At 54.0% G+C, this 144,179-nt stretch overlaps 1 long non-coding RNA gene and 1 other non-coding gene across 2 annotated transcripts; both read right to left on the reverse strand.

Annotated features, from left to right (window-relative positions):
- Nucleotides 1-27,013: 27,013 nt before the first annotated feature.
- On the reverse strand, nt 27,014-98,218 carry LOC139257045 (uncharacterized). Its single transcript, XR_011592220.1, has 4 exons — nt 98,158-98,218; nt 97,349-97,435; nt 27,463-27,703; nt 27,014-27,103 (listed from the first exon to the last, which is right to left on the reverse strand). It is a non-coding gene; the product is annotated as an uncharacterized lncRNA (long non-coding RNA).
- A 22,239-nt stretch (nt 98,219-120,457) lies between these two features.
- On the reverse strand, nt 120,458-120,546 carry trnap-ugg (transfer RNA proline (anticodon UGG)). Its single transcript is given in 2 exon segments — nt 120,458-120,493; nt 120,510-120,546. It is a non-coding gene; the product is annotated as a tRNA-Pro (tRNA).
- Between the last annotated feature and the right edge of the window lie 23,633 nt (nt 120,547-144,179).

Consider the following 144,179-nt stretch of genomic DNA (forward strand, 5'->3'; position numbering starts at 1 on the left):
GGACCTGAGCGATGGGGATAAAAGGAGCAGTGACCCCAGGCCTGAGATCAGAGAGGGACCTGAGCGATGGGGATAAAAGGAGCAGTGACCCCAGGCCTGAGATCAGAGGGACCTGAGCGATGGGAATAAAAGGAGGTGGGATCCCAGAACTGAGATCAGAGAGGGACCTGAACGATGGGGATAAAAGGAGCAGTGACACCAGGCCTGAGATCAGAGAGGGACCTGAGCGATGGGAATAAAAGGAGCAGTGACCCCAGGCCAGAGATCAGAGAGGGACCTGAGCGATGGGGATAAAAGGAGCATTGACACCAGGCCTGAGATCAGAGAGGGACCTGAGCGATATGGAAAAAAGGAGCAGGGACCCGAGGCCTGAGATCAGAGGGACCTGAGCGATGGGGATAAAAGGAGCACTGTCCCCAGGCCTGAGATCAGAGAGGGACCTGAGCGATATGGAAAAAAGGAGCAGGGACCCGAGGCCTGAGATCAGAGGGACCTGAGCGATGGGGATAAAAGGAGCACTGTCCCCAGGCCTGAGATCAGAGAGGGACCTGAGAAATGGGGATAAAAGGAGCAGGGACACCAGGCCTGAGATCAGAGAGGGAACTGAGCGATGTGGATAAAAGGAGCAGTGACCCCAGGCCTGAGATCAGAGAGGGACCTGAGCGATGGGGATAAAAGGAGCAGTGACCCCAGGACTGAGATCAGAGAGGGACGTGAGCGATGGGGATAAAAGGAGCAGTGACCCCAGACCTGAGATCAGAGAGGGACCTGAGCGATGGGGATAAAAGGAGCAGGGACCCGAGGCCTGAGATCAGAGAGGGACCTGAGCGATGGGGATAAAAGGAGCAGTGACCAGAGGCCTGAGATCAGAGAGAGACCTGAGCGATGGGGATAAAAGGAGCAGGGACCCCAGGACTGAGATCAGAGAGGGACCTGAGCGATGGGGATAAAAGGAGCAGGGACCCCAGGCCTGAGATCAGAGAGGGACCTGAGCGATCGGGATAAAAGGAGCAGTGACCCCAGGCCTGAGATCAGAGAGGGACCTGAGCGATGAGGATAAAAGGAGCAGTGATGCCAGGCCTGAGATCAGAGAGGGACCTGAGCGATGGGAATAAAAGGAGCTGGGACCCCAGACCTGAGATCAGAGAGGGTCCTGAGCGATGGGGATAAAAGGAGCAGTGACCCCAGGCCTGAGATCAGAGAGGGACCTGAGCGATGGGGATAAAAGGAGCTGGGACACCAGGCCTGAGATCAGAGAGGGACTTGAGCGATGGGGATAAAAGGAGCAGTGACCCCAGGCCTGAGATCAGAGAGGGACCTGAGCGATGGGGATAAAAGGAGCAGGGACTCCAGGCCTGAGATCAGAGAGGGACCTGAGCGAGGGGGATAAAAGGAGCAGGGACTCCAGACCTGAGATCAGAGAGGGACCTGAGCGATTGGGATAAAAGGAGCACTGTCCGCAGGCCTGAGATCAGAGAGGGACCTGAGCGATGGGGATAAAAGGAGCAGTGACCCCAGGCCTGAGATCAGAGATAGACCTGAGCGATGGGGATAAAAGGAGCACTGTCCCCAGGCCTGAGATCAGATAGGGACCTGAGCGATGGGGATAAAAGGAGCTGGGACACCAGGCCTGAGATCAGAGAGGGACTTGAGCGATGGGGATAAAAGGAGCAGTGACCCCAGGCCTGAGATCAGAGAGGGACCTGAGCGATGGGGATAAAAGGAGCATTGAACCCAGGCCTGAGATCAGAGAGGGACCTGAGCGATGGGGATAAAAGGAGCAGTGACCCCAGGCCTGAGATCAGAGGGACCTGAGCGATGGGAATAAAAGGAGGTGGGATCCCAGAACTGAGATCAGAGAGGGACCTGAGCGATGGGAATAAAAGGAGCTGGGACCCCAGACCTGAGATCAGAGAGGGAGCTGAGCGATGGGGATAAAAGGAGCAGTGACCCCAGGCCTGAGATCAGAGAGGGACCTGAACGATGGGGATAAAAGGAGCAGGGACCCGAGGCCTGAGATCAGAGAGGGAACTGAGCGATGGTGATAAAAGGAGCAGTGATTCCAGACCTGAGATCAGAGAGGGAGCTGAGCGATGGGGATAAAAGGAGCAGTGACCCCAGGCCTGAGATCAGAGAGGGACCTGAGCGATGGGGATAAAAGGAGCAGGGACCCCAGGCCTGAGATCAGAGAGGGACCTGAGAGATGGGGTTAAAGGGAGCAGTGACTCCAGGCCTGAGGTCAGAGAGGGAACTGAGCGATGGGGATGAAAGGAGCAGTGACCCCAGGCCTGAGATCATAGAGGGAACTGAGCGATGAGGATAAAAGGAGCAGGGACCCGAGGCCTGAGATCAGAGAGGGACCTGAGCGATGGGGATAAAAGGAGCAGGGACCCAAGGCCTGAGATCAGAGAGGGACCTGAACGATGGGGATAAAAGGAGCAGTGACCCCAGGACTGAGATCAGAGAGGGACCTGAACGATGGGGATAAAAGGAGCAGTGACACCAGGCCTGAGATCAGAGAGGGACCTGAGCGATGGGAATAAAAGGAGCAGTGACCCCAGGCCAGAGATCAGAGAGGGACCTGAGCGATGGGGATAAAAGGAGCATTGACACCAGGCCTGAGATCAGAGAGGGACCTGAGCGATATGGAAAAAAGGAGCAGGGACCCGAGGCCTGAGATCAGAGGGACCTGAGCGATGGGGATAAAAGGAGCACTGTCCCCAGGCCTGAGATCAGAGAGGGACCTGAGCGATATGGAAAAAAGGAGCAGGGACCCGAGGCCTGAGATCAGAGGGACCTGAGCGATGGGGATAAAAGGAGCACTGTCCCCAGGCCTGAGATCAGAGAGGGACCTGAGAAATGGGGATAAAAGGAGCAGGGACACCAGGCCTGAGATCAGAGAGGGAACTGAGCGATGTGGATAAAAGGAGCAGTGACCCCAGGCCTGAGATCAGAGAGGGACCTGAGCGATGGGGATAAAAGAGCAGTGACCCCAGGACTGAGATCAGAGAGGGACGTGAGCGATGGGGATAAAAGGAGCAGTGACCCCAGACCTGAGATCAGAGAGGGACCTGAGCGATGGGGATAAAAGGAGCAGGGACCCGAGGCCTGAGATCAGAGAGGGACCTGAGCGATGGGGATAAAAGGAGCAGTGACCAGAGGCCTGAGATCAGAGAGAGACCTGAGCGATGGGGATAAAAGGAGCAGGGACCCCAGGACTGAGATCAGAGAGGGACCTGAGCGATGGGGATAAAAGGAGCAGGGACCCCAGGCCTGAGATCAGAGAGGGACCTGAGCGATCGGGATAAAAGGAGCAGTGACCCCAGGCCTGAGATCAGAGAGGGACCTGAGCGATGAGGATAAAAGGAGCAGTGATGCCAGGCCTGAGATCAGAGAGGGACCTGAGCGATGGGAATAAAAGGAGCTGGGACCCCAGACCTGAGATCAGAGAGGGTCCTGAGCGATGGGGATAAAAGGAGCAGTGACCCCAGGCCTGAGATCAGAGAGGGACCTGAGCGATGGGGATAAAAGGAGCTGGGACACCAGGCCTGAGATCAGAGAGGGACTTGAGCGATGGGGATAAAAGGAGCAGTGACCCCAGGCCTGAGATCAGAGAGGGACCTGAGCGATGGGGATAAAAGGAGCAGGGACTCCAGGCCTGAGATCAGAGAGGGACCTGAGCGAGGGGGATAAAAGGAGCAGGGACTCCAGACCTGAGATCAGAGAGGGACCTGAGCGATTGGGATAAAAGGAGCACTGTCCGCAGGCCTGAGATCAGAGAGGGACCTGAGCGATGGGGATAAAAGGAGCAGTGACCCCAGGCCTGAGATCAGAGATAGACCTGAGCGATGGGGATAAAAGGAGCACTGTCCCCAGGCCTGAGATCAGATAGGGACCTGAGCGATGGGGATAAAAGGAGCTGGGACACCAGGCCTGAGATCAGAGAGGGACTTGAGCGATGGGGATAAAAGGAGCAGTGACCCCAGGCCTGAGATCAGAGAGGGACCTGAGCGATGGGGATAAAAGGAGCATTGAACCCAGGCCTGAGATCAGAGAGGGACCTGAGCGATGGGGATAATAGGAGCAGTGACCCCAGACCTGAGATCAGAGAGGGACCTGAGCGATGGGGATAAAAGGAGCTGGGACCCCAGGGCTGAGATCAGAGAGGGACCTGAGTGATGGGGATAAAAGGAGCAGGGCACCCAGGCCTGAGATCAGAGAGGGTCCTGAGCGATGGGGATAAAAGGAGCAGTGACCCCAGGCCTGAGATCAGAGAGGGACCTGAGCGATGGGGATAAAAGGAGCAGGGACCCCAGGCCTGAGATCAGAGAGGGACCTGAGCGATGGGGATAAAAGGAGCAGTGACACCAGGCCTGAGATCAGAGAGGGACCTGAGCGATGGGGATAAAAGGAGCAGGGACCCCAGGCCTGAGATCAGAGAGGGACCTGAGCGATGGGGGCAAAAGGAGCAGGGACCCCAGGCCTGAGATCAGAGAGGGACCTGAGCGATGGGGATAAAAGGAGCAGTGACCCAAGGCCTGAGATCAGAGAGGGACCTGAGCGATGGGGATAAAACGAGCAGTGACCCCAGGCCTGAGATCAGAGAGGGAGCTAAGCGATGAGGATAAAAGCAGCAGTGACCCCAGGCCTGAGATCAGAGAGGGACCTGAACGATGTGGATAAAAGGAGCAGGGACCACAGGCCTGAGATCAGAGAGGGACCTGAGCGATGGGGATAAAAGGAGCTGGGACCCCAGGCCTGAGATCAGAGAGGGACCAGAGCGATGGGGATAAAAGGAGCAGGGACACCAGGCCTGAGATCAGAGAGGGACCTGAGCGATGGGGATAAAAGGAGCAGTGACCACAGGCCTGAGATCAGAGAGGGACCTGAGCGATGGGGATAAAAGGAGCAGGGACCCCAGGCCTGAGATCAGAGAGGGACCTGAGCGATGGGGATAAAAGGAGCAGGGACCCCAGGCCTGAGATCAGAGAGGGACCTGAGCGATGGGGATAAAAGGAGCAGTGACCCCAGGCCTGAGATCAGAGAGGGACCTGAGCGATGGGGATAAAAGGAGCTGGGACCCCAGACCTGAGATCAGAGAGGGACCTGAGCGATGGGGATAAAAGGAGCAGGGACCCCAGGCCTGAGATCAGAGAGGGACCTGAGCGATGGGGATAAAAGGAGCAGGGACCCCAGGCCTGAGATCAGAGAGGGACCTGAGCAATGGGGATAAAAGCAGCAGTAACCCCAGGCCTGAGATCAGAGAGGGACCTGAGCGATGGGGATAAAAGCAGCAGTAACCCCAGGCCTGAGATCAGAGAGGGACCTGAGCGATGGGGATAAAAGGAGCAGGGACCCCAGGCCTGAGATCAGAGAGGGACCTGAGCGATGGAGATAAAAGCAGCAGTAACCCTAGGCCTGAGATCAGAGAGGGACCTGAACGATGTGGATAAAAGGAGCAGGGACCCGAGGCCTGAGATCAGAGAGGGAACTGAGCGATGGGGATAAAAGGAGCAGTGACCCCAGACCTGAGATCAGAGAGGGACCTGAGCGATGGGGATAAAAGGAGCAGTGACCACAGGCCTGAGATCAGAGAGGGACCTGAGCGATGGGGAAAAAAGGAGCAGGGACCCCAGGCCTGAGATCAGAGAGGGACCTGAGCGATGGGGATAAAATGAGCAGTGACCCCAGGCCTGAGATCAGAGAGGGACCTGAGCGATGGGGATAAAAGGAGCAGTGACCCCAGGCCTGAGATCAGAGAGGGACCTGAGCGATGGGGATAAAAGGAGCAGTGACTCCAGACCTGAGATCAGAGAGGGACTTGAGCGATGGGGATAAAAGCAGCAGTGACCCCAGGCCTGAGATCAGAGAGGGACCTGAGCGATGGGGATAAAAGGAGCAGTGACCCCAGGCCTGAGATCAGAGAGGGACCTGAGCGATGGGGATAAAAGGAGCAGTGACTCCAGACCTGAGATCAGAGAGGGACCTGAGCGATGGGGATAAAAGGAGCAGTGACCCCAGGCCTGAGATCAGAGGGACCTGAGCGATGGGAATAAAAGGAGGTGGGATCCCAGAACTGAGATCAGAGAGGGACCTGAGCGATGGGAATAAACGGAGCTGGGACCCCAGACCTGAGATCAGAGAGGGACCTGAGCGATGGGGATAAAAGGAGCAGTGACCCCAGGCCTGAGATCAGAGGAACCTGAGCGATGGGAATAAAAGGAGGTGGGATCCCAGAACTGAGATCAGAGAGGGACCTGAGCGATGGGAATAAAAGGAGCTGGGACTCCAGACCTGAGATCAGAGAGGGAGCTGAGCGATGGGGATAAAAGGAGCATTGACCCCAGGCCTGAGATCAGAGAGGGACCTGAACGATGGGGATAAAAGGAGCAGGGACCCGAGGCCTGAGATCAGAGAGGGAACTGAGCGATGGTGATAAAAGGAGCAGTGATTCCAGACCTGAGATCAGAGAGGGAGCTGAGCGATGGGGATAAAAGGAGCAGTGACCCCAGGCCTGAGATCAGAGAGGGACCTGAGCGATGGGGATAAAAGGAGCAGGGACCCCAGGCCTGAGATCAGAGAGGGACCTGAGAGATGGGGTTAAAGGGAGCAGTGACTCCAGGCCTGAGGTCAGAGAGGGAACTGAGCGATGGGGATGAAAGGAGCAGTGACCCCAGGCCTGAGATCATAGAGGGAACTGAGCGATGAGGATAAAAGGAGCAGGGACCCGAGGCCTGAGATCAGAGAGGGACCTGAGCGATGGGGATAAAAGGAGCAGGGACCCAAGGCCTGAGATCAGAGAGGGACCTGAACGATGGGGATAAAAGGAGCAGTGACCCCAGGACTGAGATCAGAGAGGGACCTGAACGATGGGGATAAAAGGAGCAGTGACACCAGGCCTGAGATCAGAGAGGGACCTGAGCGATGGGAATAAAAGGAGCAGTGACCCCAGGCCAGAGATCAGAGAGGGACCTGAGCGATGGGGATAAAAGGAGCATTGACCCCAGGCCTGAGATCAGAGAGGGACCTGAGCGATATGGAAAAAAGGAGCAGGGACCCGAGGCCTGAGATCAGAGGGACCTGAGCGATGGGGATAAAAGGAGCACTGTCCCCAGGCCTGAGATCAGAGAGGGACCTGAGCGATATGGAAAAAAGGAGCAGGGACCCGAGGCCTGAGATCAGAGGGACCTGAGCGATGGGGATAAAAGGAGCACTGTCCCCAGGCCTGAGATCAGAGAGGGACCTGAGAAATGGGGATAAAAGGAGCAGGGACACCAGGTCTGAGATCAGAGAGGGAACTGAGCGATGTGGATAAAAGGAGCAGTGACCCCAGGCCTGAGATCAGAGAGGGACCTGAGCGATGGGGATAAAAGGAGCAGTGACCCCAGGACTGAGATCAGAGAGGGACGTGAGCGATGGGGATAAAAGGAGCAGTGACCCCAGACCTGAGATCAGAGAGGGACCTCAGCGATGGGGATAAAAGGAGCAGGGACCCGAGGCCTGAGATCAGAGAGGGACCTGAGCGATGGGGATAAAAGGAGCAGTGACCAGAGGCCTGAGATCAGAGAGAGACCTGAGCGATGGGGATAAAAGGAGCAGGGACCCCAGGACTGAGATCAGAGAGGGACCTGAGCGATGGGGATAAAAGGAGCAGGGACCCCAGGCCTGAGATCAGAGAGGGACCTGAGCGATCGGGATAAAAGGAGCAGTGACCCCAGGCCTGAGATCAGAGAGGGACCTGAGCGATGAGGATAAAAGGAGCAGTGATGCCAGGCCTGAGATCAGAGAGGGACCTGAGCGATGGGAATAAAAGGAGCTGGGACCCCAGACCTGAGATCAGTGAGGGTCCTGAGCGATGGGGATAAAAGGAGCAGTGACCCCAGGCCTGAGATCAGAGAGGGACCTGAGCGATGGGGATAAAAGGAGCTGGGACACCAGGCCTGAGATCAGAGAGGGACTTGAGCGATGGGGATAAAAGGAGCAGTGACCCCAGGCCTGAGATCAGAGAGGGACCTGAGCGATGGGGATAAAAGGAGCAGGGACTCCAGGCCTGAGTTCAGAGAGGGACCTGAGCGATGGGGATAAAAGGAGCAGGGACTCCAGACCTGAGATCAGAGAGGGACCTGAGCGATTGGGATAAAAGGAGCACTGTCCGCAGGCCTGAGATCAGAGAGGGACCTGAGCGATGGGGATAAAAGGAGCAGTGACCCCAGGCCTGAGATCAGAGATAGACCTGAGCGATGGGGATAAAAGGAGCACTGTCCCCAGGCCTGAGATCAGATAGGGACCTGAGCGATGGGGATAAAAGGAGCTGGGACACCAGGCCTGAGATCAGAGAGGGACTTGAGCGATGGGGATAAAAGGAGCAGTGACCCCAGGCCTGAGATCAGAGAGGGACCTGAGCGATGGGGATAAAAGGAGCATTGAACCCAGGCCTGAGATCAGAGAGGGACCTGAGCGATGGGGATAATAGGAGCAGTGACCCCAGACCTGAGATCAGAGAGGGACCTGAGCGATGGGGATAAAAGGAGCTGGGACCCCAGGGCTGAGATCAGAGAGGGACCTGAGTGATGGGGATAAAAGGAGCAGGGCACCCAGGCCTGAGATCAGAGAGGGTCCTGAGCGATGGGGATAAAGGGAGCAGTGACCCCAGGCCTGAGATCAGAGAGGGACCTGAGCGATGGTGATAAAAGGAGCAGGGACCCCAGGCCTGAGATCAGAGAGGGACCTGAGCGATGGGGATAAAAGGAGCAGTGACACCAGGCCTGAGATCAGAGAGGGACCTGAGCGATGGGGATAAAAGGAGCAGGGACCCCAGGCCTGAGATCAGAGAGGGACCTGAGCGATGGGGGCAAAAGGAGCAGGGACCCCAGGCCTGAGATCAGAGAGGGACCTGAGCGATGGGGATAAAAGGAGCAGTGACCCAAGGCCTGAGATCAGAGAGGGACCTGAGCGATGGGGATAAAACGAGCAGTGACCCCAGGCCTGAGATCAGAGAGGGAGCTAAGCGATGAGGATAAAAGCAGCAGTGACCCCAGGCCTGAGATCAGAGAGGGACCTGAACGATGTGGATAAAAGGAGCAGGGACCACAGGCCTGAGATCAGAGAGGGACCTGAGCGATGGGGATAAAAGGAGCTGGGACCCCAGGCCTGAGATCAGAGAGGGACCAGAGCGATGGGGCTAAAAGGAGCAGGGACACCAGGCCTGAGATCAGAGAGGGACCTGAGCGATGGGGATAAAAGGAACAGTGACCACAGGCCTGAGATCAGAGAGGGACCTGAGCGATGGGGATAAAAGGAGCAGGGACCCCAGGCCTGAGATCAGAGAGGGACCTGAGCGATGGGGATAAAAGGAGCAGTGACCCCAGGCCTGAGATCAGAGAGGGACCTGAGCGATGGGGATAAAAGGAGCTGGGACCCCAGACCTGAGATCAGAGAGGGACCTGAGCGATGGGGATAAAAGGAGCAGGGACCCCAGGCCTGAGATCAGAGAGGGACCTGAGCGATGGGGATAAAAGGAGCAGGGACCCCAGGCCTGAGATCAGAGAGGGACCTGAGCGATGGGGATAAAAGCAGCAGTAACCCCAGGCATGAGATCAGAGAGGGACCTGAGCGATGGGGATAAAAGCAGCAGTAACCCCAGGCCTGAGATCAGAGAGGGACCTGAGCGATGGGGATAAAAGGAGCAGGGACCCCAGGCCTGAGATCAGAGAGTGACCTGAGCGATGGAGATAAAAGCAGCAGTAACCCTAGGCCTGAGATCAGAGAGGGACCTGAACGATGTGGATAAAAGGAGCAGGGACCCGAGGCCTGAGATCAGAGAGGGAACTGAGCGATGGGGATAAAAGGAGCAGTGACCCCAGACCTGAGATCAGAGAGGGACCTGAGCGATGGGGATAAAAGGAGCAGTGACCACAGGCCTGAGATCAGAGAGGGTCCTGAGCGATGGGGAAAAAAGGAGCAGGGACCCCAGGCCTGAGATCAGAGAGGGACCTGAGCGATGGGGATAAAAGGAGCAGTGACCCCAGGCCTGAGATCAGAGAGGGACCTGAGCGATGGGGATAAAAGGAGCAGTGACCCCAGGCCTGAGATCAGAGAGGGACCTGAGCGATGGGGATAAAAGGAGCAGTGACTCCAGACCTGAGATCAGAGAGGGACCTGAGCGATGGGGATAAAAGGAGCAGTGACCCCAGGCCTGAGATCAGAGAGGGACCTGAGCGATGGGGATAAAAGGAGCAGTGACCCCAGGCCTGAGATCAGAGAGGGACCTGAGCGATGGGGATAAAAGGAGCAGTGACCCCAGGCCTGAGATCAGAGAGGGACCTGAGCGATGGGGATAAAAGGAGCAGTGACCCCAGGCCTGAGATCAGAGAGGGACCTGAGCGATGGGGATAAAAGGAGCAGTGACCCCAGGCCTGAGATCAGAGAGGGACCTGAGCGATGGGGATAAAAGGAGCAGTGACCCCAGGCCTGAGATCAGAGAGGGACCTGAGCGATGGGGATAAAAGGAGCAGTGACTCCAGACCTGAGATCAGAGAGGGACCTGAGCGATGGGGATAAAAGAAGCGGGGACCCGAGACCTGAGATCAGAGAGGGACTGAGCGATGGGGATAAAAGGAGCAGTGACTCCAGACCTGAGATCAGAGAGGGACTGAATGATGGGGATAAAAGGGGCAGTGACACCAGACCTGAGATCAGAGAGGGACCTGAGCGATGGGGATAAAAGGAGCAGTGACTCCAGGCCTGAGATCAGAGAGGGACCTGAGCGATGGGGATAAAAGGAGCAGGGTCCCCAGGCCTGAGATCAGAGAGGGACCTGAGCGATGGGGATAAAAGGAGCTGGGACCACAATCCTGAGATCAGAGGGGGACATGAGTGATGGGGATAAAAGGAGCTGGGACCCCAGGCCTGAGATCAGAGAGGGACCTGAGCGATGGGGATAAAAGGAGCAGGGACCCGAGGCCTGAGATCAGAGAGGGACCTGAGCGATGGGGATAAAAGGATCAGTGACCCCAGGCCTGAGATCAGAGAGAGACCTGAGCGATGGGGATAAAAGGAGCAGTGACCCGAGGCCTGAGATCAGAGAGGGACCTGAGCGATGGGAATAAAAGGATCTGGGACCCCAGGCCTGAGATCAGAGGGGGACCTGAGTGATGGGGATAAAAGGAGCTGGAACCCCAGGCCTGAGATCAGAGAGGGACCTGAGCGATGGGGATAAAAGGAGCAGGGACCCCAGGCCTGAGATCAGAGATTGGCCTGAGCGATGGGGATAAAAGGAGCTGGGACCCCAGGCCTGAGATCAGAGGGGGACCTGAGCGATGGGGATAAAAGGAGCAGGGACCCGAGGCCTGAGATCAGAGAGGGACCTGGGCGATGGGGATAAAAGGAGCAGTGACTCCAGACCTGAGATCAGAGAGGGACCTGAGCGATGGGGATAAAAGGAGCACTGTCCCTAGGCCTGAGATCAGAGAGGGACCTGAGCGATGGGGATAAAAGGAGCAGGGTACCCAGGCCTGAGATCAGAGAGGGACCTGAGCGATGGGGATAAAAGGAGCAGGGACCCCAGGCCTGAGATCAGAGAGGGACCTGAGCGATGGGGATAAAAGGAGCAGTGACCCCAGGCCTGAGATCAGAGAGGGACCTGAGCGATGGGGATAAAAGGAGCAGGGACCCGAGGCCTGAGATCAGAGAGGGACCTGAGCGATGGGGATTAAAGGAGCAGTGACCCCAGACCTGAGATCAGAGAGGCACCTGAGCGATGGGGATAAAAGGAGCAGTGACCCCAGGCCTGAGATCAGAGAGGGACCTGAGCGATGGGGATAAAAGGAGCAGTGACACCAGGCCTGAGATCAGAGAGGGACCTGAGCGATGGGGATAAAAGGAGCACGGTCCCTAGGCCTGAGTTCAGAGAGGGACCTGAGCGATGGCTATAAAAGGAGCAGTGACCCTAGGCCTGGGATCAGAGAGGGACCTGAGCGATGGGGAAAAAAGGTGCAGTGACCGCAGGCCTGAGATCAGAGAGGGACCTGAGTGATGGGGATAAAATGAGCAGTGACTCCAGGCCTGAGATCAGAGAGGGACCTGAGCGATGGGGATAAAAGGAGCAGTGACCCCAGGCCTGAGATCAGAGAGGGGCCTGAGCGATGGGGATAAAAGGAGCAGTGACCCCAGGCCTGAGATCAGAGAGGGACCTGAGCGATGGGGATAAAAGGAGCAGTGACCCCAGACCTGAGATCAGAGAGGGACCTGAACGTTGGGGATAAAAGGAGCACTGACCCCAGGCCTGAGATCTGAGAGGGACCTGAGCGATGGGGATAAAAGGAGCAGTGACCCCAGACCTGAGATCAGAGAGGGACCTGAGCGATGGGGATAAAAGGAGCAGTGACCCCAGGCCTGAGATCAGAGATGGACCTGAGCGATGGGGATAAAAGGAGCAGTGACCCCAGGCCTGAGATCAGAGAGGGACCTGAACGATGGGGATAAAAGGAGCAGTGACCCCAGGCCTGAGATCAGAGAGGACCTGAGCGATGGGGATAAAAGGAGCTGGGACCCAAGGCCTGAGATCAGAGAGGGACCTGAGCGATGGGGATAAAAGGAGCTGTGACCCCAGGCCTGAGATCAGAGAGGGACCTGAGCGATGGGGATAAAAGGAGCAGTGACCCTAGGCCTGAGATCAGAGAGGGACCTGAGCGATGTGGATAAAAGGAGCAGTGACCCCAGGCCTGAGATCAGAGAGGGACCTGAGCAATGGGGATAAAAGGATCAGGGACCCCAGGCCTGAGATCAGAGAGTGACCTGAGCGATGGGGATAAAAGGAGCATGGACCCCTGGCCTGAGATCAGAGAGGGACCTGAGAGATGGGGATAAAAGGAGCAGGGACCCCAGGCCTGAGATCAGAGAGGGACCTGAGCGATGGGGAAAAAAGGAGCACTGTCCCCAGGCCTGAGATCAGAGAGGGACCTGAGCAATGGGGATAAAAGGACCAGTGACCCCAGGCCTGAGATCAGAGAGGGACCTGAGATATGGGGATAAAGGAGCAGGGACCCGAGGCCTGAGATCAGAGAAGGACCTGAGCGATGGGGATAAAAGGAGCAGGGACCCCAGGCCTGAGATCAGAGAGGGACCTGAGCGATGGGGATAAAATGATCCAGGTGCTGCTGGGAGCTCGGAGCCGGAAGCAGTGCGATAGGAGCGAAGGGAGAACACAATCAAAGTGCAGTGTCACAGCAAAGCAGATACGTGACCGCCTGGTCTGTTGGTGAGTATTTCTCTATTCCTCTATTTTTTAACGCCGTGGGCATTGGAGTAAGTTAAGCACCGTAATTATTAAAGTAAACCGAGATAAGTGATATTTCTGATCTAAAACCCCTCATTAATGAATCTGCTGATTGCTGAGTACCTGCTGGCTGTGGTTTGCTGAGTTTGAGAGTTTATTTCTGCTCGATACAGCCGAGTCTATTAACTAAGGCATGGCAGGGCAGCTCAGTCCCTGGACTGCACGTCCTGTGACATGTGGGAAGTACTGGACACATCGTGCAGCCTGGACTACCACTTGTGCAGGAGGTGTGTCCAGCTGCAGCAACTCGAGCTCCGCGTTTTGGAGCTTGAGCAGCGGCTGGATTCACTGCGCTGCATTCCCGAGACTGAGAGCTACGTGGATAGCAGGTTTCAGGAGGTGGATATCCTACAGTATAAGAGTGTGCAGGCAGAGAGGAAGTGGATGACCACCAGACAGAAGAGAGGTACTGGCAGGTAGTGCAGGTGGCCCCCGAGTCACCCCCATCAAGTATTGTGTTCTGACTACCGGTGGGAGCGATGGTGCCTCTGGGGAGTGCAGCCAGAGACAAGTCCACAGCACCATGGGTGGCTCAGCTGCACAGGCCTGGGTGGTGGAAGAAGAATGGATCAGCAATAGTGGTCGGGGAATCAATCGTCAGGGGAGCAGGCGGGCGTTTCTGTGGCCGCAGACGTGACTCCAGGATGGTATCTTGGCTCCCTGGTGCCAGGGTCAAGGATGTCACCGAGCGGCTGCATGAAAGTCTGGGGGGAGAGAGAGAAAAGCCCGAAAAATGATTAAGTGAGGGAAGATAGATTATGAAAGTAAACTAGCACGAAATATAAAAACAGATAGCAAGAGTTTTTACAGATATATAAAAAGAAATAGAGTGGCTAAAGTAACTGTTGGTTGCCTGGAGGATGAGACTGTGGAATTAACAACGGAGAACAGAGAAATGGCAGAGATGTTAAGCAAATAGTGTGCATCGGTGTTCAGGGTAGATGACACTAAAAACATCCAAACAGCAGCTGTCCCAGTACTGAACCCTGGGGAACATCACTGTATATCTCCCATAGACTGAATCCTGGGGAACATCACTGTATACGTTCCATAGACTGAAAAACAGCAGCTGTCCCAGTACTGAACCCTGGGGAACATCACTGTATATCTCCCATAGACTGAATCCTGGGGAACATCACTGTATACCTCCCATAGACTGAAAAATAGCAGCTGTCCCAGTGCTGAACCCTGGGGAACATCACTGTATACCTCCCATAGACTGAAAAACAGCAGCTGTCCCAGTACTGAACCCTGGGGAACATCACTGTATACCTCCCAGCGACTGAAAAACAGCAGCTGTCCCAGTACTGAACCCTGGAGCACACTGTATACCTAACATAGACTGAAAAACAGCAGCTGTCCCAGTACTGAACCCTGGGGAATATCACTGTATATCTCCCAGAGACTGAAAAACAGCAGCTGTGCCAGTATTGACCCCTGGGGAACATCACTGCATATCTCTCATAGACTGAAAAACAGCAGCTGTGCCAGTACTGACCCCTGGGGAACATCACTGCATATCTCCCATAGACTGAAAAATAGCTGCTGTCCCAGTACTCAACCCTGGAGCACACTGTATACCTAACATAGACTGAAAAACCGCAGCTGTCCCAGTATTGAACCCTGGGGAACATCACTATATACCTCCCATAGACCGAAAAACAGCAGCTGTCCCAGTATTGAACCCTGGGGAACACTGTACCCCTCCCATAGACTGAAAAACAGCAGCTGCCCAGTACTGAACTCTGGAGAACACTATATATCTCTCAGACTGAAAAACAGCAACTGTGCCAGTGCTGAACCCTCAGGAACACTGTACACCTCCCATATACTGAAAAAACAGCATCTGTCCCAGCACTGAACCCTGGGGAACATTATATACCCAGCATAGACTGAAAAACAGCATCTGTCCCAGTATTGAACCCTGGGGAAAATCACTGTATATCTCTCATAGACGGAACAACAGCAGCTGTCCCAGTACTGAACCCTCGGGAACACATGTTCACCTCCCATAGACTGAAAAACAAGCAGCTGTCCCAGTATTGAACCCTGGGGAACATCACTGTATATCTCTCATAGACGGAACAACAGCAGCTTTCCCAGTACTGAACCCTCGGGAACATCACTGTATACCTCCCATAGACTGAAAAACAGCAGCTGTCCCAGTACTGAACCCTGGGGAACACTGTACACCTCCCATAGACTGAAAAACTGCAGCTATCCCAGTATTGAACCCTAGCTAACATCACTGTATACCTACCATGGACTGAAAAACAGCAGCTGTCCCAGTATTGAAACTGGGGAACATCACTCTATACCTCCCATAGACTGAAAAATAGCAGCTGTCCCAGTACTGAACCCTGCGGAACACTGTATACCTCCCATAGATGTTAATACGGATTCTTTTTCCCTCAATCTGTTTCAGTTAATACACTGACACACGAACACCTTGCTGCCTTTTCTGTAAAAGACCTTTATTGAAGATTCTCCGGCCGGGACTTGTCAAGACAAAGGAACACTCTCAATCAAAGCTTGTTCACCTTCCTCAGGACAAGCCCCTTTACAGCGCGAAAACACAGTAGTTATATATTTTCAAAACATAACACATTCGATTAGCACTTAGTCTATCCACTCCCATTCTTCCTCCCCCCACCCCCCGAGTATGTCCAATGGCAGGCAAGGAGGTCTCCTAATTAGGGCTCGCCCCGAGGTCAGCTTGTTCATTGCTTCATTAAATTCTCCTTCCTTAGCAGTAAAACCTATTTCCTTCTTATCAGTAAAAACCATTATGTTACCCTCTCCTATCCGTGATTACTTTTTCTGTCCCTTGACCCGTGTTTAACCTCAACTCTCAGTAACCCCGTTTTTTCTGTTGATTCAGCAATTATCCACATCTTGACATTTCTTTTGCTTTTTTCCCATGATTCCCTATCTCCATTCCTCTGCCACATTCACAATCCTTCTGTACACTTTCTCATTCCCCTCTTTTATCATTCCCTGATAAACCTGGTGACTATTCCAGGAGTATCGCATTCAGCCGTTCACACTCTCTTTCCTGGTCCGCCTCGAGCCTCTTCGCAAGGTCTTATCAATATCTGTTTAGGTTCTCACATCGTATCCTGTCGGAATATTATTGAATTGATAACTCCTGCAGCCTTGGTACAAGGCCAAAGAGAGGCCTTTTACTTCCTTATGGGCCAGTGCAGGAACCAGCACTTTAACCCTTGTCCCGCTGGTACCCCTAATGGCAAATTCCTCTTACAATTCCCCCCTTTTGGCCCTTGGCTATACGCCAAGCTGGCCATATTTAACGATAACTATCTCCCTGTAGGCGAGTTCCAGATAGGTTCGTTCACCTGGGTGGCCATCTCCCAAGCTTCGGGACCTCCTGAAACCTTCCCACAGAGTTATATAAGGTAAGTCCTTCCTGTCGGACTGTTTAAATTTTCATGCCTTATGGCATTAATCATAGTGCGTGCCCTGACTTATCATTTGGCCTGTTTAATTCGTGCACATATTAATCCCATCATGACCATCAGAACCAGACCCTGTATTACTACAAGTACATTAAGTCCAATGTCCCACAGCTTTGTGTACCACGGATGATCAGCCAGCATTGCCTTCGTGTCTCTCTGTAAGTTGTCTATTTCTTCCATCAGTCGGACATACTGTCGTCTTTGATTCTGGATTCCTTGCACCAAACGTAATTGTTCCACATTTTATTCCAGTATTTGTTTGCCTTGCGGTTCCCATAACGCCTCTTCTTGCCCTTCTCGCAGGGTATCCGTGATTGTTCCGTGGATGATTTCCATTGTCTCGGGATATATGTGGTATGCATTTACGTCTATTTTTCCCTTGGGCCTGAACCAGAAGTTAGGGTTGGTGATGACACAGGGGGTGACTCCTCCCCTGGTGTTAATCGTCTGGTTGGCTGCTCATGTGCTCCATGCCCTTGTGGAGCAGCGATTGTCTCGGGATCATGTTTAAGAGGAGTGATACTCAGCATGCATCCGTTTGTTTGGTGGAATCTGCAATCATCATTCGTCATTCATGACGTACCTCGACATAAAACCATTGGTTAATTTTATAGCAATCAGTTATGTCAATGCCTTTGGTACTATTGTTAATTTTAACCACCCGTCTGACATGCTGATGGTAACCTAACCGAGTTTGGTTTCTCACTTCACCAATATTATTGATCTGATATAAGGGGTCTCCCTTTGTTACATCATACTGTGGTATGGACAACATAAATCCGATCATATTGACCCGCCCAGCAATAAATCTGAATTTTGGCACCCATGCGTCACTATTCCTTCGTACCTCGCATGTGTTATTCATTTTTTTATCCAGAGTCCAATTGTTAAGTATGCTGTTCGGAATCCAATCTGGTATGTCTCCATTCTGGAGTTGCTCCAAGTAATGTTGTACCTCACTTAATATCCAGGCCACATACCCGGAGCAAACTATCTCAGCCTGTAATCGTTTACTTATATCTTTCCCCATTGCGTGGATCAATTTTATTGTCTTGGCATTTCGGCAATGTATGGGCCACCTGTAACAGTTCCCCTTCCGCGCCATCTCACAACCGCGCTTGGTTATCCAAATCCCTCCTCAGTAAACCCCTCAAGACTATGCCATTAAGTTGTTAACCCAGTCTTGTATTGCATACAGGCCTACGGAATTCCTCATCGTAACCCCTGCTGCATAACCCGTGCCTAGTGTTTCCAGTATTCCCCTTTTTGTTCGACCTTGCTCTGTTCCATTTCTGACATTACATCTCAGGGTTATGGGTTCCGGGCCTTCGAGGATCCGTTGTGCCAGGTCCTGGTATAGACTTACAGTTTCATTCCCACAGAAGCTAGGAAGAATGATATCCATTAGCTTTAGGATAAGTAGTCGCTGACGCACCCCAAATTATATCCTTTCTTTAGATTATTTTATTACTCGCCCCCACTTTGGCTCCATTCTTTATGGACGGGCATGTGGGTGGAGGGTGTGTGGTGGTACTATAAAGAGTTGTAGTTCCCAGAGTGGTTGTTACAGCAACGGTGGTGGATCTACTCCGGACTCGAATGTCCCAACACCACTGATCTGTACCCACATACGGGGAGGCCAGGCATGTTCTCCAACTGGTATCCCCTGGTTGTGGTCTCCCTGGGCAAAGACAGGCGTGTACCTTATATTCCAGAAACTTGCTTTGGTCTGAATTTTATCCCACTGGCCAGTTTTCCGAAACATCCTGTGGTCCCACCCCTCATTGCTCCGTTCTGTTCCCACCCTTCTGTTTCTTGCTGCTGGATTTGGCTGCTTGTTTGCAGCTTGGTCCGCCCAGGCATGAGCTTCTAGAACTGAAATTCCATCCAGTTGGATTTCTGCGCCCTTCCCCTTTTGGTCCTATGAACTTGCTCCTGTCCTCGGAATCTACTGGCGCCCATGGCATCGGCAGCCTGCTACATTACAACCTTACTTAATACACTGTACATAGCCATGCGTTAAAATAAGTCCTTGGCTGCTGGGATGCATATTTCGGCAGTCAAATTAAACAAAGCTAGTTCATGTAGTTGTGTCTTTCCTGCGTGTGCTATATCTCTCGTAGTCCATCTGTATTATCCAGTGCCTGCGTGGGCCTTAAGGTTCCCAATATCCTGAGGCTCCAGAGTCGAAGTTGCCGTGGTGGCCCCATCTCGGTTGAGTGTTTTATCTGCAAATTTTAAACATATAGCCTGGTCGTCACCAGGTGTTAGGTTCTGGTCTACTCATCTTTTATCCATGCATGTTGCGGTCACACTGTGAAATCGGAGGTAAGGTTAGGTTGGGTTTGTAGACTACACTTACCCACCGTGGTGTACATTGGCTCGATTGCCAGAGGAAATGGTGCTATGGCTGCGCACTGCACTATCCGTCTGGTCCCATTTTAAAAAAATCTCTTCCAGTTTATTTATCTTAGCTTTTAATTTTGAATTTGTTTTATTTGAGTTTCTTTCTTCTATTTATATCAGGCGAGCATTATTACATAGGCTAGTTGTGTTTTTGTTTTTATTATGACTATCGCACCATTTCTTCTGTTAGGTGAGTCTTTTTTTACCTATTAAGAAATCCAAATTAATAATGTCCAGTATAAAACAGCTGTCAATGGAAAGGGTTAACTCCTTTACAGGTTTCTATGAAAGCCTGATGTAATTACGTGACTTCACGTAATCATCCGAAAAAAAAAGTTCTTTTAAGTCTTTGTGCCTTCAAAACTTGCTTAGAATTTTGAATTCGTTAAAGAAGCAGAAATCATTAGTAAAGCCATCATAATAAAAGTCTTCTCATCAGGGAAGACGGCATTTTAGAGTAAACTCCAATGTTTTCTTAACTTCTAATTGCCAAAGATTTTTTTTTTTAATTTAAAACGAGACCACACATTTTTGATAGCTATTTTGTTTACTGAAATCTAATTTTCACACACGCTGTGTACATTCTAACATTTCGTTTTATTTTACGGTCCTGTTCACTGGGCAAATCTTCTATTTTATTTCTCTCTCGGCACAAAATCTAAACATCCATGCCAGTTCCATTTTCAATAAGAATTTTAAAATTCGGTCAGTTTCTCTAATTCCCAGTTTTTTTTCTGTGCTGAGTTCGCATAGCTTAGATCTTTTCTCCTCGTTATTTTCAAAACCCACTTGCTTGTTTAGACTGTTCGGGACTTTTCTTGATAAACATCGTCAATTTTGGAAATCTTTCAAACTGGAGTGAAACTTTCTCATAATATAAATCAGTATCACTGTAGAGTGTCTTTTACCTCTTCCAATTTGTTTTTCCTTTTCCTAATTAAACCAATATCTTTTTCACAGCAAACATCAACTAGTATTTAGTAAGTTATGTCATTTTCCATCACGAACACATTTTTTTCAGAACTTATTTAGTACGTTACATCTTTTTTATCAGATCTCCTTTCTTCAATTAGGTTTTGTAATTTACACGGAGGGCTTGTGACTCCATAATTTTTTTAATTTAAAATCATTTGTTAACTTTCAAAGTGGCGCCTTAATCTTTTTCTTTTCTCCATAACTAGAATGGAGTCAGCAATTAGGCTTTGAGGGCTGCTTTTCGTTATTCCAAAATGCTCTAGTTTCAAAGTCGTTAAAATGTCTCTTCTAAACTGCTAAAGCTTGCTGTTTTTAACATTTTTCAAAAGTCCTTTTTAGACCTTCGCAGATAGCTCGCCCAGGAGTTTGACCTGATCCCTGAAGGTATTTCTAGATTGTTCCAAACCTTTTAGTTTTATATCTCCATTTTTCTTTAAGAGATCAGATTTAATTTAACAATTTTTTTTTTGAATCCACCTCAGTATTTTGTTGTGCCTTCTCTGAATATCTCAAAATCCCAATTCAAACTTTGTAATTTCAATCTTTATTTAAAACCTTTTTTTTGAGCTAGAAGCTTTTTTTAAAAAGGCATTCTTTATATCATTCCAAGTCAAAATTTATGTCTTTCAACCCAATGTGAACAATCATTGCATGTTTTCTTTTGATAACTAAGTGAGCATGTCAAAGAAATTCTTTTTTTTCAACCACCGGGACCTTGTATTTTTTATCTTTTACTCAACAACCCTATCCTTTGGGCATTTCCTAGCTCCGTAACTTATCATCCGAATAAATCCACACCTGCGTTTCTAACTTAAAATGTCCTAAAAGTTCCCACATACAGGACAACACTACAAAGGGTTGAAAAAACATTCACTCTGTTTGGAGAAGTGGGTGGAGCTAAAATAAGCAACCACCTGCTCCACTCCTTCAAACAGGTTTTTAAAAAAATCATGAAAACATAAAAATTCATTCCGTAGTCAAAAAATAACACAAGTACTCTCATTCAAAACAGACATTCACAAAAGTCTCTCTTATTCTACAAAGCTTATTAATTATTTTTTTTCTTTGGCGGCCACTATTTTTGGATCCATGATTACCCATTCCCACGTTGCCCCATGGTTAAGAAATATTTTATCCTTACACAATTCCTTTTATCCTTACACAATTCCTCATGTCGCCCCGTGATTTAGTTCTACACAATTACTCGCTTCGCCCCGCGGTTTAGTTCTACACAATTTCCATTTTCTTCCGTGTTGCCCCATGGTTTTCCTATTCGCGTCGCCGCGCGCTTGTCTATTTCCCTGTCCTCCGCGTCGCCGCGTGATTCGTGTCGCCGCGCGATTGTCTATTTCCCAATCCCTCTGCGTCGCCGCGCGGTTCGCGTCGCCACGCGATTTAAGTCCAATCAGTGCCTAGATGGACGAAGTGATATACAAAGTCAATGTCGTACCTGACTTGGACACTTATTTCCGAAGTTAAAAGGTATTTGCCAGATTGACCTGGATCTCGTTCAGACGCTACCTGAGAACCAGCGAGTGGCCAAACTTTCCTCAGACTTTTGGAACTGAAGGAAACTGAAGTGGTATTTTAAATGGTACACACTCCATTGGCCACTTTCCTTCCGTCTCGTCCAAGGCTAGTCTGTCTCTTAATTCGCAAGCTTTCGGCAGCCGTCCGTTGAGATCCCACTTCTGACACCAAATGTAAATACGGATTATTTTTCCCTCAATCTGTTTCAGCGAATACACTGACACGCGAACACCTCTTGCCTTTTCTGTAAAATACCTTTATTGAAGATTCTCCGGCCGGGACTTGTCAAGACAAAGGGACACTCTCAATCAGAGCCTGTTTATCTTCCCCTGGACAAGCCCCTTTTCAGCGCGAAAAGCACAGGAGATATACATTTGTATTGGTCTATCCAATCTCATTCTGCCTCCCCCCCGAGTACGTCCAATGGCAGGCAAGAAAGTCTCCCAATTAGGGCTGGTGTCAGGTAGGTTAGTTATAGCTTTGCTACACTGTCTTCCCTCATCAGGAAAGAACCCAATTAGTTTCCCTTCCTCCTTATCAGTAGAAGCTATTACTTTTCCCTTCCTATCTAGAATTGATTTCTTTCGTTGTGCTGCCTTCGGCTTTCTCATGACCCGTGTCGAACCTCAACTTCAGCTCTTCATAACCCCTTTTTTTTCTGTTGATTCTGCAGTTGTCTGCATCTTGATCATTTCTTTAGCTATTTTCCCATGATTCCCGATCTCCATCCTTTTGCCACCTTCTCCAGCCATCTACCACTTTCACAACCTTTTTACACATTCTCATTCCCCCCTTTTATCATTCCATGATAACCCTGGTGCTTATTCCAGGAGTATTGCGTTTAGCCGTGCGCATTCTCTTTCCTGATCCTCCTTGTTGTCTGTGAGTCTGCCTCGAGCCTCTTCGCAAGGTGTTATCAATGTCTGTTTCGGTACTCACATCGTATCCTGTCGGCATATTATAGAATTGATAACTTCTGGAGCCTTGATACAAGACCGAAGAGAAGCCTTTTACCTCCTTATGGGCAGTGCAGGACCCAGCAGTTTAACCCTTGTCCCACTGGTACCCCTAATGCCAAATTGTTCTCTTGCATTTCCTCCCTTTTGGCCCTTGGCGATACGCCAAGCTGGCCATATTTCCCAATAACTATCTCTCTGTAGGCAAGTTCCACATAGGTTCGTTCACCTGGCTGGCCATCTCCCAAGCTTTGGGACCTCCTGAAACCTTCCCACAGAGCAATATAAAGTAAGTCCATCCTGTAGGACTGCTTAAATTTTCATCCCTTATGGCCTTAATCATAGTGCGTGCCCTGACTTATCGTTTGGCCTGTTTAATTCGTGCACCTGTTAATCCCATCATGACCATCAGAACCAGACCCTGTATTACTACAAGTACATGTGATATTATTCTTATACATGGGGGAATTTGAATATTAAGTCCAATGTCCCACAGCTTTGAGTACCAGGGCTGATCAGCCAGCATTGGGTTAGTGTCTCTCTGTAAGTTGTCTATTTCTTCCATCAGCCGGACATACTGTCGTCTTTTGATTCTGGATTCCTTGCACCAAACGTAATTGTTCCTCATTTAGTTCCGGTATCTGTTTGCCTTGCGGTTCCCATACCATCTCTTCGTACCCTTCTCGGAGGGTATCCATGATTGTTCCGTCGATGATTTCCGTTGTCTCGGGATGTATATGATATCTGTCTATGTCTATTTCTCCCTTGGGTCTGAAGCAGAAGTTAGGAGTAATGAGGGCACAGGGGGTGACTCCTCCACTGGTCTTCATGGTTAAGTTGGCTGCCCCCGTGCTCACGCATCACTCTCCGTTCCCTTGTGGAGCAGCGATGGTCTCAAGATCGTGTTCGAGAGGAGTGATACTCAGCATGCATCCGTTTGTTTGGTGGAATCTGCAATCATCATTCGTCATTCATGGCGTACCTCGACATAAAACCATTGGTTAATTTTATAGCAGTCAGTTATGTCAATGCCTTTGGTACTATTGTTAATCTTAACCACCCGTCTGGGAGGCTGATGGTAACATAACCGAGTTTGGTTTCTCACTTCACCAATATTATCAATCTGATATAAGGGGGCTCCCTTTGTTCCAGAATACTGTTGTATGGACAACACAAATCCGATCATATTCACCCGCCCATTAATACATCTGAATTTCGGCACACATGCGTGACTATTCCTTCGTACCTCGCATTTGTTATTCATTTTTTTTTAATCTCGAGTCCAATTATTAAATATGCTGTTCGGAATCCAATCTGGTGTGTCTCCATTCTGCAGTTGCTCCAAATTATGTTGTACCTCACTTAATATCCAGGACCCATACCCGGAGCAAACTATCCCAGCCTGTAATAGTTTACTTATATGTTTCCCCATTGCGTGGCTCAATTTTATTGTCTAGGCATTTCGGCAATGTATGGGCCACTTGTAACAGTTCCCCTTCCACGCCATCTCCCCAGCGCACATGTAGGGCTTGGTTATCCAAGTCCCTCCCCTGTAAACCACTCAAGACTACGCCATTAATTTGTTAACCCGGTCGTATATTGCATACAGGCCTATGGAATTCATCATCATAACCCCTGCCGCATAACCAATGCGTAGTGTTTCCAGTATTCCTCTTTTATTTTTTGACCTCGCCCTGTTCCATTTCTGACATTAAATCACAGGGTAGTGGGTTCCGGGCCTTCAAGGATCCGTTGTGCGAGGTTCTGGTATGGACTTAAAGTTTCATTCCCACACAAGCTGGTAAAAAATTATATCCATTAGGTTTAGGATAAGTATTCGCTGACGCACCCCAAATTATATCCTTTCTTTAGATTATTTTATTACTACCCACCCCTCATTGCTCCGTTCTGTTCCCACCCTTCTGTTTCTTGCAGCTGGATTTGGCTGCTTGTTTGCAGCTTGGTCCGCCCAGGCATGAGCTTCTAGAACTGAAATTCCATCCAGTTGGATTTCTGCGCCCTTCCCCTTTTGGTCCAATGAACTTGCTCCTGTCCTCGGAATCTACTGGCGCCCATGGCATCGGCAGCCTGCTGCATTAGAACCTTACTTAATACACTATACATAGCCATGCGTTAATATAAGTTCTGTCCTTGCTCCAGTCCTTGGCTGCTGGGATGCATATTTCGACAGTCAAATTAAACAAAACTAGTTCATGTAATTGTGTCTTTCCTGTGTGTGCTATATCTCTCGTAGTCCATCTGTATTATCAGTGCTTGTGTGGGCCTTAAGGTTCCCAGTATCCTGAGTCTCCAGAGTCGAAGTAGCCGCTGCGGTCACATCTCGGTGAGTGTTTTATCTGCAAATTTTAAACATATAGCCTGGTCATCACCAGGTGTTAGGTTCTGGTCTACTCATCTTTTATCCATGCATGTTGCGGTCATTCTGTGAAATCGGAGGTAAGGTTAGGTTGGGTTTGTAGACTACACTTACCCACCGTGGGTTACATTGGCTCTATTGCCAGAGGTGATGGTGCTATGGCTGCGCACTGCACTATCCGTCTGGTCCCATTTAAATAAAAAATCTCTTCCATCTTATTTATCTTAGCTTTTAACTCTTGAATTTGTTTTGTTTGAACATCTTTCTTTGATTTGTATCAGGCGAGTATTATTACATAGGCTAGTTCTGCTTTTGTTTTTATTCTGACTATCCTACCATTTCCTCTGTTCGGTGAGTCTTTTTTATTCTATAAAGAAATCCAAATTAATAATGTCCAGTATAAAACAGCTGTCAATGGAAAGGGTTAACTCCTTTACAGGTTTGTAAGAAGAGCAGATGTCATTACGTGACTTTGCGTAATCATCCGGAATTTTTTTTTTAAAGCCTTTGTGCCTTCAAAACTTGCTTAGAAATTCGGAATCGGTTAAAACAGCAGAAATCATTAGTAAAGCCGTCATAATAAAAGTCTTCTCATCAGGAAAGGCGGCATTTTAGAGTAAACTCCAATGTTTTCTTCTAATTGCCAAAGATTTTTTTTGATTGATTTAAAACGAGACCACACATTTTTAATAGCTATTGTGTTGACTGAAATCCAATTTTCACACACGCTGTGTACATTCTAACATTTCGTTTTATTTTACGGTCCCGTTCACTGGGCAAATCTTGTGGGTTTTTTTTCTCTCTCAGCACAAAATCTAAACATCTGTGCCAGTTCCATTTTCTATAAGAATTTAAAAAATCATAAGATTCTCTAATTCCCAGTTTTTTTTCTGTGCTGAGTTCACATAGCTTAGATCTTTTCTCCTCGTTATTTTCAAAACCCTCCTGCTTGTCTAGACTGTTCGGGACTTTTCTTGATAAACAACGTCCATTTTGGAAATCTTTCAAACTGCAGTGAAGCTTTCTCATAATTTAAAATCATTATCAATGGAGTTTGTCTTTTACTACTTCAAATTCTTTTTTTTTTCCAATTAAACCAATATCTTTTTCACAGCCGATATCAACTCGGATGTCTTTCCATTGCAACGTCGGCTTTGAGGGCTGCTTTTCATTATCTCAAAATCTTCAGTTTAAAAGTCGTTAAAATGTCTCTTCTAAACTGCTAAAGCTTGCTGTTTTTAACATTTTTCAAAAGTCCTTTTTAGACCTTCGCAGATAGCTCGCCACTCACCCAGGAGTTTGACCTGATCCCTGAAGGTATTTCTAAATTGTTTCCAAACCTATTAGTTTTATATCTCCTTTTTTCTTTAAGAGCTCAGATTTAATTTAATAATTTTTTTTTCAATCCACCTCAATATTTTGTTGTGCCTTCTCTTAATATCTCAAAATCCCAATTCAAATTTTGTAATTTCAATCTTTATTTAAAACTTTATTTTTGAGCTGGAACCTTTTTTTTTAAAGTCATTCCTTATCTCATTCCTAGACTAAATTTATGTGTTTCAACCCAATGTAATCAATAATTGCATGTTTTCTTTCAACAAGTAAGTGAGCATGTCAAATAAATTATTTTTTTCAACCACCAGGACCATGTATTTTTTAACCTTTTACTCAACAAACCTATCCTTTGTGCATTTCCTAGCTCCATAACTTATCATCCGAATATATCCACATCTGCGTTCCCAACTTAAAATGTCTCAAAACTTCCCACATACAGGACAACACTACAAAGGGTTAAAAAAAACTTTCACTCTGTTTCGAGAAGTGGGAAGATCCTACATTAATAAGCAGCTGCACCACTTTTCCAAACAGGCTTTTAAAAAACATGAAAAGATAAAAATTCATTCCGCAGTCAAAAAATCACACAAGGATTCTCGCTCAACGACAAACATTCACAAAAGTCTCTCTTCATTCAACAAAGCTTATTAATTTATTTTTTTCTTTGGCCGGCTCTATTTTTGGGTTCATGATTGCCCATTCCTGCATCGCCCTGCGGTAAAGATATAGGTTATCCTTACACAATTCCTTTTATCCTGACACAATTCCTCGCATTGCCCCGCGATTTAGTTTTACACAATTCCTCGCGTCGCCCTGCGATTTAGTTTTACACAATTACTCGCGTCGCCCAGCGGTAAAAAGGTAGTTTATCTGATCCAGAGCCTATGCGGGCCAAGTGATATACAAGGTCGACGTCGTACCTGACTTGGACACTTATTTTCTAAGTTTAGAAGGTATTCGACAGATTGACCTGGATCTCATTCAGACGCTACGTGAGAACCAGCGAGTGGCCAAACGTTCCTCAAACTTTTGGATGCGAGAAAACCGAAGTGGTATTTAATGAATACTCACTCATGTGGCCATTTTCCTCCCGTCTCATCCAAGGCTAGTTCGGTTCTTAATTCACAAGCTTCCGGCAGTCGTCCGTTGTGATCCCACTTCTGACACCAATTGTTGATACGGATTCTTTTCCCTCAATCTGTTTTAGCGAATGCACTGATTCGAACACTTTAAAGTTTCGTTCAGACTGACGTTATTCAGACTTCATCGATGAAGGGTCTTGCTCTGATAAAGGGGCACCGACTTAATGAGTCTGTAAAATCCATCAGAGCAAGCAAAAATCATTACAAATTCAATACATTAATAAAGTTCGTGAATATTACAACCCCTTTTTATTTGTCCTATCACATCAGCTACCGTGGCATAGATACAGGCTAAATTAGTTATTTACACAGTTAATTAAGCAATGCCCCTAATCATGAGAGAAGATTAAGTCATCTTCAGCTTATCTTTGTTTTGCAGTCAAGGAAGACACAGTTCTGCTTCTCTGGGTATTCCCACAGTTTAACTCCGACATCTGTTGCTACATTCCCATGATCAGACGGTTCCTCAAGGTTGTTTAACAAAGACAAGTCACTCATTGTTTTCCCCGACACTGAGATCGAAAGAGTCAGCAATAACATGAGCGGCCATTTTAGAAAGAGTTAATACATTTGAAATTAGTACGGATAATACATATAAAGTTGGTAGCTACAGTGATACAGGTTCTCATGATCTCACTGGGCCCCGGATGACACACTGTCTGATCTCAATGGGCTCCGGGTTACACACTGTCTGATCTCACTGGGCCCACCCCCGGGTTACACACTGTCTGATCTCACTGGGCCCACCCCCGGGTTACACACTGTCTGATCTCACTGGGCTCTCGGGTTACACATTGTAGAACCTCACTGGGCCCACCCCCGGGTTACACACTGTCTGATCTCACTGGGCTCTCGGGTTACACATTGTAGAATCTCACTGGGCCCACACCCAGGTTACACACTGTCTGATCTCACTGGGCCCACCCACGGTTTACACACTGTCTGATCTCATGGGCCCACCCCCGGGTTACACACTGTCTGATCTCACTGGGCCCCCGGGTTACACAGTCTGATCTCACAAGCCCAGTCGCGGGTTACACACTGTCACATCTCATTGGGCCCACCCCCGGGTTACAAACTGTCTGATCTCACTGGGCCCAACCCCGGATTACATACTGTCTGATTTCACTGGGCCCACCCCCGCGTTACACACTGTCTGATCTCACTGGGCTCACCCCCGGTTTACACACTGTCTGATCTCACTGGGCTCTCGGGTTTCACACTGTCTGATCTCACTGGGCCCCCGGGTTACACACTGTCTGATTTCACTGGGCCCAACCCCGGGTTACACACTGTCTGATCTCACTGGGCTCACACCCGGGTTACACACTGTCTGATCTCACTGGGCTCTCGGGTTACACACTGTCTGATCTCACTGGGCCCCCGGGTTACACACTGTCTGATCTCACTGGGCCCAACCCCGGGTTACATACTGTCTGATCTCACTGGGCCCACCCCCGGGTTACACACTGTCTGATCTCACTGGGCCCACCCCCGGGTTACACACTGTCTGATCTCAATGGGCCCAGCCCCGGGTTACACACTGTCTGATCTCATTCACCCACGGTTTACACACTGTCTGATCTCACTGGGCCCACCCCCGGGTTACAGACTGTCTGATCTCACTGGGCCCAAGGGTTACACACTGTCTGATCTCACTGGGCCCACCCCCAGGTTACACACTGTCTGATCTCACTGGGCCCACCACCGGGTTACACACTGTCTGATCTCACTGGGCCCACCCCCAGGTTACACACTGTCTGATCTCACTGGGCCCACCACCGGGTTACACACTGTCTGATCTCACTGCTCCCACCCCCGGGTTACACAGTGTCTGATCTCACTGGGCCCACCCCCGAGTCACCCACTGTCTGATCTCACTGGGCCCACCCACGGGTTACCCACTGTCTGATCTCACTGGGCTCACCCCCAGGTTACACACTGTCTGATCTCACTGGGCCCACCCCCGAGTTACACACTGTCTGATTGCACTGGGCCTACCCCCACATTACACACTGTCTGATCTCAGTGGGCCCACCCCCGGGTTGCTCACTCTCTGATTCCATGGGACCCCCGCGTTACACGCTCTCTGATCTCACTGGGCCCACCCCCGGGTTACACACTCTCTGATCTCACTGGGCCCACCCCCGGGTTACACACTGTCTGATCTCACTGGGCCCACCCCCGGGTTACACACTGTCTGATCTCACTGGGCCCACCCTCGGGTTACACACTGTCTGATCTCACTGGGCTCACCCCCAGGTTACACACTGTCTGATCTCACTGGGCCCACCCCCGGGTTACACACTGTCTGATCTCACTGGGCCCACCCCCGGGTTACACACTGTCTGATCTCACTGGGCCCACCCCCGGGTTACACACTGTCTGATCTCACTGGGCCCACCCCCGGGTTATACACTGTCTGATCTCACTGGGCCCACCCCCGGGTTACACACTGTCTGATCTCACTGGGCCCACCCCCGGGTTACACACTGTCTGATCTCACTGGGCCCACCCCCGGGTTACACACTGTCTGATCTCACTGGGCCCACCCCCGGGTTACACACTGTCTGATCTCACTGGGCCCACCCCCGGGTTACACACTGTCTGATTCCATGGGACCCCCGGGTTACACAATGTCTGGGCCCAGTGATAGTATCAGTATCTCCCACATGTCCCAAAGCCCCAGCTCCGGGCCTGTGTTAAGTTCTGGGTTTCCGTTCACAGTAAAATCCCGGCTCCCCGCCTGAGATTTCACCTTGTGAGCGGTGTGGCCGGGATTTTACTGCGCCACTTTCTCCGCCAGCTGCAGACTGGGCCCCCGCCCTCCCTCCATCCCTGGGCCGTGCGCTGTATTGTGAACCTGGATCTGATGCTGACAGTAAGTGACCCGCTTTCCCCGCTCAGTTACAGCCCCTTACTGTTAGTTTACAGTCCCTGGGTGTGTGATAGAAAGCCTCAGACCTGACACCGCGACATTTTCTTCGCTGTCCCGGCCCCGCCCACACAGCCCCTGAGCCCAGCAGCAGGAATGCTTCAATGTGAGAGAATAAAGAGAGAAGGTGCTGGGAACAGTCAGCCTGAGAGCTCAGGCAGTGTGTGTGGGTGGAGAGAGAATGGATCTGAGGGAAGCTCTTTGTCATTGGCCTGACATTCAGGGGTACGGGGCTTTAGCTGCTGCTGGGGGCAGTGCAGCTGAACCCTAACATCTGTGCTTGGGCACAAGATAAAAGTTTACGGGTTTGGGGTAATATATTAGCACGGATAGAGGATTGGGTGACAAGCAGAAAACAGAGAGTCGGGATAAATGGTTAATTCTCTGGTTGGCAATCAGTAACTCGTGGAGTGCCGCAGGGATCAGTGCTGGGACCCCAACTATTTACAATCTATATTAACGACTTGGAAGATGGGATAGGTGCAACGTAGCCAAGTTTGCTGATGATACAAAGATGGGAGGAAGGGTAATGTGTGAGGAGCACATAAAGAGACTGCAGGAGGACATGAGCAGGCTCAGTGAGTGCGCAAGAATTTGGAAGATGGAGTATAATGTTGGAAAGTGTGAGGTCATGCACTTTGGCAGAAAAAAATGAAAGAGCAAGTTGTTATTTAAATGGAGAAAGATTGCAAAGTGCTGCAGTACAACGGGACCTGGGGGTACTTGTGCATGAAACACAAAAGGATAGTATGCAGGTACAGCAAGCTATCAGGCAGGCCAATGGACACTTGGCCTTTATTGCAAAGGGGATTGAGTATAAAAGCAGGGAAGTCTTGTTACAACTGTACAGGTATTGGTGAGGCCACACCTGGAATACTGTGTGAAGTTTTGGTTTCCATATTTACGAAAGCATATACTTGCTGTGGAGGTAGTTCTGAGAAGTTTCACTCGGTTGATTCCAGAGATGAGGGGATTGACTTATGAGGAAAGATTGAATAGGTTGTGCCTCCACTCATTGGAATTCAGAAGAATGAGAGGTGATCTTATAGAAACGTACAAGATTATGAGGGAGCTTGACAAGGTGGATGCAGAGAGGATGTTTCTACTGATGGGGGAGACTAGAACTAGAGAGCATGATCTTAGAATAAGGGGCCGCCCATTTAGAACTGAGATGAGAAATTTCTTCTCTCAAAGGGTTGTGAATCTGTGGAATTCGCTGCCTCAGAGAGCAGTGGAAGCTGGGATATTAAGAAACTGACTATTTCTGTCTAAATTTATTTAAGCGATAAGGGGATAAGGGGTTATGGGGACCGTGCAGGGAAGTGGAGCTGAGTCCATGATTGGATCAGCCACGATCATATTAAATGGTGGAGCAGGTTCAAGGGGCCTTATGGCCTACTCCTGCTCCTATTTGTTATGTTCTTCTGTTCTTATTTATTGAAAATATACAGGACTGTTTCCTGACTGAACATGTTAATGAAGTAACTGAGAAAAATCATATTTTGGATGTGGTTATTAGTAGTGAGCCTGAGAACTATCAAAGACTGTATTGGGCCACTGAAGGGTGTTCAAGGACAGGTTACAAAGCACTCTCTGAGTATGGCAGAAATACCTTGCATCAGTCTTCACCCTTGAAGATCATGCTCAAATATTATAATTTAATAATGCTAGTTTTTCTCAGTAACATTAACAAAGATAAGCATATTGTTTTTGAAAAAATTAAGAACTTAAACATATATAGAGCAGCCACCCGACAGTCCTCCGGGAGATGGGACATGTGCTGTGTGAGGATCCTCCGGGAGATGGGACATGTGCTGTGCGAGCCCCTCCGGGAGATGGGACATGTGCTGTGTGAGGGTCCTCCGGGAGATGGGACATGTGCTGTGTGAGGGTCCTCCGGGAGATGGGACATGTGCTGTGCGAGCCCCTGGCCTATATGTTTAATAGCTCACTGCACTCTGGAATGGTTCCTACAGATCGGAAGGAGGTTAAAGTAATCTCAATTTTTAGAACAATGTGACAAGGCAGACCTGGGTAACTATAGGTCCATCAGTTTAATATCAGTAATAGGTCAGATGCTTGAAAGAATCATAAGGGATGCAATACATTAATTAGATAGGGGGGGGGACATATTAGGGACACCCAACATGGCTTCATTAAAAAAAAAGTTCATATCTCACAACTCTAATTGTATTTTTTGAAGAAGTTACAAAGTTGGTGGATGAGGGAAGCCCAGTACAAATTGTCGACTTAGATTTCCAAAACCCTTTTGACAAGGTACCGCACAAGATGCTTCTCGATAAGATTGGAGCCTCTGGTATTCGTGAAATATATTGAGCTGGATACAGAACTGGCTGGCAGGATGTAGGTAAAGAGCAGTTATAGATGGATATGGATCTGTTTGGAGTACAATCACCAGTGGTGTCCTGCTGGAATCAGAGCTGGGACCGTTGCTTTTTACTATTTTTGTTAATGATCTGGATTTTGGGGTTGGGGGCACAATTTTGAAATGATATCAAGATCTGTGCGAGTGCTCGAACTGTAGAAGTGACTCGTCTGATTCAGGCAGATCGTAAAGTGTTGGGACACAGGCCTCATGACTGGAAAATGATGTATAACTTAGATAAGTTCAGTGTTATGCATGTGGGCAGGGCAAATGCTCAACATTCATAAACCCTCCAGGGAAAGGCATTAAAGATGGTGGAGATAGAAAGAGATTTGGGCATTCTAGTGAATACATCTTTAAAGGTACACGAGCAATGCAGTGTAGCGACAGTTAGAGCAAATAGGATGTTTGGGTGTATCCATAGGACAATTGAATATAAGGTGAGGCGTACTGTTTTGTCCGAGTACAAGACCTTAGTCAGGCCACACTTGGAATGTTGTGTCCAGTTTTGGTCTCCTCACATGGTGGGTGATATTGAGGTTCTGGAAAGGGCCACTCGACTAATTCCAAGTCTAAAGCATCTTAGTTATCAAGGTAGGTTAAAAGAGTTGGGACTCTTTACCTGAGAGCAGCGTAGACTTAGGGCGATATGATTGCGGTTTATAAGATATTGAAGGTGAAAGAGAGTGTTCCAGCTGACCGTTTATTTCAATTAAGTAGGTTAGACAGGACCAGGGACACAAATTTCAGTTGCACAATGCTAGATCTAGGTTAGATATCAGGAGGTGGTTCTTTTCCCAGAGAACAGGAGACCTCTGGAACAAGCTTCCCTCTCAAGTGGTGGATGCAGACTCACTGAATTCCTTCAAGTAAAAGCTGGATTTGTTTCTGGCTGCGGCGGAGATTAATACTTACAGAAGGTAGGTACTGCAGGGAATTTAATGGCCAGAGTGATCTCGTGGACTAGTTTCTAACACTTAGATGACTTGAAGAGGAATTTCCCACATTTTATTTTCCCAAATTGTCCGAAGTTTGTTTTTAATCTGGACTTTTGCCTCTCCCAGGAGATCACATGGACTCGGGTGGCGTGGAGTGTATACGCTGTGACAGGCTTTACCTGTGCATCATTTATCGTATGTATTAAAACGTTTCCCCTACACTGTCCCATCGAACAATCCCAGGACAGGTACAGCACTGATTAGATTCAAAGTAAAGCACCTCTACACTATCTCATCAAACAATCCCAGGGCATGTACAGCACGGCTTAGATACAGAATAAATCTCAGGCCCCGAATTAGAGCCCACAGGCCCCGTGGTGACCGGCTCGGGTGAGCGGGGTCACTGGCGTCCATCTTGCACATGGCGGGATCAGGGCGCATGCACGGCCATCTTGGTTCAGGAACAGAGAGTGGGTGGGGCTTCAGGGTCTCTGTTCCCAACTGGGTCCCAGTGCCCGGGAGATGGAGCATCTTGGGCAACACATTTTTCATCATCATAGAATCAGAGACTGGTTACAACATAGAAGGAGGCCATTTGGCCCATCGAGCCCATGCCGGCTATCTACAAGAGCTTTTACTAATCCCACTCTAGCTACTCTGTCCAGACCTCTCATGATTTTGAACACCTCTGTCAAATCTCCTCTCAATCTTCTCTGTTCTGAGAACAACCCCAACTTCTCCAGACTATCCACGTAACTGAAGTCCCTCATCCCTGGAATCATTCTCGTAAATCTTTTCTACACGCTCTCAAAAGGCCTTCGTATACTTACTAAAATGCCGTAACCAGAATTTCTCCACCTCAGTCAACAAGCTCCCCGCTGGAGAGGAACTAAACTACAGAACCAGTGGGATCCTGTTCAACCTTCATTTTCTCCAGGCCAGGTCCAAGACCACCCCAATCTCTGTCGTTGAGCTACCGTACGCTGACAATACATGTGTCTGCGCACATACAGAGGCTGAACTCCAAGTCATAGTCAACATATTTACGGAAGTTTCGGGCCTTACACTAAACGTCCGTAAGACAAAGGTCCTCCACCAACCTGTAATCTACCACACAGCACTCCCGACCCCCCCCCTCCACAGTCAGCAAGATCCACGGCGCGGCCCTGGACAACGTGGACCATTTCCCATATCTCAGGAACCTCCTATCAACAAGAGCACACATTGATGACGAGAATCAACACCGCCTCCAGTGCAGCTTTCGGCCGCCTGAGGAAAAGAGGGTTTGAAGAGCACGCCCTAAAATTTGCGACTAAGCTCATGGTCGACAGGGATGTAGTAATACCCACCTCCTGTATAGCTCAGAGACATGGACCATGTACAGTAGGTATTTCACCCCCAGCACCCAGCTCATGGTGTACAGGGCTATAATAATACCCACCTCCTCTATGGCTCAGATACATGGACTATGTACAGTACGTATCTCACCCCCAGCACCCAGCTCATGGTCTACAGGGCTGTAGTAATACCCACCCTCCTGTATGGCTCAGAGACATGGACTATGTGCAGTAGGTATCTCACCCCCAGCACCGAGCTCATGGTCTACAGGGCTGTAGTAATACCCACCCTCCTGTATGGCTCAGAGACATGGACCATGTGCAGTAGGTATCTCACCCCCAGCACCGAGCTCATGGTCTCCAGGGCTGTAGTAATACCCACCCTCCTGTATGGCTCAGAGACATGGACTATGTACAGTAGACACCTCAAGTCGCTGGAGAAATACCACCAACGATTTCTCCGCAATATCCTGCAAATTCCCTGGGAGGACAGACGCACCAACGTTAGCGTCGTCGACCAGGCCAACATCCCCAGCATTGAAGCACTGACCACATTTGATCAGCTCTGCTGGGCAGGCCACATTGTCAGCATGCCAGACATGAGACTCCCAAAGCAAACACTCCACTCGGAACTGCTTCACAGCAAATGAGCCATAGGTGTGGCAGAGGAAACGTTACAAGGACACCCGCAAAGTCTCCCTGATAAAGTGCAACATCCCCATCGACATCTGGGAGTCCCTGGCTAAAGACCGCCCTAAGTGGAGGTAGATCATCCGGGAGGGCGCTGAGCACCTCGAATTTCATCGCCGAGAGCATGCAGAAATCAACCGAAGGCATCAGAAAGAATGTGCGGCAAACATGTCCCACCCACCCCTTCCCTCAACGACTATCTGTCCCACCTGTGACATGGACTGTGGCTCTCGTTTTGGACTGTTCAGCCACCTAAGGACTCATTTCTAGAGTGGAAACATGTCTTCCTCGATCCGAGGGACTGCCTATGATGATGATGATGAACCAGAACTGCACACAATACTCCAGTTGAGGCCGAACCAGAGTTTTATGCAGGTTCAACATAATATCCACACTTCTGTACTCTATACCTCTATTCATGAAGCCAAGGGTCCCTTAAGTTTTTGTAACCACTTTCTCAACCAGTGCTGCCACCTTCAGTGATTGGTGCACATATACTCCTGGGTCTCTCTGTTCACGCACTCCTTTAGTTTATATTTACTCTCCTCTTTCTTCCTCCCAAAATGTATCACTTTTAAACTTTTCTCCGTTAAGTTTCATCTGCCACATCTGCCCATTCCACCAGCCTGTCTATGTCTTTCTGAAGTCTATCACCATCCTCCTCACTGTTCACTGTACTTCCAAGTTTTGTGTGAGCTGTAGATTTGGAAAGTGTGCCCTGTACACCCAAGTCTAGGTCATTAATATAGATTTTTAAAAAAGCAGTGGCCCCAATACCGACCCCTGGGGAACACCACTTCCTCCAGTCTGAAAAACAACCGTTCACCACTACTCTGTGTGTGTCAGTTAGCCACTTTCACATCCATGCTTCCACTGTCCCCGTTATTCCATGGGCTTCGATTTTGCTGGTATTGGTAACACGCCTGGAATCACTAAACACAAAACCCAGTCTGTTAATCACTTTCAGCTACTGGACTTAGCATGTGTCTCACAGCATCTCTTCGACCTTCAATATGTGAATAGAGCATCATAGAAACATAGAAACATAGAAAATAGGTGCAGGAGTAGGCCATTCGGCCCTTCTAGCCTGCACCGCCATTCAATGAGTTCATGGCTGAACATTCAACTTCAGTACCCCATTCCTGCTTTCTCGCCATACCCCTTGATCCCCCTAGCAGTAAGGACCTCATCTAACTCCTTTTTGAATATATTTAGTGAATTGGCCTCAACAACTTTCTGTGGTAGAGAATTCCACAGGTTCACCACTCTCTGGGTGAAGAAGTTCCTCCGCATCTCGGTCCTAAATGGCTTACCCCTTATCCTTAGACTGTGACCCCTGGTTCTGGACTTCCCCAACATTGGGAACATTCTTCCTGCATCTAACCTGTCTAACCCCATCAGAATTTTATATGTTTCTATGAGGTCCCCTCTCATTCTTCTGAACTCCAGTGAATACAAGCCCAGTTGATCCAGTCTTTCTTGATAGGTCAGTCCCGCCATCCCGGGAATCAGTCTGGTGAACCTTCGCTGCACTCCGTCAATAGCAAGAATGTCCTTCCTCAGGTTAGGAGACCAAAACTGTACACAATACTCCAGGTGTGGCCTCACCAATGCCCTGTACAACTGTAGCAACACCTCCCTGCACCTGTACTCAAATCCCCTTGCTATGAAGGCCAACATGCCATTTGCTTTCTTAACCGCCTGCTGCACCTGCATGCCAACCTTCAATGACTGATGTACCATGACACCCAGGTCTCTTTGCACCTCCCCTTTTCCTAATCTGTCACCATTCAGATAATAGTCTGTCTCTCTGTTTTTACCACCAAAGTGGATAACCTCACATTTATTAACATTATACTTCATCTGCCATGCATTTGCCCACTCACCTAACCTATTCAAGTCGCTCTGCAGCCTCACAGCATCCTCCTCGCAGCTCACACTGCCACCCAACTTAGTGTCATCCGCAAATTTGGAGATACTACATTTAATCCCCTCATCTAAATCATTAATGTACAGTGTAAACAGCTGGGGCCCCAGCACAGAACCTTGCGGTACCCCACTAGTCACTGCCTGCCATCACATCTGCAAACCTGGTTTAAGTTTATATCCACTCAGCAAATCTATTTAAGAAAAGCCTGTAGGCCAATGAGACACTGTTAAGGTGCCAGTGTGCTACTGGTTTGATTGGCATTTTGCCTGTAATGGACTCCGTATCTTGGTCTCCAAGGAAGGATATACCTGCATTGGAGGCAGTTCAGAGAAGGTTCACGAGGATCATTCCGGAGATGAGGGGATTTACATATGAAGATAGCTTGAATAGGTTGGGCCTAAGCACATTGGAGTTCAGAAGAATGAGAGGTGATTTTATCGAAACATAAGATAATGAGGGAGCTCGACAAGGTGGATGCAGAGAGGATATTTCCACTTATATGGGAAACTAAAACTAGGGGACATAGTCTTAAAATAAGGGGCCACCCAATTAAAACTGAGATAAGGAATTTCTTCTCTGAGGGTTGTAAATCAATGGAATTCTCTGCCCAGGAGAGCTGTGGAGGCTGGGTCTTTGAATATATTTAAGGCGGAGATAGAGAGATGTTTGAGCGATAAGTGAGTAAAGGCTTATGGGGAGTGGGCAGGGAAGTGGAACTGAGTCCATGATCAGATCATCCATGACCTTATTGAATGGCGGAGCAGGCCCGAGGGGCCAAATGCCTACTCTAGCTCCTATTTCTTATGTTCTCATGTTCTAATTGAACATTTCTCCCAGGGTAACCTTGTCTGAAATGAAATATGTGTCTTTTAATAAGCCTCAGTTCCTTGCTCATGTCTGCTGCAGATTCCGGAGTTGATGGGATTGACTTATGACGATAGGTTGAGTAGGTTGGGCCTATACACATTGGAGTTCAGAAGAATGAGGTGATCTCAGTGTGTCCCTGAAGGACTGTGTCCAGGCTGAAGTTCTGTTCCCCCCTGTAAGATCCACCCCATAGATTGTCCTTTCTCAACTCCAGCCAGGTGATGCTAAACCCTCAGGTGGGAAAGACAAAAATCCACAGCAATGTGTTTAAAGCAACACTAATTTATATGTCTGTATCACAAATATTAAACCCCTTTCCAGTTACAGGATTTATTAACATCAGCGTTACAGTAGTTATAAACCCCAACTATCAAAATGAAGTCAATGCAGTCCAGAATGCGATTAACAGCAGAATCCAACCCCTGCGTTCACTTGTGAACTCGCTGGTGTTTCAGCAGGTCGGATGATGTAGTGAATCCCTTCCCACAGTCGGAGTAGGTGAACGGCCTCTCCCCAGTGTGAACTCGCTGGTGTATCAGCAGGTTGGATGACCGAGTGAATCCCTTCCCACAGTCGGAGCAGGTGAACGGTCTCTCCCCAGTGTGACCTCGCTGGTGACTCAGCAGGCTGGATGATGCAGTGAATCCCTTCCCACACTCAGAGCAGGTGAATGGCCTCTCCCCAGTGTGAACTCGCTGGTGTGTCAGCAGGTGGGATGATGTAGTGAATCCCATCCCAGTCAGAGCAGGTGAATGGCCTCTCCCCAGTGTGAACTCGCTGGTGTGTCAGCAGGTTGGATGATGTAGTGAATCTCTTCCCACAGTCGGAGCAGGTGAATGGCCTCTCCCCAGTGTGAACTCACCGATGTGTTTCTAGCTGGGACGGGTAGTTGAAACGATTCCCACAATCCCCACATTTACACGGTTTCTCCCCAGTGTGACTGCACTTGTGTCTCTCCAGGTTGGATGATTGACTGAAGCCTTGTCCACACACAGAGCACGTTTACCGTTTCTCCCCACTGTGAACGGTGCCTTCTGCTTCCATGGTCAAAAGCTGATGATATTCCAGTCCCGATGTACCGAGTGACTGCAAGATCTTGAGATGATGTTTGGTTTCAGCTTCCAGTCTGCAAATCCTCCCATTTTAACACCCTGTAAAGTGAATTTCAAACAGTAAAAAAGGAGTGTGAGAGAGAACCCACAAAAACACAAAGGCAGGTTGTGAAATGGAGCTTAATGAATCTGGTCATTTATGGGGCCGGCACGAGAAAAAAGTGACCATGAAAGCTGCCGGATAGTCATAAAAACACATCTGGGACAGTACTGTCCTTCAGGGAAGAGAACCCGGGGACCGAGAGCCGCTATTGGTGTTGCCCGGGGACCGAGAGCCACACTCGGTGTTGCCCGGGGACTGAGAGCCACACTCGGTGTTGCCCGGGGACCGAGGGCCACACTCGGTGTTGCCCGGGGACTGAGAGCCGCACTCGGTGTTGCCCGGGGACCGAGAGCCACACTCTGTGTTGCCCGGGGACTGAGAGCCACACTCGGTGTTGCCCGGGGACTGAGAGCCACACTCGGTGTTGCCCGGGGACCGAGAGCCACACTCGGTGTTGCCCGGGGACCGAGAGCCACACTCGGTGTTGCCCGGGGACCGAGAGCCACACTCGGTGTTGCCCGGGGACTGAGAGCCGCATTCGGTGTTGCCCGGGGACCGAGATCCACACTCGGTGTTGCCCTGGGGCTGAGAGCCACACTCGGTGTTGCCCGGGGACTGAGAGCCACACTCGGTGTTGCCCGGGGACTGAGAGCCACACTCGGTGTTGCCCGGGGACCGAGAGCCGCACTCGGTGTTGCCCGGGGACTGAGAGCCGCACTCGGTGTTGCCCGGGGACTGAGAGCCACACGCGGTGTTGCCTGGGGACAGAGAGCCACACTCGGTGTTGCCCGGGGACTGAGAGCAACACTCGGTATTGCCCGGGGACTGAGGGCCACACTCGGTGTTGCCCGGGGACTGAGAGCCATACTCGGTTAAGCCCGGGGACCGAGAGCCACACTCCGTGTTGCCCGGGGACCGAGAGCCACACTCGGTGTTGCCCGGGGACTGAGAGCCGCACTCGGTGTTGCCCGGGGACCGAGAGCCACACTCGGTGTTGCCCGGGGACTGAGAGCCACACTCGGTGTTGCCCGGGGACTGAGAGCCACACTCGGTGTTGCCCGGGGACTGAGAGCCACACTCGGTGTTGCCCGGGGACCGAGAGCAACACTCGGTGTTGCCCGGGGACCGAGAGCCGCACTCGGTGATGCCCGGGGACTGAGAGCAACAATCGGTGTTGCCCGGGGAGTGAGAGCCACACTTGGTGTTGCCCGGGTACTGAGAGCCACACTCGGTGTTGTCCGGGGACTGAGAGCCACACTTGGTGTTGCCCGGGTACTGAGAGCCACACTCGGTGTTGCCCGGGGAATGAGAGCCGCACTCGGTTTTGCCCGGGGACTGAGAGCCACGCTCGGTGTTGTCTGGGGACTGAGAGCCACACTTGGTGTTGCCCGGGGACTGAGAACCACACTCGGTGTTGCCTGGGGACTGAGAGCCACACTCGGTGTTGCCCGGGGACTGAGAGCCACACTCGGTGTTGCCCGGGGACTGAGAGCCACACTCGGTGTTGCCCGGGGACTGAGAGCCACACTCGGTGTTGTCCGGGGACTGAGAGCCACACTCGGTGTTGCCCGGGGACCGAGAGCCGCACTCGGTGTTGCCCGGGGACTGAGAGCCACACTCAGTGTTGCCCGGGGACCGAGAGCCACACTCGGTGTTGCCCAGGGACCGAGAGCTGCACTCGGTGTTGCCCGGGGATGAGAGCCACACTCGCTGTTGCCCGGGGACTGAGAGCCACACTCGGTGTTTGTGTTGCCCGGGGCTGAGAGCCACACTCGGTGTTGCTCGGGGACCGAGAGCCGCTCTTGGTGTTGCCCGGGGACCGAGAGCCACACTCGGTGTTGCCCGGGGACTGAGAGCCACACTCGGTGTTGCCCGGGGACTGAGAGCCACACTCGGTGTTGCCCGGGGAGTGAGAGCCACATTTGTTGTTGCCCGGGTACTGAGAGCCACATTCGGTGTTGCCCGGGGACTGAGAGCCACACTTGGTGTTGCCCGGGTACTGAGAGCCACACTCGGTGTTGTCCGGGGACTGAGAGCCGCACTCGGTGTTGCCCGGGGACTGAGAACCACACTCGGTGTTGCCTGGGGACTGAGAGCCACACTCGGTGTTGCCCGGGGACTGAGAGCCACACTCGGTGTTGCCCGGGGACTGAGAGCCGCACTCGGTGTTGCCCGGGGACGGAGAGCCACACTCGGTGTTGCCCGGGGACTGAGAGCCACACTCGGTGTTGCCTGGGGACTGAGAGCCACACTCGGTGTTGCCCGGGGACTGAGAGCCACACTCGGTGTTGCCCGGGGACTGAGAGCCACACTCGGTGTTGCCCGGGCACTGAGAGCCACACGCGGTGTTGTCCGGGGACTGAGAGCCACACTCGGTGTTGCCCGGGGACCGAGAGCCGCACTCGGTGTTGCCCGGGGACTGAGAGCCACACTCAGTGTTGCCCGGGGACCGAGAGCCACACTCGGTGTTGCCCAGGGACCGAGAGCTGCACTCGGTGTTGCCCGGGGATGTGAGACACACTCGGTGTTGCCCGGGGACTGAGAGCCACACTCGGTGTTTGTGTTGCCCGGGGCTGAGAGCCACACTCGGTGTTGCTCGGGGACCGAGAGCCGCTCTTGGTGTTGCCCGGGGACCGAGAGCCACACTCGGTGTTGCCCGGGGACTGAGAACCACACTCGGTGTTGCCCGGGGACTGAGGGCCACACTCGGTGTTGCCCGGGGACTGAGAGCCGCACTCGGTGTTGCCCGGGGACGGAGAGCCACACTCGGTGTTGCCCGGGGACTGAGAGCCACACTCGGTGTTGCCCGGGGACCGAGAGCCACACTCGGTGTTGCCCGGGGACCGAGAGCCACACTCGGTGTTGCCCGGGGACCGAGAGCCACACTCGGTGTTGCCCGGGGACTGAGAGCCGCACTCGGTGTTGCCCGGGGACCGAGAGCCACACTCGGTGTTGCCCGGGGACTGAGAGCAACACTCGGTGTTTCCCGGGGACTGAGAGCCACACTCGGTGTTGCCCGGGGACTGAGAGCCACACTCGGTGTTGCCCGGGGACCGAGAGCCGCACTCGGTGTTGCCCGGGGACTGAGAGCCGCACTCGGTGTTGCCCGGGGACTGAGAGCCACACTCGGTGTTGCCGGGGGACTGAGAGCCACACTCGGTGTTGCCCGGGGACTGAGAGCCACACTCGGTGTTGCCCGGGGACTGAGGGCCACACTCGGTGTTGCCTGGGGACTGAGAGCCGCACACGGTGTTGCCCGCGGACCGAGAGCCACACTCGGTGTTGCCCGGGGACCGAGAGCCACACTCGGTGTTGTCCGGGGACTGAGAGCCGCACTCGGTGTTGCCCGGGGACCGAGAGCCACACTCGGTGTTGCCCGGGGACTGAGAGCCACACTCGGTGTTGCCCGGGGACTGAGAGCCACACTCGGTGTTGCCCGGGGAGTGAGAGCCACATTTGGTGTTGCCCGGGTACTGAGAGCCACACTCGGTGTTGCCCGGGGACTGAGAGCCACACTTGGTGTTGCCCGGGTACTGAGAGCCACACTCGGTGTTGCCCGGGGAATGAGAGCCGCACTCGGTTTTGCCCGGGGACTGAGAGCCACGCTCGGTGTTGTCTGGGGACTGAGAGCCACACTTGGTGTTGCCCGGGGACTGAGAACCACACTCGGTGTTGCCTGGGGACTGAGAGCCACACTCGGTGTTGCCCGGGGACTGAGAGCCACACTCGGTGTTGCCCGGGGACTGAGAGCCACACTCGGTGTTGCCCGGGGACTGAGAGCCACACTCGGTGTTGTCCGGGGACTGAGAGCCACACTCGGTGTTGCCCGGGGACCGAGAGCCGCACTCGGTGTTGCCCGGGGACTGAGAGCCACACTCAGTGTTGCCCGGGGACCGAGAGCCACACTCGGTGTTGCCCAGGGACCGAGAGCTGCACTCGGTGTTGCCCGGGGATGAGAGCCACACTCGGTGTTGCCCGGGGACTGAGAGCCACACTCGGTGTTTGTGTTGCCCGGGGCTGAGAGCCACACTCGGTGTTGCTCGGGGACCGAGAGCCGCTCTTGGTGTTGCCCGGGGACCGAGAGCCACACTCGGTGTTGCCCGGGGACTGAGAGCCACACTCGGTGTTGCCCGGGGACTGAGAGCCACACTCGGTGTTGCCCGGGGAGTGAGAGCCACATTTGTTGTTGCCCGGGTACTGAGAGCCACATTCGGTGTTGCCCGGGGACTGAGAGCCACACTTGGTGTTGCCCGGGTACTGAGAGCCACACTCGGTGTTGTCCGGGGACTGAGAGCCGCACTCGGTGTTGCCCGGGGACTGAGAACCACACTCGGTGTTGCCTGGGGACTGAGAGCCACACTCGGTGTTGCCCGGGGACTGAGAGCCACACTCGGTGTTGCCCGGGGACTGAGAGCCGCACTCGGTGTTGCCCGGGGACGGAGAGCCACACTCGGTGTTGCCCGGGGACTGAGAGCCACACTCGGTGTTGCCTGGGGACTGAGAGCCACACTCGGTGTTGCCCGGGGACTGAGAGCCACACTCGGTGTTGCCCGGGGACTGAGAGCCACACTCGGTGTTGCCCGGGCACTGAGAGCCACACGCGGTGTTGTCCGGGGACTGAGAGCCACACTCGGTGTTGCCCGGGGACCGAGAGCCGCACTCGGTGTTGCCCGGGGACTGAGAGCCACACTCAGTGTTGCCCGGGGACCGAGAGCCACACTCGGTGTTGCCCAGGGACCGAGAGCTGCACTCGGTGTTGCCCGGGGATGAGAGACACACTCGGTGTTGCCCGGGGACTGAGAGCCACACTCGGTGTTTGTGTTGCCCGGGGCTGAGAGCCACACTCGGTGTTGCTCGGGGACCGAGAGCCGCTCTTGGTGTTGCCCGGGGACCGAGAGCCACACTCGGTGTTGCCCGGGGACTGAGAACCACACTCGGTGTTGCCCGGGGACTGAGGGCCACACTCGGTGTTGCCCGGGGACTGAGAGCCGCACTCGGTGTTGCCCGGGGACGGAGAGCCACACTCGGTGTTGCCCGGGGACTGAGAGCCACACTCGGTGTTGCCCGGGGACCGAGAGCCACACTCGGTGTTGCCCGGGGACCGAGAGCCACACTCGGTGTTGCCCGGGGACCGAGAGCCACACTCGGTGTTGCCCGGGGACTGAGAGCCGCACTCGGTGTTGCCCGGGGACCGAGAGCCACACTCGGTGTTGCCCGGGGACTGAGAGCAACACTCGGTGTTTCCCGGGGACTGAGAGCCACACTCGGTGTTGCCCGGGGACTGAGAGCCACACTCGGTGTTGCCCGGGGACCGAGAGCCGCACTCGGTGTTGCCCGGGGACTGAGAGCCGCACTCGGTGTTGCCCGGGGACTGAGAGCCACACTCGGTGTTGCCGGGGGACTGAGAGCCACACTCGGTGTTGCCCGGGGACTGAGAGCCACACTCGGTGTTGCCCGGGGACTGAGGGCCACACTCGGTGTTGCCTGGGGACTGAGAGCCGCACACGGTGTTGCCCGCGGACCGAGAGCCACACTCGGTGTTGCCCGGGGACCGAGAGCCACACTCGGTGTTGTCCGGGGACTGAGAGCCGCACTCGGTGTTGCCCGGGGACCGAGAGCCACACTCGGTGTTGCCCGGGGACTGAGAGCCACACTCGGTGTTGCCCGGGGACTGAGAGCCACACTCGGTGTTGCCCGGGGACTGAGAGCCACACTCGGTGTTGCCCGGGGAGTGAGAGCCACATTTGGTGTTGCCCGGGTACTGAGAGCCACACTCGGTGTTGCCCGGGGACTGAGAGCCACACTTGGTGTTGCCCGGGTACTGAGAGCCACACTCGGTGTTGTCCGGGGACTGAGAGCCGCACTCGGTGTTGCCCGGGGACTGAGAGCCACACTCAGTGTTGTCCGGGGACTGAGAGCCGCACTCGGTGTTGCCCGGGGACTGAGAGCCACACTCGGTGTTGCCTGGGGACTGAGAGCCACACTCGGTGTTGCCCGGGGACTGAGAACCACACTCGGTGTTGCCCGGGGACTGAGAGCCACACTCGGTGTTGCCCGGGGACTGAGAGCCACACTCGGTGTTGTCCGGGACTGAGAGCCACACTCGGTGTTGCCCGGGGACCGAGAGCCGCACTCGGTGTTGCCCGGGGACTGAGAGCCACACTCGGTGTTGCCCGGGGACTGAGGGCCACACTCGGTGTTGCCCGGGGACTGAGAGCCGCACTCGGTGTTGCCCGGGGACGGAGAGCCACACTCGGTGTTGCCCGGGGACTGAGAGCCACACTCGGTGTTGCCCGGGGACCGAGAGCCACACTCGGTGTTGCCCGGGGACCGAGAGCCACACTCGGTGTTGCCCGGGGACCGAGAGCCACACTCGGTGTTGCCCGGGGACTGAGAGCCGCACTCGGTGTTGCCCGGGGACCGAGAGCCACACTCGGTGTTGCCCGGGGACTGAGAGCCACACTCGGTGTTTCCCGGGGACTGAGAGCCACACTCGCTGTTGCCCGGGGACTGAGAGCCGCACTCGGTGTTGCCCGGGGACGGAGAGCCGCACTCGGTGTTGCCCGGGGACTGAGAGCAGCACTCGGTGTTGCCCGGGGACTGAGAGCCACACTCGGTGTTGCCGGGGGACTGAGAGCCACACTCGGTGTTGCCCGGGGACTGAGAGCCACACTCGGTGTTGCCCGGGGACTGAGGGCCACACTCGGTGTTGCCCGGGGACTGAGAGCCGCACACGGTGTTGCCCGCGGACCGAGAGCCACACTCGGTGTTGCCCGGGGACCGAGAGCCACACTCGGTGTTCCCCGGGGACTGAGAGCCGCACTCGGTGTTGCCCGGGGACCGAGAGCCACACTCGGTGTTGCCCGGGGACTGAGAGCCACACTCGGTGTTGCCCGGGGACTGAGAGCCACACTCGGTGTTGCCCGGGGAGTGAGAGCCACATTTGGTGTTGCCCGGGTACTGAGAGCCACACTCGGTGTTGCCCGGGGGCTGAGAGCCACACTTGGTGTTGCCCGGGTACTGAGAGCCACACTCGGTGTTGTCCGGGGACTGAGAGCCGCACTCGGTGTTGCCCGGGGACTGAGAGCCACACTCGGTGTTGCCTGGGGACTGAGAGCCACACTCGGTGTTGCCCGGGGACTGAGAACCACACTCGGTGTTGCCCGGGGACCGAGAGCCACACTCGGTGTTGCCCGGGGACTGAGAGCCGCACTCGGTGTTGCCCGGGGACCGAGAGCCACACTCGGTGTTGCCCGGGGACTGAGAGCCACACTCGGTGTTGCCCGGGTACTGAGAGCCACACTCGGTGTTGTCCGGGGACTGAGAGTCGCACTCGGTGTTGCCCGGGGACTGAGAGCCACACTCGGTGTTGCCGGGGGACTGAGAGCCACACTCGGTGTTGCCCGGGGACTGAGAACCACACTCGGTGTTGCCCGGGGACTGAGAGCCACACTCGGTGTTGCCCGGGGACTGAGAGGCACACTCGGTGTTGCCCGGGGACTGAGAGCCACACTCGGTGTTGCCCGGGGACTGAGAGCCAAACTCGGTGTTGTCCGGGTCTGAGAGCCACACTCGGTGTTGCCCGGGGACCGAGAGCCGCACTCGGTGTTGCCCGGGGACTGAGAGCCACACTCGGTGTTGCCCGGGGACCGAGAGCCACACTCGGTGTTGCCCGGGGACCGAGAGCCGCACTCGGTGTTGCCCGGGGACTGAGAGCCACACTCGGTGTTGCCCGGGGACTGAGAGCCACACTCGGTGATTGTGTTGCCCGGGGACTGAGAGCCACACTCGGTGTTGCTCGGGGACTGAGAGCCACACTCGGTGTTGCCCGGGGACTGAGAGCCACACTCGGTGTTGCCCGGGGACCGAGACCCACACTCGGTGTTGCCTGGGGACTGAGCGCCACACTCGGTGTTGCCCAGGGACTGAGAGCCACACTCGGTGTTGCCCGGGGACTGAGAGCCACACTCGGTGTTTGTGTTGCCCGGGGACTGAGAGCCACACTCGGTGTTGCTCGGGGACTGAGAGCCACACTCGGTGTTGCCCGGGGACCGAGAGCCACACTCGGTGTTGCCCGGGGACCGAGAGCCGCACTCGGTGTTGCCCGGGGATGAGAGCCACACTCGGTGTTGCCCGGGGACTGAGAGCCACACTCGGTGTTTGTGTTGCCCGGGGACTGAGAGCCACACTCGGTGTTGCTCGGGGACCGAGAGCCGCACTTGGTGTTGCCCGGGGACCGAGAGCCACACTCGGTGTTGCCCGGGGACTGAGAGCCTCACTCGGTGGTGCCCGGGGACTGAGGGCCACACTCGGTGTGGCCCGGGGACTGAGAGCCGCACTCGGTGTTGCCCGGGGACCGAGAGCCACACTCTGTGTTGCCCGGGGACTGAGAGCCACACTCGGTGTTGCCCGGGGACAGAGAGCCACACTCGGTGTTGCCCGGGGACCGAGAGCCACACTCGGTGTTGCCCGGGGACCGAGAGCCACACTCGGTGTTGCCCGGGGACCGAGAGCCACAGTCGGTGTTGCCCGGGGACTGAGAGCCGCACTCGGTGTTGCCCGGGGACCGAGAGCCACACTCGGTGTTGCCCGGGGACTGAGAGCCACACTCGGTGTTGCCCGGGGACTGAGAGCCACACTCGGTGTTGCCCGGGGACTGAGAGCCACACTCGGTGTTGCCCGGGGACCGAGAGCCGCACTCGGTGTTGCCCGGGGACTGAAAGCCGCACTCGGTGTTGCCCGGGGACTGAGAGCCACACTCGGTGTTGCCTGGGGACTGAGAGCCACACTCGGTGTTGCCCGGGGACTGAGAGCCACACTCGGTGTTGCCCGGGGACTGAGGGCCACACTCGGTGTTGCCCGGGGACTGAGAGCCGCACTCGGTGTTGCCCGGGGACCGAGAGCCACACTCGGTGTTGCCCGGGGACTGAGGGCCACACTCGGTGTTGCCCGGGGACTGAGAGCCACACTCGGTGTTGCCCGGGGACCGAGAGCCACACTCGGTGTTGCCCGGGGACCGAGAGCCGCACTCGGTGTTGCCCGGGGACTGAGAGCAACACTCGGTGTTGCCCGGGGAGTGAGAGCCACATTTGGTGTTGCCCGGATACTGAGAGCCACACTCGGTGTTGCCCGGGGACTGAGAGCCACACTCGGTGTTGCACGGGTACTGAGAGCCACACTCGGTGTTGCCCGGGGACTGAGAGCCGCACTCGGTGTTGCCCGCGGACCGAGAGCCACACTCGGTGTTGCCCGGGGACCGAGAGCCACACTCGGTGTTCCCCGGGGACTGAGAGCCGCACTCGGTGTTGCCCGGGGACCGAGAGCCACACTCGGTGTTGCCCGGGGACTGAGAGCCACACTCGGTGTTGCCCGGGGACTGAGAGCCGCACACGGTGTTGCCCGCGGACCGAGAGCCACACTCGGTGTTGCCCGGGGACCGAGAGCCACATTCGGTGTTCCCCGGGGACTGAGAGCCGCACTCGGTGTTGCCCGGGGACCGAGAGCCACACTCGGTGTTGCCCGGGGACTGAGAGCCACACTCGGTGTTGCCCGGGGACTGAGAGCCACACTCGGTGTTGCCCGGGGACTGAGAGCCACACTCGGTGTTGCCCGGGGAGTGAGATCCACATTTGGTGTTGCCCGGGTACTGAGAGCCACACTCGGTTTTGCCCGGGGACTGAGAGCCACACTTGGTGTTGCCCGGGTACTGAGAGCCACACTCGGCGTTGCCCGGGGACTGAGAGCCGCACTCGGTGTTGCCCGGGGACTGAGAGCCACACTCGGTGTTGCCTGGGGACTGAGAGCCACACTCGGTGTTGCCCGGGGACTGAGAACCACACTCGGTGTTGCCCGGGGATTGAGAGCCACACTCGGTGTTGCCCGGGGACTGAGAGCCACACTCGGTGTTGCCCGGGGACTGAGAGCCACACTCGGCGTTGCCCGGGGACGGAGAGCCACACTCGGTGTTGCCCGGGGACTGAGAGCCACACTCGGTGTTGCCCGGGGACCGAGAGCCACACTCGGTGTTGCCCGGGGACCGAGAGCCACACTCGGTGTTGCCCGGGGACCGAGAGCCACACTCGGTGTTGCCCGGGGACTAAGAGCCGCACTTGATGTTGCCCGGGGACCGAGAGCCACACTCGGTGTTGCCCGGGGACTGAGAGCCACACTCGGTGTTGCCCGGGGAGTGAGAGCCACATTTGGTGTTGCCCGGGTACTGAGAGCCACACTCGGTGTTGCCCGGGGACTGAGAGCCACACTTGGTGTTGCCCGGGTACTGAGAGCCACACTCGGTGTTGTCCGGGGACTGAGAGCCGCACTCGGTGTTGCCCGGGGACTGAGAGCCACACTCAGTGTTGTCCGGGGACTGAGAGCCGCACTCGGTGTTGCCCGGGGACTGAGAGCCACACTCGGTGTTGCCTGGGGACTGAGAGCCACACTCGGTGTTGCCCGGGGACTGAGAACCACACTCGGTGTTGCCCGGGGACTGAGAGCCACACTCGGTGTTGCCCGGGGACTGAGAGCCACACTCGGTGTTGTCCGGGACTGAGAGCCACACTCGGTGTTGCCCGGGGACCGAGAGCCGCACTCGGTGTTGCCCGGGGACTGAGAGCCACACTCGGTGTTGCCCGGGGACTGAGGGCCACACTCGGTGTTGCCCGGGGACTGAGAGCCGCACTCGGTGTTGCCCGGGGACGGAGAGCCACACTCGGTGTTGCCCGGGGACTGAGAGCCACACTCGGTGTTGCCCGGGGACCGAGAGCCACACTCGGTGTTGCCCGGGGACCGAGAGCCACACTCGGTGTTGCCCGGGGACCGAGAGCCACACTCGGTGTTGCCCGGGGACTGAGAGCCGCACTCGGTGTTGCCCGGGGACCGAGAGCCACACTCGGTGTTGCCCGGGGACTGAGAGCCACACTCGGTGTTTCCCGGGGACTGAGAGCCACACTCGGTGTTGCCCGGGGACTGAGAGCCGCACTCGGTGTTGCCCGGGGACGGAGAGCCGCACTCGGTGTTGCCCGGGGACTGAGAGCAGCACTCGGTGTTGCCCGGGGACTGAGAGCCACACTCGGTGTTGCCGGGGGACTGAGAGCCACACTCGGTGTTGCCCGGGGACTGAGAGCCACACTCGGTGTTGCCCGGGGACTGAGGGCCACACTCGGTGTTGCCCGGGGACTGAGAGCCGCACACGGTGTTGCCCGCGGACCGAGAGCCACACTCGGTGTTGCCCGGGGACCGAGAGCCACACTCGGTGTTCCCCGGGGACTGAGAGCCGCACTCGGTGTTGCCCGGGGACCGAGAGCCACACTCGGTGTTGCCCGGGGACTGAGAGCCACACTCGGTGTTGCCCGGGGACTGAGAGCCACACTCGGTGTTGCCCGGGGAGTGAGAGCCACATTTGGTGTTGCCCGGGTACTGAGAGCCACACTCGGTGTTGCCCGGGGGCTGAGAGCCACACTTGGTGTTGCCCGGGTACTGAGAGCCACACTCGGTGTTGTCCGGGGACTGAGAGCCGCACTCGGTGTTGCCCGGGGACTGAGAGCCACACTCGGTGTTGCCTGGGGACTGAGAGCCACACTCGGTGTTGCCCGGGGACTGAGAACCACACTCGGTGTTGCCCGGGGACCGAGAGCCACACTCGGTGTTGCCCGGGGACTGAGAGCCGCACTCGGTGTTGCCCGGGGACCGAGAGCCACACTCGGTGTTGCCCGGGGACTGAGAGCCACACTCGGTGTTGCCCGGGTACTGAGAGCCACACTCGGTGTTGTCCGGGGACTGAGAGTCGCACTCGGTGTTGCCCGGGGACTGAGAGCCACACTCGGTGTTGCCGGGGGACTGAGAGCCACACTCGGTGTTGCCCGGGGACTGAGAACCACACTCGGTGTTGCCCGGGGACTGAGAGCCACACTCGGTGTTGCCCGGGGACTGAGAGGCACACTCGGTGTTGCCCGGGGACTGAGAGCCACACTCGGTGTTGCCCGGGGACTGAGAGCCAAACTCGGTGTTGTCCGGGTCTGAGAGCCACACTCGGTGTTGCCCGGGGACCGAGAGCCGCACTCGGTGTTGCCCGGGGACTGAGAGCCACACTCGGTGTTGCCCGGGGACCGAGAGCCACACTCGGTGTTGCCCGGGGACCGAGAGCCGCACTCGGTGTTGCCCGGGGACTGAGAGCCACACTCGGTGTTGCCCGGGGACTGAGAGCCACACTCGGTGATTGTGTTGCCCGGGGACTGAGAGCCACACTCGGTGTTGCTCGGGGACTGAGAGCCACACTCGGTGTTGCCCGGGGACTGAGAGCCACACTCGGTGTTGCCCGGGGACCGAGACCCACACTCGGTGTTGCCTGGGGACTGAGCGCCACACTCGGTGTTGCCCAGGGACTGAGAGCCACACTCGGTGTTGCCCGGGGACTGAGAGCCACACTCGGTGTTTGTGTTGCCCGGGGACTGAGAGCCACACTCGGTGTTGCTCGGGGACTGAGAGCCACACTCGGTGTTGCCCGGGGACCGAGAGCCACACTCGGTGTTGCCCGGGGACCGAGAGCCGCACTCGGTGTTGCCCGGGGATGAGAGCCACACTCGGTGTTGCCCGGGGACTGAGAGCCACACTCGGTGTTTGTGTTGCCCGGGGACTGAGAGCCACACTCGGTGTTGCTCGGGGACCGAGAGCCGCACTTGGTGTTGCCCGGGGACCGAGAGCCACACTCGGTGTTGCCCGGGGACTGAGAGCCTCACTCGGTGGTGCCCGGGGACTGAGGGCCACACTCGGTGTGGCCCGGGGACTGAGAGCCGCACTCGGTGTTGCCCGGGGACCGAGAGCCACACTCTGTGTTGCCCGGGGACTGAGAGCCACACTCGGTGTTGCCCGGGGACAGAGAGCCACACTCGGTGTTGCCCGGGGACCGAGAGCCACACTCGGTGTTGCCCGGGGACCGAGAGCCACACTCGGTGTTGCCCGGGGACCGAGAGCCACAGTCGGTGTTGCCCGGGGACTGAGAGCCGCACTCGGTGTTGCCCGGGGACCGAGAGCCACACTCGGTGTTGCCCGGGGACTGAGAGCCACACTCGGTGTTGCCCGGGGACTGAGAGCCACACTCGGTGTTGCCCGGGGACTGAGAGCCACACTCGGTGTTGCCCGGGGACCGAGAGCCGCACTCGGTGTTGCCCGGGGACTGAAAGCCGCACTCGGTGTTGCCCGGGGACTGAGAGCCACACTCGGTGTTGCCTGGGGACTGAGAGCCACACTCGGTGTTGCCCGGGGACTGAGAGCCACACTCGGTGTTGCCCGGGGACTGAGGGCCACACTCGGTGTTGCCCGGGGACTGAGAGCCGCACTCGGTGTTGCCCGGGGACCGAGAGCCACACTCGGTGTTGCCCGGGGACTGAGGGCCACACTCGGTGTTGCCCGGGGACTGAGAGCCACACTCGGTGTTGCCCGGGGACCGAGAGCCACACTCGGTGTTGCCCGGGGACCGAGAGCCGCACTCGGTGTTGCCCGGGGACTGAGAGCAACACTCGGTGTTGCCCGGGGAGTGAGAGCCACATTTGGTGTTGCCCGGATACTGAGAGCCACACTCGGTGTTGCCCGGGGACTGAGAGCCACACTCGGTGTTGCACGGGTACTGAGAGCCACACTCGGTGTTGCCCGGGGACTGAGAGCCGCACTCGGTGTTGCCCGCGGACCGAGAGCCACACTCGGTGTTGCCCGGGGACCGAGAGCCACACTCGGTGTTCCCCGGGGACTGAGAGCCGCACTCGGTGTTGCCCGGGGACCGAGAGCCACACTCGGTGTTGCCCGGGGACTGAGAGCCACACTCGGTGTTGCCCGGGGACTGAGAGCCGCACACGGTGTTGCCCGCGGACCGAGAGCCACACTCGGTGTTGCCCGGGGACCGAGAGCCACATTCGGTGTTCCCCGGGGACTGAGAGCCGCACTCGGTGTTGCCCGGGGACCGAGAGCCACACTCGGTGTTGCCCGGGGACTGAGAGCCACACTCGGTGTTGCCCGGGGACTGAGAGCCACACTCGGTGTTGCCCGGGGACTGAGAGCCACACTCGGTGTTGCCCGGGGAGTGAGATCCACATTTGGTGTTGCCCGGGTACTGAGAGCCACACTCGGTTTTGCCCGGGGACTGAGAGCCACACTTGGTGTTGCCCGGGTACTGAGAGCCACACTCGGCGTTGCCCGGGGACTGAGAGCCGCACTCGGTGTTGCCCGGGGACTGAGAGCCACACTCGGTGTTGCCTGGGGACTGAGAGCCACACTCGGTGTTGCCCGGGGACTGAGAACCACACTCGGTGTTGCCTGGGGATTGAGAGCCACACTCGGTGTTGCCCGGGGACTGAGAGCCACACTCGGTGTTGCCCGGGGACTGAGAGCCACACTCGGCGTTGCCCGGGGACGGAGAGCCACACTCGGTGTTGCCCGGGGACTGAGAGCCACACTCGGTGTTGCCCGGGGACCGAGAGCCACACTCGGTGTTGCCCGGGGACCGAGAGCCACACTCGGTGTTGCCCGGGGACCGAGAGCCACACTCGGTGTTGCCCGGGGACTAAGAGCCGCACTTGATGTTGCCCGGGGACCGAGAGCCACACTCGGTGTTGCCCGGGGACTGAGAGCCACACTCGGTGTTTCCCGGGGACTGAGAGCCACACTCGGTGTTGCCCGGGGACTGAGAGCCACACTCGGTGTTGCCCGGGGACCGAGAGCCGCACTCGGTGTTGCCCGGGGACTGAGAGCCGCACTCGGTGTTGCCCGGGGACTGAGAGCCGCACTCGGTGTTGCCGGGGGACTGAGAGCCACACTCGGTGTTGCCCGGGGACTGAGAGCCACACTCGGTGTTGCCCGGGGACTGAGGGCCACACTCGGTGTTGCCCGGGGACTGAGAGCCGCACACGGTGTTGCCCGTGGACCGAGAGCCACACTCGGTGTTGCCCGGGGACCGAGAGCCACACTCGGTGTTCCCCGGGGACTGAGAGCCGCACTCGGTGTTGCCCGGGGACCGAGAGCCACACTCGGTGTTGCCCGGGGACTGAGAGCCACACTCGGTGTTGCCCGGGGACTGAGAGCCACACTCGGTGTTGCCCGGGGACTGAGAGCCACACTCGGTGTTGCCCGGGGTGTGAGAGCCACATTTGGTGTTGCCCGGGTACTGAGAGCCACACTCGGTGTTGCCCGGGGACTGAGAGCCACACTTGGTGTTGCTCGGGTACTGAGAGCCACACTCGGTGTTGTCCGGGGACTGAGAGCCGCACTCGGTGTTGCCCGGGGACTGAGAGCCACACTCGGTGTTGCCTGGGGACTGAGAGCCACACTCGGTGTTGCCCGGGGACTGAGAACCACACTCGGTGTTGGCCGGGGACTGAGAGCCACACTCGGTGTTGCCCGGGGACTGAGAGCCACACTCGGTGTTGCCCGGGGACTGAGAGCCACACTCGGTGTTGCCCGGGGACTGAGAGCCACACTCGGTGTTGTCCGGGACTGAGAGCCACACTCGGTGTTGCCCGGGGACCGAGAGCCGCACTCGGTGTTGCCCGGGGACTGCGAGCCACACTCGGTGTTGCCCGGGGACTGAGAGCCACACTCGGTGTTTGTGTTGCCCGGGGACTGAGAGCCACACTCGGTGTTGCCCGGGGACTGAGAGCCACACTCGGTGTTTGTGTTGCCCGGGGACTGAGAGCCACACTCGGTGTTGCTCGGGGACTGAGAGCCACACTCGTTGTTGCCCGGGGACTGAGAGCCACACTCGCTGTTGCCCGGGGACCGAGAGCCACACTCGGTGTTGCCTGGGGACTGAGCGCCACACTCGGTGTTGCCCGGGGACTGAGAGCCACACCCGGTGTTGCCCGGGGACTGAGAGCCACACTCGGTGTTTGTGTTGCCCGGGGACTGAGAGCCACACTCGGTGTTGCCCGGCGACCGAGAGCCGCACTCGGTGTTGCCCGGAGACTGAGAGCCACACTCGGTGTTGCCCGGGGACCGAGAGCCAAACTTGGTGTTGCCCGGGTACTGAGAGCCACACTCGGTGTTGCCCGGGGACTGAGAGCCACACTCGGTGTTGCCCGGGTACTGAGAGCCACACTCGGTGTTGCCCGGGGACTGAGAGCCGCACTCCGTGTTGCCCGGGGACTGAGAGCCACACTCGGTGTTGCCTGGGGACTGAGAGCCACACTCGGTGTTGCCCGGGGACTGAGAACCACACTCGGTGTTGCCTGGGGACTGAGAGCCACACTCGGTGTTGCCCGGGGACCGAGAGCCACACTCGGTGTTGCCCGGGGACTGAGGGCCACACTCGGTGTTGCCCGGGGACCGAGAGCCACACTCGGTGTTGCCCGGGGACTGAGGGCCACACTCGGTGTTGCCCGGGGACCGAGAGCCACACTCGGTGTTGCCCGGGGACCGAGAGCCGCACTCGGTGTTGCCCGGGGACTGAGAGCAACACTCGGTGTTGCCCGGGGAGTGAGAGCCACATTTGGTGTTGCCCGGGTACTGAGAGCCACACTCGGTGTTGCCCGGGGACTGAGAGCCACACTCGGTGTTGCACGGGTACTGAGAGCCACACTCGGTGTTGCCCGGGGACTGAGAGCCGCACTCGGTGTTGCCCGGGGACTGAGAGCCACACTCGGTGTTGCCTGGGGACTGAGAGCCACACTCGGTGTTGCCCGGGGACTGAGAACCACACTCGGTGTTGCCTGGGGACTGAGAGCCACACTCGGTGTTTGTGTTGCCCGGGGACTGAGAGCCACACTCGGTGTTGCTCGGGGACTGAGAGCCACACTCGGTGTTGCCCGGGGACTGAGAGCAACACTCGCTGTTGCCCGGGGACCGAGAGCCACACTCGGTGTTGCCCGGGGACTGAGGGCCACACTCGGTGTTGCCCGGGGACTGAGAGCCACACTCGGTGTTGCCCGGGGACCGACAGCCACACTTGGTGTTGCCCGGGGACCGAGAGCCGCACTCGGTGTTGCCCGGGGACTGAGAGCAACACTCGGTGTTGCCCGGGGAGTGAGAGACACATTTGGTGTTGCCCGGGTACTGAGAGCCACACTCGGTGTTGCCCGGGGACTGAGAGCCACACTTGGTGTTGCCCGGGTACTGAGAGCCACACTCGGCGTTGCCCGGGGACTGAGAGCCGCACTCGGTGTTGCCCGGGGACTGAGAGCCACACTCGGTTTGCCTGGGGACTGAGAGCCACACTCGGTGTTGCCCGGGGACTGAGAACCACACTCGGTGTTGCCTGGGGATTGAGAGCCACACTCGGTGTTGCCCGGGGACTGAGAGCCACACTCGGTGTTGCCCGGGGACTGAGAGCCACACTCGGTGTTGCCCGGGGACCGAGAGCCGCACTCGGTGTTGCCCGGGGACTGAGAGCCACACTCCGTGTTGCCCGGGGACCGAGAGCCACACTCGGTGTTGCCCGGGGACCGAGAGCCACACTCGGTGTTGCCCGGGGACCGAGAGCCACACTCGGTGTTGCCCGGGGACCGAGAGCCACAGTCGGTGTTGCCCGGGGACTGAGAGCCGCACTCGGTGTTGCCCGGGGACCGAGAGCCACACTCGGTGTTGCCCGGGGACTGAGAGCCACACTCGGTGTTGCCCGGGGACTGAGAGCCACACTCGGTGTTGCCCGGGGACTGAGAGCCACACTCGGTGTTGCCCGGGGACCGAGAGCCGCACTCGGTGTTGCCCGGGGACTGAAAGCCGCACTCGGTGTTGCCCGGGGACTGAGAGCCACACTCGGTGTTGCCTGGGGACTGAGAGCCACACTCGGTGTTGCCCGGGGACTGAGAGCCACACTCGGTGTTGCCCGGGGACTGAGGGCCACACTCGGTGTTGCCCGGGGACTGAGAGCCGCACTCGGTGTTGCCCGGGGACCGAGAGCCACACTCGGTGTTGCCCGGGGACCGAGAGCCACACTCGGTGTTGCCCGGGGACTGAGGGCCACACTCGGTGTTGCCCGGGGACTGAGAGCCACACTCGGTGTTGCCCGGGGACCGAGAGCCACACTCGGTGTTGCCCGGGGACCGAGAGCCGCACTCGGTGTTGCCCGGGGACTGAGAGCAACACTCGGTGTTGCCCGGGGAGTGAGAGCCACATTTGGTGTTGCCCGGATACTGAGAGCCACACTCGGTGTTGCCCGGGGACTGAGAGCCACACTCGGTGTTGCACGGGTACTGAGAGCCACACTCGGTGTTGCCCGGGGACTGAGAGCCGCACTCGGTGTTGCCCGCGGACCGAGAGCCACACTCGGTGTTGCCCGGGGACCGAGAGCCACACTCGGTGTTCCCCGGGGACTGAGAGCCGCACTCGGTGTTGCCCGGGGACCGAGAGCCACACTCGGTGTTGCCCGGGGACTGAGAGCCACACTCGGTGTTGCCCGGGGACTGAGAGCCGCACACGGTGTTGCCCGCGGACCGAGAGCCACACTCGGTGTTGCCCGGGGACCGAGAGCCACACTCGGTGTTCCCCGGGGACTGAGAGCCGCACTCGGTGTTGCCCGGGGACCGAGAGCCACACTCGGTGTTGCCCGGGGACTGAGAGCCACACTCGGTGTTGCCCGGGGACTGAGAGCCACACTCGGTGTTGCCCGGGGACTGAGAGCCACACTCGGTGTTGCCCGGGGAGTGAGAGCCACATTTGGTGTTGCCCGGGTACTGAGAGCCACACTCGGTTTTGCCCGGGGACTGAGAGCCACACTTGGTGTTGCCCGGGTACTGAGAGCCACACTCGGCGTTGCCCGGGGACTGAGAGCCGCACTCGGTGTTGCCCGGGGACTGAGAGCCACACTCGGTGTTGCCTGGGGACTGAGAGCCACACTCGGTGTTGCCCGGGGACTGAGAACCACACTCGGTGTTGCCTGGGGATTGAGAGCCACACTCGGTGTTGCCCGGGGACTGAGAGCCACACTCGGTGTTGCCCGGGGACTGAGAGCCACACTCGGCGTTGCCCGGGGACGGAGAGCCACACTCGGTGTTGCCCGGGGACTGAGAGCCACACTCGGTGTTGCCCGGGGACCGAGAGCCACACTCGGTGTTGCCCGGGGACCGAGAGCCACACTCGGTGTTGCCCGGGGACCGAGAGCCACACTCGGTGTTGCCCGGGGACTAAGAGCCGCACTTGATGTTGCCCGGGGACCGAGAGCCACACTCGGTGTTGCCCGGGGACTGAGAGCCACACTCGGTGTTTCCCGGGGACTGAGAGCCACACTCGGTGTTGCCCGGGGACTGAGAGCCACACTCGGTGTTGCCCGGGGACCGAGAGCCGCACTCGGTGTTGCCCGGGGACTGAGAGCCGCACTCGGTGTTGCCCGGGGACTGAGAGCCGCACTCGGTGTTGCCGGGGGACTGAGAGCCACACTCGGTGTTGCCCGGGGACTGAGAGCCACACTCGGTGTTGCCCGGGGACTGAGGTCCACACTCGGTGTTGCCCGGGGACTGAGAGCCGCACACGGTGTTGCCCGTGGACCGAGAGCCACACTCGGTGTTGCCCGGGGACCGAGAGCCACACTCGGTGTTCCCCGGGGACTGAGAGCCGCACTCGGTGTTGCCCGGGGACCGAGAGCCACACTCGGTGTTGCCCGGGGACTGAGAGCCACACTCGGTGTTGCCCGGGGACTGAGAGCCACACTCGGTGTTGCCCGGGGACTGAGAGCCACACTCGGTGTTGCCCGGGGAGTGAGAGCCACATTTGGTGTTGCCCGGGTACTGAGAGCCACACTCGGTGTTGCCCGGGGACTGAGAGCCACACTTGGTGTTGCTCGGGTACTGAGAGCCACACTCGGTGTTGTCCGGGGACTGAGAGCCGCACTCGGTGTTGCCCGGGGACTGAGAGCCACACTCGGTGTTGCCTGGGGACTGAGAGCCACACTCGGTGTTGCCCGGGGACTGAGAACCACACTCGGTGTTGGCCGGGGACTGAGAGCCACACTCGGTGTTGCCCGGGGACTGAGAGCCACACTCGGTGTTGCCCGGGGACTGAGAGCCACACTCGGTGTTGCCCGGGGACTGAGAGCCACACTCGGTGTTGTCCGGGACTGAGAGCCACACTCGGTGTTGCCCGGGGACCGAGAGCCGCACTCGGTGTTGCCCGGGGACTGCGAGCCACACTCGGTGTTGCCCGGGGACCGAGAGCCACACTCGGTGTTGCCCGGGGACCGAGAGCCGCACTCGGTGTTGCCCGGGGACTGAGAGCCACACTCGGTGTTGCCCGGGGACTGAGAGCCACACTCGGTGTTTGTGTTGCCCGGGGACTGAGAGCCACACTCGGTGTTGCTCGGGGACTGAGAGCCACACTCGGTGTTGCCCGGGGACTGAGAGCCACACTCGGTGTTGCCCGGGGACCGAGACCCACACTCGGTGTTGCCTGGGGACTGAGCGCCACACTCGGTGTTGCCCGGGGACTGAGAGCCACACTCGGTGTTGCCCGGGGACTGAGAGCCACACTCGGTGTTTGTGTTGCCCGGGGACTGAGAGCCACACTCGGTGTTGCTCGGGGACAGAGAGCCACACTCGGTGTTGCCCGGGGACCGAGAGCCGCACTCGGTGTTGCCCGGGGACCGAGAGCCGCACTCGGTGTTGCCCGGGGATGAGAGCCACACTCGGTGTTGCCCGGGGACTGAGAGCCACACTCGGTGTTTGTGTTGCCCGGGGACTGAGAGCCACACTCGGTGTTGCTCGGGGACCGAGAGCCGCACTTGGTGTTGCCCGGTGACCGAGAGCCACACTCGGTGTTGCCCGGGGACTGAGAGCCTCACTCGGTGTTGCCCGGGGACTGAGGGCCACACTCGGTGTGGCCCGGGGACTGAGAGCCGCACTCGGTGTTGCCCGGGGACCAAGAGCCACACTCTGTGTTGCCCGGGGACTGAGAGCCACACTCGGTGTTCCCCGGGGACAGAGAGCCACACTCGGTGTTGCCCGGGGACCGAGAGCCACACTCGGTGTTGCCCGGGGACTGAAAGCCGCACTCGGTGTTGCCCGGGGACTGAGAGCCACACTCGGTGTTGCCTGGGGACTGAGAGCCACACTCGGTGTTGCCCGGGGACTGAGAGCCACACTCGGTGTTGCCCGGGGACTGAGGGCCACAGTCGGTGTTGCCCGGGGACTGAGAGCCGCACTCGGTGTTGCCCGGGGACCGAGAGCCACACTCGGTGTTGCCCGGGGACCGAGAGCCACACTCGGTGTTGCCCGGGGACTGAGGGCCACACTCGGTGTTGCCCGGGGACCGAGAGCCACACTCGGTGTTGCCCGGGGACCGAGAGCCGCACTCGGTGTTGCCCGGGGACTGAGAGCAACACTCGGTGTTGCCCGGGGAGTGAGAGCCACATTTGGTGTTGCCCGGGTACTGAGAGCCACACTCGGTGTTGCCCGGGGACCGAGACCCACACTCGGTGTTGCCTGGGGACTGAGCGCCACACTCGGTGTTGCCCAGGGACTGAGAGCCACACTCGGTGATTGTGTTGCCCGGGAACTGAGAGCCACACTCGGTGTTGCTCGGGGACTGAGAGCCACACTCGGTGTTGCCCGGGGACTGAGAGCCACACTCGGTGTTGCCCGGGGACCGAGACCCACACTCGGTGTTGCCTGGGGACTGAGAGCCACACTCGGTGTTGCCCAGGGACTGAGAGCCACACTCGGTGTTGCCCGGGGACTGAGAGCCACACTCGGTGTTTGTGTTGCCCGGGGACTGAGAGCCACACTCGGTGTTGCTCGGGGACTGAGAGCCACACTCGGTGTTGCCCGGGGACCGAGAGCCACACTCGGTGTTGCCCGGGGACCGAGAGCCGCACTCGGTGTTGCCCGGGGATGAGAGCCACACTCGGTGTTGCCCGGGGACTGAGAGCCACACTCGGTGTTTGTGTTGCCCGGGGACTGAGAGCCACACTCGGTGTTGCTCGGGGACCGAGAGCCGCACTTGGTGTTGCCCGGGGACCGAGAGCCACACTCGGTGTTGCCCGGGGACTGAGAGCCTCACTCGGTGGTGCCCGGGGACTGAGGGCCACACTCGGTGTGGCCCGGGGACTGAGAGCCGCACTCGGTGTTGCCCGGGGACCGAGAGCCACACTCTGTGTTGCCCGGGGACTGAGAGCCACACTCGGTGTTGCCCGGGGACAGAGAGCCACACTCGGTGTTGCCCGGGGACCGAGAGCCACACTCGGTGTTGCCCGGGGACCGAGAGCCACACTCGGTGTTGCCCGGGGACCGAGAGCCACAGTCGGTGTTGCCCGGGGACTGAGAGCCGCACTCGGTGTTGCCCGGGGACCGAGAGCCACACTCGGTGTTGCCCGGGGACTGAGAGCCACACTCGGTGTTGCCCGGGGACTGAGAGCCACACTCGGTGTTGCCCGGGGACTGAGAGCCACACTCGGTGTTGCCCGGGGACCGAGAGCCGCACTCGGTGTTGCCCGGGGACTGAAAGCCGCACTCGGTGTTGCCCGGGGACTGAGAGCCACACTCGGTGTTGCCTGGGGACTGAGAGCCACACTCGGTGTTGCCCGGGGACTGAGAGCCACACTCGGTGTTGCCCGGGGACTGAGGGCCACACTCGGTGTTGCCCGGGGACTGAGAGCCGCACTCGGTGTTGCCCGGGGACCGAGAGCCACACTCGGTGTTGCCCGGGGACTGAGGGCCACACTCGGTGTTGCCCGGGGACTGAGAGCCACACTCGGTGTTGCCCGGGGACCGAGAGCCACACTCGGTGTTGCCCGGGGACCGAGAGCCGCACTCGGTGTTGCCCGGGGACTGAGAGCAACACTCGGTGTTGCCCGGGGAGTGAGAGCCACATTTGGTGTTGCCCGGATACTGAGAGCCACACTCGGTGTTGCCCGGGGACTGAGAGCCACACTCGGTGTTGCACGGGTACTGAGAGCCACACTCGGTGTTGCCCGGGGACTGAGAGCCGCACTCGGTGTTGCCCGCGGACCGAGAGCCACACTCGGTGTTGCCCGGGGACCGAGAGCCACACTCGGTGTTCCCCGGGGACTGAGAGCCGCACTCGGTGTTGCCCGGGGACCGAGAGCCACACTCGGTGTTGCCCGGGGACTGAGAGCCACACTCGGTGTTGCCCGGGGACTGAGAGCCGCACACGGTGTTGCCCGCGGACCGAGAGCCACACTCGGTGTTGCCCGGGGACCGAGAGCCACATTCGGTGTTCCCCGGGGACTGAGAGCCGCACTCGGTGTTGCCCGGGGACCGAGAGCCACACTCGGTGTTGCCCGGGGACTGAGAGCCACACTCGGTGTTGCCCGGGGACTGAGAGCCACACTCGGTGTTGCCCGGGGACTGAGAGCCACACTCGGTGTTGCCCGGGGAGTGAGATCCACATTTGGTGTTGCCCGGGTACTGAGAGCCACACTCGGTTTTGCCCGGGGACTGAGAGCCACACTTGGTGTTGCCCGGGTACTGAGAGCCACACTCGGCGTTGCCCGGGGACTGAGAGCCGCACTCGGTGTTGCCCGGGGACTGAGAGCCACACTCGGTGTTGCCTGGGGACTGAGAGCCACACTCGGTGTTGCCCGGGGACTGAGAACCACACTCGGTGTTGCCTGGGGATTGAGAGCCACACTCGGTGTTGCCCGGGGACTGAGAGCCACACTCGGTGTTGCCCGGGGACTGAGAGCCACACTCGGCGTTGCCCGGGGACGGAGAGCCACACTCGGTGTTGCCCGGGGACTGAGAGCCACACTCGGTGTTGCCCGGGGACCGAGAGCCACACTCGGTGTTGCCCGGGGACCGAGAGCCACACTCGGTGTTGCCCGGGGACCGAGAGCCACACTCGGTGTTGCCCGGGGACTAAGAGCCGCACTTGATGTTGCCCGGGGACCGAGAGCCACACTCGGTGTTGCCCGGGGACTGAGAGCCACACTCGGTGTTTCCCGGGGACTGAGAGCCACACTCGGTGTTGCCCGGGGACTGAGAGCCACACTCGGTGTTGCCCGGGGACCGAGAGCCGCACTCGGTGTTGCCCGGGGACTGAGAGCCGCACTCGGTGTTGCCCGGGGACTGAGAGCCGCACTCGGTGTTGCCCGGGGACTGAGAGCCGCACTCGGTGTTGCCCGGGGACTGAGGGCCACACTCGGTGTTGCCCGGGGACTGAGAGCCGCACACGGTGTTGCCCGTGGACCGAGAGCCACACTCGGTGTTGCCCGGGGACCGAGAGCCACACTCGGTGTTCCCCGGGGACTGAGAGCCGCACTCGGTGTTGCCCGGGGACCGAGAGCCACACTCGGTGTTGCCCGGGGACTGAGAGCCACACTCGGTGTTGCCCGGGGACTGAGAGCCACACTCGGTGTTGCCCGGGGACTGAGAGCCACACTCGGTGTTGCCCGGGGAGTGAGAGCCACATTTGGTGTTGCCCGGGTACTGAGAGCCACACTCGGTGTTGCCCGGGGACTGAGAGCCACACTTGGTGTTGCTCGGGTACTGAGAGCCACACTCGGTGTTGTCCGGGGACTGAGAGCCGCACTCGGTGTTGCCCGGGGACTGAGAGCCACACTCGGTGTTGCCTGGGGACTGAGAGCCACACTCGGTGTTGCCCGGGGACTGAGAACCACACTCGGTGTTGGCCGGGGACTGAGAGCCACACTCGGTGTTGCCCGGGGACTGAGAGCCACACTCGGTGTTGCCCGGGGACTGAGAGCCACACTCGGTGTTGCCCGGGGACTGAGAGCCACACTCGGTGTTGTCCGGGACTGAGAGCCACACTCGGTGTTGCCCGGGGACCGAGAGCCGCACTCGGTGTTGCCCGGGGACTGCGAGCCACACTCGGTGTTGCCCGGGGACCGAGAGCCACACTCGGTGTTGCCCGGGGACCGAGAGCCGCACTCGGTGTTGCCCGGGGACTGAGAGCCACACTCGGTGTTGCCCGGGGACTGAGAGCCACACTCGGTGTTTGTGTTGCCCGGGGACTGAGAGCCACACTCGGTGTTGCTCGGGGACTGAGAGCCACACTCGGTGTTGCCCGGGGACTGAGAGCCACACTCGGTGTTGCCCGGGGACCGAGACCCACACTCGGTGTTGCCTGGGGACTGAGCGCCACACTCGGTGTTGCCCGGGGACTGAGAGCCACACTCGGTGTTGCCCGGGGACTGAGAGCCACACTCGGTGTTTGTGTTGCCCGGGGACTGAGAGCCACACTCGGTGTTGCTCGGGGACAGAGAGCCACACTCGGTGTTGCCCGGGGACCGAGAGCCGCACTCGGTGTTGCCCGGGGACCGAGAGCCGCACTCGGTGTTGCCCGGGGATGAGAGCCACACTCGGTGTTGCCCGGGGACTGAGAGCCACACTCGGTGTTTGTGTTGCCCGGGGACTGAGAGCCACACTCGGTGTTGCTCGGGGACCGAGAGCCGCACTTGGTGTTGCCCGGGGACCGAGAGCCACACTCGGTGTTGCCCGGGGACTGAGAGCCTCACTCGGTGTTGCCCGGGGACTGAGGGCCACACTCGGTGTGGCCCGGGGACTGAGAGCCGCACTCGGTGTTGCCCGGGGACCAAGAGCCACACTCTGTGTTGCCCGGGGACTGAGAGCCACACTCGGTGTTCCCCGGGGACAGAGAGCCACACTCGGTGTTGCCCGGGGACCGAGAGCCACACTCGGTGTTGCCCGGGGACTGAAAGCCGCACTCGGTGTTGCCCGGGGACTGAGAGCCACACTCGGTGTTGCCTGGGGACTGAGAGCCACACTCGGTGTTGCCCGGGGACTGAGAGCCACACTCGGTGTTGCCCGGGGACTGAGGGCCACACTCGGTGTTGCCCGGGGACTGAGAGCCGCACTCGGTGTTGCCCGGGGACCGAGAGCCACACTCGGTGTTGCCCGGGGACCGAGAGCCACACTCGGTGTTGCCCGGGGACTGAGGGCCACACTCGGTGTTGCCCGGGGACCGAGAGCCACACTCGGTGTTGCCCGGGGACCGAGAGCCGCACTCGGTGTTGCCCGGGGACTGAGAGCAACACTCGGTGTTGCCCGGGGAGTGAGAGCCACATTTGGTGTTGCCCGGGTACTGAGAGCCACACTCGGTGTTGCCCGGGGACTGAGAGCCACACTCGGTGTTGCACGGGTACTGAGAGCCACACTCGGTGTTGCCCGGGGACTGAGAGCCGCACTCGGTGTTGCCCGGGGACTGAGAGCCACACTCGGTGTTGCCTGGGGACTGAGAGCCACACTCGGTGTTGCTCGGGGACAGAGAGCCACACTCGGTGTTGCCCGGGGACCGAGAGCCGCACTCGGTGTTGCCCGGGGACCGAGAGCCGCACTCGGTGTTGCCCGGGGATGAGAGCCACACTCGGTGTTGCCCGGGGACTGAGAGCCACACTCGGTGTTTGTGTTGCCCGGGGACTGAGAGCCACACTCGGTGTTGCTCGGGGACCGAGAGCCGCACTTGGTGTTGCCCGGGGACCGAGAGCCACACTCGGTGTTGCCCGGGGACTGAGAGCCTCACTCGGTGTTGCCCGGGGACTGAGGGCCACATTCGGTGTTGCACGGGTACTGAGAGCCACACTCGGTGTTGCCCGGGGACTGAAAGCCGCACTCGGTGTTGCCCGGGGACTGAGAGCCACACTCGGTGTTGCCTGGGGACTGAGAGCCACACTCGGTGTTGCCCGGGGACTGAGAGCCACACTCGGTGTTGCCCGGGGACTGAGGGCCACACTCGGTGTTGCCCGGGGACTGAGAGCCGCACTCGGTGTTGCCCGGGGACCGAGAGCCACACTCGGTGTTGCCCGGGGACCGAGAGCCACACTCGGTGTTGCCCGGGGACTGAGGGCCACACTCGGTGTTGCCCGGGGACCGAGAGCCACACTCGGTGTTGCCCGTGGACCGAGAGCCGCACTCGGTGTTGCCCGGGGACTGAGAGCAACACTCGGTGTTGCCCGGGGAGTGAGAGCCACATTTGGTGTTGCCCGGGTACTGAGAGCCACACTCGGTGTTGCCCGGGGACTGAGAGCCACACTCGGTGTTGCACGGGTACTGAGAGCCACACTCGGTGTTGCCCGGGGACTGAGAGCCGCACTCGGTGTTGCCCGGGGACTGAGAGCCACACTCGGTGTTGCCTGGGGACTGAGAGCCACACTCGGTGTTGCCCGGGGACTGAGAACCACACTCGGTGTTGCCTGGGGACTGAGAGCCACACTCGGTGTTTGTGTTGCCCGGGGACTGAGAGCCACACTCGGTGTTGCTCGGGGACTGAGAGCCACACTCGGTGTTGCCCGGGGACTGAGAGCAACACTCGCTGTTGCCCGGGGACCGAGAGCCACACTCGGTGTTGCCCGGGGACTGAGGGCCACACTCGGTGTTGCCCGGGGACTGAGAGCCACACTCGGTGTTGCCCGAGGACCGACAGCCACACTTGGTGTTGCCCGGGGACCGAGAGCCGCACTCGGTGTTGCCCGGGGACTGAGAGCAACACTCGGTGTTGCCCGGGGAGTGAGAGACACATTTGGTGTTGCCCGGGTACTGAGAGCCACACTCGGTGTTGCCCGGAGACTGAGAGCCACACTTGGTGTTGCCCGGGTACTGAGAGCCACACTCGGCGTTGCCCGGGGACTGAGAGCCGCACTCGGTGTTGCCCGGGGACTGAGAGCCACACTCGGTTTGCCTGGGGACTGAGAGCCACACTCGGTGTTGCCCGGGGACTGAGAACCACACTCGGTGTTGCCTGGGGATTGAGAGCCACACTCGGTGTTGCCCGGGGACTGAGAGCCACACTCGGTGTTGCCCGGGGACTGAGAGCCACACTCGGTGTTGCCCGGGGACCGAGAGCCGCACTCGGTGTTGCCCGGGGACTGAGAGCCACACTCAGTGTTGCCCGGGGACCGAGAGCCACACTCGGTGTTGCCCGGGGACCGAGAGCCACACTCGGTGTTGCCCGTGGACTGAGAGCCACACTCGGTGTTGCCCGGGGACTGAGAGCCACACTCGGTGTTGCCCGGGGACTGAGAGCCACACTCGGTGTTTGTGTTGCCCGGGGACTGAGAGCCACACTCGGTGTTGCTCGGGGACTGAGAGCCACACTCGTTGTTGCCCGGGGACTGAGAGCCACACTCGCTGTTGCCCGGGGACCGAGAGCCACACTCGGTGTTGCCTGGGGACTGAGCGCCACACTCGGTGTTGCCCGGGGACTGAGAGCCACACCCGGTGTTGCCCGGGGACTGAGAGCCACACTCGGTGTTTGTGTTGCCCGGGGACTGAGAGCCACACTCGGTGTTGCCCGGCGACCGAGAGCCGCACTCGGTGTTGCCCGGAGACTGAGAGCCACACTCGGTGTTGCCCGGGGACCGAGAGCCAAACTTGGTGTTGCCCGGGTACTGAGAGCCACACTCGGTGTTGCCCGGGGACTGAGAGCCACACTCGGTGTTGCCCGGGTACTGAGAGCCACACTCGGTGTTGCCCGGGGACTGAGAGCCGCACTCCGTGTTGCCCGGGGACTGAGAGCCACACTCGGTGTTGCCTGGGGACTGAGAGCCACACTCGGTGTTGCCCGGGGACTGAGAACCACACTCGGTGTTGCCTGGGGACTGAGAGCCACACTCGGTGTTGCCCGGGGACCGAGAGCCACACTCGGTGTTGCCCGGGGACTGAGGGCCACACTCGGTGTTGCCCGGGGACCGAGAGCCACACTCGGTGTTGCCCGGGGACTGAGGGCCACACTCGGTGTTGCCCGGGGACCGAGAGCCACACTCGGTGTTGCCCGGGGACCGAGAGCCGCACTCGGTGTTGCCCGGGGACTGAGAGCAACACTCGGTGTTGCCCGGGGAGTGAGAGCCACATTTGGTGTTGCCCGGGTACTGAGAGCCACACTCGGTGTTGCCCGGGGACTGAGAGCCACACTCGGTGTTGCACGGGTACTGAGAGCCACACTCGGTGTTGCCCGGGGACTGAGAGCCGCACTCGGTGTTGCCCGGGGACTGAGAGCCACACTCGGTGTTGCCTGGGGACTGAGAGCCACACTCGGTGTTGCCCGGGGACTGAGAACCACACTCGGTGTTGCCTGGGGACTGAGAGCCACACTCGGTGTTTGTGTTGCCCGGGGACTGAGAGCCACACTCGGTGTTGCTCGGGGACTGAGAGCCACACTCGGTGTTGCCCGGGGACTGAGAGCAACACTCGCTGTTGCCCGGGGACCGAGAGCCACACTCGGTGTTGCCCGGGGACTGAGGGCCACACTCGGTGTTGCCCGGGGACTGAGAGCCACACTCGGTGTTGCCCGGGGACCGACAGCCACACTTGGTGTTGCCCGGGGACCGAGAGCCGCACTCGGTGTTGCCCGGGGACTGAGAGCAACACTCGGTGTTGCCCGGGGAGTGAGAGACACATTTGGTGTTGCCCGGGTACTGAGAGCCACACTCGGTGTTGCCCGGGGACTGAGAGCCACACTTGGTGTTGCCCGGGTACTGAGAGCCACACTCGGCGTTGCCCGGGGACTGAGAGCCGCACTCGGTGTTGCCCGGGGACTGAGAGCCACACTCGGTTTGCCTGGGGACTGAGAGCCACACTCGGTGTTGCCCGGGGACTGAGAACCACACTCGGTGTTGCCTGGGGATTGAGAGCCACACTCGGTGTTGCCCGGGGACTGAGAGCCACACTCGGTGTTGCCCGGGGACTGAGAGCCACACTCGGTGTTGCCCGGGGACCGAGAGCCGCACTCGGTGTTGCCCGGGGACTGAGAGCCACACTCGGTGTTGCCCGGGGACCGAGAGCCACACTCGGTGTTGCCCGGGGACCGAGAGCCACACTCGGTGTTGCCCGGGGACCGAGAGCCACACTCGGTGTTGCCCGGGGACCGAGAGCCACAGTCGGTGTTGCCCGGGGACTGAGAGCCGCACTCGGTGTTGCCCGGGGACCGAGAGCCACACTCGGTGTTGCCCGGGGACTGAGAGCCACACTCGGTGTTGCCCGGGGACTGAGAGCCACACTCGGTGTTGCCCGGGGACTGAGAGCCACACTCGGTGTTGCCCGGGGACCGAGAGCCGCACTCGGTGTTGCCCGGGGACTGAAAGCCGCACTCGGTGTTGCCCGGGGACTGAGAGCCACACTCGGTGTTGCCTGGGGACTGAGAGCCACACTCGGTGTTGCCCGGGGACTGAGAGCCACACTCGGTGTTGCCCGGGGACTGAGGGCCACACTCGGTGTTGCCCGGGGACTGAGAGCCGCACTCGGTGTTGCCCGGGGACCGAGAGCCACACTCGGTGTTGCCCGGGGACCGAGAGCCACACTCGGTGTTGCCCGGGGACTGAGGGCCACACTCGGTGTTGCCCGGGGACTGAGAGCCACACTCGGTGTTGCCCGGGGACCGAGAGCCACACTCGGTGTTGCCCGGGGACCGAGAGCCGCACTCGGTGTTGCCCGGGGACTGAGAGCAACACTCGGTGTTGCCCGGGGAGTGAGAGCCACATTTGGTGTTGCCCGGATACTGAGAGCCACACTCGGTGTTGCCCGGGGACTGAGAGCCACACTCGGTGTTGCACGGGTACTGAGAGCCACACTCGGTGTTGCCCGGGGACTGAGAGCCGCACTCGGTGTTGCCCGCGGACCGAGAGCCACACTCGGTGTTGCCCGGGGACCGAGAGCCACACTCGGTGTTCCCCGGGGACTGAGAGCCGCACTCGGTGTTGCCCGGGGACCGAGAGCCACACTCGGTGTTGCCCGGGGACTGAGAGCCACACTCGGTGTTGCCCGGGGACTGAGAGCCGCACACGGTGTTGCCCGCGGACCGAGAGCCACACTCGGTGTTGCCCGGGGACCGAGAGCCACACTCGGTGTTCCCCGGGGACTGAGAGCCGCACTCGGTGTTGCCCGGGGACCGAGAGCCACACTCGGTGTTGCCCGGGGACTGAGAGCCACACTCGGTGTTGCCCGGGGACTGAGAGCCACACTCGGTGTTGCCCGGGGACTGAGAGCCACACTCGGTGTTGCCCGGGGAGTGAGAGCCACATTTGGTGTTGCCCGGGTACTGAGAGCCACACTCGGTTTTGCCCGGGGACTGAGAGCCACACTTGGTGTTGCCCGGGTACTGAGAGCCACACTCGGCGTTGCCCGGGGACTGAGAGCCGCACTCGGTGTTGCCCGGGGACTGAGAGCCACACTCGGTGTTGCCTGGGGACTGAGAGCCACACTCGGTGTTGCCCGGGGACTGAGAACCACACTCGGTGTTGCCTGGGGATTGAGAGCCACACTCGGTGTTGCCCGGGGACTGAGAGCCACACTCGGTGTTGCCCGGGGACTGAGAGCCACACTCGGCGTTGCCCGGGGACGGAGAGCCACACTCGGTGTTGCCCGGGGACTGAGAGCCACACTCGGTGTTGCCCGGGGACCGAGAGCCACACTCGGTGTTGCCCGGGGACCGAGAGCCACACTCGGTGTTGCCCGGGGACCGAGAGCCACACTCGGTGTTGCCCGGGGACTAAGAGCCGCACTTGATGTTGCCCGGGGACCGAGAGCCACACTCGGTGTTGCCCGGGGACTGAGAGCCACACTCGGTGTTTCCCGGGGACTGAGAGCCACACTCGGTGTTGCCCGGGGACTGAGAGCCACACTCGGTGTTGCCCGGGGACCGAGAGCCGCACTCGGTGTTGCCCGGGGACTGAGAGCCGCACTCGGTGTTGCCCGGGGACTGAGAGCCGCACTCGGTGTTGCCGGGGGACTGAGAGCCACACTCGGTGTTGCCCGGGGACTGAGAGCCACACTCGGTGTTGCCCGGGGACTGAGGTCCACACTCGGTGTTGCCCGGGGACTGAGAGCCGCACACGGTGTTGCCCGTGGACCGAGAGCCACACTCGGTGTTGCCCGGGGACCGAGAGCCACACTCGGTGTTCCCCGGGGACTGAGAGCCGCACTCGGTGTTGCCCGGGGACCGAGAGCCACACTCGGTGTTGCCCGGGGACTGAGAGCCACACTCGGTGTTGCCCGGGGACTGAGAGCCACACTCGGTGTTGCCCGGGGACTGAGAGCCACACTCGGTGTTGCCCGGGGAGTGAGAGCCACATTTGGTGTTGCCCGGGTACTGAGAGCCACACTCGGTGTTGCCCGGGGACTGAGAGCCACACTTGGTGTTGCTCGGGTACTGAGAGCCACACTCGGTGTTGTCCGGGGACTGAGAGCCGCACTCGGTGTTGCCCGGGGACTGAGAGCCACACTCGGTGTTGCCTGGGGACTGAGAGCCACACTCGGTGTTGCCCGGGGACTGAGAACCACACTCGGTGTTGGCCGGGGACTGAGAGCCACACTCGGTGTTGCCCGGGGACTGAGAGCCACACTCGGTGTTGCCCGGGGACTGAGAGCCACACTCGGTGTTGCCCGGGGACTGAGAGCCACACTCGGTGTTGTCCGGGACTGAGAGCCACACTCGGTGTTGCCCGGGGACCGAGAGCCGCACTCGGTGTTGCCCGGGGACTGCGAGCCACACTCGGTGTTGCCCGGGGACCGAGAGCCACACTCGGTGTTGCCCGGGGACCGAGAGCCGCACTCGGTGTTGCCCGGGGACTGAGAGCCACACTCGGTGTTGCCCGGGGACTGAGAGCCACACTCGGTGTTTGTGTTGCCCGGGGACTGAGAGCCACACTCGGTGTTGCTCGGGGACTGAGAGCCACACTCGGTGTTGCCCGGGGACTGAGAGCCACACTCGGTGTTGCCCGGGGACCGAGACCCACACTCGGTGTTGCCTGGGGACTGAGCGCCACACTCGTTGTTGCCCGGGGACTGAGAGCCACACTCGGTGTTGCCCGGGGACTGAGAGCCACACTCGGTGTTTGTGTTGCCCGGGGACTGAGAGCCACACTCGGTGTTGCTCGGGGACAGAGAGCCACACTCGGTGTTGCCCGGGGACCGAGAGCCGCACTCGGTGTTGCCCGGGGACCGAGAGCCGCACTCGGTGTTGCCCGGGGATGAGAGCCACACTCGGTGTTGCCCGGGGACTGAGAGCCACACTCGGTGTTTGTGTTGCCCGGGGACTGAGAGCCACACTCGGTGTTGCTCGGGGACCGAGAGCCGCACTTGGTGTTGCCCGGGGACCGAGAGCCACACTCGGTGTTGCCCGGGGACTGAGAGCCTCACTCGGTGTTGCCCGGGGACTGAGGGCCACACTCGGTGTGGCCCGGGGACTGAGAGCCGCACTCGGTGTTGCCCGGGGACCAAGAGCCACACTCTGTGTTGCCCGGGGACTGAGAGCCACACTCGGTGTTGCTCGGGGACCGAGAGCCGCACTTGGTGTTGCCCGGGGACCGAGAGCCACACTCGGTGTTGCCCGGGGACTGAGAGCCTCACTCGGTGTTGCCCGGGGACTGAGGGCCACACTCGGTGTGGCCCGGGGACTGAGAGCCGCACTCGGTGTTGCCCGGGGACCAAGAGCCACACTCTGTGTTGCCCGGGGACTGAGAGCCACACTCGGTGTTCCCCGGGGACAGAGAGCCACACTCGGTGTTGCCCGGGGACCGAGAGCCACACTCGGTGTTGCCCGGGGACTGAAAGCCGCACTCGGTGTTGCCCGGGGACTGAGAGCCACACTCGGTGTTGCCTGGGGACTGAGAGCCACACTCGGTGTTGCCCGGGGACTGAGAGCCACACTCGGTGTTGCCCGGGGACTGAGGGCCACACTCGGTGTTGCCCGGGGACTGAGAGCCGCACTCGGTGTTGCCCGGGGACCGAGAGCCACACTCGGTGTTGCCCGGGGACCGAGAGCCACACTCGGTGTTGCCCGGGGACTGAGGGCCACACTCGGTGTTGCCCGGGGACCGAGAGCCACACTCGGTGTTGCCCGGGGACCGAGAGCCGCACTCGGTGTTGCCCGGGGACTGAGAGCAACACTCGGTGTTGCCCGGGGAGTGAGAGCCACATTTGGTGTTGCCCGGGTACTGAGAGCCACACTCGGTGTTGCCCGGGGACTGAGAGCCACACTCGGTGTTGCACGGGTACTGAGAGCCACACTCGGTGTTGCCCGGGGACTGAGAGCCGCACTCGGTGTTGCCCGGGGACTGAGAGCCACACTCGGTGTTGCCTGGGGACTGAGAGCCACACTCGGTGTTGCTCGGGGACAGAGAGCCACACTCGGTGTTGCCCGGGGACCGAGAGCCGCACTCGGTGTTGCCCGGGGACCGAGAGCCGCACTCGGTGTTGCCCGGGGATGAGAGCCACACTCGGTGTTGCCCGGGGACTGAGAGCCACACTCGGTGTTTGTGTTGCCCGGGGACTGAGAGCCACACTCGGTGTTGCTCGGGGACCGAGAGCCGCACTTGGTGTTGCCCGGGGACCGAGAGCCACACTCGGTGTTGCCCGGGGACTGAGAGCCTCACTCGGTGTTGCCCGGGGACTGAGGGCCACACTCGGTGTTGCACGGGTACTGAGAGCCACACTCGGTGTTGCCCGGGGACTGAAAGCCGCACTCGGTGTTGCCCGGGGACTGAGAGCCACACTCGGTGTTGCCTGGGGACTGAGAGCCACACTCGGTGTTGCCCGGGGACTGAGAGCCACACTCGGTGTTGCCCGGGGACTGAGGGCCACACTCGGTGTTGCCCGGGGACTGAGAGCCGCACTCGGTGTTGCCCGGGGACCGAGAGCCACACTCGGTGTTGCCCGGGGACCGAGAGCCACACTCGGTGTTGCCCGGGGACTGAGGGCCACACTCGGTGTTGCCCGGGGACCGAGAGCCACACTCGGTGTTGCCCGTGGACCGAGAGCCGCACTCGGTGTTGCCCGGGGACTGAGAGCAACACTCGGTGTTGCCCGGGGAGTGAGAGCCACATTTGGTGTTGCCCGGGTACTGAGAGCCACACTCGGTGTTGCCCGGGGACTGAGAGCCACACTCGGTGTTGCACGGGTACTGAGAGCCACACTCGGTGTTGCCCGGGGACTGAGAGCCGCACTCGGTGTTGCCCGGGGACTGAGAGCCACACTCGGTGTTGCCTGGGGACTGAGAGCCACACTCGGTGTTGCCCGGGGACTGAGAACCACACTCGGTGTTGCCTGGGGACTGAGAGCCACACTCGGTGTTTGTGTTGCCCGGGGACTGAGAGCCACACTCGGTGTTGCTCGGGGACTGAGAGCCACACTCGGTGTTGCCCGGGGACTGAGAGCAACACTCGCTGTTGCCCGGGGACCGAGAGCCACACTCGGTGTTGCCCGGGGACTGAGGGCCACACTCGGTGTTGCCCGGGGACTGAGAGCCACACTCGGTGTTGCCCGAGGACCGACAGCCACACTTGGTGTTGCCCGGGGACCGAGAGCCGCACTCGGTGTTGCCCGGGGACTGAGAGCAACACTCGGTGTTGCCCGGGGAGTGAGAGACACATTTGGTGTTGCCCGGGTACTGAGAGCCACACTCGGTGTTGCCCGGAGACTGAGAGCCACACTTGGTGTTGCCCGGGTACTGAGAGCCACACTCGGCGTTGCCCGGGGACTGAGAGCCGCACTCGGTGTTGCCCGGGGACTGAGAGCCACACTCGGTTTGCCTGGGGACTGAGAGCCACACTCGGTGTTGCCCGGGGACTGAGAACCACACTCGGTGTTGCCTGGGGATTGAGAGCCACACTCGGTGTTGCCCGGGGACTGAGAGCCACACTCGGTGTTGCCCGGGGACTGAGAGCCACACTCGTTGTTGCCCGGGGACCGAGAGCCGCACTCGGTGTTGCCCGGGGACTGAGAGCCACACTCAGTGTTGCCCGGGGACCGAGAGCCACACTCGGTGTTGCCCGGGGACCGAGAGCCACACTCGGTGTTGCCCGTGGACTGAGAGCCACACTCGGTGTTGCCCGGGGACTGAGAGCCACACTCGGTGTTGCCCGGGGACTGAGAGCCACACTCGGTGTTTGTGTTGCCCGGGGACTGAGAGCCACACTCGGTGTTGCTCGGGGACTGAGAGCCACACTCGTTGTTGCCCGGGGACTGAGAGCCACACTCGCTGTTGCCCGGGGACCGAGAGCCACACTCGGTGTTGCCTGGGGACTGAGCGCCACACTCGGTGTTGCCCGGGGACTGAGAGCCACACCCGGTGTTGCCCGGGGACTGAGAGCCACACTCGGTGTTTGTGTTGCCCGGGGACTGAGAGCCACACTCGGTGTTGCCCGGCGACCGAGAGCCGCACTCGGTGTTGCCCGGGGACTGAGAGCCACACTCGGTGTTGCCCGGGGACCGAGAGCCAAACTTGGTGTTGCCCGGGTACTGAGAGCCACACTCGGTGTTGCCCGGGGACTGAGAGCCACACTCGGTGTTGCCCGGGTACTGAGAGCCACACTCGGTGTTGCCCGGGGACTGAGAGCCGCACTCCGTGTTGCCCGGGGACTGAGAGCCACACTCGGTGTTGCCTGGGGACTGAGAGCCACACTCGGTGTTGCCCGGGGACTGAGAACCACACTCGGTGTTGCCTGGGGACTGAGAGCCACACTCGGTGTTGCCCGGGGACCGAGAGCCACACTCGGTGTTGCCCGGGGACTGAGGGCCACACTCGGTGTTGCCCGGGGACCGAGAGCCACACTCGGTGTTGCCCGGGGACTGAGGGCCACACTCGGTGTTGCCCGGGGACCGAGAGCCACACTCGGTGTTGCCCGGGGACCGAGAGCCGCACTCGGTGTTGCCCGGGGACTGAGTGCAACACTCGGTGTTGCCCGGGGAGTGAGAGCCACATTTGGTGTTGCCCGGGTACTGAGAGCCACACTCGGTGTTGCCCGGGGACTGAGAGCCACACTCGGTGTTGCACGGGTACTGAGAGCCACACTCGGTGTTGCCCGGGGACTGAGAGCCGCACTCGGTGTTGCCCGGGGACTGAGAGCCACACTCGGTGTTGCCTGGGGACTGAGAGCCACACTCGGTGTTGCCCGGGGACTGAGAACCACACTCGGTGTTGCCTGGGGACTGAGAGCCACACTCGGTGTTTGTGTTGCCCGGGGACTGAGAGCCACACTCGGTGTTGCTCGGGGACTGAGAGCCACACTCGGTGTTGCCCGGGGACTGAGAGCAACACTCGCTGTTGCCCGGGGACCGAGAGCCACACTCGGTGTTGCCCGGGGACTGAGGGCCACACTCGGTGTTGCCCGGGGACTGAGAGCCACACTCGGTGTTGCCCGGGGACCGACAGCCACACTTGGTGTTGCCCGGGGACCGAGAGCCGCACTCGGTGTTGCCCGGGGACTGAGAGCAACACTCGGTGTTGCCCGGGGAGTGAGAGACACATTTGGTGTTGCCCGGGTACTGAGAGCCACACTCGGTGTTGCCCGGGGACTGAGAGCCACACTTGGTGTTGCCCGGGTACTGAGAGCCACACTCGGCGTTGCCCGGGGACTGAGAGCCGCACTCGGTGTTGCCCGGGGACTGAGAGCCACACTCGGTTTGCCTGGGGACTGAGAGCCACACTCGGTGTTGCCCGGGGACTGAGAACCACACTCGGTGTTGCCTGGGGATTGAGAGCCACACTCGGTGTTGCCCGGGGACTGAGAGCCACACTCGGTGTTGCCCGGGGACTGAGAGCCACACTCGGTGTTGCCCGGGGACCGAGAGCCGCACTCGGTGTTGCCCGGGGACTGAGAGCCACACTCGGTGTTGCCCGGGGACCGAGAGCCACACTCGGTGTTGCCCGGGGACCGAGAGCCACACTCGGTGTTGCCCGGGGACTGAGGGCCACACTCGGTGTTGCCCGGGGACCGAGAGCCACACTCGGTGTTGCCCGGGGACTGAGGGCCACACTCGGTGTTGCCCGGGGACCGAGAGCCACACTCGGTGTTGCCCGGGGACCGAGAGCCGCACTCGGTGTTGCCCGGGGACTGAGTGCAACACTCGGTGTTGCCTGGGGAGTGAGAGCCACATTTGGTGTTGCCCGGGTACTGAGAGCCACACTCGGTGTTGCCCGGGGACTGAGAGCCACACTCGGTGTTGCACGGGTACTGAGAGCCACACTCGGTGTTGCCCGGGGACTGAGAGCCGCACTCGGTGTTGCCCGGGGACTGAGAGCCACACTCGGTGTTGCCTGGGGACTGAGAGCCACACTCGGTGTTGCCCGGGGACTGAGAACCACACTCGGTGTTGCCTGGGGACTGAGAGCCACACTCGGTGTTTGTGTTGCCCGGGGACTGAGAGCCACACTCGGTGTTGCTCGGGGACTGAGAGCCACACTCGGTGTTGCCCGGGGACTGAGAGCAACACTCGCTGTTGCCCGGGGACCGAGAGCCACACTCGGTGTTGCCCGGGGACTGAGGGCCACACTCGGTGTTGCCCGGGGACTGAGAGCCACACTCGGTGTTGCCCGGGGACCGACAGCCACACTTGGTGTTGCCCGGGGACCGAGAGCCGCACTCGGTGTTGCCCGGGGACTGAGAGCAACACTCGGTGTTGCCCGGGGAGTGAGAGACACACTCGGTGTTGCACGGGTACTGAGAGCCACACTCGGTGTTGCCCGGGGACTGAGAGCCGCACTCGGTGTTGCCCGGGGACTGAGAGCCACACTCGGTGTTGCCTGGGGACTGAGAGCCACACTCGGTGTTGCCCGGGGACTGAGAACCACACTCGGTGTTGCCTGGGGACTGAGAGCCACACTCGGTGTTTGTGTTGCCCGGGGACTGAGAGCCACACTCGGTGTTGCTCGGGGACTGAGAGCCACACTCGGTGTTGCCCGGGGACTGAGAGCAACACTCGCTGTTGCCCGGGGACCGAGAGCCACACTCGGTGTTGCCCGGGGACTGAGGGCCACACTCGGTGTTGCCCGGGGACTGAGAGCCACACTCGGTGTTGCCCGGGGACCGACAGCCACACTTGGTGTTGCCCGGGGACCGAGAGCCGCACTCGGTGTTGCCCGGGGACTGAGAGCAACACTCGGTGTTGCCCGGGGAGTGAGAGACACATTTGGTGTTGCCCGGGTACTGAGAGCCACACTCGGTGTTGCCCGGGGACTGAGAGCCACACTTGGTGTTGCCCGGGTACTGAGAGCCACACTCGGCGTTGCCCGGGGACTGAGAGCCGCACTCGGTGTTGCCCGGGGACTGAGAGCCACACTCGGTTTGCCCGGGGACTGAGAGCCACACTCGGTGTTGCCCGGGGACTGAGAACCACACTCGGTGTTGCCTGGGGATTGAGAGCCACACTCGGTGTTGCCCGGGGACTGAGAGCCACACTCGGTGTTGCCCGGGGACTGAGAGCCACACTCGGTGTTGCCCGGGGACCGAGAGCCGCACTCGGTGTTGCCCGGGGACTGAGAGCCACACTCGGTGTTGCCCGGGGACCGAGAGCCACACTCGGTGTTGCCCGGGGACCGAGAGCCACACTCGGTGTTGCCCGTGGACTGAGAGCCACACTCGGTGTTGCCCGGGGACTGAGAGCCACACTCGGTGTTGCCCGGGGACTGAGAGCCACACTCGGTGTTTGTGTTGCCCGGGGACTGAGAGCCACACTCGGTGTTGCTCGGGGACTGAGAGCCACACTCGTTGTTGCCCGGGGACTGAGAGCCACACTCGCTGTTGCCCGGGGACCGAGAGCCACACTCGGTGTTGCCTGGGGACTGAGCGCCACACTCGGTGTTGCCCGGGGACTGAGAGCCACACCCGGTGTTGCCCGGGGACTGAGAGCCACACTCGGTGTTTGTGTTGCCCGGGGACTGAGAGCGACACTCGGTGTTGCTCGGGGACTGAGAGCCACACTCGGTGTTGCCCGGGGACCGAGAGCCACACTCGGTGTTGCCCGGCGACCGAGAGCCGCACTCGGTGTTGCCCGGGGACTGAGAGCCACACTCGGTGTTGCCCGGGGACCGAGAGCCAAACTTGGTGTTGCCCGGGTACTGAGAGCCACACTCGGTGTTGCCCGGGGACTGAGAGCCACACTCGGTGTTGCCCGGGTACTGAGAGCCACACTCGGTGTTGCCCGGGGACTGAGAGCCGCACTCCGTGTTGCCCGGGGACTGAGAGCCACACTCGGTGTTGCCTGGGGACTGAGAGCCACACTCGGTGTTGCCCGGGGACTGAGAACCACACTCGGTGTTGCCTGGGGACTGAGAGCCACACTCGGTGTTGCCCAGGGACTGAGAGCCACACTCGGTGTTGCCCGGGGACTGAGAGCCACACTCGGTGTTGCCCGGGGACTGAGAGCCACACTCGGTGTTGTCCGGGGACTGAGAGCCACACTCGGTGTTGCCCGGGGACCGAGAGCCGCACTCGGTGTTGCCCGGGGACTGAGAGCCACACTCGGTGTTGCGCGGGGACTGAGAGCCACACTCAGTGTTGCCCGGTGACCGAGAGCCACACTCGGTGTTGCCCGGGGACCGAGACCCGCACTCGGTGTTGCCCGGGGACTGAGAGCCACACTCGGTGTTGCCCGGGGACTGAGAGCCACACTCGGTGTTTGTGTTGCCCGGGGACTGAGAGCCACACTCGGTGTTGCTCGGGGACTGAGAGCCACACTCGGTGTTGCCCGGGGACTGAGAGCCACACTCGGTGTTGCCCGGGGACTGAGAGCCACACTCGGTGTTGCCCGGGGACTGAGAGCCACACTCGGTGTTGTCCGGGGACAGAGAGCCGCACTCGGTGTTGCCCGGGGACCGAGAGCCACACTCGGTGTTGCCCGGGGACTGAGAGCCACACTCGGTGTTGCCCGGGGACCGAGAGCCACACTCGGTGTTGCCCGGGGACTGAGAGCCACACTCGGTGTTGCCCGGGGAGTGAGAGCCACATTTGGTGTTGCCCGGGTACTGAGAGCCACACTCGGTGTTGCCTGGGGACTGAGAGCCACACTTGGTTTTGCCCGGGTACTGAGAGCCACACTCGGCGTTGCCCGGGGACTGAGAGCCGCACTCGGTGTTGCCCGGGGACTGAGAGCCACACTCGGTGTTGCCTGGGGACTGAGAGCCACACTCGGTGTTGCCCGGGGACTGAGAACCACACTCGGTGTTGCCTGGGGATTGAGAGCCACACTCGGTGTTGCCCGGGGACTGAGAGCCACACATGGTGTTGCCCGGGGACTGAGAGCCACACTCGGTGTTGCCCGGGGACGGAGAGCCACACTCGGTGTTGCCCGGGGACTGAGAGCCACACTCGGTGTTGCCCGGTGACCGAGAGCCACACTCGGTGTTGCCCGGGGACCGAGAGCCACACTCGGTGTTGCCCGGGGACCGAGAGCCACACTCGGTGTTGCCCGGGGACTGAGAGCCGCACTTGATGTTGCCCGGGGACCGAGAGCCACACTCGGTGTTGCCCGGGGACTGAGAGCCACACTCGGTATTTCCCGGGGACTGAGAGCCACACTCGGTGTTGCCCGGGGACGGAGAGCCACACTCGGTGTTGCCCGGGGACCGAGAGCCGCACTCGGTGTTGCCCGGGGACTGAGAGCCGCACTCGGTGTTGCCCGGGGACTGAGAGCCGCACTCGGTGTTGCCGGGGGACTGAGAGCCACACTCGGTGTTGCCCGGGGACTGAGAGCCACACTCGGTGTTGCCCGGGGACTGAGGGCCACACTCGGTGTTGCCCGGGGACTGAGAGCCGCACACGGTGTTGCCCGTGGACCGAGAGCCACACTCGGTGTTGCCCGGGGACCGAGAGCCACACTCGGTGTTCCCCGGGGACAGAGAGCCGCACTCGGTGTTGCCCGGGGACCGAGAGCCACACTCGGTGTTGCCCGGGGACTGAGAGCCACACTCGGTGTTGCCCGGGGACTGAGAGCCACACTCGGTGTTGCCCGGGGACTGAGAGCCACACTCGGTGTTGCCCGGGGAGTGAGAGCCACATTTGGTGTTGCCCGGGTACTGAGAGCCACACTCGGTGTTGCCCGGGGACTGAGAGCCACACTTGGTGTTGCTCGGGTACTGAGAGCCACACTCGGTGTTGTCCGGGGACTGAGAGCCGCACTCGGTGTTGCCCGGGGACTGAGAGCCACACTCGGTGTTGCCTGGGGACTGAGAGCCACACTCGGTGTTGCCCGGGGAATGAGAACCACACTCGGTGTTGGCCGGGGACTGAGAGCCACACTCGGTGTTGCCCGGGGACTGAGAGCCACACTCGGTGTTGCCCGGGGACTGAGAGCCACACTCGGTGTTGCCCGGGGACTGAGAGCCACACTCGGTGTTGTCCGGGACTGAGAGCCACACTCGGTGTTGCCCGGGGACCGAGAGCCGCACTCGGTGTTGCCCGGGGACTGAGAGCCACACTCGGTGTTGCCCGGGGACCGAGAGCCACACTCGGTGTTGCCCGGGGACCGAGAGCCGCACTCGGTGTTGCCCGGGGACTGAGAGCCACACTCGGTGTTGCCCGGGGACTGAGAGCCACACTCGGTGTTTGTGTTGCCCGGGGACTGAGAGCCACACTCGGTGTTGCTCGGGGACTGAGAGCCACACTCGGTGATGCCCGGGGACTGAGAGCCACACTCGGTGTTGCCCGGGGACCGAGACCCACACTCGGTGTTGCCTGGGGACTGAGCGCCACACTCGGTGTTGCCCGGGGACTGAGAGCCACACTCGGTGTTGCCCGGGGACTGAGAGCCACACTCGGTGTTTGTGTTGCCCGGGGACTGAGAGCCACACTCGGTGTTGCTCGGGGACAGAGAGCCACATTCGGTGTTGCCCGGGGACCGAGAGCCGCACTCGGTGTTGCCCGGGGACCGAGAGCCGCACTCGGTGTTGCCCGGGGATGAGAGCCACACTCGGTGTTGCCCGGGGACTGAGAGCCACACTCGGTGTTTGTGTTGCCCGGGGACTGAGAGCCACACTCGGTGTTGCTCGGGGACCGAGAGCCGCACTTGGTGTTGCCCGGGGACCGAGAGCCACACTCGGTGTTGCCCGGGGACTGAGAGCCTCACTCGGTGTTGCCCGGGGACTGAGGGCCACACTCGGTGTGGCCCGGGGACTGAGAGCCGCACTCGGTGTTGCCCGGGGACCAAGAGCCACACTCTGTGTTGCCCGGGGACTGAGAGCCACACTCGGTGTTGCCCGGGGACAGAGAGCCACACTCGGTGTTGCCCGGGGACCGAGAGCCACACTCGGTGTTGCCCGGGGACTGAAAGCCGCACTCGGTGTTGCCCGGGGATTGAGAGCCACACTCGGTGTTGCCTGGGGACTGAGAGCCACACTCGGTGTTGCCCGGGGACTGAGAGCCACACTCGGTGTTGCCCGGGGACTGAGGGCCACACTCGGTGTTGCCCGGGGACTGAGAGCCGCACTCGGTGTTGCCCGGGGACCGAGAGCCACACTCGGTGTTGCCCGGGGACCGAGAGCCACACTCGGTGTTGCCCGGGGACTGAGGGCCACACTCGGTGTTGCCCGGGGACCGAGAGCCACACTCGGTGTTGCCCGGGGACCGAGAGCCGCACTCGGTGTTGCCCGGGGACTGAGAGCAACACTCAGTGTTGCCCGGGGAGTGAGAGCCACATTTGGTGTTGCCCGGGTACTGAGAGCCACACTCGGTGTTGCCCGGGGACTGAGAGCCACACTCGGTGTTGCACGGGTACTGAGAGCCACACTCGGTGTTGCCCGGGGACTGAGAGCCGCACTCGGTGTTGCCCGGGGACTGAGAGCCACACTCGGTGTTGCCTGGGGACTGAGAGCCACACTCGGTGTTGCTCGGGGACAGAGAGCCACACTCGGTGTTGCCCGGGGACCGAGAGCCGCACTCGGTGTTGCCCGGGGACCGAGAGCCGCACTCGGTGTTGCCCGGGGATGAGAGCCACACTCGGTGTTGCCCGGGGACTGAGAGCCACACTCGGTGTTTGTGTTGCCCGGGGACTGAGAGCCACACTCGGTGTTGCTCGGGGACCGAGAGCCGCACTTGGTGTTGCCCGGGGACCGAGAGCCACACTCGGTGTTGCCCGGGGACTGAGAGCCTCACTCGGTGTTGCCCGGGGACTGAGGGCCACACTCGGTGTTGCACGGGTACTGAGAGCCATACTCGGTGTTGCCCGGGGACTGAAAGCCGCACTCGGTGTTGCCCGGGGACTGAGAGCCACACTCGGTGTTGCCTGGGGACTGAGAGCCACACTCGGTGTTGCCCGGGGACTGAGAGCCACACTCGGTGTTGCCCGGGGACTGAGGGCCACACTCGGTGTTGCCCGGGGACTGAGAGCCACACTCGGTGTTGCCCGGGGTCTGAGAGCCACACTCGGTGTTGTCCGGGGACTGAGAGCCACACTCGGTGTTGCCCGGGGACCGAGAGCCGCACTCGGTGTTGCCCGGGGACTGAGAGCCACACTCGGTGTTGCGCGGGGACTGAGAGCCACACTCAGTGTTGCCCGGTGACCGAGAGCCACACTCGGTGTTGCCCGGGGACCGAGACCCGCACTCGGTGTTGCCCGGGGACTGAGAGCCACACTCGGTGTTGCCCGGGGACTGAGAGCCACACTCGGTGTTTGTGTTGCCCGGGGACTGAGAGCCACACTCGGTGTTGCTCGGGGACTGAGAGCCACACTCGGTGTTGCCCGGGGACTGAGAGCCACACTCGGTGTTGCCCGGGGACTGAGAGCCACACTCGGTGTTGCCCGGGGACTGAGAGCCACACTCGGTGTTGTCCGGGGACAGAGAGCCGCACTCGGTGTTGCCCGGGGACCGAGAGCCACACTCGGTGTTGCCCGGGGACTGAGAGCCACACTCGGTGTTGCCCGGGGACTGAGAGCCACACTCGGTGTTGCCCGGGGACTGAGAGCCACACTCGGTGTTGCCCGGGGAGTGAGAGCCACATTTGGTGTTGCCCGGATACTGAGAGCCACACTCGGTGTTGCCCGGGGACTGAGAGCCACACTTGGTTTTGCCCGGGTACTGAGAGCCACACTCGGCGTTGCCCGGGGACTGAGAGCCGCACTCGGTGTTGCCCGGGGACTGAGAGCCACACTCGGTGTTGCCTGGGGACTGAGAGCCACACTCGGTGTTGCCCGGGGACTGAGAACCACACTCGGTGTTGCCTGGGGATTGAGAGCCACACTCGGTGTTGCCCGGGGACTGAGAGCCACACATGGTGTTGCCCGGGGACTGAGAGCCACACTCGGTGTTGCCCGGGGACGGAGAGCCACACTCGGTGTTGCCCGGGGACTGAGAGCCACACTCGGTGTTGCCCGGTGACCGAGAGCCACACTCGGTGTTGCCCGGGGACCGAGAGCCACACTCGGTGTTGCCCGGGGACCGAGAGCCACACTCGGTGTTGCCCGGGGACTGAGAGCCGCACTTGATGTTGCCCGGGGACCGAGAGCCACACTCGGTGTTGCCCGGGGACTGAGAGCCACACTCGGTATTTCCCGGGGACTGAGAGCCACACTCGGTGTTGCCCGGGGACTGAGAGCCACACTCGGTGTTGCCCGGGGACCGAGAGCCGCACTCGGTGTTGCCCGGGGACTGAGAGCCGCACTCGGTGTTGCCCGGGGACTGAGAGCCGCACTCGGTGTTGCCGGGGGACTGAGAGCCACACTCGGTGTTGCCCGGGGACTGAGAGCCACACTCGGTGTTGCCCGGGGACTGAGGGCCACACTCGGTGTTGCCCGGGGACTGAGAGCCGCACACGGTGTTGCCCGTGGACCGAGAGCCACACTCGGTGTTGCCCGGGGACCGAGAGCCACACTCGGTGTTCCCCGGGGACTGAGAGCCGCACTCGGTGTTGCCCGGGGACCGAGAGCCACACTCGGTGTTGCCCGGGGACTGAGAGCCACACTCGGTGTTGCCCGGGGACTGAGAGCCACACTCGGTGTTGCCCGGGGACTGAGAGCCACACTCGGTGTTGCACGGGGAGTGAGAGCCACATTTGGTGTTGCCCGGGTACTGAGAGCCACACTCGGTGTTGCCCGGGGACTGAGAGCCACACTTGGTGTTGCTCGGGTACTGAGAGCCACACTCGGTGTTGTCCGGGGACTGAGAGCCGCACTCGGTGTTGCCCGGGGACTGAGAGCCACACTCGGTGTTGCCTGGGGACTGAGAGCCACACTCGGTGTTGCCCGGGGAATGAGAACCACACTCGGTGTTGGCCGGGGACTGAGAGCCACACTCGGTGTTGCCCGGGGACTGAGAGCCACACTCGGTGTTGCCCGGGGACTGAGAGCCACACTCGGTGTTGCCCGGGGACTGAGAGCCACACTCGGTGTTGTCCGGGACTGAGAGCCACACTCGGTGTTGCCCGGGGACCGAGAGCCGCACTCGGTGTTGCCCGGGGACTGAGAGCCACACTCGGTGTTGCCCGGGGACCGAGAGCCACACTCGGTGTTGCCCGGGGACCGAGAGCCGCACTCGGTGTTGCCCGGGGACTGAGAGCCACACGCGGTGTTGCCCGGGGACTGAGAGCCACACTCGGTGTTTGTGTTGCCCGGGGACTGAGAGCCACATTTGGTGTTGCCCGGGTACTGAGAGCCACACTCGGTGTTGCCCGGGGACTGAGAGCCACACTCGGTGTTGCACGGGTACTGAGAGCCACACTCGGTGTTGCCCGGGGACTGAGAGCCGCACTCGGTGTTGCCCGGGGACTGAGAGCCACACTCGGTGTTGCCTGGGGACTGAGAGCCACACTCGGTGTTGCTCGGGGACAGAGAGCCACACTCGGTGTTGCCCGGGGACCGAGAGCCGCACTCGGTGTTGCCCGGGGACCGAGAGCCGCACTCGGTGTTGCCCGGGGATGAGAGCCACACTCGGTGTTGCCCGGGGACTGAGAGCCACACTCGGTGTTTGTGTTGCCCGGGGACTGAGAGCCACACTCGGTGTTGCTCGGGGACCGAGAGCCGCACTTGGTGTTGCCCGGGGACCGAGAGCCACACTCGGTGTTGCCCGGGGACTGAGAGCCTCACTCGGTGTTGCCCGGGGACTGAGGGCCACACTCGGTGTTGCACGGGTACTGAGAGCCACACTCGGTGTTGCCCGGGGACTGAAAGCCGCACTCGGTGTTGCCCGGGGACTGAGAGCCACACTCGGTGTTGCCTGGGGACTGAGAGCCACACTCGGTGTTGCCCGGGGACTGAGAGCCACACTCGGTGTTGCCCGGGGACTGAGGGCCACACTCGGTGTTGCCCGGGGACTGAGAGCCGCACTCGGTGTTGCCCGGGGACCGAGAGCCACACTCGGTGTTGCCCGGGGACCGAGAGCCACACTCGGTGTTGCCCGGGGACTGAGGGCCACACTCGGTGTTGCCCGGGGACCGAGAGCCACACTCGGTGTTGCCCGGGGACCGAGAGCCGCACTCGGTGTTGCCCGGGGACTGAGAGCAACACTCGGTGTTGCCCGGGGAGTGAGAGCCACATTTGGTTTTGCCCGGGTACTGAGAGCCACACTCGGTGTTGCCCGGGGACTGAGAGCCACACTCGGTGTTGCACGGGTACTGAGAGCCACACTCGGTGTTGCCCGGGGACTGAGAGCCGCACTCGGTGTTGCCCGGGGACTGAGAGCCACACTCGGTGTTGCCTGGGGACTGAGAGCCACACTCGGTGTTGCCCGGGGACTGAGAACCACACTCGGTGTTGCCTGGGGACTGAGAGACACACTCGGTGTTTGTGTTGCCCGGGGACTGAGAGCCACACTCGGTGTTGCTCGGGGACTGAGAGCCACACTCGGTGTTGCCCGGGGACTGAGAGCAACACTCGCTGTTGCCCGGGGACCGAGAGCCACACTCGGTGTTGCCCGGGGACTGAGGGCCACACTCGGTGTTGCCCGGGGACTGAGAGCCACACTCGGTGTTGCCCGGGGACCGACAGCCACACTTGGTGTTGCCCGGGGACCGAGAGCCGCACTCGGTGTTGCCCGGGGACTGAGAGCCACACTCGGTGTTGCCCGGGGAGTGAGAGACACATTTGGTGTTGCCCGGGTACTGAGAGCCACACTCGGTGTTGCCCGGGGACTGAGAGCCACACTTGGTGTTGCCCGGGTACTGAGAGCCACACTCGGCGTTGCCCGGGGACTGAGAGCCGCACTCGGTGTTGCCCGGGGACTGAGAGCCACACTCGGTTTGCCTGGGGACTGAGAGCCACACTCGGTGTTGCCCGGGGACTGAGAACCACACTCGGTGTTGCCTGGGGATTGAGAGCCACACTCGGTGTTGCCCGGGGACTGAGAGCCACACTCGGTGTTGCCCGGGGACCGAGAGCCGCACTCGGTGTTGCCCGGGGACTGAGAGCCACACTCAGTGTTGCCCGGGGACCGAGAGCCACACTCGGTGTTGCCCGGGGACCGAGAGCCACACTCGGTGTTGCCCGTGGACTGAGAGCCACACTCGGTGTTGCCCGGGGACTGAGAGCCACACTCGGTGTTGCCCGGGGACTGAGAGCCACACTCGGTGTTTGTGTTGCCCGGGGACTGAGAGCCACACTCGGTGTTGCTCGGGGACTGAGAGCCACACTCGTTGTTGCCCGGGGACTGAGAGCCACACTCGCTGTTGCCCGGGGACCGAGAGCCACACTCGGTGTTGCCTGGGGACTGAGCGCCACACTCGGTGTTGCCCGGGGACTGAGAGCCACACCCGCTGTTGCCCGGGGACTGAGAGCCACACTCGGTGTTTGTGTTGCCCGGGGACTGAGAGCCACACTCGGTGTTGCCCGGCGACCGAGAGCCGCACTCGGTGTTGCCCGGGGACTGAGAGCCACACTCGGTGTTGCCCGGGGACCGAGAGCCAAACTTGGTGTTGCCCGGGTACTGAGAGCCACACTCGGTGTTGCCCGGGGACTGAGAGCCACACTCGGTGTTGCCCGGGTACTGAGAGCCACACTCGGTGTTGCCCGGGGACTGAGAGCCGCACTCCGTGTTGCCCGGGGACTGAGAGCCACACTCGGTGTTGCCTGGGGACTGAGAGCCACACTCGGTGTTGCCCGGGGACTGAGAACCACACTCGGTGTTGCCTGGGGACTGAGAGCCACACTCGGTGTTGCCCGGGGACCGAGAGCCACACTCGGTGTTGCCCGGGGACTGAGGGCCACACTCGGTGTTGCCCGGGGACCGAGAGCCACACTCGGTGTTGCCCGGGGACTGAGGGCCACACTCGGTGTTGCCCGGGGACCGAGAGCCACACTCGGTGTTGCCCGGGGACCGAGAGCCGCACTCGGTGTTGCCCGGGGACTGAGAGCAACACTCGGTGTTGCCCGGGGAGTGAGAGCCACATTTGGTGTTGCCCGGGTACTGAGAGCCACACTCGGTGTTGCCCGGGGACTGAGAGCCACACTCGGTGTTGCACGGGTACTGAGAGCCACACTCGGTGTTGCCCGGGGACTGAGAGCCGCACTCGGTGTTGCCCGGGGACTGAGAGCCACACTCGGTGTTGCCTGGGGACTGAGAGCCACACTCGGTGTTGCCCGGGGACTGAGAACCACACTCGGTGTTGCCTGGGGACTGAGAGCCACACTCGGTGTTTGTGTTGCCCGGGGACTGAGAGCCACACTCGGTGTTGCTCGGGGACTGAGAGCCACACTCGGTGTTGCCCGGGGACTGAGAGCAACACTCGCTGTTGCCCGGGGACCGAGAGCCACACTCGGTGTTGCCCGGGGACTGAGGGCCACACTCGGTGTTGCCCGGGGACTGAGAGCCACACTCGGTGTTGCCCGGGGACCGACAGCCACACTTGGTGTTGCCCGGGGACCGAGAGCCGCACTCGGTGTTGCCCGGGGACTGAGAGCAACACTCGGTGTTGCCCGGGGAGTGAGAGACACATTTGGTGTTGCCCGGGTACTGAGAGCCACACTCGGTGTTGCCCGGGGACTGAGAGCCACACTTGGTGTTGCCCGGGTACTGAGAGCCACACTCGGCGTTGCCCGGGGACTGAGAGCCGCACTCGGTGTTGCCCGGGGACTGAGAGCCACACTCGGTTTGCCTGGGGACTGAGAGCCACACTCGGTGTTGCCCGGGGACTGAGAACTACACTCGGTGTTGCCTGGGGATTGAGAGCCACACTCGGTGTTGCCCGGGGACCGAGAGCCACACTCGGTGTTGCCCGTGGACTGAGAGCCACACTCGGTGTTGCCCGGGGACTGAGAGCCACACTCGGTGTTGCCCGGGGACTGAGAGCCACACTCGGTGTTTGTGTTGCCCGGGGACTGAGAGCCACACTCGGTGTTGCTCGGGGACTGAGAGCCACACTCGTTGTTGCCCGGGGACTGAGAGCCACACTCGCTGTTGCCCGGGGACCGAGAGCCACACTCGGTGTTGCCTGGGGACTGAGCGCCACACTCGGTGTTGCCCGGGGACTGAGAGCCACACCCGGTGTTGCCCGGGGACTGAGAGCCACACTCGGTGTTTGTGTTGCCCGGGGACTGAGAGCGACACTCGGTGTTGCTCGGGGACTGAGAGCCACACTCGGTGTTGCCCGGGGACCGAGAGCCACACTCGGTGTTGCCCGGCGACCGAGAGCCGCACTCGGTGTTGCCCGGGGACTGAGAGCCACACTCGGTGTTGCCCGGGGACCGAGAGCCAAACTTGGTGTTGCCCGGGTACTGAGAGCCACACTCGGTGTTGCCCGGGGACTGAGAGCCACACTCGGTGTTGCCCGGGTACTGAGAGCCACACTCGGTGTTGCCCGGGGACTGAGAGCCGCACTCCGTGTTGCCCGGGGACTGAGAGCCACACTCGGTGTTGCCTGGGGACTGAGAGCCACACTCGGTGTTGCCCGGGGACTGAGAACCACACTCGGTGTTGCCTGGGGACTGAGAGCCACACTCGGTGTTGCCCAGGGACTGAGAGCCACACTCGGTGTTGCCCGGGGACTGAGAGCCACACTCGGTGTTGCCCGGGGACTGAGAGCCACACTCGGTGTTGTCCGGGGACTGAGAGCCACACTCGGTGTTGCCCGGGGACCGAGAGCCGCACTCGGTGTTGCCCGGGGACTGAGAGCCACACTCGGTGTTGCGCGGGGACTGAGAGCCACACTCAGTGTTGCCCGGTGACCGAGAGCCACACTCGGTGTTGCCCGGGGACCGAGACCCGCACTCGGTGTTGCCCGGGGACTGAGAGCCACACTCGGTGTTGCCCGGGGACTGAGAGCCACACTCGGTGTTTGTGTTGCCCGGGGACTGAGAGCCACACTCGGTGTTGCTCGGGGACTGAGAGCCACACTCGGTGTTGCCCGGGGACTGAGAGCCACACTCGGTGTTGCCCGGGGACTGAGAGCCACACTCGGTGTTGCCCGGGGACTGAGAGCCACACTCGGTGTTGTCCGGGGACTGAGAGCCACACTCGGTGTTGCCCGGGGACTGAGTGCCACACTCGGTGTTGCCCGGGGACCGAGAGCCACACTCGGTGTTGCCCGGGGACCGAGAGCCGCACTCGGTGTTGCCCGGGGATGAGAGCCACACTCGGTGTTGCCCGGGGACTGAGAGCCACACTCGGTGTTGCCCGGGGACTGAGAGCCACACTCGGTGTTGCTCGGGGACTGAGAGCCACACTCGGTGTTGCCCGGGGACCGAGAGCCACACTCGGTGTTGCCCGGGGACTGAGAGCCGCACTCGGTGTTGCCCGGGGACTGAGAGCAGCACTTGGTTAAAAAGGAGGCAGACAAAAAGCAGGAAACTATAGACCAGTTCGCCTAACATCTGTGGTTGGGAAAATGTTGAAGAGTTCATTCTTAAAGAAGCATTAGCACGCCATTTGGAAAAGCATAATTCGGTCAGGCAGAGTCAGCATGGATTTATGCAGGGGAAGTTAAGTTTGACAAATTTGCTGGAATTCTTTGAGCATGTAACGAACAGGGTGGATAAAGTGGGTGTGGTGTATTTGGACTCCCAGAAGGCATTTGACAAGGTGCCATATAAAAGATTACTGCACAAGATAAAAGTTCACGGGCTGGGGGTAATATATTAGCATGGATCGAGGTTTGGCTAACTAACAGACAACAGAGAGGTTGGGTGAATAGTTCATTCTTGGGTTGGCAATCAGTAACTAGTGGGGTGCCGCAGGGATCAGTGCTGGGACCCCAACTATTTACAATCGATATTAACGACTTGGAAGAAGGGACCGACTGTAACGTAGCCAAGTTTGCTGGCGATATAAAGATGGGAGGAAAAGCAATGTGTGAGGAGGACACAAATAATCTGCAAAAGGACACAGACAGGCTCAGTGAGTGGGCAAAAATTTGGCAGATGGATTATAATGTTGGAAAGTGTGAGGTCATGCATAATGGCAGAAAAAAAATCAAAGAGCAAGTTATTATTTAAATGGAGAAAGATTGCAAAGTGCTGCAGTACAGCGGGACCTGGGGGTACTTGTGCATGAAACACAAAAGGTTAGTATGCAGGTACAGCACGTGATCAGGAAGGCCAACTGAATCTTGGCCTTTATTGCAAAGGGGCTGGAGTATAAAAGCAGGGAAGTCTTGCTACAGTTATACAAGTTATTGGTGGGACCACACCTTGAATACTGCGTGCAATTTTGGTTTCCATATTTATAAAAGGATATACTTGCTTTGGAGGAAGTTGAGAGAAAGTTCACTAGGTTGATTCCGGAGATGAGGGGGTTGACTTATGAGAAAAGATTGAGGAGGTTGGACCTCTACTCATTGAATTCAGAAGAACGAATGAGAGGTGATTTATCAAAACGTATAAGATAATGAGGGGGCTTGATAAGGTGGTAGCAGAGAGGATGTTTTCACTGATCGGGGAGACTACAACTAGGGGGCATAATCTTAGAATAAGGGGCCCCCATTTAAAACTGTGATGAGGAGGAATTTCTTCTCTCAGAGGGTTATAAACCTGTGGAATTCGCTGCCTCAGAGACCTGTGGAAGCTGGGACATTGAATATATTTAAGACAGAGATAGACATTGTCTTAACTGATAAGGGAATAAGAGGTTATGGGGAGCGGGCAGGGAAGTGGTCCTGAGTCCATAATCGGATCAGCCATGATCGTATTAAATGGTGGAGCAGGCTCGAGGGGCCGTATGCCTACTCCTGCTCCTATTTCTTATGTTCTTATTTTCTTATATAGTGGTGTCTGGTATGGGAGTGTGGATTTGACTCTATCTGTCCATCTCTGGAATGTGGATGAGGGTTTTACTCTGTATGTTCGTTTCTGATACGAGAGCGTGGGTTGAATCCAGTACCTGTCAATTTCTGGTAATTGTCTGTGGGTTTCATTCTGTAACAAAAAGGGCCACATTACAACAATAAGAGTGTTTAAAAAAAACAAGCCTGAAAGCTCTGAGTCTCAAAGCGAGAAGCATTCGTAATAAGGTGGACGAATTAACTGCACAGATAGCTGTTAACGGATATGATGTAATTGGGATTACTGAAACATGGCTCCAGGGTAACCAAGGCTGGGAACATAACATCCAGGGGTATTCAATATTCAGGAAGGATAGCCAGAAAGGAAAATGAGGTGGGGTAGTGTTAATGGTTAAAGAGGAGGTTAATGCAATAGTAAGGTAGGACATTAGCTGGGATAATGTGGAATCTATATGGGTGGAGCTGCGAAACACCAAAGTGCAGAAAACGTTAGTTGGGGTTATGTACAGACCACTAAACAGTAGTAGGGAGGTTAGGGATGGCATCAAACAGGAAATTAGGGATGCGTGCAATAAGGGTACAGCAGTTATCATGGGTTAACCTTAACCTCGATATTGATTGGGCTAACCAAACTTAGCAATACTGTGGAGGAGGTTTTTCTGGAGTGCCTCAGGGATGATTTTCTAGACCAATATGTTGAGGAACCAACTGGAGAGCAGGCCATCCTAGACTGGGTTTTGTGTAACGAGAGAGGATTAATTAGCAATCTGGTCATGCGTGGCCCCTTGGGGAAGAGTGACCATAATATGGTAGAATTCTTCATTAAGATGGAGAGTGACACAGTTAACTCAGAGACTAGGGTCCTGAACTTAAAGGAAACTTCAATGGTATGAGACGTGATTTGGCTGGGATAAACTGGTGAATGATACTTAAAGGGTTGACGGTGGATAGGCAATGGCAGACATTTAAATATCACATGGATGAATTACAACTATTGTACATCCCTGTCTGGCGTAAAAATAAAACCGAAAAGGTGGCTCAACCGTGGCTAACAAGAGAAATTAGGGACAGTGTTAAATCCAAGGAAGAGGCATATAAATTGGCCAGAAAAAGCAGCAAACCTGAGGACTGGGAGAAATTTAGAATTCAGCAGAGGAGGACTAAGGGTGTAATTAGGAGGGGGAAAATAGAGTATGAGAATAAGCTTGCAAGGAACATAAAAAACTGACTGCAAAAGCTTTTATAGATATGTGAAGAGAAAAAGATTAGTGAAGTCTAATGTCGGCCCCTTGCAGTCAGAATCAGGTGAATTCATAATGGGGAACGAGGAAATGGCAGACCAATTGAACAAATACTTTGGTTCTGTCTTCACGAAGGAAGACACGAATAACCTCCCAAAAATACTAGGGGACCGAGGGTCTAGCGGGAAGGAGGAACTGAGGGAAATCCTTATTAGTCAGGAAATGGTTGGAGGGAAACTGATGGGACTGAAGTCCAATAAATCCCCAGGGCCTGATAGTCTGCATCCCAGAGTAGTTAAAAAAGTGGCCCTAGAAATAGAAGATGCATTGGTGGTCATTTTTCAAAATTCCATGGACTCTGGATCAGTTACTATGGATTGGAGGGTAGCTAATGAGGATCGGTCCAAGTCAGCATGAATTTATGAAAGGGAATTCATGCTTGACAAATCTTCGAGAGTGTTTTGAGGATGTAACTAGTGGAGTGGATAAGGGAGAACCAGTAGATGTGGTGTATTTGGAATTTCAAAAGACTTTTGACAAGGTCCCACACAAGAGATTAGTGAGCAAAATTAAAGCACATGGTATTGGGGGTAATGTATTGACTTGGATAGAGAACCGGTTGGCAGACAGGAAGCAAAGAGTAGGAATAAACGGGTCTTTTTCAGAATGGCAGGCAGTGACTAGTGGGGTGCTGCAAGGTTCAGTGCATTGATCCCAACTATTTACAATATATATTAATGATTTAGACGATGGAATTGAAGGTAATATCAATGCACTACGCTGGGTGGCAGTGTGAGCTGTGAGTAGGATGCTAAGAGGCTGCAGAGTGACTTGGACAGGTTAGGTGAATGGGCAATTGCATGGCAGATGCAGTATAATGTGGATTATTGTGAGGTTATCCACTTTGGTGGCAAAAACAGGAAGGCAGATTATCTGAATGGTGAGAGATTAGTAAAATGGGAGGTGCAAATAGACCTGGGTGTCATGGTACATCAAGTCACTGAAGGTAGGCATGCAGGTCCAGCAGGCAGTAAAGAAAGCAACTGGCATGCTGGCCTTCATAGCGAGGGGGTTTGAGTATAGGAGCAGGGAGGTGTCACTGCAGTTGTACAGGGCCTTGGTGAGGCCACACCTTGAGTATTGTGTGCAGTCTTGGTCTATTAATCTGAGCAAGGACTTGCTTGCTATTGAGGGAGTGCAGCGAAGGTTCACCAGACTAATTCCCGGGATGGCAGGACTGACATATGAAGAAAGACTGGATCAGCTAGGCTTATACTCACTGGAATTTAGAAGAATGAGAGGGGATCTCATAGAAACATATAAAATAATGACGGGACTGGACAGGTTAGAGGCAGAAAGAATGTTCCTGATGTTGGGGAAGTCCAGAATCAGGGTCACAGTCTAAGGATAAGGGATAAGCCATATCGGACTGAAATGAGGAGAAACTTTTTCACCCAGAGAGTGGTAAACCTGTGCAATTCTCTACCACAGAAAGTTGTGGAGTCCAGTTCGTTGGATATATTCAAGAGGGAGTTAGATGTGGCCCTTACGGCTAAGGGGATCAGGGGGTATAGAGAGAAAGCGGGAGTGAAGTACTGAAGTTGCATGATCAGATTGAATGGTGGTGCAGGCTCGAAGGGCCGAATGGCCTACTCCTGCACCTATTTTCGATGTTTCTTTCCATTCTTGGTGTGTGAGTGTGTTTTGCGCTGTATCTGTCCATTTCTGTTATGTGAATGTGAGCTCTACTCCATACCCAACATTCTCCAGTATGTTAGTATTGTTTTACTGTGTACCACCAATTCCTGAGAGAGTATTGGTTTTACTTTCGAACTGTCAGTTTGTGTTATGGAGGTGAGTTTTCTGCTGAATCTGTCGGTCTCTGGTAAATGAGTCTGAGTTTTACTCTGTATCTATCTGTCTCTGGTATGCGAGTGTGGGCCTTTATCTGTATCTCTCCATTTCTGTTATGGGAGCCTGGGTTTTATTCTGTACCTGTCACGTTCTGACATGTGATTGTGGGCCTTACTCTATACCTGCCAGTTTCTGTTTAATTGTGAGTGGACTTTCCTTTGTACCTGTTAGTTTCTGGAATGAAAGAGAGATCTTTACCCTGTACCTGTCAATTACTGGATCGTGAGTCTGGGCATGTCACTGTATGTCAATTTATGTTAAGGGAATATGGATTTTAAGATGTCAGCCTCTGATATGTTAGTATGGGTTTTATACTGTATCTCTCAGTCTCTGATATGTGAGTGTGGGTTTTATACTGTATCACTCAGTCTCTGATATGTGAGTGTGGGTTTTATACTGTATCACTGTCTCTGATATGTGAGTATGGGTTTTATACTGTATCTCTCAGTCTCTGATATGTGAGTGTGGGTTTTGTACTGTATCTCTCAGTCTCTCATATGTGATTGTGGGTTTTATACTGTATCTCTCAGTCTCTGATATGTGAGTATGGGTTTTATACTGTATCTCTCAGTCTCTGAGATGTGAGTATGGGTTTTATACTGTATCTCTCAGTCTCTGATATGTGAGTATGGGTTTTATACTGTATCACTCAGTCCCTGATATGTGAGTATGGGTTTTATACTGTATCACTCAGTCTCTGATATGTGAGTATGGGTTTTATACTGTATCTCTCAGTCTCTCATATGTGAGTGTAGGTTTTATACTGTATCACGCAGTCTCTGATATGCAAGTGTGTGTATTTTTCTGTAATTGTCAGGTTTTGGTGTGTGTTGAGGTTTAATCTGTGCCTCTCAGTTTCTGCTGCGGTAGTCTGAGTTTAATCTGTATTTTCCAGTCTCTGGTATGTGAACGTGAGAATCAATTTTAATTTTTACCTGTATTTCTCTGATATGTGAGTGAAGAGTTTGCGTTCTCCATGTCATTGTTCAGATGTGTGTGTGGGTTTTACTCTGCCCCTATCAGTTTCTGCGATGCAAGTAACAATTTTACTTACTGCCTTTCAGTTTTCCGATATGTGCACATGGGATTTACACTTTACCTGTCACTCTCTGGTATGTAAGTGGGGATTTTATTCTGTTACTGTCACTTTCATATATGTTGGTGTGTGTTGTATACTGTATCTGTCAGTCTGTGGTACGGGAATGTGGGTTTTATTCTGCACCTGTCATCTTCTGGTATGTTCGGGGGGTTAAATACTGAATCCGTCAGATTCTGAAACATGAAAATGGTTTTTGCTCTGTACCCATCAGCTTCTGATATGTGAGTGTGGTTTATACTTTCTGTTTGACATTTTTTCTGATAGATGATTGTGTTTTATTCTCTACCTGCCAGTTTCTGGCAAGTGAGTGTGGGTGTTTAATGTACCTGTCAGTGTGATCTGTTTCAATGGTGAAACAGCATGTGATTATACTGCTCCATGTGGCTGTAAGATTCACAATGTAACTCTGCCACTTCGGATCACTGTGGGACTGACAGCTTCTGCTGTCTGTGACAATAGGATTGAGGCCAGTTCTGTGTCGCTGCACTCTGTGAGTGATAATCTACTTACTGTGTGTGAGAAGGAGCTGCCTGCACTGTGCCTTGTATTCTGGGTGGAGGAATGATCACATTTGTTCTGGCTGGTTGAAGAATTTTGCTGTGAGAATAATAATACGAGAACATTATTAGTTCTAAGATATGGATTAGGGGGACAATACGATGTATCTGAGTGAATGACAATGTAGCTCTCGATCATCAGCAACACGGTTCTGGGGAACTCAGTTCACCGAAATATAACGCGTCTTTAAAATATCTTCTCCCACTCTCCTCTCCTGGTACCTGCAATAGATGCACTTTGTGAAATTCCCCATATCCTCACTGTCAGACTGTGTTTCCACTGCTCACTGCCCAAGAACAACAGACACAGTGAGATTGGAACTGAATCAGGAACATTCACTACTGATTTGGGGAAAGAAAGCAGCAATGATTTGAAAGAGCGAGGTGGTTTACTTTCTCTGTCACCTTACACTGTCCACACACAGCCTGAGAATGGCCTCCCCCTTCCCCCACTCACACCATGTCCCGGAACTAGTTCCTGCTCCACTCTGCCTCTTACACACAGCCCCCGAGGGAACTAAACCAGGAACGTTCACTGCTGGTGTGGAGAGAGAAAGCAGCAGGTTATAAATAGCGGATTCTGCCGATTCTGTCTCCCTTACCCTGGACACACACTGTCCACACACAGCCCGAGAATGGCCTCTCCCTTCCCCCACTCACACCACGCACTGACACTGGTTCTTGGTCCACTCTGCCCCTTACACACAGCCCCCGACTCCCCCTGAACTCCCCCCGGACTCAATGCTGATCTCTGAGCCTTACCCCGGGGTCGTGGTGTCTCCAATCCCGGCTGTTGTAAACCATCTTCTTCCGCTCACTGAGTGAATGGTGATCACAGGCAGGGCTGGGGCAGGGGAGGGTGCATGTGCTATTCTGCTCACTGGGAATGACACAGGGGGTGGGGCTGAACCGCGCATGCGCAGCTCTCTGTGTTAATTCAATCTGTAAAATTCAATTTACTTTTATCAGAATCTGAGCAAAGGAACTCAGCTGTTACTTTACCAAGATGGCCGCGCATGCGCTTTGCTGCTCACTGAACCAAGATGGCGGAGGACTGACCCTGTCTTCCTGTACAAAGATCGCCGCCGTTACCCGGGGCCTGTGACCGGGAAAAAGCCTCAAGGCTGCAGCCGCCAATATTGGATTTCTCCAGAAAAATAGACTCATTAATGTCCGGTCCCTTCCATTTTGGTCCTTTTCTTACTCTAGATTGTTTCACTTCTCACGTAATTCATCTTTTCCCACATCAAATCCCAAACTTGTTTCATTTGAGTATCCAGCTTGTGGATGTCTCAGACTGAACCGGCGTGTCTCACTTTACACTCATTTAACGTTCCTTTTAACCAACCCTTGAAAGAACTATCTTGCGTAAGACTGTAGATCTGTTATTTTCTGTATTTAACGATTGTTGAATGCGGTTAATAGATCTTCACACATACTGCATGTGATCAACTTTGAAATGTTCTGACCTTTGTAATTGCCTTTGCTTATTTTGATGGGTTAGTTGATTACAATTACTTGTTACTAACATACCTTGCAGTATTTCTTGCATCAAAATAATTGTTTAAATACTTCCTTTATCAGGTCTTTAGCTTCCCCACTGATCTCTGTTTCTTCTTGTGGGGGAATCGAGAACTCGGTGGCAAAGTCTGAGCATAAGGGGGGCCCCAATTAAAATGGAAATGAAGAGGAATTTCTTCTCTCAGAGGGTCGTGAATCTTTGAAATTCTCTACCCCAAAGAACAGTGGAGTCTGGGTCTTTGAAAATATTTAAGTTGCAGATAGCGTGCTTTTTAAAGAGAATGGAGTCAAGGTTTATGGGGAGAGGGCAGGGAAGCGGAATTGAGGCCAAGATCAGATCAGCCAAGATCTTATTGTATTGCGGGGTGGGTGAAGAGGCCTGATGGCTGCTGCTGCCCCTATTTCTTACGTTGTTAGCGTTGGTTAGGGGCTGGGTTTAGATGTAGGTTTAGTGGTTGTGGTTTGTGGTTATTTGTTTAGGATTGGAATTAGTGATTGGGATAGTCAATAGGATATTCGGCTTAGGATATAATGATTAACTTAGAAAGCACTATTGGCAATATCAGTGTTACTGGACATGCCCTTTTCCATTTCATGTTTTTAACCTCACAGAGCCGAATCACAAAACAGCCTCACAATGTGTTCATTCAAGGAACCAGCTTTCCTGCACAAGCCTAATTTCTTTCTGTCAACAACACATCGTAATCTCAACATTTCTCATGGAAAAATAAATTAGTGACATTAGATTTGGGTATTTTGGAACAATAAAAGATGGATACAGTTGTTGCACTGGTTACATCCAATCATCAACCTGCCTGAAAAGGACTTCTGGCAATAATCTGTCACCAGGCCCCACCAGTCACTGTCTGATTCCTCCATCGTCTCTTCATTCATTATCCACCATTCCCCCTAACTGGAGCTGCTTTCACCGGCATGACCATTCTCCATACTGAGGCTATCTGATTATCAAGCAGACCATGATCACCGGCATGGACTGGTTAGTCCGAGTGGCTCATTTCTGTGTAATTCTGTAATTTTGTAGTCTCATTGTAAGTGGTCCCTGGATTTGGTGCCTCAGTGTAAGGGGAGCCTGGATTGGGTGCCTCAGTGTAAGGGGTCCCTGGCTTTGGTGCCTCAGTGTAAGGGGTCCATGGATTTTGTGCCTCAGTGTAAGGGGTCCCTGGATTTGGTGCCTCAGTGTAAGGGGTCCATGGATTTGGTGCCTCAGTGTAACGGGTCCCTGGATTTGGTGCCTCAGTGTAAGGGGTCCCTGGATTTGATGACTCAGTGTAAGGGGTCCCTGGATTTGGTGCCACAGTGTAAGGGGTCCCTGGATTTGGTGTCTCAGTGTAAGGGGTCCCTGGATTTGATGCCTCAGTGTAAGGGGTCCCTGGATTTGGTGCCTCAGTGTTAGGGGTCCCTGGATTTGGTGCCTCAGTGTAACGGTCCCCGGATTTAATGTCTCAGTGTAAGGGGTCCCTGGATTTGATTCGTCAGTGTAAGGGGTCCCTGGATTTGGTGCCTCAGTGTAAGGGGTCCCTGGATTTGGTGCCTCAGTGTCAGGGGTCCCGGAATTTGGTTCCTCAGTGTAAGGGGTCCCTGGATTTGGTGCCTCAGTGTAAGGGTCCCCGGATTTAATGTCTCAGTGTAAGGGGTCCCTGGATTTGATTCCTCAGTGTAAGGGGTCCCTGGATTTGGTGCCTCAGTGTAAGGGGTCCCTGGAATTGGAGCCTCAGTGTAAGGGGTCCCTGGATTTGGTGCCTCAGTGTAAGTTGTCCCCGGATTTAATGTCTCAGTGTAAGGGGTCCCTGGATTTGATGCCTCAGTGTCAGGAGTCCATGGATTTGATGCCTCAGTGTAAGGGGTCCCTGGATTTGGTGCCTCAGTGTAAGTTGTCCCTGGATTTGATGCCCCAGTGCAAGTGGCCCCTGGATTTGATGCCCCAGTGCAAGTGGTCCCTGGATTTGGAGTTACCATGATAGTGGTTCCTGGATTTGGTGTCTTAATGTTGGTGGTCCCTGGATTTTGTCATGTATTCAACTATCATTGTAACCCATGTATAAGTTGGCCTAAGTTGTACACCTTGAGAACATTGACCACAAGGGGGTTAACTTGTGGCAGACACTCCTAACCTGGACTTTCAGGTATAAAAGGGGAAGCTCCACCCACCTTCATCGCTTGAGATCTTGTTAATAAAGGCAACTGGTCACAGAGTGACCTTCTCTCAAGTATGGGCCTCGTGTCCATTTATACTGTATAGTAAGGACATATCATTGGCGACGAGAAACTGGGATTTAAACCACGCGAGCATGGCCACTAGCAGCAGAGAAGAGAGGTACTGTGTTGGTGGTGATTGGGACGACTTTATTGAGAGACTACAGCAAAGTTTTGTCACTAAGGAAAGTTTGCGACAGGATTCGGCCGACAAACGCAGGGCTCATCGCGAAGGTTTGTGGGTCCAGAATTTACTTCCTGATGAAGGCCCTTTTAGCACCAGAGAAGCCGGGGACAAGACATTCGAAGAGTTCAGTAAATTGATCGGGGAACACATTAAACCTGCGAGCAGCATGCACAAAGCGAGACACCAGTTTTACATGAACTTGCGGTGAGAAGGGCAAAGCATTCCTGACATCGTGGCAGATCTCCAGCGACTGGTGAGCCTATGTAAGTTCACAGATGCCGGCAGAGCAGAAATGGTGCGAGACTTTTTTATTGAGGGCATCGGGCATGCTGGGGTTTTCAGGAAACTGATTGAGACAAAAGACTTGACCTTGGAAGCGGCTTTGACAGCCCAGACTTTAACTCTGGGGAGGAAGAGACCAGAATGATGTATCACAAAAATCTTGGCTCAAATGCGGCAAATGACCAAGGAGTCAACATTGTTAACGCGGCACACAGTTCTCGAGGCAGACAAGGGCAATCGGACATGTCCCACCATGCAGTCGAACCCAAAAGGGGAATTCAACAGAGACAATGGATAGCTGAACGGTGAATCATGCCATTGTAATGGACAATGCGGCCAGTAATGGGGCCATCAACACCTGTTAATGGTGCATTTAAGGACAGTTACAGAGACAGTCAGAGACGATCGACTGGTAATGGACCTTTTGTTTCCAACAACGGGTCCTCCAGCTCATGCTGGAGGTCTGAAGCCAAACATCCAGACAGAGCCTGCAGCTATCAGCAATATACCTGCAGAAACTGCAACGTCAGCGGTCATTTGGCGCGTATATGCAGGAAGCCTGCAGCCAGGTTGAAGTACGAGGAGGACAAGCCCGATGTAAGCCCTACGAGGCCAAATTAATACTGTGAAAAATCACAGGAAGCTGAAGTTCAGCGAGTTCATGTGGAGCACATATACAGTTCATATGCCAGGACGCCACCAATAATGATGAAAGTGCTCCTCAATGGCATCACAGTATTAATGGAGCTAGACACGGGGGACAGCCAGTCCTTGATGAGTATCAACCAGTTAGAAAGGTTGTGGGTGTCCAAGGCCAGGAGACCAAAATTATTGCCGATTGATGAACAGCTACGGACATATACAAAGGAGATTATTCCGGTGCTTTAAACATAGAAATATAGAAAATAGGTGCAGGAGCAGGCCATTCAGCCCTTCTAGCCTTCACCGCCATTCAATGAGTTCATGGCTGAACATGAAACTTCAGTACCCCCTTCCTGCTTTCTCGCCATAACCCTTGATCCCCCGAGTAGTAAGGACTTCATCTAACTCCCTTTTGAATATATTTAGTGAATTGGCCTCAAATACTTTCTGTGGTAGAGAATTCCACAGGTTCACCACTCTCTGGGTGAAGAATTTTCTCCTCATCTCGGTCCTAAATGGCTTACCCCTTATCCTAAGACTGTGACCCCTGGTTCTGATAGAAACATTCGGAGAAAAGGTTGCCACTCTGAATTGTCCCGGCGGACGATCCCACGCTCCTGGGGAGGAGTTTGCTTGCTGTCATGAACTGAAAATGGGGCGATGTCAATGCATTTCTTTTGAGGAGCGAGTATCATGCTCACAGGTCCTAGACAAATTTGACTCATTATTTCAACCCGGCATCGGCACTTTCATGGGGGCTAAGGTAGTGATTCACATAAACCCGGACACCAGGCCAGTACACCACAAGGCCAGAGCGGTGCCGTACGTGATGCGGGAAAAAATAGAATGCGAATTCGACCGCCTGCAGACGGAAGGCATCATCTTGCCAGTTGAATTCAGTGACTGGGCGAGCCCGATCGTGCCGGTGCACAAAGCGGATGGGTCGGTCAGGGTATGAGGCGCTTACAAGGCCACCATCAACCGGGTCTCACTCCAAGACCAGTACCGCTACCGAGAGTGGAGGACCTCTTTGCGACACTATCCGCTGGCAAACTTTTTTCAAAATTGGACCTGACCTCAGCTCCCATGACCCAGGAGCTGGCGAGTGATTCAAAAAGGCTGACCACCATCACGACACAAAAGGGGTTGTTTGAGTATAACAGATATCTGTTTGGGATTCGTTCAGCCGCCGTGATCTTTCAGCAAAATATGGAAAGCCTCCTCAAGTCGATTCCAAAGACGGTGGATTTCAGGACAACATCCTCATCACGGGTCGCGATGCTGAAGAACATCTCCACATCTCCACGACGTGGATGAGATGCTACGCAGACTGGACCGGGTAGGGCTGCGACTGAAAAAGGCAAAGTGCATCTTCTTAGCTCCAGAGGTAGAATTCCTGGGGAGGATGGTAGCAGCAGATGGGATCAGACCTACTTTGTCCAAAACGGAAGCGATCCGGAGAGCACCCAGACCCCGTAACACGACGGAGCTGCATTCATTCTTAAACTTTTTTGGTAACTTTCTTCCGAAATTGAGCATGCTGTTAGAGCCACTACACGTGCTCCCACGCAAAGGTCGCGATTGGGTCTGGGGGAACAACCAGGAAAGGGCTTTTGATAGAGCACGCAACTTGTTATGCTCCAACAAACTGTTAACATTATATGACCCATGCTCTACCTGCATCTCTCTGGAAAGAGAGAAGACTGCCTGGAAGGATCCCAGAGTGAGGAAATTAAGAATCACGGTCACCTTCACAGCAAGTAGCAGCGCTGTCCTTGTCATAGAGTGAGGCTGCAGGTTTGGTTACAAGAGGTGGCAGAGATCTGTGAGCATCTCCTTTGTAAAGAGCAGACACCGCCCACACTGCTTCTGGCTCAGGCTGAGGTACAAGAATTGCTCTTGTAAGGCCCTAGTTTGGCAGGAAATTTGAGCTGGAGACAGATCACAAATCCCTAACAACAAGGCCATAAATGCGAATGCGTCGGCTCGCATACAGAGGTGGGCACTTACGTTAGCCGCCTATGACTACACAATTCAGCACAGATCGGGCACTGAACACTCTGCCGATGCACTCAGCAGGCTCCCACTAGCCACTACTGAGGGGGCAACTGAGCACGATGCTGAGATGGTCATGGCTGTTGAAGCTTTCGAAAGCGAAGGTTCACCCCTGACAGCCCGTCAGCTTAAAGTCTGGACAAATAAAGACCCGCTACTGTCTTTAGTTAAGAAATGTGTCTTGAATGGGGACTGGAAAGCCAAGTACAGGGCATGCCCTGAGAAAATTAAACCGTTTCATAGGCGCAAGGATGAATTCTCCATTCAGGCCGATTGCCTACTATGGGGAAATCGAGTCGTCATGTCCCAGAGGGGCAGACAAGTGTTTATCAGAGAATTTCACAATGAGCACCTGGGCATTGTCATGATGAAGGTAATTGCCAGGTCACACAATTGGTGGACAGGGATAGATGCAGACCTGGAACTTTGTGTTCGCAGGTGCAACACGTGTGCTCAGCTGGTCAACGCACCCAGGGAAGCCGCCCTTAGCCCCTGGTCCTGGCCCGCCAAGCCATGGTGACGCATCCATGTGGACTACGCGGGTCCTTTCATGGGAAAACTGTTTTTGGTTGTAGTAGATGCCTACTGAAAATGGATTGAGTGTGCCATTTTAAATTCAAGCACATCCTCTGTGGTCGAAAGTCTACGGGCAATGTTCGCTGCCCATGGTCTACCGGATGTCATGGTCAGCTGCAATGGCCCGTGCTTCACAAGCATTGATTTCCAAGACTTCATGGCAGGCAATGGAATCAACCATGTCATAACGGCACTGTTCAAGCCGACCTCAAATGGCCAGGCATAACGAGCAGTGCAGATAATCAAACAGGGGATGCACAGAATCCAAGGGGGTTCCCTTTAAAGCTGCTTTATCACGCCTCCTGTAGGCCAATAGATCCGACCACACTCGCTCACAGGGATTCCACCCGCAGAGCTGCTAATGAAAAGGACGGTCAAAACCAGCTTATCCCTTATACACCCTGCTATGAAAATAAATTATTGAGAGCAGGCGCCAGTCACAATGTGACTATCATGAGAGGAATGCGAGGGCGCCATTATTGATGTCAATACACTGTTTTCGTCCTTAATTACGCTGCAGGGCACAAATGGCATCCAGGCACTCTGATTGCCAAAGAGGGGAATTAGGGTTTTGGTAGTTAAACTTACCAATGGACAAATCTGCCGCAAACATGTGGATCAAACTAAAAAGAGGTTCAGCAACCCCATAGAAAAAGCAGAGGAAGAACACGAAGTAGAGTTTACTCCACCACAGGTGACTGAACACCGGAACCAAGTGGAGGAGAGCCCAGACACTGTGGGCAGTCCAGAAAGTCCTGAGGCACCGCAAACAGCAGACACTCAGACCAGCGCCCAACAACCGGAGCCCCAACTCAGGCGCTCTACAAGGGAGTGTAAACCACCAGAGAGACTTAACCTGTGATCACAATAAGACTTTGCGGGAAGTTAATGTCAATTATTCAACTATCATTGTAATCCATGTATAAGCTGACCGAAGTTGTACACCGTGAGAACATTGAAGACAAGGGGGTGAACTTGTGGGAGACACTCCTAACCTGAACTTTCAAGTATAAAAGGGGAAGCACCACCCATCTTCATCACTTGAGGTCTTGGTAATAAAGGTAACTGGTCACAGAGTGACCTTCTCTCAAGTATGGGCCTCGTGTGCATTTATACGATATAGTAAGGACATGTCTATTTTGGTGTCACAATGTAAGTGGTCCCTGGATTTGGTGTCACTATGTAAGGGAATCCTGGATTTGTTGTCAACCGCACCTCGTCATTGGGACGATGGACAACCCTGCAGCCCAGCAACGCATTCAGCACAGAATGATCCCACTAAAATCTATTCCCAATTAACACGACCCACATTAATTCATCAGAAACAGCCCAGTGCCTGCAAGGAACTGCAACCCCATGTCTAACTTCGGTGGAACACACAATACAAAACATTTTAAAGGAAAAATAAACCCGATCATAGTTCAACAAAGGCAATTAATGGGCAGTAAATACTCCTCACTGATACACCTCATTCACCTCTACTCTCCTACTACTCCTCACCAACTACTCTTTCGCCCCTACTCTCCAAACCCCTCACCCCAACTCCTCTCTCACCCCATTTCTTTCAAACCCTCACCCAAACTTCTCTTTCACCCTTCTCTCCAAACCCCTCCCCCAACTCCTATTTCACCCCTACAATTTCAATTTCAACTTCACTGAAACAAGTCATCCACACTGGAGTTAAATCTGAGGAGTGTCTGTGTGATGGTGCTGTGATCACTGGACAATAAAGTGCAGAGACTGGTGGGTGGCTGCTCATTACCCTCGGTGTAATTTAATCCACTTTCCCACTGAATTCTGCGCACAGACGGTCACCTCGGTAACGGAATGGTCAGTGTGACATCACTTTCTAAACAAGGGCACACAAGGCAATGGGTCATCAATAAATGGTAAAGGGATTAAACACTCTGCAATTACATTGGAAATAATAGGAAATAAATGCTGAAAAATAACTGGCGAAGATAATAGCTTATCTCTGTGGAATTCACGAGCAAACAATAAAAATTATGTGTTTAGTTTACACACACACACACACTTACACATATATATGTAGCAAAGACTTTGTCTGCACACTTTTCAGTTGTTGTACTTAAGCTGGTGCCATATGTTTTATTAGATCTTGCTGTGTCAGGATATAAAGATACCGCACGCTATTGCTCCTCCCGCTACCTGGAGGAATGGAGCAGATATTTCAAGGGACAGGGACTCCATTTTCTCTGCCTAGTTATACTTAAAAGAACAGTCTAGTTTATCTCGGAGTGTCGGAGGACTTCACAAGCCGATCTCCCATTCAAAGTCGCTCCCTTCTGTATTGTGCAGTGATTGTAGAGCTGTTTATTTTCAGTGACTTGAGCCTTTCTATAATGTCTCAGTTGTTTTTGATGATCCATTTGATTGCTTTTCTAATTTGAAAGGATTTCAGAATTGTGCATTGTGACGAAGGTTTTGTTTAAAGGAGAATTTAATTTTCTTTGAAAATATTCTTTCTAACCCTCCCCCAACTCCACAAATTTTAGAACGCTCTGCAATACTGACTGGGACCGGCCCAAGTTCGGTCCTTGATTTGGCTGTTAGTTGTTCTCAGTCAAGGCAGCAGTTCAGGGGTTCTAATTGTCCTCACTACCACTGGGCTAAATATAAGTAAGAATTATTCATTGCCCTTGCTATTGATACCGATCCAGTGACATCAACTGGGAAGTGTGTGGATGTCACTTGAGGGCAGGATTGAACTCGGCTCTGATGCCTATCACAGTGGAAATGTCTATCCTGTACTTAAAGTAACAACTTTTGTAAACTCCATTTGTAGGGTATTAGAAGGGGAGGATCTGCAGCTTGGAAACTCAAACCAACCATCACGTCATGATTTGAGGGAATCATCAGTTTCATCAGGATCACTTTATCATCAGCCTTTGGGAAAACACCAATCACAGCGAGGAGAAACAGGACATATGTTTTGTGTATGGATGCACCTTCAACCAATTTTCTCGCCTGTGAGACTCGTGTGCCCAGCTGATTCAACACTGTAAATGTGGGGACAGTGGGAATGGATGCAGATGTACGTCAGGTGAAAACACATCAGGGAGAGGCCGTTTACCAGCTGAGTGTGGAAAGAGATGCAGTCGCTTATCTCAATAACTGCTGTAGGCACATGCTAAGTCCTGTCACTGAAAGCGAATAAAATACAGGATTTAGTGTTAGTGATCCCGGGCGTGTTAGCTATCCCTAACCTGGACATCAAGGCAAAGAGAAGCCTTCTGGAAGGTGTGGGGAACTGGAACTTGTGTCTGAGAGTAACCAAAGTCATGAGAACGGAAACAATCGAAAGTTAGAAAGGAGAAAAGGCCCCAAATGGAGCAGTCGGTAACAGGACATCAATATTCGCCTCTTGTCATAGAGATATCAAATGTTGACACATTGTGTAATTTGAAATATCGAAATATTAAACTCCAGCCCAGTTTTCAGAATGATTAACATCAGCAGAAACAAATCCCAACTGACAGGACAAACATGATTTAGTCAGAATGTGATTAACAGCAGTAATAACAGTAGAACCCAACCCCTGAAGTCACTTGTGAACTCGCAATTCAGATGACTGAATGGATCTCTTCCCACACTTCCCCAGTTTGAACTCGTTGGAGTTTCAGCAGATGGTGGAGTGAACCCCTACCCACACACGGAGCAGGTGAACGGCCTCTTCCTGGTGTGACTGTGACAATGAATTTCTGGATCAGACGGGGAGCTGAATCCCTCCCCACAGTCTCCACATTCCCACGGTTTCTCCATGGTGTGGGTGTCCTTGTGTCTCTCCAGGTTGGACGATCAGTTGAAGATTCGTCCACACACACAACACGAGTAGCTTCTCTCTGCTGTGAATGGTGCAAAGTTCTTTCAGGCTGTGTAACTGGTCGAAGCTCTTTCTAGTGCACTGGAACAATCTCACTCAGATGTTTGTGTGTCGTGGTGCTTTCCCAGATGTTTGAAATATTTTCCCTCAGAGAGAACAGACAAATATTCCTGCTTCAACATTCAAAGGGCGAGGATGGTGACCATTTACACCTTACATGGTTGGGTTCAGACCTGCAGCAGCTGTGTGCAAAGTGAGAATAAAATCAATGAGATGCTGATTTTCTCTGCTGGCCACTGGTTCTTTTGTGCTGGCCCAATAGGGTGAGACTGTGTTGCCCGATAGGCTGAGGCTGGGCTGGTCCAATAGGATGAGCCTGTGCTGCCCGATAGGGTGAGACAGTGCTGGCCCAATATGGTGAGACTGTGCTGGCCCAATAGTGTGAGCCTGTGCTGCCCGCGAGGGTGAGACTGTGCACGCCCAATATGGTGAGACTGTGCTGGCCCAAAATGATGTGACTGTGCTGGCCCAATATGGTGAGACTGTGCTGGCCCAATATGGTGAGACTGTGCTGGCCCAATATGGTGAGACTGTGCTGGCCCAATATGGTGAGACTGTGCTGGCCCAATATGGTGAGACTGTGCTGGCCCGATAGTGCGAGCCTGGATTGGCTCGATAGGGTGAGCCTGTGTTGCCCGCGAGGGTGAGACTGTGCTGGCCCAATAGTGTAAAGCTCTGCTGGGCCGATCAGGTGAGACTGTGCTGGCCCAATAGTGTAAAACTGTGCTGGGCCGATCAGGTGAGGCTGTGCTGGGCCTATAAGGTATGACTGTGCCGGCCCGATAGGGTGAGCCTGGGGGCTGGGCCAATAGGGTGAGACTGTGCTGGCCTGACAGAGTGAGACTGTGCTGGCCCGATAGTGTGAACCTGTGCTCGCCCAATAGGGTGAGACTGTGATGGCCCGACAGGATGATCCTGTGCTGGTCCTATATTGCGAGACTGTGCTGGCCCGATAGTGTAATCTGTGCTGGCCCGATAGTGCGAGCCTGGATTGGCTCGATAGGGTGAGGCTGGGCTAGCCCAATAGGGTGATCCTGTGCTGGGTCAATGGGGTGAGCCTGGGCTGGCCCGAGAGGGTGAGGCCCGGTTGCCCCAATAGGGTGTATCAGTGCTGGCCCAATAGGGTGCGATGTCTGCTGTATAGCGTCCACACCTCTGAGCCATACAGAGGGGGCGAATTACACAGCCCTGCAGACCATGTGCTTGCTGAAAGCTTTGAACTCAAATTGCTGGAGAAATACCATCAACGATGTCTTCACAAGATCCTGCAAATCCCCTTACCTGCACCAACGTTAGCGTCCTTGACCAGGCCAACATCCCCAGCATTGAAGCACTGACCACACTCGACCAGCTGCGCTGGGCGGGCCGCATTGTTCACGAGCCTGACACAAGATTCCCAAAGCAAATGCTCTAGTCAGAACTCCGACATGGCATGCGATCCTAAGGTGGGCAGAGGAAGCGTTTCAAGGACACCCTCAAAGCCTGTCTGATAAAGTGCAACATCCCCACCGGTACCTGGGAGTACCTGACAAAAGACCACCCTAAGTGGAGGAAGTGCATCTGGGAGGGCATTGAGCACCTCGAGTCTCATCGCAGAGAGCATACCGAAATCTCGCACAGGCAATGGAAGAAGCTTGCAGCAAACCAGTCCCACACACCCTTTCCTTCAACCTCCGTCTATCCCAACTGGGACAGAGACTGTAATTCCCGTATTGGACTGTTCAGTCACCTGAGAACTCACTTTTAGAGTTGGATCAAGACATCCTCGATTTCGAGCGACTGCCGATGATGATGATGAATAGGGTGAACTTTGGATGACCCAATAGAGTGAGCCTGTGCTGGCCCAATAGGGTGAGCATGGGATGGCCCAATAAGGTGATCCAGGGTTGGATCAATAGGATGAGCCCAGGCCCAGGGTCACCAGACAACAATCAGACAGCAAGGCTCTCTTTCTGGGGCCACTGACCTGGGCACAAACATGTGATCAATCAAACTGACATACACCCTGAAGCCCCGCCCACACGTTGTCCGCACAAAGGACCGCACATGCGCCGTGAGACCCGCCCTGACCAAGATGGCGGCCGCTGAGCCCATTCCCCGCCCAGAAAAAAGTTACCACCAAGAAAGTAATCAAGAAAACATCACCGAAGGGCGGCAACGAGAGCAGAAGGTGGATGAAGGAGAGTTACTCCATCTACATCTACAAAGTTCACCCCGACACCGGCATCTCCACCAAGGACATGGGCATCATGAACTCGGTTGTGAAGGATATTTTGGAGAGCAGCGCGAGTGAGGCTCCCCGCCTGGTCCATTACAACAAGCGCCGCACCATCAGCTCCCGGGAGATCCAGACCACCGTGCACCTGCTGCTGCCCGGGGAGCTGGCCAAGCACGCCGTGTCGGAAGGGACAAAGGTGGTGACCAAGTACACCAGCTCCAAGTAAAACTGTGCGCTGTCCTGAGAGATCAAACCCAAACACAACTGCTCTTTTAAGAGCCACCCACAACCTCTCTGAAAGAGTTGCACAAACCCATCTCCCTTTAGACTCAATTTATTGTAATTATTTCCTGATCAAGTGTGTGGGGACCTTTGCAGTTCCAGCTGTAGATTTAGTTTTAAATTCTCAGATTACTGATTTTAATGTCCGGTTCTTCCTTTTCCCGCCCTAAACTACAAACACGGTCCCTGGTCGCCCTTTTCCTTTGCTCTCAGACCCGTTTATTTACAGCGGCTGCCAAAGAATTAGAAATTTGTTTTAGGGCGATACTCAGACTTTAGCCACCTCGTTCTCTCTCACGCCCTTTTCAATTTAAAATACAATTCTACTTAGGATTCAAACCGTTTATTAGCCTTCGAGTCCGAGTGCAACAACCCAGAATGGGAGTTCTTACAGAGACCAGAACCGGGGCAGTTTGAACACTCTGTCCCTCTTCCCTTTTCACAGAAGGACTCCCAGTTCTGGTCTCACTGCTGCCTGTGCGGGGGATCGATAATCTATGTAATCCAACTTTTACAAAGATTGAGTGGATTGTGTCCCGTCACAGAATAAGTGGGGAGTGATTCCCTCCCATTACATATAGTTTGAAACTGAACCCAAATTTAATCCTGATTGTAACAGCCTGGAATTTACAAGTGAAATGTGGATTAAGACAAAGGGAAACAAAAAATGTTTGGAAATATGTGGCTAATGGGGAAGTTACTAACATAATCCGCAATTTTAACAATTATTTGCGGGATTTTTGAATTTCTAAATCCTTCGAACACTGACTGTTGAGAACAGTCATTTCCGCCCAGGTTTCTTTGGTGGGCTAAACAGGCTGCGATTGGTCATCGGAAAGGGCCAATGAAATTCACGACAGAGTGACCAATCACAAGTTCTCTCCCTGCATTCCTCCAGAAGGTATAAGGCAGATGTGGGATGAGTTGCTCAATCTTTCCATGAACGTGTCGATTGTGGAAATGTCCAGAAGATGAAAAACCGGCGGTAAAGCTCGGGCCAAGGCCAAGTCTCGCTCCTCCCGGGCCGGACTGCAGTTCCATGTGGGCCGTGTTAACAGGCTCCTCTGGAAGGGGAACTACGCTGAGCGTGTTGGTGCCGGAACCCCGGTCTACATGGCTGCTGTACTCGAGTATCTGACCGGCTGAAATCCTGGAGCTGGTTGGCCACGCGGCCCGCGACAACAAGCAGACCCGCACCATCCCAAGACACCTGCAGCTGACCATCCGCAACGACCAGGAGCTCAACAAGCTGCTGGGAAAGGTGATCATCGCTCAGGGCGGGATGCTGCCTGATATACAGGCTGTGTTGCTGCCGAAGAAAACCACCAGTGTGTCTAAGAGCAAGTAAAGCGGACAGGATTTAATCTAATAAACCAAAGGCTCTTTTCCGAGCCACCCACAGTATCAATGTAAGGGCAGGTTAATGCTCTATCGATCACAATTGTCCCAGATCTAAATTAACATTAAATCTCTGCAATTAAGCGGTTAGTTTCCTAATCAGAAATGACCCTCAGACATTGTCCGTTATAATCTTGTCACTGCCGACAGACAGTGCAACAGGTTTGCTGTTATAAAAGCCTGCTGTAATGTACCATAAATCATTTCTGGCCTGCGAGGCGGTAATCTTACCCCGATTGCGATGGCCGGGTAGGTCTGTGACAGAAAACAGTGAAGTACATCTTCATAGCTCCAGAGGTAGAATTCCTGCGGATGAGGGTAGCAGCAGACGGGATCAGACCTACGGTGTCCAAAACGGAAGCAATCCAGAGAGCATACAGACCCCGTAACACGACGGAGTTGCATTCATTCCTGGGGCTCCTGAATTATTTTGATCACTTTCTTCCCAAATTGAGCACGCTGTTAGAGCCGCGACATGTGTTACTGCACAATGGTCGTGAATGGTTCTGGGGGGGACAGCCAGGAAAGGGCTTCTGATTGAACGCAACATTTGTTATGCTCCAACAATATGTTAACGCTATATGACCCATGTAAGAAACATGATTTAACATGTGATGCGTCGTCCTATGGGGTCAGGTGTGTGTTGCAGCATGTGAATGCCAATGGCAGGTTTCACCCGGTAGCTTATGCCTCCAGATGTCTGTCCCAGGCAGAACGGGGCTATGGGATGATAGAAAAGTAAGCGCTTGCATGGATATATGCTGTAAAAAAAAAAGTGCACCAGTACCTGTTTGGCAGGAAGTGTGAGCTGCAGACAGATCACAAACCCCAACCGTCCCTTTTGGCCGACAACAAGGCCATAAATGCAAATGCATTGGCCCCCATACAGACGGGGCACTCACGTTAGCCGCCTATGACTACACAATTCAGCACTAACCGGGCACTGAAAACTGCACCGATGCACTCAGCAGGCTCCCACTAGCCACCACCGAGCGGCCAACCGAGCATGCAGCTCAGATGGTCATGGCTGTTGATGTTTTCAAAACCGAAGGCTCACCTGTGACAGCCCGTCAGGTCAAAATCTGGACACATAGAGACCCACTACAGCCTTAGTGAAGAAATGTGTCCTAATGGGGACTGGGCAGCCACGTGCGGGGCATTCCCTGAGGAATTCAAAACATTTCACAGACGCAAGGAGGAACCCTCGATTCAGGCCGATTGCCTACTATGAGGAAACCGTGTAGTCATGCCCCAGATGGGCAGAGAGATGTTCAACAGAGAACTCCACAATGAGCACCCGGGCATTGTCATGATGAAGGCAATTGCCAGGTCACACGTTTTTTGGCCAGGGATAGATGCAGACCTGGAATGTTGTGTTCACAGATGCAACACGTGTGCCTAGCTGGACAATGCGCCCAGGGAAGTCCCCCCTTAGCCCCTTGTCCTGGCCCGCCAAACCATGGGCATGTATCCATGTGGACTATGCAGGTCCTTTCATGAGAAAAAATGTTTTTGGTTGCTGTAGACGCATACTTCAAATGGATCGAGTGTGACATTCTCAATTCAACCACATCCTCCTCCAAGGTAGAAAGTCAACGTGCAATGTTCTCTGCCCATGGTCGACCGGACGCCTTGGTCAGCGACAATGGCCCGTGCTTTACAAGCATTGAATTCCAGGACTTCATGGCAGGAAATGGAATCAACCATGTCAGAACGGCACCATTCAAGCCGGCCTCAAATGGTCAGGTGGAACGAGCAGTGCAGATAATCAAACAGGGGATGCTCAGAATCCAACGGGTTCACTACAAAAACGCTTATCACGCCTCCTGTTGTCCAATAGATCCCGCCACACTCGGTCACAGGGTTTCCACCCGCAGAGCTGCCAATGAAAAGGACACTCAAAACCAGGTTATCCATTATACACCCAACCATGAAAGAAATTGTTGAGAGCAGGCGCCAGTCACAATGTGACTACCATGACGGGAATGCGAGGGCGCGATGTATTGATGTCAATGAGTCTGTCTTTGTCCTCAACTACACTGCAGGGCTTAAATAACTCGCAGGCACTGTGATTGCCAAAGAGGGTAATAGGATTCTGATAGTTAAACTTACCAATGGACAAATCTGCCGCAAACACGTGGATTAAACAAAAAGAGGGTTCAACAAACCCATAGAAGAAGCAGAGGAAGAACACAATATCGAGTTCATTCCTCCAAAGGTGACTGAATATCGGAATCAAGCGGAGGAGAGCCCACTCACTGTGGGCAGTCCGGACAGGCCTGAGGCACCACAAACAGCAGACACTCAGGCCAACGCCCAATAACTCGAGCCCCAACTCAGGTGCTCTGCAATGCTGCGTAAACCACCAGAGAGACTTAACCAATGATCCCCAGAAGACTTTGGGAGAGGTGATATCATATATTCAACTGGCATTGTAACCCATGTATAAACTGACCTAAGTTGTACACCGTGGGAACATTGACCATAAGGAGGTGCACTTGTGGGAGAGACTCCTAACCTGGACTTTCAGGTATAAAAGGGGAAGCTCCACCCATTATCATCACTTCAGTGCTGGCTAATAAATGTTACTTACTACAGAGTGACCTTCTCTCAAGTATGGGCCCCGTGTGCATTTATACTGTATAGTAAGGACATATTAGACAGAGTGTTCAAACTGCCCCAGTTATAATCGAGAAAAGAACTCCCTTTCTGGATTGTTAAACTGCGGGGAGTGTCGGGTTGATAAACGGACTGACACAACAGGAATTGAAAAATAAATTTAACAAGTACTTGCGAGAGAGAATGTGTGATTGAAATCTGAGTCTCAGCCACTAACATGCTTTTAATTCGGCAGGCGGTGTAAATGAACAGGTCTGAGAGTGAAGCTGCTTATCTGAGAATTCAAAACTAAATCTACAGCTGGAACTCCAAAGGTTCTCACACAATTGTTCAGGAAATAATTAGTGATTTAAGTTTAAAGGTTGATGGGTTTGTGCAGCTCTTTCAGAGAGGTTGTGGGTGGCTCTTAAAAGAGCCGTTGTGTTTGGGTTTGTTCTCTTAGGACAGCGTGCAGTTTGACTTGGAGCTGGTGTACTTGCACACCGCTTTTGTCCCTTCCGACACGGCGTGATTGGCCAGTTCCCCAGGCAGCAGCAGGTGCACGGCGGTCTGGATCTCCTCGGAGCTGATGGTGCGGCGCTTGTTGTAATGGGCCAGTCAGGAAGCCTCACCAGCGATACGCTCCAAAATATCGTTCACAACCGAGTTCATGATGCCCATGGCCTTGGAGGATATGCCAGTGTCGGGTGAACCTGCTTCATCACTTTGTAGATGTAAATGGGGTAACTCTCGTTCCTCGACTTTCTGCGCTTCTTGCCGCTCTTCTGTGGTGCTGTAGTGACCGTTTTCTTGGTGCCTTTCTTGGCAGTAACTAATAAGAACATAAGCACATAAGAACTAGGAACAAGAGTAGGCCATCTAGCCCCTCGAGCCTGCTCCGCCATTCAACACGATCATGGCTGATCTGGTCTTGGATTCAGCTCCACTTACCCGCCCGCTCCCCGTAACCCTTAATTTCCTTATTGGTTAAAAATCTATCTATATGTGACTTGAATACATTCAATCAGCTAGCCTCAACTGCTTCCTTGAGCAGAGAATTACACAGATTCACAACCCTTTGGGAGAAGAAACACGTTCTCAACTCGATTTTAAATTGGCTCCCCCGTATTTTGAGGCTGTGCCCCCTAGTGCTAGTCTCCCCGACCAGTAGAAACAACCTCTCAGCCTCTATCTTGTCCATCCCTTTCCTTATTTTAAATGTTTCTATAAGATCACCCCTCATCCTTCGAACTCCAACGAGTAAAACTGTTTCCCCAGGTGGTGGGAGCGTGCTCAGCCCCGCCATATTGGTCAGGGCGGTCTCATGGCGCATGCACGGTCCTTTGTGAAGGGACAAAGGTTGGGCGGGGCTTCAGGATGTCTGTCAGTTTGATTGGTCACATGTTTATGTCCAGCTCAGTGGCCCCTGAAAGGGAGCCTTGGTGTTCTGATAGTTGGCTGGTGAACCTGGACCAGCACGCCTCACCCTATTGTGTCAGACAAGCCCAAGCTAACCCTATTGGGCCAGCCCAGGCTCACCCTAATGGGCCAACACAGTCTCATCTCCTTATGTCAGCCCGGGCTCCCACTATTGGGCCAGCCCGGGTTCACCCTATTGGGCCAGCACAAAATGCCCAGTGATCAGCAGAGAAAATCAGCAGCTCATTTATTTTATTCTCACTTTGCGTACTTACCCAACCATGTAAACTGGAAATGATGAATACCATCTGCCTTTGAATGTGGAAGGAGAAACATTTTTCAGTTCTGTCTGTGGAAAAATATTTCAAACATCAGTGAGACATACATAACCTTTCCGCGTGGGAATATTCCAGTGTACTGACTGTGGAAAGAGCTTCAACCAGTTACACAGCCTGAAAAGCATCGCACCATTCACAGCGGGGAGAAACTACATGTGTTCTGTGTGTGGACGAAACTTCAACTGATCGTCCAACCTGGAGAGACACAAGGACACCTGCTCCATGAAGAAATCATGGAAATGTGGGGACTGTGGGAAGGGATTCAGTTTCCCGTCTGATATAGAAATCCATCATCACAGTCACACTGGGGAGAGACAATTCACCTGCTCTGTGTATGGCCAAGGTTTCACTCAGTGATCTGATCTGCTGAAATTCCAGCGAGTTCGCACTGGGGAAGTGTGGGAAGGGATTTACTCAGTCATTTGTATTGCGAGTTCGAAACTGGCTGCAGGGGTTGGGTTCTACTGTCATTACTGCTGTTAATCACATGCTGACTGATCGTGTTCATTCTGTCAGTTGGTATTTGTTTCTGCTGATGTTAATCACCCATAAATCTGGGCTGGAGTTTATTTTTTGATAATTAAAAAAGCACAGTGTGTCGATACTTGATGTCTCCATGATAAGAGGAAACAAATTGATGTCTTGTTATCGACTGCTTCATTTTGCGCCTTTACTGCTTTCTAACTCTAGATTGTATCAGTTCTCAGACCTTTGGTTACTCTCAGGACAAGTATCAGTTCCCCATACCGTCCAGAGTGCATTGATGTCCAGAGTCGGGATAGCTAACACGCCCTGGATCATAAAACACAAAATCCAGTCTGTTAATCACTTACAGATACTGGAATTTTCGTGTGTTCACAGCATCTCTCTCACCTTCAATGTGTGAGTAGAATATCACACGTGCAAAGCTGGTTTCAATTTAAATTTGAATCCACTCAGGAAATTTTTTTTTTTAAATATCTACAAGTAAACTGAACACATCAACTAATTGGCAAAGGTTTACAGTCAACTAGATGAACAAGTAAAAACATCATGGCACAATAACACAGCTCGATATTCACAGGAGAAAGTCTGTTATCTAAGTCCTCGAATGTCAGTTGGTGAGATGAGAGACCGAATCTCTTTCCACACTCAGCTGGTAAATGGCCTCTCCCTGATGTGTTTCCACCGAACGCACATCTGCATCGATTCCCACAGTCCCCACATTTACAGTGTTTAGTCAGCTGGGCACACGAGTCTCAGAGGTTGACAAATGGTTGAAGTTCTATCCACACATAGAACATGTCTACTGTTTGTCACCGCTGTGATTGGTGTTTTTCCAAAGGCTGATGATAAGGTGATCCTGATGAATCTGGTGAATCTCTCAAATCTTGACGTGATGTTTGGTTTGAGTTACCAAGCTGCAGATCCTCCCATTCTAATACCCTGCAAATGTAGGTTACAAAAGTTGTTACTTTAAGTACAGGATATAAATTCAGAATAGACAAATCTCGATTCTATAGGACATTCTGTCGCCTCTGTCCCTCCAAGATGCAAAAGCCTTATTTTAGACAGTCTCCCTCCATCCTTACGGTCTAAATTCAACTGTGAGTTACTTTCTCCAGGAAGTGCTAAATCTGGCTGGGTGCAATTCCACAGAAATTTGTTAAGCTCTGGTGCTTCACCATCAGTCGACTCAGAGAGTGTCAGCAGGATTTCCACCGTGGTAGGCATCAAAGCCGAATCCAATCCTACCTCCAAATGACATCCACAAACCTCCAAATTGATGTCACTGGATCAGTATCAAGAGCAAGGGTAGTGGCTAATTTTTACTCATACTTAGCCCAGTGGTACTGAGGACAATTATAACCCCTGAAATGCTGCCTTGGCTGAGATCAACTAACAGCCCAGACCAAGAACCGAACTTGGGAACTTCCCAGTTAGTATTGCAGATTGTTCTAAAATTTGGGGGGTTGAGGGAGGGTTGGATAGAATATTTTGAAACACATTTTACTCCACCTTTAAACAAAACCTTCGTCACACTGCACAATTCTGAATTTTTTCCCAATTAAACAAGCAAGCCAAATGGATTATAAAAACAATGTTCCATTTTAGAAAGGCTCAAGTCACTGAAATAGACAGCTTTACAATGAGAGGACAATACAGAAGGGAGCGAATGTTAATCGGAGCTCTGTTCGTGAAGTCCACCAACACGCTGAGATAAACTGGACTGATCCTTCAAGTATAAATAGGCAGAGAAAAGAGAGTCCCTGTCCCTTTAAATAGTGCCCCATTCCGCCGGGCAGTGGGAAGAGCAACCGCGCGCAACCTCTTGAGATACTAAAACAGCAAACATCGGCGAATGGCTTCCCGCAGGTTCCTAAAGTCCTAAGAAATAAATTGCATCAGGTTAAGTAGAACAACTGAAAAAAATGCACAGAGTCGTTGCTATGTGTGTGTGTGTGTTAACAAAACACATCATTCTTAATCTTTGCGAGAGATAAGCTACTTTCTGCACCAGCTATTATCCAGCATTTTATTTCCTATTATTTACAATGTAATTGCAGAGTGTTTAATTCAGTTACCATTTATTGATGACCCATTGTCTTGTGTGCTATTGTTTAGAAAGTGATGACAGAATGACCATTCCGTTACCAAGGTGACCATGCCTGTCCGCAGTATTCAGTGGGAAGGGGATTAAATCTTTGCTCTGGGATTTGGATGCTGTGGGAACATCGGCGCAAAATCACACGTTTTAATGTGAAATATGGCTGTTTTCTCACATGTCGATTGGCTGTGAGAAATGGAACTTTGAGTAACAAATGGTGGGGCTCGTCCGCGAACCTCTCACATTTCAAATGTGATCATCCTAAAGCAAAAACCATAGCACTTGACCAACGAGCCACCGACAGTAAGGAGTGTAGCTTTCAGATTGTGACGGTAGTGAGAAAAGATATTCGGCCCATCGTGCTTGTGCTGTCCCTCAGAGAACTATCTAATTCGTCACCCTCTCCATAGTCCTGCAAATGTTATCCTTTTGACGAATATATTATTAATTTGAGACATGACATGAGCAAAGTACAGCATCCTTGTAAGTAAAAGGGGAATTTGGCGATGAGGTTAAATGTGAATGACAAAACGACCAGGAAGGTCAAAGCTGTCAGACAACGACGACGAAAATGGGATTCGAACCCATGTGTGCAGAGCCAATTATCAGTCCATCGCCTTAAGCTCTCGGCCACCTCGTCTCTTCTTTAACACATCGTCAGCGATGCAATCTCCTGCTTTTTGTATGCAAACCAAAATAACGTGCAAGAAAGTCCACTTCACAGCTTGCTCTGCCCGTGCATGCAGATCGACAATGATGAAAACGTGTCGTGAGAGATTCGTTCAGCAACAGCCTTCCTTGACTTGAGGTGAGTGACTGGAAGAGACGCTGCAAGCCTAATTGACCGCGGCAAGACTCAAACCTGCAATCTTCTGATAACCTTGCAGTTATAATCCAAGTCAGACGCCTTATCCATTAGGCCACGCGGCCTTTGCCAATGCCATCCACTGTGCTATTGTGGAAATTGGGCGCAGATTCGATGCAACTGCAACATCAAGGACTGGATTGAGGAAAAGATGAGCATATTTCGAGTGAATGAACAGATGCACTGCGATCTGGGTGCGCACCGGCGCAGGCAAACCCATGTAAATTGGAGCACAGCAGTTTAACAATTCGGTCATTGCAGCTGAAATCATACTCCTTCTAAAACTATACAGGATGACCCGGGTTTATGAGAAAATCCGTTTCAAAGGGAAAGATTATAGAAACATAGAAACATAGAAAATAGGTGCAGGAGCAGGCCATTCAGCCCTTCTAGCCTGCACCGCCATTCAATGAGTTCATGGCGGAACATGAAACTTCAGTACCCCCTTCTGCTTTCACGCCATACCCCTTGATCCCCCGAGTAGTAAGGACTTCATCTCACTCCCTTTTGAATATATGAAGTGAATTGGCCTCAACTACTTTCTGTGGTAGAGAATTCCACAGGTTCACCATTCTCTGGGTGAAGAAGTTTCTCCTCATCTCGGTCCTAAATGGCTTACCCCTTATCCTTAGAATGTGACCCCTGGTTCTGCACTTCCCCAACATTGGGAACATTCTTCCTGCATCTAACGTGTCTAAACCCGTCAGAATTTTAAACGTTTCTATGAGGTCCCCTCTCATTCTTCTGAACTCCAATGAATACAAGCCCAGTTGATCCAGTCTTTCTTGATAGGTCAGTCCCGCCATCCCGGGAATCAGTCTGGTGAATCTTCGCTGCACTCCCTGAATAGCAAGAATGTCTTTCCTCATGTTACGAGACCGAAACTGTGTACAATACACCAGGTGTGGCCTCACCAAAGCCCTGTACAACTGTAGTAACACCTCACTGCCCCTATACTCAAATGTCTCGCTATGAAGGCCAACATGCCATTTGCTTTTTTTACCGCCTGCTGTACCTGCATGCCAACCTTCAATGACTGATGGACCATGATACCCAGGTCTCGTTACACCTTCCCTTTTCCTAATCTGTCACCATTCAGATAATAGTATGTCTCTCTGTTTTTACCACCAAAGTGGATAACCTCACATTTATCCACATTATACTTCATCTGCCATTCATTTGCCCACTCACCTAACCTATCCAAGTCACTCTGCAGCCTCATAGCATCCTCCTTGCAGCTCAAACTGCCACCCAACTTAGTGTCTTCCGCAAATTTGGAGATACTACATTTAATCCCCTCGTCTAAATCATTAATGTACAGTGTAAACAGCTGGGGCCCCAGCACAGAACCTTGCGGTACCCCACTAGTCACTGCCTGACCTTCGTAAAGTACCCATTTACTCCTACACTTTGCTTCCTGTCTGACAACCAGTTCTCAATCCATGTCAGCACACTACCCCCAATCCCATGTGCTGAAGCGGAACTGACAACCAGCCCGTTTAAACAGACACAGAATAATCGGGGACTGCAAGGACATCCCTTTTACCCAGATGCAGAATTACCATTGACTGACAGCAGTTCTTTTTTAAACGAATAAAGTGAGATTTCTATCATCCCTGAAGGCAATTGTGTATTCGGCCTCGGGACCACGCGGGGCAGAGACAGTTATGGAAGCCACAGCCAGGAAGGAGGGAGGGACGTAAAACCAGCCCAGACTGAAATATATATATATTTAACATTTTAAGAAAATAAGTGCATTTAAAATTGTATTAAAAAAATTGAATTTGAGTAGTTTTAAATAAATAAATAATTGATTCATAATCTATATATTTTTTGATTGAAGGAAGGCTGTTTGACGGGAAGAATTTCATTGGAAATGAGGAGTGCAATCAATCAATACCCAAACACAGTAAGCCCATTTTGGAAGACAAGCCACGAGCGAAGTTGTGGGCTACAAAGGCGATCTTTTAAAGTCGCGTGTGTCTTTCTGCTGGATCTGACAGCAGCTATTGTGCTGTGAAAGAGGTCAAATGTAATAGAGCCCGGTGCCGGCGGAACAGAAAAAGCATATTTCTTTTGGAAGTTCAAAATTTGGGATTACATATAAATATATACATATTTATACATGTATAAACAAAGTCAATCAGTCAGTCATGTCTTGTCTTGTCTTGTCTTCGTTTGATTTGATTTGAATTTGAAAATAACGATGGAGGATGTCATTATATCACACAGCCCACACGCAAGCCCTGGCTAAAATCGCGATATTTCTAACTTGTGTGTTTTCCCTTCTTTCAGATGTGGAACAGCAAAATCCCACAGCAGATTCTTCTACCGTCAGAGAGTCCACGAAGGAGTGTTCAATCAAATCAGTACGTTTTCAAATTGCATGTAATGCATTTTTCTCACATGACAGTAAGATCGCACAGCACGTTTGAACACACTCTGGCTTACACAAACACACAAACAAACTAACATTCCTGCACCCTCCAAAGGCAGGTTTTGAAATTTGAAATTGGAAATCCGGGATAGACAGCACATCCCTTTTAAACAGACACAGAATGATGCGGGACAGATAGCACACAATTTTAAACAGACAGAGAACGATCTCGGACAGTCAGCACATCCCCTGAAAAGGGACACGGATATAGAATGAATAAAAATAGATAAATATGTAAAACTCGGCAGGTCGTGCAGATTCTGAGGAGGAAGAAGTCGTTTTCACGTTCTGTCGGATGATCATTCCGATATTTTAGGAAAAAGTTAAAGATTACAGATTTTTTCAAAAAAATAGTGCCTGGTAAAAATACGCAGTGAGAAAGGTTAAATGGGAACGTCTGCTATACAGTGGAATGCAGGAGTGATTAAATAATGAATGGCACAATGGAGAAAGGCTAAGTGGTTGGTAATCGGGCAATAACGTAACAAAGGATGGTCCAGAGGAGGTGTTAGTGGCAATAGCAGAACCATTACTAGACAATGGGAGCGGTGCTTAGCATCCTATACGTTGAACCTAATGTTGAGGCTAGATGACGAGAACGTGCCTACAATATAGGGTATCACCGCCTTTTAATCAGACCAGGCAGCTTTGCCAGCCCGGATTGATTTCCTGTCCGCTTTGAATTCGGCAGCCAAGGGACGAATTCAAAAGGCATCTTCTCACATCTTTTCAGCTCCAGAGAAACAGGACGCACTGATATTCAGGGCAGAGGTGGAGATTGACGCTGAATGTATGCTTATCCCAATTGAGGTGAGCTTATGCGTACAGACACAACGATATGCTGATCAAGTATTGGTCGGAACCAAACAAGGGTTTAGGTTATCCAACGAGTCACAGAGCCGAGTACCTCTGAGATATTTTAACTTTACTCAGTTTGGCGGGTTTCACTTTACTCTGGGATTTGGATGCTCAGGGAACATCGGCGTAAAATCACACGTTTTAACGTGAAATATGTCTGTTTTCTCACATGTCGAGTGGCAGTGAGAAGCGGAACTTTGAGTAAGACATGGCGAGGCTCGTCCGGGATTTGGCCCGAGACCTCTCGCATTTCAAATGTGATCATTCCTAAGTGAGAATCATACATTTAGGCCAACGAGCCGCCGACAGTGAAAAGCGCAGCTCTCAGATTCTGACGGTGGTGAGAAAAGATATTAGGCCCATCGTGCTTGTGCTGTCCCTCAGAGACCTATCTAATTAGTGCCCCTCGCCATTGTACTGCAACTGTTCTCCTTTTGACGAATACATTATTAATTTGAGACATGACATGAGGAAAGTACAGCATCCTTGTAAGTAAAAGGGAAATTTGGCGATGAGGTTAAATGTGATTGATAAAACGAGGTCAAAACTGTATGCCAACGACGACGGGATTCGCACCCATGCGTGCAGATCACAATGGATTAGCAGTCCATCGCCTTAACCTCTCGGCTATCTCGGCACTGCTTTAACACATCGTCATCCATTCAATCTCCTGCTTTTTGTATCCAAAGAGAAATAATGTGCATCAAAGTCCACTTCACAGCTTGCTCTGCCCGTGCATGCAGATCGACAATGATGAAAACTTGCCATGAGATTCTTTGAGCAAACAGCCTTCCTTCACTTCAGGTGAGTGACTGGAAGAGATGGTTGGTTTCTCGGCAGAATCACAACAAAGAATGTAAAATTTCACTGAAGCAACTTAAATTGACCGCGTCAGGATTCAAACCTTCAATCTTCTGATAACTTCGCGGTTATAATCGAAGTCAGCCGCTTTATCCATTAGGGCACGCGTTCTCTGCCAACACCAGCCATTGTGTTATTGTGCATATTGCGAACAGATTCGGGGCAACTGCAACATCAAGGACTGGATTTCGGAACAGATGAGCATATTTCTAGTGAATGAACAGATGCACGGCGATCTGGGTGCGCACCGGCGCAGGCAAGCCCAATGTAAATTGAAACACAACAGTTTAACAATTCGGTCATTGCAGCTGAAATCATACTCCTTCTCAAACTATACAGGATGACCCGGGTTTATGAGAAAATCAGTTTCAAAGGAAAGATTATGAACCGGAATGTAGAACCAGCCCGTTTAAACAGACACAGAATGATCCGGGACTGCAAGGACATCGCTTTACCCAGTTGCAGAATGACCCTTGACTGACAGCAGTTCTCTTTTAAAAGAATAAAGTGAGAATTCTATCATCCCTGAAGGCAATTGTGTATTGGGCCTCAGGACCACGCGGGGCAGCGACGGTTATTGAAGCCACAGGCAGGAAGGAGGGAGGGACGTAAAACCAGCCCAGATTGAAATATATATATATTTAACAATTTAAGAAAATAAATACATTTAAATTTTATTTAAAAAAAATGAATTTGAGTTGTTTTAAATAAATAAATAATTGATTCAAAATCTATATATTTTTTGATTGAAGGAAGGCTGTGTGACTGGAAGAATTTCATTGGAAATGAGGTGCGCAGTAAATCATTGCCCAAACACAATAAGCCCATGGTGGAAGACAAGTCACGAGGGAAGATGTGGGCTACAAAGGCGATCTTTTAAAGTCGCGTGTGTCTTTCTGCTGGATCTGACAGCAGCTGCTTATGCTGTCAAAGAGGTCAAATGTAATAGAGCCCGGTGCCGGCGGAACAGAAAAAGCATATTTCTTTTGGAAGTTCAAAATTTGGGATTACATATAAATATACACATATTTATACATGTATAAACAAAGTCAGTCAGTCAGTCATGTCTTGTCTTGTCTTGCCTTGTTTTGATTTGATTTGAATTTGAAAATAAGGATGGAGGATATCATCATATCACACAGCCCACACGCAAGCCCTGGCTAAAATCGCTATATTTCTAACTTGTGTATTTTCCCTTCTTTCAGATGTGGCATAGCAAAATCCCACAGCAGATTCTTCTACCGTCAGACAGTCCACGAAGGAGTGTTCAATCAAATCAGTACGATTTCAAGTTGCATGTAATGCATTTTCCTCACATGACAGTAAGATCGCACTGCACGTTTTGAACACACTCTGGCTTGCACAAACACACAAACAAACTAAAATTCCTGCACCCTCCAAAGGCAGTTTTTGAAATTTGAAATTGGAAATCCGGGACAGACAGCACATCACTTTTAAATAGACGCAGAATGATGCGGGTCTGATAGCACACCATTTTAAACAAACAGAGAATGATCTCGGACAGACAGCACATCCCCTTAAAAGGGACACGGAAATAGAATGAATAAAAACAGATAAATATGTAAAACTCGGCAGGTCGTGCAGATTTTGTGGAGGAAGAATCCGGTTTCACGTTCTGTCGGATAATCATTCGGATATTTTAGGAAAAAGTTAAAGATTACAGATTTTTTCAACAAAAATAGCGCCTGGAAAAAATACGCAGCGAGAAAGGTCAAATGGGAACGTTTGTGATACAGTGGAACGCAGGAGTGATTAAATAATACATGGCACAATGGAGAAAGGCAAAGTGGGTGGTAATCGGGCAATAACGTAACAAAGGGTGGTCCAGAGGAGGTGTTCGTGGGAACAGCAGAACCATTACCAGACAATGGGAGAGGTGCTTATGATCCGATACGTTGAACCTAATGTTGAGGCCAGAAGATGAGAACATGCCTACAATATAGGGTGTCACCGCCTTTTAATCAGACCAGGCAGCTTTGCCAGCCCGGATTGATTTCCTGTCCGCTTTGAATTCGGCAGCCAAGGGACTAATTCAAAAAGCAGCTTCTCACATCTTTTCAGCTCGAGAGAAACAGGACGCACTGATATTCAGGGCAGAGGTGGAGATTGACGCTGAATGGTTGCTTATCCCAATTGTGGTGAGCTTATGCGTACAGACAGGAAGATATACTGATCAAGTATTGGCCGGAACCAAACACGGGTTTAGGTTATCCAACGAGTCACAGAGCCGAGTACCTGTGAGATACTTTAACTTTACTCAGTTTGGCGGGTTTCACTTTGCTCTGGGATTTGGATGCTCAGGGAACATCGGCGTAAAATCACACGTTTTAACGTGAAATATGTCTGTTTTCTCACATGTCGAGCGGCTGTGAGAAGCGGAACTTTGAGTAAAACATGGCGGGGCTCGTCCGGGATTTGGTCCGAGACCTCTCGCATTTCAAATGTGATCATTCCTAAGCGAGAATCATAACCGTGGACCAACGAGCCGCCGACAGTGAAAAGCGCAGCTCGCAGATTCTGACGGTGGTGAGAAAAGATATTATGGCCCATCGTGCATGTGCTGTCTCTCAGATACCTATCTAATTAGTGCCCCTCGCCATTGTACTGCAACTGTTCTCCCTTTGATGAATATATTATTAATTTGAGACATGACATGAGGAAAGTACAGCATCCTTGAAAGTCAAAGGGGAATTTGGCGATGAGGTTAAATGTGATTGACAAAATGAGGTCAAAGCTGTAAGCCAACGACGATGAGGATGGGGATGGGATTGGAACCCATGCGTGCAGAGCACAATAGATTAGCAGTCCATCGCCGTAACCTCTCGGCCACCTCGTCACTTGTGCAGCGCATTGTCAGCCGTTCAATCTCCTGCATTTTGTATCCAAACAAATATAATGTGCAAGAAAGTCCACTTCACAGCTTGCAAATCTGCCCGTGCATGCAAATCGACAATGATGAAATCTTGCCATTAGATTCTTTAAGCAAACTGCCTTCCTTTGTTCAGGTGAGTGACTGGAAGAGATGGTTGGTTTCACGGCAGAAACACAACAAAAAACATAACAATTCACGTCGCGAGCTCAGTTTACTACTGCAGGACTCGAACCTGCAATTTTCTGATAACTTCGCTATAATAATCGAAGACAGACGCCTTATCCGTTAGAGCACGCGACCTCTGCCATCAGCGTATATTGTGTTGTTGTATATATTGGGAGAAAATTCGGGGCAACTGCAACATCAAGGAGTGGATTTAGGAAAAGATGAGCATATTTCGAGTGAATCAACTGATGTACTGCGATCTGGGTGCGCACCGGCGCAGGCAAGCCCAATGTAAATTGGAACACAACAGTTTAACAATTCGGTCATTGCAGCTGAAATCATACTCCTTCGCAAACTATACAGGATGACCCGGGTTTATGAGACAATCCGTTTTAAAGGGAAAGATTATGAACCGGAACTGACAACCAGCCTTTTTAAACAGACACAGAATGATCCGGGACTGCAAGGACATCCCTTTTACCCAGATGCAGAATGACCCTTGACTGACAGCAGTTCCCTTTTAAAAGAATAAAGTGAGATTTCTATCATCCCTGAAGGCAATTGTGCAGTGGGGCTCAGGACCACGCGGGACAGAGACGGTTATTGAAGCCACAGGTAATCGACTGGCAGGAAGGAGGGAGGGACGTAAAACCATCCCACACTGAAACATATATATATATTTGACATTTTAAGAAAATAAATATATTTAAATTTTATTTTAAACGAATTGAATTTGATTTGTTTGAAATAAATAAATAATTGAATCATTATCTGGATATATTTTTTGAGAGAACGAAGGCTGTGTGAGCAGAATAATTTCATTGGAAATGAGGGGTGCAGTAAATAAATACCCAAACATAGTAAGCCCATGGTGGAAGACAAGCCACGAGGGAAGATGTGGGCGACAAAGGCGATCTTTTGAAGTCGCGTGTGTGTTTCTGCTAGATCTGGCAGCAGCTACTTGTGCGATGAAAGTGGTCAAATGTAATAGAGTCCAGTGCAGGCAGAACAGAAAAAGCACATTTATTGTGAAAGTTAAAAAGTTCAGATTGAATTCATGTATACATATATATATATATATATACATGTATACACACAGTCTGTCAGTGAGTTATGGCTTGTCTTGTCTTGATTTGATTTGTTTTGAATTTGAAAATAAGGATGGAGGATGTCATCATGTCACACAGCACACACGCTATATTTCTAACTTGTGTATTTTCCCTTCTTTCAGATGTGGAATAGCAAAGTACCACAGCAGATTCTTCTACCGTCAGAGAGTCCACGAAGGAGTGTTCAATCAAATCAGTGCGGTTTCAAGTTGCATGTAAAGCATTTTTCTCACATGACAGTAAGATCGCACACACGTTTGCACACACTCTGGCTTACGCAAACAAAGAAACAAATAAAAATTCCTGCACCCTCCAAAGGCTGTTTTGAAATTTGAAATTTGGAATCTGGGACACACAGCAAATCGCTTTTAAACAGGCACAGAATGATGCGGGTCTGATAGCACACCATTTTAAACAAACAGAAAATGATCCCAGACAGACAGCACATCCTCTTAAAAGGGACACGGAAACAGAATGAATAAAAACAGATAATTGTGTCAAACCCGGCAGGTCGTGCAGATTCTGTAGATGAGGAACCCGGATTCACGTTCTGTCGGACAATCATTCCGATATTTTAGGAAAAAGTTAAAGATTACAGATTTTTTCAACAAAAATAGCGCCTGGAAAAATACGCAGTGGGAAACGTCAAATGGGAACGTCTGTGATACAGCGGAACGCAGGAGTGATTAAATAATAAATGGCACAATGGAGAAAAGCAAAGTGGGTGGTAATCGGGCAATAACGTAACATAGGATGGTCCAGAGGAGGTGTTAGTGGGAACAGCAGAACCATTACCAGACAATGGGAGCGGTGGCTATGATCTGATACGTTGAACATAATGAACAACATGCCTGCAATATAGGGTTCAACGCCTTTTAATCAGACCAGGCAGCTTGGCCAGCCCGGATTGATTTCCTGTCCGGTTTGAATTCGGCAGCCAAGAGAATAATTCAAAACACAGCTTTTCATATGTTATCAGCTCAAGAGAAACAGGATGCACTGATATTCAGGGCAGAGGTGGAGATTGACGCTGAATGTATGCGTATCCCAATTGAGGTGAGCTTATGCGTATGACAGGAAGATATACTGATCAAGTAATGGCCGGATGCAAACACGGGTTTAGGTGATGCAACCAGTCACAGAGCCGAGTACGTCTCTGATACTTTAACTTTACTCTGTTTGGCGGGTTTCACTTTGCTCTGGGATTTGGACACTGTGGGATCATCGGCGCAAAATCACATGTTTTTATGTGAAATATGTTTGTTTTCTCACATGTCGAGTGGCTGTGAGAAGCGGAAATTTGAGTAAAAACTGGCGGGGCTCGTCCAGGATTTGGACCCGGTACCTCTCGCATTTCAAATGTGATCATCGCTTAGCGAGAATCTACCCCTAGATGAACGAGCCGCTGAGAGTGAAGAGCGTAGCTCTCAGATTCTGACGGTAGTGAGAAAAGATATTCGGCGCATCGTGCGTGTGCTGTCCCTCCAGACCTATCTGATTAGTCCTCCTCTCCATAGTCCGACAAATGTCATCCCTTTGACGAATATATTATTAATTTGAGACATGAGACAAAGTGCACCATTCTTGTTCGCGAAAGGGGAATTTGGCGATGAGGTTAAATGTGATTGACAAACGACCGGGGGGTCAATGTTGTAACACAATAACGACGAGGTTGGGATTACGAACCCATGCGTGCAGAACACAACGGTTTAGCAGTCGCTCGCCTTAACCTCTCGGCAACCTCGTCTTTCACTCACCGAAGCGTCAACCATTCAATTTCCCGCTTTTTTATGCAAACAGAAATAAAGTGCAAGAAAATCCAGTGCAAAGCTTGCTCTGCCCGTGAAACCGGATCGACAATGATGAAAACGTGCGATTGGATTCTTAAAGCAAACAGCCTTGCTTTACTTCTGGTGAGTGACTGTACGAGATGATTGGTATTTCGGCAGAATCCCAGCAATACAAAATCACAAAGCGGTCTAATTGACCGCAGCAGGACTCAAACCTGCAATCATCTGATAACTTCGCGATTAGGCCACGCGGTCTCTGCCATTTGCGCCAAATGTGTTGTTGTGTACATTGGGAGCAAACTCGGGCCAACTGCTATATTAAGGAATGGATTTCGAAAAAGATGAGCATATTTCGAGTAAATGAACAGATGCCCTGCGATCTGGGTGCGCACCGGCGCAGGCAACCCCATTTGGAACACAACAGTTTAACAATTCGGACACTGCAGCTGAAATCACACTCCTTCTAAACTGTACAACATGATCCGGGATTATGAGAAAATACGTCTGAAAGGGACAGATTATGAACGCAACGGACAACCATCCCGTTTCAATAGACAGAGAATGATCCGCGACTGCAAGCATGTCCCTTTTACCCAAGTGCAGAATGACCCTTGACTGACAGCAGTTTCCTTTTCAAAGAATAAAGTGAGATTTCTATCATTCCTGAAGGCAATTTTGCAGTGCGTCAGTGAGCATGGTGCTTAGGACCACGCGGGGCTGGGACGCTGATTGATGCCACAGGTGATAGACAGGCAGGAAGGAGGAAGGGACGTAAAACCAACCCAGACAAAAAGCCAATTTATTAAAATATATATACATAATTATAAAAAATGAATACATATGATTTTTATTTAACAAAAATTGAATTTGATGTTTTTAAATAAATATATCATTAATTAATCATCTATTTATGTTTTGACTGAACGAAGGCTGTGTGTCTGGATGGCTAGCATTGTACATAAGGGTGTGCACGCAGTAAGTACCGACAGACACAGTCAGCCCATGGTGGAAGACAAGCCACGAGGGAAGATGTGGGATGCAATGGTGATCTTTTAAAGTGACGTGTGTCTGTCTGCTGTTTTTCAGTTGTGCAATGTTAGGATCCGACAGCAGCTGCTTGTGCTCTGAAAGTGGACAAGAGCAATAGAGTCCAGTGCAGGCAGATCAGAAAAAGAACATTTATTGTGAAATTTAAAAAGCGGGAATATATACATTGTATATAGGTATATACACACACACACACACACACACACACATATATATATATATTTAAACGAAGTCAGTCAGTGAGTCCTGTCTTGTCTTGTCCTGTTTTGATTTGAATTTGAAAATAAGGTGGTTAAGGTCATCATGTCTCAAAGCCCACACGCAAACCCTGGCTGAAATCTGTATGTTCCTAACTTGAGAATTTTGCATTTTTTCAGATGTGAAATGGCAAGATCCCACATCAGATTGTTCTTCTGTAAGATCCTCGAAGGAGTATTCAATCAAATCGGCTTCAATTCCACGTAATGCCTTTTTTCACACATGATATTAAATGTCCAGCAAGATCCCACAACACGTTTGCACTCACTCCCTCTCTTACACAAACTCAGCAACAAACTTAAATTCCTATACACTCCAAAGGCAGTTTTTGAAATTTGAAATTTGAAATCTGGCACAGACAGCACATCCCTTTTAAACAGACACAGAATGATCCGGGACTGTTAGCATATCCCTTTTTTAACAGACACATAAATTTCCGGGACTGAATGCAAATCCCTCTGAAGCAGATATGGAATGATCTTGGACCGAGAGTTCTTTCATTTTAAACAACCCTAGAATGACCCGAGACTGAGAGCAAATCCCTTTAGAAATAGACACAGCATGATCCTGGAATGACAGCAAATCGGTTTAGACCGACATAGAATGATTCGGGACATCTCGCATTTCCACTGTGAAAATCCCAAAGAGAGATCCATACACCTGGACCAACGAGCCGCCGACAGTAAAGTGCGCAACCCATTCTATATTAGAACGACATATTCTGACGATAGTGAAGAAAGCTTTTCGAACCAACGTGGCTGTGCTGTGTCTCTGAGAGAGCGATCAAATTAGTCCCCCTCTCCATAGTCCTGCGAATAAGAACATAAAAACATAGATGTTCCCTTTGATGAATATATTGGGCCTGAAGTCACTGTGCTCGGCTTCCCCCAGGCGCTCGACTGAAAACAGGAATCAGGTTCCACACCTACCTTTTGCCCCTGCGCCCGCCAGCAGTCCGCTTCTGAGGCATTCGCAACGCATTCAGGTCTTGGAGATGCGGAGGGAGAAGTTGGATTCACGTGGCTCTGGACAGCCAATGAAGGTACAGGATTCGCATTCATAATAATAGCATCTCCGGAAGTACGGGTTCTCATTATTACGATTGAGAACGCCCCATCACCCAAACACACATAAAAATTAAAAAACAAAACATCTCGCATATTTAATATTAATTTAAATTGAAGTTTATAAATGTGTTAGAAAAAAATATATTTTTCGGATTTTTAAAAAAGTTTGGTATTTAGAGTTTAAAATAAACCTACCATATGGACAGGGTTTTTAACATAAAATGTTATTGCATTTTATTTGTACATGTTTTTATATTTTTATGTTTTAATTCTCTTACGCTGATAAAAGCAGTCGATGCACCTGCTTTTCCCAAGCGCAAGACATTTAAGGACATTCGCTGAGCAATAGATAGGCAAATAGTGCCTACTCACCCATGCGAATATCCTTCTCATGAAGAAGCGTTGGATGTGACAAGCAGGAATTTGACATTGGAAACACTGGTTTACAGTGCATGCATCCCGTACTCCAAAGAAGGGCTTTTGTGGGTCCTTGCCGGTTGCGTATGTACTCCGTAAAACACAGTGAGGCCGGAATTTCAGGCCCTATATTAATTTGAGACATGACATGACAAAAGTGCAGCATCATTGACAGTAAAAGGCAAATTTGGCCATGAGGTTTAAGGTAATTTACAAAACAACAAGAGGATTTCTTCGTTAAATACATTAAGGACGATTATGGGATCCGGACCCAGTCATGCAAATCACAATGGTTAGCAGTTATTTGCTTTAAACTCTGCACCACCTCCTCTCCCGTTTGCAGCAACGTTAGACATTCAATTTAGGGCTTTTTGCATCCAAACAGAAATATTCTGCAAGAATGTCCACTTCACCACTTGTCCTGCCGATGCAACCAGATGGACAATGTTGAAAATGTGCCATCAGCTTTCCATTACTTTAGGTGAGTGGCTGGTCACACGTGGAATTAAGTGCACCAGATACAACAGAAGGAGGAGCTTAGAAAACAGCGGAGTTAGGATATTCATAAAAAGGAGGAATTGCAATAGGGCTGCAGAAACAGGGAAATTAGAAGCTCCGGAAACAGAGCAATAAGGAGCTCCTGAAACAGAATGATAAGGAGCTCCAAGAACAGTGGATTAAGGAGCCCCTGAAACAGAGGGATAAGGAGCTCCTGAAAGAGGTGGATAAGGAACTCCTGAAACAGACTGATAAGGAGCTCGTGAAACAGAGGAATAAGGAGCTCCTTAAGCAGAGGAATAATGAGCCCGGACACAGATGGATAAGGAGCTCCTGAAACAGAGGAATAAGGAGCTCCTGCAACAGAGGGATAAGGAGCTCCTGAAACAGAGGATTTAGGACCTCCTGAAACAGAGGGATAAGGAGCTCCTGAAACAGAGGGATAAGGAAATCCTGAAACAGAGGGATAAGGATCTTATGAAACAGAGGATTTAGGAGCTCCTGCAGCAGAGGGATAAGGAACTCCTGAAACAGAGGGATAAGGAGCTCCTGAAACAGAGGAATTAGGAGCGCCTGCAACAGAGGGACAAAGTGCTCCTGAAACAGATGGATAAGGAGATCCTGAAACAGAGGAATTAGGAGCTCCTGCAACAGAGGGATAAGGAGCTCCTGAAGCAGAGGGATCAGGAGCTTCTGAAAGAGAGGGTTAAGGAGCTCGTTAAACAGAGGGATACGGAGCTCCAGAAACAGATGGATAAGGAACTCGAGAAAGAGGGAGAACGAGTTCCTGAAACGGATGGATAAGGAGCTCCTGAAACAGGGGAATTTGGAGCTCCTGAAACAGAGGGATAAAGAGCTCCAGAAACAGAGGTTTAATGAGCTCCGGAAACAGAGGGATAAGGTGCTCCAGAAACAGAGAGATAAGGAGCTTGTGAAGCAGAGCGATAAGGAGCTGATGAAACAGAGGGAGTAGGCGCTCCTGAAACAGATGGATAAGGAGCTCCTGAAACAGAAAAATTAGGAGCTTCTGCAACAGAGGGATAAGGAGCTCCTGAAACAGAGGGATAAGGAGTTCCTGAAACAGAGGGATAAGGAGCTCCAGGAACAGAGGGATAAGGATCTGTTGAAACAGAGGGATAGGGATCTCTTGAAACAGATTGATAAAGAGCTCCAGAAACAGAGGTATAAGGAGCTCCTGAAACAGAGGGATAAGGATCTCTTGAAACAGATGATAAAGAGCTCCAGAAACAGAGGTATAAGGAGCTCCAGAAACATATGGATAAGGAGCTCCAGAAACAGAGGGATAAGGAGCTCCTGAAACAGAGGGATAAGGAGCTCCTGAAACAGAGGGATAAGGAGCTCCTGAAACAGAGTGATAAGGAGTTCCTGAAACAGAGGGATAAGGAGCTCCAGGAACAGAGAGATAAGGATCTGTTGAAACAGAGGGATAGGGATCTCTTGAAACAGATTGATAAAGAGCTCCAGAAACAGAGGTATAAGGAGCTCCTGAAACAGAGGGATAAGGATCTCTTGAAACAGATGATAAAGAGCTCCAGAAACAGAGGTATAAGGAGCTCCTGAAACAGAGGGATAAGGAGCTCCTGAAACAGGGGGATGAGGAGCTCCTGAAACAGAGGGATAAGGAGCTCCTGAAACAGAGGGACAAGGAGCTCCTGAAAGAGAGGATAAGGAGCTCCTTAAACAGAGGGATAAGGAACTCCATAACAGAGGGATAAGGATCTCCTGAAACAGGGAAATTTGGAGCTCCTGAAACACTGGGAAAAGAAGCTCCAGAAACAGAGGGATAAGGAGTTCCCGCAACAGAGGTAGAAGGAGCTCTTGAAACAGAGCGATAAGGAGCTCCTGAAGCAGAGGGACAAGGAGCTCCTGAAACAGAGGGATAAGGAGCTCCTGAAACAGAGGGATAAAGAGCTCCATAAACAGCGGGATAAGGAACTCCAGAAACAGAGGGATAAGGAACTCCATAACAGAGGGATAAGGAGCTCCTGAAACAGAGGCATAAGGACCTAATGAAACAGAGGGATAAAGAGCTCCTGAAACAGAGAAATTAGGAGCTCCTTAACAGAGGGATAAGGAGATCCTGAAGCAGAGGGATAAGGAGCTCCAGAAACAGAGGGATAAGGAGCTCCAGGAACAGACAGATAAGGATCTCTTGAAACAAAGTGATAAAGAGCTCCAGAAACAGAGGTATAAGGAGCTCCAGAAACAGAGGGATAAGGAGCTCCAGAAACAGAGGGATAAGGAGCTCCTGAAGCAGAGCGACAAGGAGCTCATGAAACAGAGGGTGTAGGCGCTCCTGAAACAGAGGGATAAGGTGCTCCTGAAAAAGAAGAATTAGGAGCTCCTGCAACAGACGGATAAGGAGCTCCTGAAACAGAGGGATAAGGAGCTCCTGAAACAGAGGCATAAAGAGCTCGAGAAACAGAGAGATAAGTAGCTCCTGAAACAGAGGGATAAGGAACTCCAGAAACAGTGGGATAAGGAGCTCCTGAAACAGAGGAATTAGGAGCTCCTGCAACAGAGGGATAAGGAGCTCCTGAAACAGAGGAATTAGGAGCTCCTGCAACAGAGGGGCAAAGTTCTCCTGAAACAGAGGGACAAGGAGCTCCTGAAACAGAGGGATAAGGAGCTCCTGAAACAGAGTGATCAAGAGCTCCATAAACAGCGGGATAAGGAACTCCAGAAACAGAGGGATAAGGAACTCCATAACAGAGGGATAAGGATCTCCTGAAACAGGGAAATTTGGAGCTCCTGAAACACTGGGAAAAGAAGCTCCAGAAACAGAGGGATAAGGAGTTCCTGAAACAGAGGTAGAATGAGCTCTGGAAACAGAGGGATAAGGAGCTCCTGAAACAGTGGGACAAGGAGCTCCTGAAACAGAGGGATAAGGAGCTCCTGAAACAGAGGGATAAAGAGCTCCATAAACAGCGGGATAAGGAACTCCAGAAACAGAGGGATAAGGAACTCCATAACAGAGGGATAAGGAGCTCTTGAAACAGAGGCATAAGGACCTCATGAAACAGAGGGATAAAGAGCTCCTGAAACAGAGAAATTAGGAGCTCCTGCAACAGAGGGATAAGGAGATCCTGAAGCAGAGGGATAAGGAGCTCCAGAAACAGAGGTAAAAGGAACTCCAGAAAGAGAGGAATAAGGAGCTCCTGAAACAGGGAAATTTGGAGCTCCTGAAACACTGGGAAAAGAAGCTCCAGAAACAGAGGGATAAGGAGCTCCTGAAACAGAGGGATAAGGAGCTCCTGAAACAGAGGGATAAGGAGCTCCAGGAACAGAGGGATAAGGATCTCCTGAAACAAAGTGATAAAGAGCTCCAGAAACAGAGGTATAAGGAGCTCCAGAAACAGAGGGATAAGGAGCTCCTGAAGCAGAGCGATAAGGAGCTCATGAAACAGAGGGTGTAGGCGCTCCTGAAACAGAGGGATAAGGTGCTCCTGAAAAAGAAGAATTAGGAGCTCCTGAAACAGAGGAATTAGGAGCTCCTGCAACAGAGGGGCAAAGTGCTCCTGAAACAGATGGAGAAGGAGCTCCTGAAACAGGAGGATAAGTAGCTCCTGAAACAAGGGGATAAGGAGCTCCTGAATCAGAGGGATAAGGAGCTCCTGAAACAGAAGAATTAGGAGCTCCTGTAACAGAGGGGCATAGTGCTCCTGAAACAGATGGATAAGGAGCTCCTGAAACAGAGGGGTAAGGAGCTCCTGAAACAGGGGGATAAGGAGCTCCTGAAACAGAGGAATTAGGAGCTCCTACAACAGAGGCATAAGGAGCTCCTGAAACAGAGGAATTAGGAGCTCCTGCAACAGAGGGATAAGGAGCTCCTGAAACAGAGGGATAAGGAGCTCCTGAAACAGAGGGACAAGGAGCTCCTGAAACAGAGGGATAAGGAGCTCCTGAAACAGAGGGATAAAGAGCTCCATAAACAGCGGGATAAGGAACTCCAGAAACAGAGGGATAAGGAACTCCATAACAGAGGGATAAGGAGCTCCTGAAACAGAGGCATAAGGACCTCATGAAACAGAGGCATAAAGAGCTCCTGAAACAGAGAAATTAGGAGCTCCTGCAACAGAGGGATAAGGAGATCCTGAAGCAGAGGGATAAGGAGCTCCAGAAACAGAGGGAAAAGGAACTCCAGAAAGAGAGGGATAAGGATCTCCTGAAACAGGGAAATTTGGAGCTCCTGAAACATTGGGAAAAGAAGCTCCAGAAACAGAGGGATAAGGAGTTCCTGAAACAGAGGTAGAAGGAGCTCCTGAAACAGAGGGATAAGGAGCTCCTGAAACAGAGGGATAAGGAGCTCCAGGAACAGAGGGTTAAGGATCTCTTGAAACAAAGTGATAAAGAGCTCCAGAAACAGAGGTATAAGGAGCTCCAGAAACAGAGGGATAAGGAGCTCCAGAAACAGAGGGATAAGGAGCTCCTGAAAAAGAAGAATTAGGAGCTCCTGCAACAGAGGGATAAGTAGCTCCAGACACACAGGTAAACGGAACTCCAGAAACAGAGGGATAAGGAGCTCCAGAAACAGTGGGAAAACGATCTCCTGAAACAGAGGGATAAGGAGCCCCTGAAACAGAAGAATTACGAGCTCTTGTAAGAGAAGGATATGGAGCTCCTGAAACAGAGGGATATGGAGCTCCAGAAGCAGAGGGATAAGGAGCTCCAGAAAGAGAGGGATAAGGAACTCCAGAAACAGAGGAAAAAGGAGTTCCTGCATCAATGAAATTAGAAGTTCCTGCAACACAGGGATAAGTAGCTCCTGAAACAGAGGATTCAGGCGCTCCAGAAACAGGGGGATAAGGAGCTCCTGAACCAGAGGAATTAGCAGCTCCTGCAACAGAGGGTTAAGGTGCTCCTGAAAGAGATGGATAAGGACATCATGAAATAGACGAATTAGGAGCTCCTGCAACAGAGGGATAAGGAGCTCCTGAAACAGAGGGATAAAGAGCTCCAGAAACAGAGATAGAAGGAGCTACAGAAACAGAGGGATAAGGAAATCCAGAAACAGCGGGATAAGGAGCTCCTGAAACAGAGGAATTTGAGCTCCTGCAACAGAGGGATAAGGAGCTCCTGAAACAGAGGGATAAGGAGCTCCTGAAACAGAGGGATAAGGATCTCCTGAAAGAGAGGGATAAGGAGCTCGTTAAATAGAGTGATAACATATTCCAGAAACAGACGGATAAGGTGCTCCAGAAACAGAGGGATAAGGAACTCCAGAAAGATAGGGATAAGTAGCTCTTGAAACAGAGGAATAAGGAACTAATGAAACAGAGGGATAAGGAACCTCTGAAACAGGGTAATTTGGAGCTCCTGAAACAGAGGGAAAAGGAGCTCCAGAAACAGAGGGATAATGAGCTCCTGCAACAGAGGGATAAGGACCTCCAGAAACAGAGGGATAAAGTGCTCCAGAAACAGAGAATAAGTACCTCCAGAAACAGAGGGATAAGGAGCTCCAGAAACAGAGCGATAAGGAGCTTATGAAACAGAGGGATAAGGAGCTCCTGCAACAGAGCGATAAGGAGCTTATGAAACAGAGGGATAAGGAGCACCTGAAACAGAGGGAATAGGAGCTCCTGAAAAAGAGGGGTAAGGAGCTTATGAAACAGAAGAATTAGGAGCACCTGCAACAGAGGGATAAGGAGCTCCTGAAACAGAGCGATAATGAGCTCCTGAAACAGAGGAATTAGGAGCTCCTGCAACAGAGGGATAAGGAGCTCCTGAAACAGAGCGATAATGAGCTCCAGAAACAGAGGAATTAGGAGCTCCTGCAACAGAGGGGCAAAGTGCTCCTGAAACAGATGGATAAGGAGCTCCTGAAACAGACGAATTAGGAGCTCCTGCAACAGAGGGATAAGGAGTTCCTGAAACAGAGTGATAAGGAGCTCCTGAAAGAGAGGGATAAGGAGCTCCTGAAAGAGAGGGATAAGGAGCTCATTAAACAGAGGAATAAGGAACTCATGAAACAGAGGGATAAGGAGCTCCTAAAACAGGGGAATTTGGAGCTCCTGAAACAGAGGGAAAAGGAGCTCCAGAAACAGAGGGATAAGGAGCTCCTGAAACAGAGGGAGAAGGAGCTCCTGAAAAAGAGGGATAAGGAGCTCCTGAAACAGAGTGATATGGAGCTCATGAAATAGAGGGAATAGGAGCTCCTGAAAAAGAGTGATAAGGAGCTCCTGAAGCAGAAGAATTAGGATCTCCTGCAACAGAGTGATAAGGAGCTCTTGAAACAGAGGGATAAGGAGCTCCTGAAAGAGAGGGATAAGGAGCTCGTTAAACATAGGGATAAAGAGCTCTAGAAACAGACGGATAAGGAGCTCCAGAAACAGAGGGATAAGTAACTCCAGAAAGAGAGGGATAAGGAGCTCCTGAAACAGAGGAATAAGGAGCTCATGAAACAGAGGGATAAGGAGCTCCTGAAACAGGGGAATTGGGAGCTCCTGAAACAGAGGGAAAAGGAGCTCCAGAAACAGAGGGATGAGGGGCTCCTGAAACAGAGGGATAATGAGCTCCTGAAACAGAGGAATAAGGAGCTCCTGCAACAGAGGGATAAGTAGCGCCTGAAACAGAGGGATAAGGAGCTCCTGAAACAGAGGGATAAAGTACTCCAGAAACAGAGGATAAGGACCTCCAGAAACAGAAGGATAAGGAGCTCAAATAACAGAGGGATAAGCAGCTCCTGAAACAGAGCGATAAGGAGCTCACGAAACAGAGGGATAAGGAGCTCCTTAAACAGAGGGATAAGGAGCTCATGAAACAGAGGGAATAGCAGCTGAAACAGAGTGATAAGGAGCTCATGAAACAGCGGGAATCGGAGCTCCTGAAAAAGAGGGATAAGGAGCTCCTGAAACAGAGGAATTAGGAGCTCCTGCAACAGAGGGGCAAAGTGCTCCTGAAACAGATGGATAACGAGCTCCTAAAACAGGGAATTAGGAGCTCCTGCAACAGAGGGATAAGGAGTTCCTGAAACAGAGGGATAAGGAGCTCCTGAAACAGAGGGATAAGGAGCTCCTGAAAGAGAGGGACAAGGAGCTTTTTAATCAGAGGGATAAAGAGCTCCAGAAACAGACGGAAAAGGGTCTCCAGAAATAGAGGAATAAGGAACTCCAGTAAGAGAGGGATAAGGAGCTCCTGAAACAGAGGAATAAGGAGCTCATGAAACAGAGGGATAAGGAGCTCCTGAAACAGGGAATTTGCAGCTCCTGAACAGAGGGAAAAGGAGCTCCAGAAACAGAGGGATAAGGCGCTCCTGAAACAGAGAGATAAGGAGCTTCTGAAACAGAGGGATAAGGAGCTCCAGAAACAGAGGGATAAGGAGCTCCTGAAACAGAGGGATAAAGTCCTCCAGAAACAGAGGATAATGACCTCCAGAAACAGAAGGATAAGGAGCTCCAGAAACAGGGGGATCATGAGCTCCTGAAACAGAGCGATAAGGAGCTCATGAAACAGAGGGATAAGGAGCTCCTGAAACAGACGAGGGAATAGGAGCTCCTGAAAAAGAGGGATAAGGAGCTCCTGAGACAGAAGAATTAAGAGCTTCTGCAACAGAGGGATAAGGAGATCATGAAACAGAGCAATTAGGAGCTCCTGCAACACAGGGATCAGGAGCTCCAGAAACAGAGGGATAAGGAGCTCCTGAAACAGAGGGATGAAGTGCTCCAGAAATAGAGGATAAGGACCTCCAGAAACAGAGGGATGAGGATCTCCAGAAACAGAGGGATAAGGAGCTCCTGATACAGAGCGATAAGGAGCTCATGAAACAGAGGGATAAGGAGCTCCTGAAACAGAGGGATAAGGAGTCCGAAAACAGAGTGATGAGGAGCTCATGAAACAGCGGGAATAGGAGCTCCTGAAAAAGAGGGATAAGGAGCTCCTGAAACAGAACAGTTAGGAGCTCCTGAAACAGAGGGATAAGGGGCTCTTGAAACAGAGGGAATATGAGCTCCAGAAACAGAGGGATAAGGACATCCAGAAGCAGAGGGATAATGAACTCCAGAAACAGAGAAATTGGAGCTCCTGCAACAGAGGGATAAGGAGCTCCTGAAACAGAAGGATAAGGAGCTCATGAAACAGAGGGATAAAGAACTCCAGAAACAGACGGATAAGGAGCTAGAGAATCAGAGGGATAAGGAACTCCAGAAAGAGACGGATAAGGAGCTCCTGAAACAGAGGAATAAGGAGCTCATGAAACAGAGGGAAAAGGAGCTCCAGAAACAGAGGGATACGGAGCTTCTGAAAAAGAGGGATAGGGAGCTCCTGAAACAGAGGGATAAGGAGCTCCTGCAACAGAGGGATAAGGAGCTACATGAACAGAGGGATAAGGATCTCTTGAAACAGAGTGATAAAGAGCTCCAGAAACAGAGGGATAAGGAGCTCCTGAAGCAGAGCGATAAGGAGCTCATGAAACAGACGGTGTCGGCGCACCTGAAACAGAGTGATAAGCAGCTCCTGAAACAGAAGAATTAGGAGCTCCTGCAACAGAGGGATAAGTAGCTCCAGACACAGAGGTATACGGAGCTCCAGAAACATATGGATAATGAGCTCCAGAAACAGTGGGAAAACGAGCTCCTGAAACAGAGGAATTAGGAGCTCCTGCAACAGAGGGATAAGGAGCTCCTGAAACAGAGCGATAATGAGCTCCAGAAACAGAGGAATTAGGAGCTCCTGCAACAGAGGGGCAAAGTGCTCCTGAAACAGATGGATAAGGAGCTCCTGAAACAGACGAATTAGGAGCTCCTGCAACAGAGGGATAAGGAGTTCCTGAAACAGAGTGATAAGGAGCTCCTGAAAGAGAGGGATAAGGAGCTCCTGAAAGAGAGGGATAAGGAGCTCATTAAACAGAGGAATAAGGAACTCATGAAACAGAGGGATAAGGAGCTCCTAAAACAGGGGAATTTGGAGCTCCTGAAACAGAGGGAAAAGGAGCTCCAGAAACAGAGGGATAAGGAGCTCCTGAAACCGAGGGAGAAGGAGCTCCTGAAAAAGAGGGATAAGGAGCTCCTGAAACAGAGTGATATGGAGCTCATGAAATAGAGGGAATAGGAGCTCCTGAAAAAGAGTGATAAGGAGCTCCTGAAGCAGAAGAATTAGGATCTCCTGCAACAGAGTGATAAGGAGCTCTTGAAACAGAGGAATTAGGAGCTCCTGCAACAGAGGGATAAGGAGTTCCTGAAAAGAGGGATAAGGAGCTCCAGAAACAGAGGGATAAGGAGCTCCTGAAAGAGAGGGATAAGGAGCTCGTTAAACAGAGGGATAAAGAGCTCTAGAAACAGACGGATAAGGAGCTCCAGAAACAGAGGGATAAGTAACTCCAGAAAGAGAGGGATAAGGAGCTCCTGAAACAGAGGAATAAGGAGCTCATGAAACAGAGGGATAAGGAGCTCCTGAAACAGGGGAATTGGGAGCTCCTGAAACAGAGGGAAAAGGAGCTCCAGAAACAGAGGGATGAGGGGCTCCTGAAACAGAGGGATAATGAGCTCCTGAAACAGAGGAATAAGGAGCTCCTGCAACAGAGGAATAAGTAGCGCCAGAAACAGAGGAATAAGGAGCTCCTGAAACAGAGGGATAAAGTGCTCCAGAAACAGAGGATAAGGACCTCCAGAAACAGAAGGATAAGGAGCTCAAATAACAGAGGGATAAGCAGCTCCTGAAATAGAGCGATAAGGAGCTCATGAAACAGAGGGATAAGGAGCTCCTTAAACAGAGGGATAAGGAGCTCATGAAACAGAGGGAATAGCAGCTGAAACAGAGTGATAAGGAGCTCATGAAACAGCGGGAATCGGTGCTCCTGAAAAAGAGGGATAAGGAGCTCCTGAAACAGAGGAATTAGGAGCTCCTGCAACAGAGGGATAAGGAGTTCCTGAAACAGAGGGATAAGGAGCTCCTGAAACAGAGGGATAAGGAGCTCCTGAAAGAGAGGGATAAGGAGCTTTTTAATCAGAGGGATAAAGAGCTCCAGAAACAGACGGATAAGGATCTCCAGAAACAGAGGAATAAGGAACTCCAGAAAGAGAGGGATAAGGAGCTCCTGAAACAGAGGAATAAGGAGCTCATGAAACAGAGGGATAAGGAGCTCCTGAAACAGGGGAATTTGCAGCTCCTGAAACAGAGGGAAAAGGAGCTCCAGAAACAGAGGGATAAGGAGCTCCTGAAACAGAGAGATAAGGAGCTTCTGAAACAGAGGGATAAGGAGCTCCAGAAACAGAGGGATAAGGAGCTCCTGAAACAGAGGGATAAAGTCCTTCAGAAACAGAGGATAATGACCTCCAGAAACA

Source organism: Pristiophorus japonicus, unplaced genomic scaffold, assembly GCF_044704955.1.
Source record: "Pristiophorus japonicus isolate sPriJap1 unplaced genomic scaffold, sPriJap1.hap1 HAP1_SCAFFOLD_80, whole genome shotgun sequence".
Lineage (NCBI taxonomy): Eukaryota > Metazoa > Chordata > Chondrichthyes > Pristiophoridae > Pristiophorus > Pristiophorus japonicus.